The following is a 129,721-nucleotide window of genomic DNA, read 5'->3' as shown; positions in this document are numbered from 1 at the left end:
TTTGGAATGATCACCCAATATTTTTTCAAGGCCTCAAGCCTATAGTAACTTACAATTTTGGTAATTATAAAATCAACTTGAAGTTGAGATCTCATGATCTGACATTTTTATATGCAGATCGGGTTGGAAATCCCTTGATACACTTTACATCTCCTTATGATGATATTACCATTTTCATGGTAAAGAAACATGTTATTTCTTAAAATCATCATATTCACCCAACGGGTGCTTCAAATATTTGCTAGCATTGAGAATACTATGCAAGTCAGTGGTCACAAAATAGAACCATGAGGAATTCAAAGTAAAGTGGAGGCTAAAGACAACCAATAATAGAATTATCTTTTAATTGGCAATTGATCATTTCCAAATGATCACAAAGACAACTCTTAAGTTTGTCAAATGTGTGGTTACATAAATATCGTACATATGATTACCAAACCCTCAAACATATGGTCAAACCACACAATGAGTTTATTAAAAGGCAAATAAGTTCATTGGGGTATTTGAAAATTTGCAAACATACAACCAGAAAATATTCTGGTAAATGATGTTCTCAAATCTTCATCAGAAGGAGAACCAAAAATATAGTGCACAAAAAGAATGATCAATTCTTTTGCGCCTATGATATGTTTGCGTAATTATTTTTCAGTAATATGGGAGATCTCATGCAATATCCTGATTATTCCCAAAATATTGTTTGCCTATACTTGTACTACTACATGTAGTGTAATGTCCAATATCCTATTTCTTGGACATTATATTTGATAAATTTTGAATGTATGAATCAATTCATACTCAGTTTTGTTGCGTACAAAATAATTTTCTAAATCTTACAAAAAATTTGGCTTTAAGCCTTACAATCCTAGTTTGGGGTTGATTAGAAAAATTATTGGCAATTCTATTGGTCATAACGTTTTAAGTTATAATATTTTCCAAATCAACAGATTTTATGTCCACTGCATGTTTAATAGGGGAAATAAGTTTTAAGGCTCTCTCACCTTAAAAATTCAAATGAGCCAAGCATTCTTCCTTGAACACATTCAGAAGATATGTGGATTACTCAACCATTATGTGGTATTATATAGATACTTCATGGTACTCATGGAAACATTTATAAAATGATTTCTGTTATGTCTCCTGTCACACAAAACCATGAATGATATAACTAAATTAATTGCTCAAATTCTCAAAGTAAGAGCAAGCTAGTTATCCTAAACAAGGGATAAATCCATTCGAATGGACAACTTCGTTGAACTCATTTCGCAAGCAATGCCATATTATATATAATACTTTATGTACATATCGAGAATGGTTTAGTTAAATATCTTATCAAAGATAGTGAAATTAATAAACATGAAAAAACTTATAGAATTGTAAATTTACCAGCCTCTTGCTGGACAACTACGGCCTTACACACCGTAAGTATGATCTAAATCATACCAATTGCATATCATCCTACTTTCCCCTTGTAGTAATTACGTGGAAATCAACAAAGTATTTCCTATCTGCGATAATTCAGTTACATACCGATATCACCACTCCAGCATACATCAATGGGCTCTCATAGAAAAATAGGGATCTATGTGAGGAATAAAAATTTATCCGTCAATCAAAATTATTCACAACCCGTATGCTGATTGCATTAGCAATAAGGACATTTCTGGCATTAGGGGGAGATTAGTACCACAAAGAATGCCGAGAAATAAATTAGACATGTTATTGACATTCAGTCCTTATATCCACGTACTCAAAGAATCTGAACAAGAAGTTTAGAATCATATATTTGCAACTCATTGCAAATCTGCCACATACATTTACTGATGACAAAGGTGTCACTCAAATTTATATTCCTGCAGTAAAGTGTCAGAAAGAGTGGAGGTACCTGATAAACCACTCTTCTCCCCAAATGAGAGCAAGAGGGGGAGAAATCTGACCACATGAGATATAATCTCGCATATGCTTCCGCGGAAACAGAGGAAATCAAATCCTCAACCAGTAAATGTAATTCAACATCAAGTTGAAAGACACCTCACTGGATGGTCATCATCCAAAGCCCGACATAAATGTGCACAAATGTTTTGGTGTGGGGATATCGAAACACCTTGACTCCACTGTTGTAGGAAATCACAAGGAGTTAAAAGGAATAAATACATTTCCACAAATTTCATCGATTCCTCTAGAATCATATAAAATAAGTCTACATTTGTCGACATATATTTCTTCTAAAAGATTGCTAAAACCTTTTGGGCCCTGAACCAAAATCCATGGTAGAGTGCCTCTTGTACTCATATTGGTTCACATAAAAGGAAGCAAGTAATGAAGAATAGCACTCACCAATCAAAGAGTGGTATTTACTACAGTAATACCTACTCCTCATAAGTATCTTCCATATGGAATACTAAAAACTTCTCATTCATAGACAAAGTCAATGAGGTGGTGAAAAAGCGAGGCTTGTAGCAAAAGGGTTCACGCAGAGACCCAACATCGATTACGATGTAACATACCTTCTTGGTATGAGTGGAACTATGTTTCGATAATAAATATCGTTGGCAGTACAAATAATATTATCCATGCAATTAATGGATGCAGTGACTACATACTCATATGGGTCACTCGTTTCAGAAATTTATAACAAATCCCTAAAGGGCTTACAATTCCGAATCCAAAATAAATCACAACATATTTGTGTAAAATTTCAGAAGTCACTCTATGGCTTGAAATAGTCGGAAATCATATGGTACTACCGACTAAATGAGTTCCTTCTTCAAAGGATTACTCAAAGGATGATCATTTTTTTGATGTATTAATAAAGGAATCCCAAAATTTGTTTTCCTTACATCACCTCTGTGTATATTGATGATTTCTTCATCAATGTCTCTATAAGACCTAAGCATACATAAAATCATCTCAAGACGGAAAATTTGGATTCAACCAAATATAGCTTAAGTTTACAACTTAAGCATTCTCTCAAAGAATACATATCAGTCTACATATATCCAAAACATATATGAGAAGTTCAATTTGGATATATCATATCAACAAAAGACATGTATGGTCATACTACCTTTGATAAGGTACAAATCCATTCATACCTAGGGGTGATAATGAAGTGATACTGGGACCTGAAGTTCTATATTTCACTAATGTCAAAGCACTCGTATACTTGCAAACTACGTCAGGCCTGACACTATATTTGCTATCTTTATTCAGAGTGCAACCCCCAACAAAAGGTATATGGTTAATATAAGTACTATCATCTTATATCTGAAGATTACAGTAAATCTTGGATATTTTCATGAGGAAATAGAAGATATGACCATGATATGATGTAATGATATTGGCTTTTTATTTGATCCCAATGACGCCATATCAATGACTGAATTTGCTGGAATAGCCTTCACATGAAAGTCATATAAATGGACTTTAATGGTTATTCCCACTTATCATTCTGACATAATTGCTTTATCTAAAAGCATTGAGAAATATGCATGGCTTGGCGGAATGATTAACCACACTCAAAATCATGTGGTTGAGAATTATCAGAATCACATAACTTGATTTATGAAGATACTTCCATTTGTGTTACTCAATACCTACAGGTTATATGAAGAGCAATATCATAAATCACATTGCTCAGAAATTACTTGTCCTCTGGATTATAGAAAGTTGAGGAAATAATTTTCAAACAAAAATATTGTGATAATCCAACAGATTATACACAATCTCATGTCAATGGCATTGATATGAGACATACTCCATATTTGCAAAGTTCAGGGGAGTAATCTCCCAGACTATAACCTATTAACAATCATCAAATTGCATATATTGTACTCTTTTTCCCTTGATGAGTTTTTCCTAACGGTTTCTCATAAAAGGTTTTTAATGAGATAATATAAACACAAGTATCTATATATGCCATGTCATTTTCTCCTTATATTTTTCCCACTGGGTTTTAAAGGAGTTTTCAATGACATGTACGATTGCACTCTTTTCCCTTATGAGTTTTCTCTCGAGTTTCTCATAATGGTTTTTAGTGAGGCAATATCTTCTCAAAGATCATATGTTATACTTTCTATTTTCCCTATCAGGGTTTTTCAAGGGAGTACTCAAGACATAATTATTGTTCTCTAAACTCAAAGATGATTTTTCTCCTTCTTCAAAGGTTTTCTCATATGAGTTATCAAGAGACAATAATCATTATATGTTGCATCATTTTCTCCTTATTTTTCCCATTGGGTTTAAAGGAGTTTCAGCAACGTATCTACACTATTCTCCTCATATTTTTCCCACAGGGTTTTTGGAGGAGACTTTAAAGATTATACAATGATTTCTCAAAATGAAGATGATGAACATTCTCGAAGGCAATCACATACAAGGAGGAGTCTTTATCAACATGATATATATTATAAAGACAAGCATTGATTAGGGCGAGTGTTAGGAATAAATTAATTAAATTAATTAGGAGATAATCCCTGCTTATGTCGGTTGCTTAGATTGGCAACTTCTCCTTGTAAACCGCCTTTGTACCGGGGTATATATACCCAAAACTTCAATCAATGAGATGACTGTTCCATCATTTGCTCTCTCTCTTTTCTTTTATTCTTTCACAGAATCTTTGTATACACGCGACAGAACAACGCATTGTTTTTCCCTTTATGAAGAAAAGGCCGAATAATGAAAACTTGAAGTCAAAATCAGCCTTTACAAGACCATCCTTGCAGAAATAGGAAACTAAACATAGGTCCTTGAGAAAAATGGCGCGACCCACTTCCTAAGAGCATATCCAACACACGCGCTACCGGCGGCGTGCAATTTTTTTACAGCACCGAAATGGCCGTTTTGCGTGCCAGACTACACAGTTGCTTCACCGGGCGTTGAATTTTTATTTTTTTTGAAAGAAAGGGGTCTTCCCCTGCGTCATTTTATTGAAACGAAGCAGCCAACCAGTCACATTACATTAACCAGCATCAGCGGAGAAGAAAACCTAAGGATCTTCCTCCCCCAAACCAGGCATGACACAAAGGACATGTCATGAATAGCTCCCAGGCTAAAGCTCTTACATCTAGCACAAGAACGACCAACACAACATACTTGGAACAGGCTTAACTCTATTTATATTACAACCCAACAAAGGAAAGACTAATCAGAAGCTTCAATCCACACAATCCTTAATAGCTCCCCTCGATGCTTGTCCAACAGCAAAATGAACCTCTTCAGAACGTCCGTTTGAGCAGCGTCGTAAAGTACCAGCCATTGTTGCAAAATCCCTCTTAGTTTGAGAAGAATGCAACCCAGACCTCTCCATGTGCGCCCCTGGAAGCAAAATTCATTTCTCAATGTCCAAATACTTCACAAGGAGGCAGCAACAATCAAATTAAGCACATGTCTCTTTTTGTTCAATTTCCACAAGGAAGATACATCATCAAAGCATTGAATTCTACTGATATTAAAAAACTCAGATATGATAGACCATATACTACCAGCATTGATACAATCAAAAAATAGATGTTGCACAGACTCCACCTCCTTGCAAAACAAACATGTTAAATCATCCAAAGTCTTCCACTTGGCTACATTGTCTCTAGTTAAAATCTTGTTATATAGACATAGCCATAAGAACACATGTATATTTTGAGGACATAGAGTTTTCCATAAATTGTCTCCAAAAGGAGAAACCACTCCACCAAAATTGATACACTTGTAGAAAGATCTCACTGAGTATATGCCATTAGGCTTTAAGAGCCAAATTGGCCTATTAGGTGAGCTAGACAGGGGGGAATTTTAATGTGCTCAATAAGATCATTCCAGTTTGTCATAACTATATTATTTACACATCTTCTAAAGGAAAGTCAAAGAAATGCCCCATCCCAAACCTGAGACACAGAACAGTCTTGCTGATTGCAGATTTCAAATAACTCCCAAAACCTCACTTTCAGGGAACAATCCCCAGCCCAAGTATCATGCCAGAATCTAATACTGTCACCATTACCAATCTTCCAGTGATAGAAATTTCTGGCAGCTTTTAAAGCCCAGGTTACACTCTTCCAAAAGGGAGAGCCCCCCTGTTGTGTGGACCAGAATAGTTTTGGACTCGAAACATTATATTTGTAGGCCAATAACTTCTTCCAATCACTATCATTATTGTTAAAGAATCTCTTGCCCCATGATGCTAGCAAAGCCATATTATATTCTCTAATATTGGTAATCCCCAAACCACCAAACTCTTTCTTCCTGGAAACAAAACCCCAATTGGCTAAATGATATTTATGCTGATCACCCATGTTACCCCATAAGAAATGTGCCATCTCAGAATTAATAGCATTTATAACCCATTTTGGGAATTTCATAACTGCCATTAGGTAAGCAGGAATACTAACAACACAAGCACACAGCAAAATAATCTTGCCTTTATAATTCAAGTATCTCCCCAACCAACCAGAAATACCTTTAATAATTCTGTTAATTAATGGTTGGAGATCTTCTCTTTTTAGTTTGTCATAGTGCAGAGGCACTCCCAAATACTTAATAGGAAAAGAACCTAAGTTACAACAGAAATACCTTTAATAATTCTGTTAATTAATGGTTGGAGATCTTCTCTTTTTAGTTTGTCATAGTGCAGAGGCACTCCCAAATACTTAATAGGAAAAGAACCTAAGTTACAACAGAAAATTTGGGCACAGACCCTCGCTCTGCCCTCATCCATGTTAATAGTGATGAGATCACTTTTATGAAAATTGATTTTCATACCCGAGAGACTTTCAAAGCAAGATAAAATCCATTTAAAATTTCTCGCTTTCTCGTAGGAATCCTCTAAAAAGAGGAGAGTATCATCCGCATATTGGAGACTAATAATCCCTCTCGGTACAACATTTGTTAACAGCCCCGAGATTAACCCGTGTTGGGAAGCCTTGATTAGCATTTTAGAAAATACATCAGCTACCAAGTTGAATAACAAGGGGGATATGGGGTCCCCCTGTTTGAGACCCTTACCACCTACAAAGTAGGGGCCAGTAGTATCATTAATACGTACACTAAAAGTACCTTGAAACAGTAAGTTTTTGATCCAAGCAATCCATTTGGGCCCAAAACCCCGGGATTTAGGCATCTCAAACCGGAAATCCCAGCTAACCCGATCGTACGCTTTTTCATAGTCCAGCTTGAGTACAAGCCCTGGAATATTAGCCCTTTTCACCTCATGAATCACTTCATGAGCCAACACAACACTCTCAAGGATGTACCTCCCTTTAATAAAAGCAGTTTGGTTAGGGGAAATTAATCTATCACCAATAGGGGATAATCTATTAGTAAGAACCATGGAAAAAAAATTAACCCCACAGTTACTCAGGCTGATAGGTCTGAACTTTTGCATAGTTTTAGCATCAGACTCCTTCGGAATCAAAATGATTAGGGCAAAGTTGAGTCTATGAATATCTAGCTTACCAACTTCAAAATATGTCACCATAGCCATGAAGTCAGCTTTAATTAGCTCCCAAAAAGTCTGATAAAACAGAAAAGATAGGCCATCAGGGCCAGGGGCACCATTAGCATAAGAACCAAAGATGGCCGCTTTAATTTCCATCTCTGAGATATTATTTTGGAGGCACTCATTTTCAGTCTAAGTTATCAACTCATCCCCCCCCCCCCCAAAGGCAGGACCAAGATGAATATTATGTCTCTCTTCATGGCTAAACAATCCTTTGTAAAAGGATGTCGCCACACCCAACATTTCCTCGATAGTACAGACATGTCCATGTTCACCAATTAACTCCGTCAAATGGTTTTTGCGGTGTCTATGATTTGCTAAGGCATGAAAATAAGCACTATTTTTATCACCATCTCTAATTCTACGATCCCTTGATCTCTGCCACAAGGCAGTCTCCTCCTTCCTCGTAATACTTTCCAGTTTAGATTTGATGTCTTTCATACGAACTTTATCCTCATCAGTAATACGATCAGTTTCCGCAAAAACATCTAAAATATCAAACTCTTGAATTAACTCCCTCTTCTTTTTCTTAATGGCTGCTTCGATATTCACACTCCAACTTTTAATCTTCTTCCTAAGACGTTTAGATTTAGAAATCCAAACATCAATAGCAGCTCTCTCCAAAATTGGAGCATTCCACGTTGTTTCTACTATATTTTTAAAATCAGGTTGATCTACCACCATTTTTCAAACCTAAACAACTTTGGAGATGTAACTCTCCTAGCCATCGTATCAAGCAGCAAAGGGGTATGGTCACTCCCAATTCTGGGAAGGGCCCTCAACACCGAAAGAGGAAAAAAGCATCCCAAGAAGGAGAAACAAAGACTCTATCAATAGTGGCATAAATGGGATCGTCCTGGTTGTTACACCAGGTATATTTCCTATTAGCAACATTAATTTCCATTAGACCCCATTTATGATCCAGTCATTGAAAAGAAAAGCAACAGAGTGATTAATATTACCACTACTCTTATCATCAGCAGACCTAATGAGATTAAAATCTCCACCCAAGATAATGGGATAGGAAGCACCATTCATCACCTCATGAAGTTTTGCAATGAAATCTATCTTACGATCGTTATAAGTTGTACCATAAACTACGATAAATTGCCAAACACATTTCTCAGATTTGTTTCTAACCGTCGCCAACACAAAAAATTCCTTGTTAGAAAAACCAATAATCTCATAGACGTCGTTGTTCATGCCCACAAGGACACCACCGGCTGAACCATGAGCAGGTAATTGATGCCGCACAAAGTTTTTATTGCCCGCAATTCTATTCAGGCTGTTACTATCAATACTTTCTTTCTTGGTTTCAAAGAAACCAACAAAATCCACCGATTTAACTTTAACAAACTCCTGCAGACGCTAAATTTTACCAGGTTGACCTAGGCCTCGAATGTTCCAGAAGGCTCCTATCATGATATTTTAAAAGGGTGGGAAAGGCTACAAAGCCTCCTTGATTGTTTAAGGTTTGGGCAAGAGCTATCCAGATTAGCAGCGTCTTCTAATATGGTAGCAACCCCATCTTCACCAAAGGGATAACTCCCAGCCATCCTGTGAATAGATGCATCTAAATTCTCAGGTAAAACAACTTTGGGATTGGAATCTGCAAATTCCAGACATCTAAGGCTCTCTCTGAGAACTAAATCCTGAATAATATCACATTGTTCATCACAACTATCTCCCACACATATATCAATTTTAGACATTTGTCCAACAAGAAGTTTAGCAACAGTGTTAATAAAAGATTTACCTTGGAAAGAAGCAGGAATTTCCAGGTTCTTCTTTTGCAGATAAGCAATAGCTTTTTCCATGATTTTTACATTGCCATGTTGTCTTGTAGCAGGTCTGGTAGAGAGCACATGCCCCCACTTCTTGTCCTGAACTGGATCTTCCTTCTTACTTTTTTCCATCTCAGCCCCCTCTAGTGACTCAAATAGAGATCTCTTGGCAGAACCAATTGTTGTTGCTATGTCTTCAGGAAGGCACAACATCTCACGCGGGTTGATATCATCTTCTCTCTCGGAAACATCCATTTCAAATTTCTTGAGTTGGGCAGAACAATACTCCATATGAGCATAGATATCCAAATCTTCTTTGTCTGATAGCACCCCAGCAGTTTCAGGAATGCTCTCCACATGGACAGGGGGTCTTGTATTCAGTTTCCTCAGTGAACTGTTCATGCACCTCATCAATTAGCAGCATAGGATGAAACTTAACTGCAGAGACACAAGTCCCATTTACTTTACTTCCAGATCCAGACCTTTTATTTTTAGAGAAGTTAGCCTTATCAAGTTCATCAATAGGTTCATAATTATCTCCTTCCATAAAGTCCTTATTTAGATCAGATTCATCGTCCAGCTTGTCCTCACCTTGAACATCCAGATCTGGGTCATCATCATCTTCATCAAAACCATCTCCAACCTAGTCAAAACCTTCCACTGTGAAAACCAGGATGTACATCTTCTTTTTCATCTAAATCAGCCTCTCATAAGGAATTTTAGTAGGATCTCTACAAGCTACCTTGATTCTGATTTTTTTTCATAGAAACTTTTGAAGATTCCGTTCCAATCTACATCAACTAAGATCGCAAAACAAGAGGCAATCTGAGCAAACACTTTGCAGGCACACCACTTTGGAGGGATACCTTCCACATGGATCCAGACCACAGTTAGTTCTCCATAAGGCTCTAGCATCCCAGCCCACTCACAAATCTTCACAGAGACTCCATCAATTGGAAGGTCAAAAGCAGGAACTCAATAAGATCTTCTACTTTTTTCCATGGAGGAAACCTTAGTAGGAACTCCTTCTCTTCCAACTCCTTGATCTGCCAAGGCCACTCCTTCCCCTTGCAAAAAATACCATTTAGCTGAATAATCAGATCAGAAGCAAAAACTTCACCTTTCAGAACTTTGAGAATTGCACAATTTTTGAAGTTCAACCAATTGGACTCAGCAGCAACAGGAATATCAATGTGGTAGAATCCCAATCCCACTGCTGCACTTCCAAAGTATTGTGCCATAGGTTGAAGTCATGCCCAAGCAAAGCAATTATTCACATTATGTGTGCCAAAACATATGAAACATTTCTTGGATTCCACACAGTTCCCCACATAATGGCCATGCCAGCTACAATTGAAGCAGATCATGTCTTTATACCTTGGATCCAGAGGCTGCACAACAGGGGCTGGAGGAGGTGCAGGAGCCGCAGCCTGGACACTGCTGGCTGCCCCCCCCCTAGCAATGTTGCCCGCATTGGCTTTTGGGGCTGCCGACGCCACCATTGCTGCAGGAGCAACAAGGGGTGGTGGAGGAGCTCCCTTACCTCCCTTCTTAGGCGGCTGCCTTTGGGACGCTGCTGACCTCGAGGATCCATGGCCTTCTTCACTACAGCCGCAAAAGACACACCACCAGCACCACTCCCTTCACAATTGATCTGAAACTTGGTAGGGATGGGGTCAAATCTACCAGGACGAGCAACAGGGAAACAGTCTTCAACAGAGAAACATCCTGATCGGAGCAAATCCTTCCTGATCCAGAACAGATGTCTACCAAGAGCAGAGCTAGGTTTTGGAGGAGGAGGAAGATGGGCACGTTTGGTCTGGCGGCGACTGGGGGAGGGGATAACCCACAACTGACCGTAAAAATCCTCCACCTCCTCTTCGTTTCTGTCACATGGGCATGAAAATGTCTTTTCCTTTTCTGCTTTCCTCTCCACCACCGATCCTTTAATCAATGGCTTAGAATAAGTCTGAATCCCAAAAGAGGCCACACCTTATCTAAAACTCTGTCGGTCTCCCCCGCATAAGCAGGTTCGCTGGCAGGAATGGATCTCGTCGGAGCTTGATCAATAGATAGAGATCCAGAGGCTACTTGATGCTGGAGGTGTGAAATAAGATCCACCCCCGAACCTAACACTTCCTGACTAACCCCTCTAGCGATCCCCTGAGGAACATTCCTCAAACTCCTTTTACTAACCACGATTTCAAACTCATCTGCAGAAGCAGGGAAAACATTTTTCAAACTAATTTCAGTGGCTTTTACCGGATCGGACACAACCTCTGTCGTGGTCATCACCGGTGAAGGCAAACTGGTCGGAGTAGAAACTCCATCCCTAGACACGTCCATCGCAGGACTCGACCCTAGTAATCTACTAGCAGATTCGTTGACCAGATGGTCACACTGCATTTTCTCAGAAGTAATTCCAACGTATTCGGTGACCAGAGGATCACACTGAACTTTCTCAGAGACAAAACATTCACGGAATGAAATCGAACGAGTTCGAGGTACCTGATTCAGATGTGGAGGAACCGCACCATGATCCCCTGGCCAACGCGGTGGTTCAAAGCTGCGCGGCAGCTTCTCACCCGCCCGACGCCCCCGAACCCGGCGGCGCCTACGAGGGTCGCGAGCCTTCAAGGGAGACGCGGCGGTCTGATTCCCGGCGACAGCGCATCTGGAGGAAGTCGTGACATCTCTAGCACCGGCAGCGGGCGAATATTGAGCCGGGATGGGATCGCCGCCTTGAACCTGCGCCACCGCGCCGCCTGGACTGGATCCGCCACCTCCGCCTTCTGTGTTGCCCAAACAGTCATCTCGTAATCCATTCCTCTGTCGTCCCCGCAAAACCGATTTCGCTCCTCGAGCGTGGCCTTGCGTAAGATCTCCAGCATGAGCTCGGGCCACTCGGAGCGGTCGGGGAAGAGCCCCCGGACCACCCGCAGCATCTCTGCTTGCGCTTCTGGTGAGTGCAGCTCCACCACCGGTTGCTGCGACACCGGCATGGGCGCGGCGGAAGCCATCAATGCCGCCACCAGCCCCGCAGGGCGGATCCGCCTCGCTCTGCCTCCACGCCTCACCCCCGCCATCATGCACACGAGTTTGGAGATAAGGTTTGGTGGGAGGGGAGGAGAGGTCGAGGAGGTGAAGTGATGAGGAGGGGGCGGTGGGGAACGACCATTAATGGTTGAAGAGGTCGCTCGCGTCGTTCCCGAGTCGCCCTTGAGCGCGTGGCTTTTCATTTTGAAGTCCGAGGAGCCACTCCTTTGGGAGTAGCAGATGCTTGCCCAATTTTTTAGCGCGTCAGAACGCCGCTTCAGCAGGCGCAGCAAAATAGAGCGCACGCGTCCAGCAGAAACAACAATTTGCATTCAATGTGAAACAAATAAGATCAAACAGACACAAAATAATTCGTCAGAAAATACTTTGCTATGGAGTTTTCAAATACTTTGGATTCTTCAATACTTTGCTATCAAACGGAGCCTTAGATGTTATGTAGGGGATACCTTCAACTTGTTGCAAACTATAACCCTCTAAGAAGTAATAGGAAGGAATGTCGAAGTATAAATTGACAATGGTCAATAAAGAGCTGCCTTGCAAGCACCTCTCCAAATGATGTCGTGCGGATCTTCTCCAACCTTCGAGGGGTATCAAGTGAAATTTAAGCCAACGAAGTGTGCCTATGGAGTTCATGGAAGAAAATTACACCTTTGATGTCAAGGAGGAAACAAAGTAAATCCAAAGGAAATAGACGACATTCTGGACATGTAGGTGCAAAGATTTACAAGAACAATGTAAGCCTTGCAAGAACAATGGCTACACTTTAAAGCTAGCTTTTCAAGAATCCAAAACATATGTAAGAGAGTCCTTCATGTGTGAGCCTTTACTCGAAGACCTCCTTACCTGCGCATAGGGTGATGTGGGGCGATCAAACATGGACACCTTCCCCAATCGCTTTGGGTAGCCCAAGAGCGGGTGTAGGGTACATGTATGTGTTTTTTCTTTTGCTTTTTTTTTTAGTTTTCCATTTTGTCTTTATTTTTTATTTGTAGTAAAATACAAAAAAATGTTAACAAATTTTTTTAAACTCTTTCTTGTAAATTGTAAAATGCCAGTTTCTTAATTTTTCATAATTTTCAAAATATGTTTCAAAATAAATAAAAGTCATGATTCAAAAAAACTTAAAATGTTTTCAAAATTTTAGAAAAAAATTATAGATTAAAAATGCTATTTTTTTCAAAATACAACTAGATTTTAAAAAGTTTACGAACCAAAAAATAAACCAATAAAACCCGACTATAACCCATTAAAAAGAAGCACAGGAAAAAGCCACAAATGGAGTGACTCGGACCTACTCCCTCCGTTCCTAAATATAAGTCTTTTAAGCAATTTCACTAGATGTCTACATACGAAGCAAAATGATTGAATGTACACTTTAAAATATGTCTATATACATCCGTATGTAGTTCACTAGTGAAATCTCTACAAAGACTTATATTTAGGAACGGAGGGAGTATATAGGAGTGGGATGACTACGCGAGTGTGCACTTGCTCACTCCTTGGGCCATAGGCCTATAATATGCCCGAGTTTCAGCCTTGCATGGGCTGGCAATTCGGGAAGCAACTAACAAGGAGCGTTCGTTGGGAAGCCTCCCAAAGGCTATTTGGGGTGGGTTGGAAGCTCGTCATTTGTGATGCTCCCAGCCGTCGTCACATGTAGGCGGTCGTGTTATGGTCGTTTCTTTTGAGTTTTTTTTTTCGTACATGCCTTTCCATAATAACAAAATGAATTTTTCCTCTTCCGCGAGAGGCACGACCATGCCTCTTGAAAACAGAAAACAAAAACTGTTTTTTCTCCTTTCATGAAATGTACGACTTTGCTACTGCGAAAGACACGAATGTGCCTCCAAAATGAAAATAACACATTTTTTCCATCCCCGAGAGGCATGGGTTTACATCTCATGAAGACAAGAATTTATTTCTGCGGGAGGCACGGCGGTGCCTCTTCCGAAAAGGAAAAATAAACGTCCTCCTGGTTTGGTTTTTTTTCATAAAAAAATTCGTTAAAACCTATCAATGCGAGGTCTAGTTTTAAAGATCTCGGCGCGAGAAATTCAACAAAGAAAATAATTCAAGATTTAAACGCACAATTTAAAAGATAAATATTTTGAATAAACAAATCTAAAAAAAGAAAACTCTCATGTTGCAACAATTGATGCACATGCAATGCGCCATTTTGGCCTTTGCGAAGCGGAATCGGCGTAAGATGAATCTCTGTACGATTTCCATCCGATGCGATCACAATCCTACATTGAGTTGATTGGACGGCTGCCATGCACTATCGTACGAAAATCAAACAAAAAGTTTATAATACTCCCTTCGTTTGGAATTACTTGTCGAATAAATATATAAAAATAAATATATCTACAATTAAAATATATCTAGATATATCCATTCCTATGACAAATATTTCCGGACGGAGGGAGTAGCTGCGAAAAGATTATTTCTTAATTAGTTATTTTGTGGTATCTGTCCATGTGCTGGCACATATATTGCGGCGCGTCTATGCCTCGTTTCAAGTGAGAGCATGTAGTGGACCGGCCAACTGACCGCGGGTTCCTGTCATGCTGATGTCCCAGAGACATTGTGCGTATTATTTTCCATTTTTTACTTTTAAAAACTAATATATAAATATATATTGTGATTTTCTTCATTTTAAAAATTTTCTGGCACATTTAGAAAATGCAAATGCAGTGTAAAAAAAAGTTGCTCAACTATTCAAGAAACAATTATAACATTCAAAATAATGTATTTGACATTTAAAAAAGCATGCTTTTTGAAAAATATGTACGTGACATTTCATCAAAATGTTATACGATGCTAACATGTTAGTCAAATTCAAACAAATGCTCAAAAAAATATCTGAAAAAATAAATGCATATCATATAAAAATGTATGTTATTTAGAAAATGTGTATCTCATATTAAAAGTATATCTGAAAATATCAATGAAACAAAATATCAATGAAAACAAAATATCAATGAAACAAAATATCAATGAAAACAAATATCAATGAAACAAAATGTTTCCAAGTTTATTTAGAAAATGTTTATCTCATATTAAAAGTATATCTGAAACAATGTCAGTCATGTATTACAAAAAAATTAGATGTATACAAAAATATACAATTTATATGAAAAAAATTTAAAAAAAACATATATTTGGAAAATGCTAACCATGTATAATAAAAAAATTCTGCTATATACAAAAAATGTAAAATGCATATGAAAAATGTGGAAATGTCTTAAAAAACGAAAAATTAACCAAAGACAAATTGGTGAAAACCAAAGGAATATACAAAAAAGGTAGAAAGAAACAAAAAAACCGAGAAATAAAGGAAAATGAAAAGAAGAAAGGATGAAAACTGAATGAAAACAAATTAAACCGAAGAGAAATGCAAAAACCCAACAAAACCAGTGCCAAAAAGTGGAAACCGAAAAATGTAAGAAACCAAAGAAACCTGGAGTAAAGGGCTGACCTAATAAGGCGCGGGCTAGAGGCGGGACGAAGCTCCAACTTTCCGGTGGCGACATATAAGTGTCTGCAAAACTTTTGATGACTGGTTTGCTTGTACAGTTCATGTTTTTAGTATTTATACATTCTCAATTCAAATTTTCTGTGTTATTGAATGGATTTGTCTCAAATTCTGAATTTTACATTGGTTATGAAAAATATATGCCATTATAGAAATCGAGAGAGCAGTCTCGAAACAAGCTTTCGTCTCATTTTATATATAAAGCAAACACCGAACCAAGTACACGGGCAAACGATACAAGATGATGATGTATCCCTCAAACAAGGCCGATTCCAAGATAATCAGATTACGCAAAACTACACTACCGAAAGAAAGCATAGGAAAAACCGAGCACAGCACCACAGAATGCCCTAAACACCTAAGCTTCACGACAACGTTTTCAGAAAAGAAAACGATGCAAAACGTCACCGCTGCCGAGTCCAAAGGGCCAAAGATCTTCATCGAAAACCCTGGCTCGAAGAGAAGCGCGACAACGACGTCTTCAGAAAGATAACAACACCTGTAAGCGTTGCCGTCGTCGGCGACAAAGCGCAGAGCTTTCGCTCGGCCGCTTCCCTGTGCCACCACAAGGTCTTCAGGATATGCGCAAGGAGTTCGGCTTCCGAGATCCGGATCGAGAGAGCAGTTGGTATGATATTTTCAATATCAATTTTTTACCAAGTACACGTTTGTAGGATTCCTAATAATTAGCTTAAGCCCAACGCTTAAGCTAGCTAGCCTAAACCCAATTGGCATGCACATGGCTAATAATAATGGCTTTACAAAAGCACGAGTTTGAGCGGTCCGTGTCCGAGTTTGATTAGAATTTCCATCACCGAGCCGTGTAATGCATGCCAGCGTCCTCGCGGTCTATATATACATAGGCATACGGCCTTGTGCACAATCTCTCATTCTCTCCCTCCGTCTAGCTAGCTCTTAGTTGCGAGACCAGTCGATCGATCGAACACAGATTTGTCTCGGCGAGATATGGGGTGGTCGACGTCAACCCCGCCGCGTATGGGCGTCGCTGCCCTAGACGACGTGGTCGCGGCCACACCGGCGGCGCCCAACAAGAAGAATCAAAGAGCACCGGCCACTCCCACAGGCAGCAGCGGCCGCTTCCACCGGCTCGAGGTGCTTGGCGCAGGAACCTTCGGCGTCGTCTACCGGGCCAGGGACCGCCGCACAGGGGAGATCGTGGCGATGAAGTGCCTCCGCGCGAGCGACGGCGGCGACGTCCGGCGCTACCTCTCCGACTTCGCCAGCGAGGTCAGCGCCCTCGAGGCGTGCAGCGGCCACCCGTCCATCGTGCAGCCGCGCGCCTCCGGCCGCCTCGGCAGCGAGGCCTTCCTCGCCATGGAGTTCGTGGGGCCGACTCTCAGGCACGTCATGAAGCATGTCCGCTTCGGCAGGAGGCACACCGAGCTGGAGGTCCGCCTGCTCATGAGGCAGCTTTGCGCCGGCGTGCGGCGGATGAACCGTCTCGGCCTCATGCACCGTGACCTCAAGCCGGAGAACGTGCTCGTCGACGGTCACGGGAACCTCAAGATCTGCGACCTAGGGCTGTCGTGCAGCATGGCCGATGGGCCGCCCTACTCCAACCCTGTCGGGACACGGGGATACCGCGCGCCAGAGCTCCTCCTCGGGTGCACGGATTACGACGAGCATGTCGACTCGTGGGCTCTCGGGGTCATGATGGCCGAGCTCCTCGCCGGCAAGCACCCTTTCCATGGGAGGTCAGATGCCGAGCACCACAGCGAGATCTTGGGCCTTCTCGGCACAGCTGACATCAAAGAATGGTCGGGCTACGATGGACGCCGTCTGCCCGGCGGATGCCAACCAGGAAGCTTTCTGCGCAACAAGTTCCCCTCCCCGGCTGAGGCCAGGATCAAAGGCCCGCCGACATTATCGGAGGCTGGCTTCGAGGTCTTGAGCGGTCTTCTACGATGCAACCCGGAGAAGAGGCTCACGGCGGAGCAAGCACTCAAGCATCGGTGGTTCAAGGTGGCCAACCCTAGGACTACAAGGAGTTGATCGATGAAGTGCATGCACAATCTACACCGCATCTGATTTGTGTAAATTAGAAATGTATAAACCTATATTGAACGAATGAGTATGAATATAGATAACTAAATAGGAGTTGGTCATGTTGATCACCACCACACATATTGTAAGGCCGATCGATCCATTTCTTGTGTGGTTTCTTGCTCTTTGTTGTTCAAGGTACTTTGATGCTTCCTGTTAAAAAAGGTATTGATGCTCGTCGTGTATAATAGATCAATATGCTACAAATATATTGCCGATTATAATTTCGTTGTTAATCATATCCTGTCCTATTTTACAGTAATCTGGAATCACATGATATGCAGTAGTACTACGACTTCACTATCACTAGTGGCGACGGAGCCTTTAGCCCCGACCCGTAAGGGACTTTAGTCCCGGTTCACCAACCGAGACTAAAGGGGAGGGACTAAAGGCCTAACCTTTAGTCCCGGCCCTGTTCCAAGCCGGGACTAAAGGTGCTCCACGTGGGCGCCTCGTAGCGTCCCAGTTTCAGATTTTGTTTATTTTTGGGTTTTTTTGAATGAAATTATTTTTGGGTTTTAGGGTTTTAGGGTTTAGGTGTTCGGGAGATTAACGTGATGCCTCGTTTGATGTTCGGGAATTAGTTTTCATATAATTTAAATAGAAATAATTATGCATATATATATAAGATTAACTTATCTTACAAGCGAGCATATATATACAATTATATGGAGATCTGAATTATCGGGACTAGAGCCCGTCTATTCGATTACATGGACGAACATCAGTAATGGCCCCTAGCTACACTAAATCGTCCTTTGTCATCTATAGCTTCCGTCCTCAGAAAGGTCGCAAGCTCCTCTGCAACAGCAATCGCGCGTTGCTCTGGTAGGACCTTCGTCCTCATGGCCGTGTACTATATAAGAAGAGGAGATGAATATGAATATCAATCATGATAACAAAGAATGACGAGTAAAAATAGAGGTGTGAATGTTCATTGCTTACGTCGAATCTGTGATCCTTGTGCTCAGAGGTAAACGTGCGAATGGTCTCGCAAACATAGTATCCGCATAGATGCGTTCCCCGTGGCTGCTGGTCGCACTTTACGAGAATAGAATATATATAATCAAAATAATAATCTAGCATCATAAATGTATTGAAAATAGAAGTATATCATACTACTACTTACCTGAGCCGCTCTAAAGGTCAGCTTCTCAGGCTCGATACCGGGAGTCACGCACTTGAACCGCTTCCAAACCCTGCCCGACAAGGATAATGATTTGCTAAGTTTTTCATTAATTGATATATCAGAAAATCATCGAAAGAGACCGATAGAGCGCAAGAATGATTGAAATTACCCTTGGAGCATGTCCTGCAGGCTTTGGAACTGTTCCAAGGGTCTCGATAATGGGTCGAAGGCATCAACTCTTCCCTTATCAATTTGAATGTCCAACAGAATCCAATGAAAGTTGCACATGTATATATATATATATATGTGTGTGTGTCAGTAACTTATCAATCACACTTATAAGTGAATGGACACAACAGAGTAAATGTTGGCGAACGTCGCATGGGAAACAAAAATTTTCCTACGCGCACGAAGACCTATCATGGTGATGTCCATCTAAGAGAGGGGATTTCCGTTCTACGTACCCTTGTAGATCGCACAGCAGAAGCGTTAGTGAACACGGTTGATGTAGTGGAACGTCCTCACGTCCCTCGATCCGCCCCGCGAACCATCCCAGGAACCGTCCCGCGATCCGTCCCACGATCTAGTGCCGAACGGACGGCACCTCCGCGTTCAGCACACGTACAGCTCGACGATGATCTCGGCCTTCTTGATCCAGCAAGAAAGACGGAGAGGTAGATGAGCTCTCCGACAGCGTGACGGCGCTCCGGAGGTTGCTGGTGATCTAGTCTCAACAGGGCTCCGCCCGAGCTCCGCAGAAACGCGATCTAGAGGTAAAACCGTGGAGGTATGTGGTCGTGCTGCCTTTTAAAAGTTGTCTCAAATCAGCCCTAATAGCTCCATATATATAGGACGAGGGGAGGGGAGGCTTGCCTTGAGGCTCAAGGAGCCCCAAGGGCTGCGCCACCAAGGGAGGAGGAGTCCTCCTCCAATCCTAGTCCAACTAGGATTGGAAGGTGGAGTCCTTCTCTCTTTTCCCACCTTTCCTTTTTTTTTCTTTCTCTTCTTTTGGTTTTTCTTTCTCTTGCGCAAGACAGCCTTGGGCTGACCCCACCTACTTGGTGCGCCACCCCCAAGGTCCTTGGGCCCTCCAGGGTGGGTGGTCCCCTCTCCCGGTGAAGATCCGGAACCCATTCGTCATTCCCGGTACATTACCGGTAATGCCCGAAAACCTTCCGGTAACCAAATGAAGTCATCCTATATATCAATCTTCGTTTCCGGACCATTCCGGAAACCCTCATGACGTCCGCGATCTCATCCGGGACTCCAAACAACATTCGGTAACCAACCATATAACTCAAATACGCATAAAACAACGTCGAACCTTAAGTGTGCCGACCCTGCGGGTTCGAGAACTATGTAGACATGACCCGAGTGACTCCTCGGTCAATATCCAATAGCGGGACCTGGATGCCCATATTGGATCCTACATATTCTACGAAGATCTTATCGTTTGAACCTCAGTGCCAAGGATTCATATAATCCCGTATGTCATTCCCTTTGTCCTTCGGTATGTTACTTGCCCGAGATTCGATCGTCAGTATCCGCATACTTATTTCAATCTTTGTCCTTCGGTTGGAGCCACGCACCGGGACTAAAGCCCCTCATCGGCAGGCGGCAGGCGAGGGGCTTTAGTCCCAGGGCGTGGCTCCACCCGGGACTAAAGCCCCTCCTCGGTTGCACGATAAGTTTAGTCCCACCTCGCCCAACGAGGGGGACTAACACTTGTTTATAAGCCCCGTCGCAGCTTCTCCATCGAGCTCCTCTCTAAAGCATGCTTACGGGCCTAAACTCACTGAAAATTGAAACTATATTCGAAATTATGGAGAAAATTCAACCTCAATTCAAAGTGAGTTCACTTTGAATTTAGGTTGAATTTTCTCTATAAATTCTCATACAGTTTCAATTTTTTCCTATTTTCAAAATTAATTATTTTGACTATCCAAACTTTTATCTATTTTGTTATTTTCAATTAAAAACTATGTTTATTAAAAATTCTTTTTGCATATTTGAGAATTTGACAAAACTATGATAATGAAAAGTGTTTGAAATTGAATAAATAATTCAAAACTATTTTCTATTTTCAAAAGTAATTATTTTGACTATCCAAACCATTAACTATTTTGTTATTTTCAATTAAAAACTATGTTTATTAAAATTCTTTTTGCATATTTGAGAATTTGACAAAACTATGATAATGAAAAGTGTTTTTTTTGAGCTAGTTGACCCTGAAATTGAAAAGCACTACAAATGAACTCTGAAAATGTTGAAAGTTGGCATGCTATCATCATTTCACCCACATAGCATGTGTTAAAAAGTTGAGAGGGCTATGATAAAAACTGGATGCACTTCGTGTACGAAACGGACAATCTCTCTCGAAGTATCAGCGTTTCAAACGAGAACTCATCTCTTACAAAGGGATTTCATTTTTTTGAACTTATTTGAACTCCATACTTTTTGTGTGTTCAAAATGCACCATTCAAAGGTACATCACAAAATTTCAACAATTTCTGACTTCATTTGGTATTCTTCGTGCATTTACTTATTTATTTTTTGAGCTAGTTGACCCTGAAATTGAAAAGCACTACAAATGAACTCTGAAAATGTTGAAAGTTGGCATGCTATCATAATTTCACCCACATAGCATGTGTTAAAAAGTTGAGAGGGCTACGACAAAAACTGGATGCACTTCGTGTACAAAACGGACAATCTCTCTCGAAGTATCAGCGTTTCGAACGAGAACTCATCTCTTACAAAGGGATTTCATTTTTTGAACTTATTTGAACTACATACTTTTTCTGTGTTCAAAATGCACCATTCAAAGGCACATCACAAAATTTCAACAATTTCTAACTTCATTTGGTATTCTTCGTGCATTTACTTTTTTTTGAGCTAGTTGACCCTGAAATTGAAAAGCACTACAAATGAACTCTGAAAATGTTGAAAGTTGGCATGCTATCATCATTTCACCCACATAGCATGTGTTAAAAATTTGAGAGGGCTACGACAAAAACTGGATGCACTTCGTGTACAAAACGGACAATCTCTCTCGAAGTATCAGCGTTTCGAACGAAAACTCATCTCTTACAAAGGGATTTCATTTTTTTGAACTTATTTGAACTCCATACTTTTTGTGTGTTCAAAATGCACCATTCAAAGGCACATCACAAAATTTCAACAATTTCTGACTTCATTTGGTATTCTTCGTGCATTTACTTATTTTTTTTGAGCTAGTTGACCCTGAAATTGAAAAGCACTACAAATGAACTGTGAAAATGTTGAAAGTTGGCATGCTATCATCATTTCATCCACATATCATGTGTTAAAAAGTTGAGAGGGCTGCGACAGAAACTGGATGCACTTCGTGTACAAAACGGACAATCTCTCTCGAAGTATCAGCGTTTCGAACGAGAACTCATCTCTTACAAAGGGATTTCATTTTTTTAAACTAATTTGAACTCCATACTTTTTGTGTGCTCAAAATGCACCATTCAAAGGCACATCACAAAATTTCAACAATTTCTGACTTCATTTGGTATTCTTCGTGCATTTACTTATTTTTTTTAAGCTAGTTGACCCTGAAATCGAAAAGCACTACAAATGAACTCTGAAAATGTTGAAAGTTGGCATGCTATCATCATTTCACCCACATAGCATGTGTTAAAAAGTTGAGAGGGCTACGACAAAAACTGGATGCACTTCGTGTACAAAACGGACAATCTCTCTCGAAGTATCAGCGTTTCGAACGAGAACTCATCTCTTACAAAAGGGATTTCATTTTTTTGAACTTATTTGAACTCCATACTTTTTGTGTGTTCAAAATGCACCATTCAAAGGCACATCACAAAATTTCAACAATTTCCGACTTTATTTGGTATTCTTCGTGTATTTACTTATTTTTTTGAGCTAGTTGACCCTGAAATTGAAAAGCACTACAAATGAACTGTGAAAATATTGAAAGTTGGCATGCTATCATCATCTCACCCATATAGCATGTGGAGAAAGTTGAGAGGGTTACGTCAAAAACTGGATGCACTTCGTGTACAAAATGGACAATCTCTTTGGAAGTAGAAGCGACCCCCACAATAAGAGACGACATTCTTCTTCTCTCATATATGGTGGACACTAGCTCACCTGATTTTTCAACCGTCGATGATGGTCGCTACTCCTACTTCCCCTAGTGCATAACCAATATCTAGCACAAGGAGAAGAAGGAGAAACGACCCCCCACAGCAAGAGTCGACATTCTTCTTCTCTCATGTATGATGGACACTCCCTCAACTGATTTTTCGACCGTCGATGATGGTCGCTACTCCTTCTTCCCCTAGTGCATAACAAATATCTAGCACAAAGAGAAGAAGGAGAAGCAACCCCCACAACAACAGTCGGCATTCTTCTTCTCTCATGTATGGTGGACACTCCCTCACCTGATTTTTTGACCGTCGATGATGGTCACTATTCCTTCTTTCCCTAATGCATAACAAATATCTAGCACAAGGAGTAGAAGGAAAAGCGACCCCCACAACAAAAGTGGTTCCGCTGCACGCCACGTGGTTCCGCTGCACGCCACGTGGGACTAATGGTCTTTCATTTTTAAACGTCTCTTTTAATCAAAAACAGATCTGTTACAAAAGGGATTTCATTTTTTGAACTTATTTGAACTGAAGACTTTTTGTATATATATGTGGTCGAAATGCATGATACCATGAAGTTAGAAAGGGCTAAACCATTCAAAAGTAGCAAATGAAGTTAGAAAGGGCTAAACCATTCAAATTTGGAAACTATAATGGCACAAACAGAAACTAGACATATATAAATTGGTCCAAGCAGTACATGATACTAGTCCAAACAGTACATAATAATAGCTAACATAGATATATATATACAAGTGTTCGGCGTTGAGAACACTACTCGTCTGGATCGTCTGAATCAGAATGTCCACCTTATTCGAGGTGACGCTAGCCATAGTTGACGACTCGAATCTTGCGGTACAACTCGTATGAAACGTATGCATCTTTTGCTGCATACTCAATGTTGATACGATCAAGTGGGGCCTTCTCCCAAAGTTTGTGCCGAGACTTTGGGAAATTGGTCTTCATATTACCATACTCCTCGTCGATCAAGGCAACTACCATATGAGCCATCGAAGTCGTGACATGTCGAAGCCTGAATACCGTTTGGAGATCAATGAGGCAACCAATTGGTATCTCAATACCGAAGCTGTACCTCATATTCAGCTTGTCGTTCGTTATGTCAACGGTAGCAAAAGTGATGCCGCTGCGAAGGAAGTCCATGAGTTCTGGACAATGCTTGTCACTACTGCAACAGAAACAAATTAAAATGGAACAAATGTTACATACTGCTGCAATAAGGAAACATGTTTCACTACAACTAAAGAGAAAATTATCTTTAGGATTCAAATAGAACATATTGCTGTCCTATGCAATTTTCATATCCTATGAATTGATCAAGAAACCGTAAATTAACTATGACATATATATATATATATATATATATATATATATATATATATATATATATATATATATATATATATATATATATATATATATATATTCTCCCACGGTTTTGCAAATATTCAATAAGCTAGACATATTGCATATTGCTATCCAATGGAACCTAGAGAGATCACTATAGCTATCCAATGGAACCTAGAGAGATCACTAGCTATATGCAATTTTCATGACTATGACATATCATATTGCTATCCAATGGAACCTAGAGAGATCAGTAGCTATATGCAATTTTCATAACCTTGGATCAAAGAATACCGCATAAAATTGTATCACTACAACTATGATTTCAATGGAACATATTGAACCAATCAGATTTTTCAGATTGTGGAACACTATTCCAATCAGATTGTGTTCCCTTCAACTAATCAAAATTGTTTCACTACAACTATTTGAAGCGAACCAACTATGATTCCAATGGAACATATTAAACACTAGTTGATTCTAATACGATTTTTCAGATTATGGAACACTACTCCAATCAGATTGTGTTCCCCTTCAACTAATCAAAATTGTTTCACTACAACTATTTGAAGGGAACCAACTATGATTGAAACAAATAAACTTACAATGTCATTACCTTGGATCAAAGAAAGCCTCAAAACTTACCTCGCCCATTGGAAGATCAAGACATGGTGTTTGAAACATAGTTGGATGATGGCAACACCGCGTTGATCGACCGTGTACTCCAGATCAAGCCCCAAGATCTTCTCATGATCCACTGCGACGTCAAGCCATTCCTTCAACTGTCTAAGAAAATGCGGCACCTCCCTGCTCTCGTTCGTGTACACGACATCGAGCTTGGTCTTGCCATGTGCGAGCACCTCTCCAAAGCGAGTTGGCATGGTGGAAGAAGAGAAGGGAAGAAGAGAGGGGAAGAACAGAGCGAGAGCGAGAGAGGAAGAAGAACAGAGAAAGGGCGACGCGACAGAGACTCTGCTTCGGTTGTGGTTTTGGGAAGCGGGATGCAAACCGTTTGGGCCTTTAGTCCCGGGTTGAGCCACCAACCGGGACTAAAGAGGGATACCAACGGTTGCCACCACTACGACAGGCCATGTGTCAGGCCTTTAGTCCCGGTTTGGGACACGAACCGGGACTAAAGGTGACGCACATGTGGGCTGCCCACCGCGTAGCCCATTAGTCCCGGTTTGGGACACGAACCGGGACTAAAGGCTCCTTACGGGCCGGGACTAAAGCCTCGAGGGAGGCATTGAGAATTGGGGCGACGTGGCCGGGCCTTTAGTCCCGGCCCAGAGGTAGGCCGGGACTAAAGGGTCCCGGCCAAAGGCCCGTTTTCTACTAGTGTATGCCCATCTATATTCACAATTTGATGTGTTGTCATATACGACTTTGCACACCGAGAGTGAATGGAACTATATTACAGTCATATTAAACCGTCCATGGATATCCTGATATTTTTAAGGGCTAATTGACTAACTTAAAGTAAGAACACATAGTTATATAGAGTGGGACGATAATGTCCGTGAATCCTCTCTTCCATCACCGTGCGTTGGTATTCAGCTTTTCATATATTTTTTGTATTGAGCTCATTCTTATCTATACCTAATAATAAAGAGGCTATTGCTTTCGTCGGAAAACCCACCGCGGAAATTTTATAAAAAAGCCCCTGTAATTTTTGTTATTCAACCCGTGCTCCATCATTTATCTGCAACACAAAAGGAAAAAACGATTCGCTCCAAAAATTATACCCGTACACATCGCCTCCTCCCGTCGACCCTGGGCCACCCTGGCCTGTGCCCAGGCCGCCGCCACACCACTCGCCACCTCGGCCGACCTCAACCGTCACCGCTGCCGATCTCAACCCACCCGCATCCGCGGTCGTACCTCTCCCCGCTCACTGCCCCCGTTGCGGCGCTCGAGCGCATCGCGTCGACCCTAGTCCACCCTGACGTGTGCCCAGGCCGCTGCCACACCACTCGCCGCTGCGGCCGACCTCAACCACCACTGTTATCGATCTCAACCCACCCGCGTCCGTGACCATACCTCTGCCCGCTTGCTGCCCCCGTTTCGGTGCTCGAGCACAACTTCTGGATCAAATCAACGCGACAGCTACAGTGACTCGGGATGATGCGTCTGCTCAATGCAGAACGGCGGCGACGCGGCGGAGCGAAGTACTTGCAGGTGGAGGCGGGCCTCCATGGCTCACACGGGGAACTCCGAGGTTATGGCGCGGCAACGGCGACTCCTTATGGCCAGATAGAGGCGCCTAACCCTTGCTCCCCTCATCGTATCGCTTCCTCCGACAGGAACCCATCATCTCGTGAGATCCCCTCCCCATGCCTCCAACCGTGTGCCAAGCACCGGCAAGAAAATCTGATGAATGAATGTATTGAATGTAAGATTGTATTGTTGTAGAGACAGAGAATGGAACACCACCTTCAGTTTGTCATGTGATCCCACATTCTCTACCTCATGAGTGAAATAAGATAACAGTCCATTGATCAATTCACGTAGCCTCTTTGTTTTGCTTTGCTTGTCCCGCTCAATTTCTCATCATGATGAAATTAACAATGGATGGGTTGATTTCTCAACAAAATAGGATAGGACTGACTACATTAGTTAGTTAGCTTATTATTTTAATAAATCAAAATGATTATAAAAATATTAAAAGCGTGTGGTTTTTTTCTCCCGTTGCAACGCACGGGCCCTTTTGCTAGTATATACCAACGATGCCTACAAAGAAATTTTTGAAAGATAGTCCTGTTGTCTGTGAGTTTTCTTAGGCCTTCCACTACGTAGCCGGTGCCCGGCACGTTAAAATATAGCAAACTGGGCATCGATGCCCTCATAAATTTCTGTCACACCGGCCTCACACCGTGCGGGTGTAGCCGGTAAAAAGTGGAACTCATACGTACATAAAAGAAAATCGAGGAATCCAACCTCCCATCAATTCTTCGTGCAAGTTCCTCTTGTCCACCTCCAGAAAAATCACCCTTCTACTCAGATCTATATCCTTCCTCACCTCCTCGTACCGATCTAGTGTGGATCTCCTTCTTCACCTCCTCACCTCCTGGCTACGTATTGGTCGGCCCAAGGTCTGGGCAGATCGAAGGAGCGAGGAGAAGAGGCTGGCGATGTTCACCGAGACGTCGCAGTGAGTGGAGATGTTGTGACGTGGCAAACAAATGGTCTGAGGCACCGCAGTGAGTGGGTTGATGTGTGGCGGGGGACGGCTGCCGCGATGCTGCAGCAAGCGCTGCCGTCCGGACTGGTGGACGGCCGCTACTGTACTACACCTGCACGTACGCAACTGGAAGGTGAGGATGCATGGTGTTTGCATGTCAGATACAAACAAGAAAAAAAAGCTTACAATATTCAGTTAAGAGATAGTAATGTTCAGTCTATGAATTGGGTAATAGAATTTTGTAGCTTTGTTTTAAATGTTTGATTGGTTTACATTGCAATATTCAGTTATTAATGTTTACCATTGCACTAAGCAGCAACAAGAAATAAATTAAAATATTCTCATTCAACAGTTTGTAACCCAAATTACACAATTATAAAAGAAGATGCTTGAATGGAAAACTAAAGTAGAACTGGGGTGCAAACTAATTAGATGGACTCATATAAAACTTATAAATGCTAATGTCCATTTCCTCCAAACTATTGCCAAATGTTCTCAACCAAATCAGCCTTGAGACAACGATGTGTGTGTCGACCCTGGATGGTAGCATCCGTCTCAAGAACCACATCAAACCCATCAAATGGTCCTTGTTCTGTTTCAAGATATGGTATTTGAACGCCTTGTAACAACTATAGTCACAGTCATATTTTTCATAGCACTTGTAGGTGTGCCTCTCATCTGCAACAATCATGTTATGCAATATAATGCAAGCATACATGATCTCAGCAAGGGCACACCTTTGCAACATACGCCGTGCATGATGAATTATAGCAAAACGAGCTTGCAAAACACCAAAAGCCCGCTCTACATCTTTCCTTGCTCCTTCTTGGTGTGTTTTATACAACTTGTGCTTCTCACTTTGAGCCATAGGGATTGATTTCACAAATGTCGCCCATTCCGGATAAATGTCATCTACTAGGTTGTATCCCAACTTATACTAATTGTGATTGACTTCAAAGTGAACCTCTGGGTTGTACCTTACAACACTTGCATAAACAAAGTTGATTGATCTAGGACATTGATATCATTACTTAATCCGATGACCCAAAAAAATGCATGCCATATCCATAGGTCATGTGAGGCCACAACTTCGAGCATGACTGTGGACCCTTTATGATCGCCGCAAGTGAACATTCCCTTCCAAGCCACTGGACAATTTCTACATGTCCTGTGCATGCAACAAGATTTCCCAACATGCCAGGAAATCCACAAGCCTCTCCTATATGAAGTAAGCATTGTATGTCTCCGTTTGTGGGCCTTCTAAGATATTCTGGACCAAACTTATCAATCACACCGTTGCAAAATGTGGTCATGCACTTGATGATTGTGGTTTCACCCATTCTGAAGTTATCGTCAAACAAATCAGCAGGTGTCCCAAATGCTAGCACTCGCATAGTAGCAGTGCATTTCTGCAAGGGAGAAAAACCAGGCTTGCCAAATGTATCACTCCTCTGAGTAAAGAATGGAGACCACTCACCAAGTGTTTGGACAATGTGTAAAAATAAATGCTTCCTCATACGGAACCTACACCTAAATTGCTTGTCAATGTACAATTGATTTTCTGAGAAGTAGTCAGCCATCAGCCTATCCTCACCACCTTGACTATCTCTATCAAGGTGTCTTCTAGGTAGTCTTCTATGTTCATTGGAATTACCTGTCTGTTGTGCTGCAATCTGAGCCCGAATTTCTGATTCAATCTGAGCTTCAATTGGATCATTCATGAAGTCCCAGAAAAAGTCACCAATGGCTTCAAAACTAATTACTTCGTCAACATTGTCTTGCTGCTCTGCTTGTGGGTTGTCATCGGTGGACATATATTGAGTGGCAGGTGTGTTGTGTTTAGGCTTGGTGGGATGGAGCTGCTGCCTCTATTAATAGGGAATAGTTTCCAACGCCTAGTTTTCAACAGCTATATTTTTAGCAAGTTAAATGAAGTGCATAATAATTCATCAAATGATTAAATAGTAATTTAGATAATGCTTACAACCAATGATTACATACCAAATCATAAAGTTCTAACAACCACTAATTACATAGCGCATCGTTCACCTACAAAGATACATCAAATCTTAACTGAATAGATCCTTAGCTAAGAAATCTAGAACTTGCTCATGTCTTTTCTTTTGGGCATCATCATAACCTGAAGTATATTTGTGAAGAAGATCAAGGTATTTGCTCAGTTTGTCCACATTTATCTTCTCCTAATCAATTTCAACTCTTTCTTTCTCTCAGTTTCTGCTTGAATAAGGGTCGCGCCGGCCATTTTCTTTGCAGAAATTGATTTTCATAGTAGAATATCATTAAATTTGTCCATGCTCTCACTTGTCAAGCTTCCAGAGCATTTAGACTTGCTTGATGATTTCTGTTTATCTTTTGTGTCTATATGGGCATTCTCCTGCTTAAGTGTTTCGGTGATGATGACAACTCACTATGTTATCTAACCGGGTGTCAAGTATGCAAGTATCATTTGTTAGACACAAGATGGTTAGGTTTTCCCTCCAAACAGAAAAGATCGAAGACGTGTTCCCTATATGTTTATTCTCTTTGGTCGTAGGGATCCCGTACTATTAAGAGGGAATCCACATTGGAAGTCTATGGGTGAATCAATTATTCTCACACACTCTTGCACCCATCGTGTTCCATCACATCATGGAGAGAGGAGCCCCTAGTTTTCTAACGGATGGGTTGTACCGCTGCTATGGGCGGCTGTACCGCTCAACTGCTGGGTGGTTGTACCGGCCCTGCACCGGTCCAAACTGGTCACGACTCTGTTTGATTGTGGTTGTTGGGCGGCGGTGGCCCGGTTGTACCGCTATATTAATTATAACCGGTACTACTAGTGTTCCAAGCGGTTGTACCGCTTGGGATTTAGCTACGCCCAGCGGCCGTGGCTGGTGACACCTCAGGGCCAACTTTTTATTTTGGCCTGGTTGTAGGGCGGTGGTTGACCAGTTGTTCCGCTAATATAGGAACACCGGTTGTACCAGCCTGGCAACCAGTTCTACCGCCCTGTGCAAAATAGCTATAACAGCTAGAAATCTGGGGGGGGGGGCTATATAAGGAGGGTTTTATTCTTCCTCCCCCTTATCTCTTACCTCTCTCTCTCTACCATTGATTCACTGAAGCTTTCTTGCCCGATCTCTCTCCCTAACCAACCAAACTTGTTGTCTTGCTAGGGATTGAAGGAGGAGACCTAGATCTACACTTTCACCAAAGGAAAATTGATTCCCCCAAGTTCTTGTGTGGATTTTGTTACTCTTGGGTGTTTGAGCACCCTAGACGGAAGAGGTCACCTCGGAGCCACATTCCATTGTGGTGAAGCTCCGTGGTTTTGTTGGGAGCCTCCAATTAAGTTGTGGAGAGATCCCCAACCTTGTTGTAAAGGTCCTTTCAGTGTCTTTCGAAGTGTTGCGTCCCGGGGGTCATTGAAGTTCACCTTCCTTGTCTATTGCCTGGGTTGGAGAACTATAAGGTCCTCATGCATCCAACTTGTTTCTTTTGTTCATCTCTTCAACTGAATATGACCTTCTCCATTTAGCCTCTTTCCACACACACGCCGACCAGTGCTCATATGGAAAGGGTATTTTTGTCTTGGCAACACTCATGCATTTGACACATACCCTCTCCATAAGTTGCTTGTCTCCCACTAGGCCATGTACTTTTTTCAACATTGTAGATATCGTTGACCTTTGTAACCTTCTTTGTGGTCTTGGTCTAGTGGTTCTTGCATTGCACAACTTTTTCCTTTTTCTCTTTCGTTGCATATTGGTTGTACTCTGCTGCTACTTCCTTCCATTAGGTCTCTGCCCTTTTGAAGTTTCCATCATTCAGATCACATGAATTGTGCACCCAAGCTGCTATGAGTAATTCATCCTCGCGCTTACTCATGTTCTTCCATTTTCCTTTTTTTGAATCTCATTAGGAGTAATATCACTATCATCTTGATTGTTGGCATCCAGATCTTCATCCACTTGATATGCTGGTGACATGGGAGAAGTTAATCCAATTGGACTATTCTCATCTCCTCTTGAACTAGTGCCTCTTGCAGATCCAAGAAAAGGCATGCATCCAAACAAGAGAAGTAGGACTCCTACTTGGCCCACCAAATGCTCCTGGAGGGTACTACCCCATGTTACCTCGGAAGGAAACACCATGGTAGCGTGAAGGTATGGATGGAACTTGCTGATAACTTCCTTGGGCATATAAATTTCCATGGTGTGGGTGTTGATGCTGGAAACTAGGAATATATTGTGTGGGTAGATAGTTCATATGTGGATCATGGGGCTGAAAACTAGGATTGTGTTGCAGGCTAATGGGGTTTTGTGGATTTTGTAGGTTGTTTGGGATCTGTGCATCTGAAGGTGAGGAGTTCATCATGCGTGTGAAACTTTGAGAAGATGAATGATCCATGGTTTGGGGGATAGGTTTTCCAGAATCTGTTGTGTTCTATGAACTTGTGCTGTACATTATATAGAGATCTTAAACTTCTCCAAACAGGCAAATTTTTCTGGTGCAATGCAACGGTCATATGTTGTGAATTAAATGTTGTTTGCTGGGAATTGAAGACTTTTGTTCAGTGTTAGTTGAGATAGGAATGGTCCTCTACATATGACACTTACAGTTTAATATATTATATTACAGTATTTGAATGGGCATCGGAGCAGCAACTTGCTCCGGTTCCCAATTTTTTGTGTGTGGCACCGCATGGGCTATGGAGGCCACCGGTGCCAAATAATGTTAGAGTGGATTTGGCACCTCTTTTGGCCTACATAGTGGAAGGCCTTACATGACATGATTAGTTTATGAAAATCCTGGATTTTTTGTGATCTAATATGCACACCTCGGTCATGCTATCAAATTCTAGATCTGGCACCCCCGCTCGACGAATACATCAAAGAAGGAAACCATACTTGTTGGCTGTCAACCACGAACCTAGAAGATGTTTCATCGTCTTCCAGATGTCATCAACGCTGACCGCAATCTTCATCCGCTCCTATAGTACCTCCCAAACTCCACACATGTGATGGAGCAAACACCGTCGTAGTGGCGGAGCGAGAGGACACAAGTCCACGTAAGGATGCTACCACCGCCACACCATCAACCGCTTGAATAGACTAGTTTCCAAATTCATTACTAACAATAGAGTAATACAAGAACCCATGTGTGAATTTTTTTGGTTCTACATCACCATCGTCGTCGCCGAAGTCAAGACACTGAATGACCAAAAACCTAAACTGCTGGGGCCCTAAATATATAAAGCTACACACGTCGACACACGAGAGATCGCACAAACCTTCTCACCACCAACGACCAAAAAGGTTGTTAGCGGAGGGAAGAAAATCCTAAATTTCCCAAGAATGATGTACCTTGCAACAGCTAGATGGCCCGTCTTTCTTCTACGAAAAAGAAGAAACCCCTTGGGGAATAAGTCACGTAATCGTGCAAGTCTATTTTCTCGAATCACAAAATTCAACTCCACATGCTCTCATGATCATCCTATGCCTCGACGTGGCACACGAGTCCAGGGTGCTTAGCTCGGCTGAATGAAACCTAAGAAATAATTTCAAGAGGAAGATTGTTGTCATGGCAGTCCTCGAATGGGCGAGGAAAAGGCAAAGTTCGAGAATTAAGTTGCTCAAAGAGGGGGACACAAATACCCAAATTTTCACCTCCGTATCAACCATCACCGAAGGATGAATTTCATACACTGTCTGAAGCACAACAACGGTTGGGTCACGAGCCACGATCACAAGAAAGACATTATTCAATGTCACTTTGTAAAAACCATGGGAAATCCCCCCGGTGCTCCAAGGACTTCAATTCGGGCTGCATCCCACCATCGACTTGTGATCTCTTGGACCTAGGTGCCTTGTTCACCGAGGCAGAGGTTCGTTGGTTTTACTGGAGTTTTCTTCAAATAATGTTGGGACATCATTAAGCCAGAGATTATGCTAGCTATTAACAGTTTTTCCAATCTCCATGTCAACAGCCTCCACTGGCTCAACTCGGCCAACATTGCTCTCATCCCCAAAAAATATGGGGCGGAGGACATCTCTAACTTTCGACCAATAAGCCTCATTCACGCGGTTGCGAAGATTATTGCTAAAATGATGGCCACTCGACTTGACCCTCACATGTTCGCACTGGTCCCCAACACACAAAGTGCATTTATCAAGAAAAGAAGTATCCACGATAACTTCATGTATGTGTGTAACCTGGCCCGTCGATTTCATCAAACCAAATACCCAACTCCAGTGCTCAAGTTGGACATCAAGAAAGCCTTTGACTCGGTCCGACAGGATTACCTAATGTATTTATTGCATCACCATCATTTCCCTAGCCACTTATGTAATTGGATTTCAGCTCTTCTGTCCACAACCTCCTCTAGAGTGTTATTCAATGGCATTTTGGGCACCCCTACCAAACACGGATGTGGGCTATGGCAAGGAGACCCGCTCTCACCCCTGCTCTTTGTTCTTGCCATTGAACCCCTTCATCGCATCCTGGCTAAGGCAGCCTAGCAAGGCAAGCTCCATACCCTCCAAGGAAATCCTATCTATGCATCCTTGTATGACGATAATGCGACCATCTTTGTTACGCCAATTAAGGACACCAATTCCCGGCTTCAACACTGAGCTCCTTTGGTGATGACACTAGCCTAGTCACCAATTACAACAAGAGTTTGGTTGCACTCGTTCATTGTGCCAACATCAATCTTGATGACATCCTTCAGGTCTTCCCTCTCGTTCGGACCTTTTTCCTCATGCGGTAGCTTGGCCTTCCACTCTCAGTAACGAGGCTAAAGCGCATACATTGTCGGTATTTTGAGGACATGGTCACACGCAAGCTTCCACCTTGGTCGACTTTGCATGTGGTTGCCCCTGGATGTATAAGTCTAGCAAAAGTGGTCCTCACGGCCATCACAATCTACCATGTAACACCTCTGGAGCTCCCTATTGAAGTCTGGAAGAAAATTGAGAGCCTGAGGCATGCCTATCTCTCGGCAGGCTCTGACAAGGTTCGTGGCGGCAAGTATAAGGTCAACTCGAATATTTCTGCAAACCCAAGCCCTGTGGCGGCCTGGGTGTGCTAAACCTTGAGAAATTTGCACTCGCTCCTCGACATCGTTGGCTGTGGTTCGCATGGGCCGACCCCCCGATTTGTACCAGAATGGAAACACCCTGTTACAACGGGGACATGGATCGCTTTGCGTCGCTCACGACTATGGCCATTGGATATGGTAAAAGGGCAAAATTCTGGGAATCTTCATGTCTTCATGGTCTCCGGCCCAAGATGTCATGTCTAAGATCTTTGAGATATCTAAGAAGAAGGCATGCCTAGTGAGCAAGGCTCTCGACAACAACTTCTGGATCAGACAAATTGACACTAGTAAGGGCCTGACCTTGATCCATATCCAAGAGCTCGCGGCCCTTTGGGAGATGCTTCATAATGTTACTCTGAACCTGGAGAGGAAGGACACAATATCGTGGAAATTCACTTTGAGTGGCGAATACTCGGCGGCCATGGCTTATAAGGAGCAGTTTGTTGGATAAATTCGCAGTCCAATCTCTACGACCATGTGGAATAATTGGGTTTCGCCGAAGTGCAAATTCTTTGCATGGTTGATTATTCAAAACCGCGTGTGGACGGCCGATCGGTTGCAACGATGGGAATGGTCCAATTGCATCATATGCCCTCTGTGTAAGCAGGCTCAGGAGTCCGCGACTCATCTTCTCTTCGAGTGTAGATTCACCGTCCGAGTTTGGAGTGATGTTGTCGCCTGGCGTGGCATGCATGTTCACCATTGACGGCTTGGTGTCGTGAGGTCTGTGTCCATGATTGATGGCTAAAAACGATTGACTGTGGAGGCCACACCAAAAAGGCGGTTGTCTCTGCAATGATGCTTATCTCGTGAAAAATTTGGATGGAATGAAATGCGAGAGTCTTCCGTAACATGGCTACTCCGACTTCCACTGTCGTTGCGAAGATCGAGAAAGCCCACTTTTGAACGATGGCCGGAGCCAAGCACCTAAGTGCTCTTAGAGCAAGTACAATAGAGCCGAGTCAGCTGGCTATAAGGAATAAAGTAGTATATTTTTGCTTAGTTGGAGGAGAAAGAAGAGGAGAGAGAAGGTAAGCGGACTCTTACTTAAGAGCCAGCTCTAGCACGTGCTCCTAGGCACTTTGTGAGAATGAAAGGTGGGTCATATAATAAATAAGTAGTACACTCTTCTAACCAACTATTGTACATGTTAGCTATAAGATGGGCTATGGGTGACATGGCATGAGCTTACAGCCGGCTCTACTATTGTACTTGCTCTTATGTTGTGAGAGTAGTTTATTTATTTTCTCTTTGCCATTATGTTTAAACTTTCTCCTTAATCAATAAAAATGACCAGCCTTTTGCCTTGTTTTTTATAATTAAGAAAAAGCCAATCAGTAGACGATGCTTACAGTTGCCACATACTCTGTACCATCAAAGAAAAATTACTCTGCACCATGCACGCATACATACACACTAACACGGCACATGGTGCTCTGGGCTGGCCGTCCGGCATCTCAGTCCGACGAGCCGGGCCAGACATTGAACGGCAGCGAGACGTCCTTGACGACGGCGGCGAGGCCGAGGGAGACGCTGGCGCCGAGGGACAGCAGCCTGGCCCGCCCCACCTGCGCGCCGAACGTCACGCACGCGTCGACGCCGACCACGGCGCCGTACGCGGCGCCCGTGGACGAGTAGAGCAGCGCCTGCGCCAGCACGTCGACGACGAGCAGGACGATCCCGGGGATCCGGCTGCCCCCGTCGTCGTCATCACCGCCGGCGCCGCTGAGCTGCAGGTAGATCGCGGCGGCTTCCAGCACGGCCGCGGCGACGTTGGCGCCCACGAGGTAGACGAAGGCGCCGTAGTCCCGGTAGGAGACGGCCTTGGGCGTTGCGCCGGCGACGGTGCAGTCGCCGGCCGTGGCCATCATGACCGCCGACGCGAGGGCCAGGATGAGCGCGGAGAGGCGGAGCAGCAGGCTCACCGCCTTGGAGCCGTTGGGCTCGTCCGTCTCGCACCATCCAGACATGGTCGATCAGCGCGCGATGGATGGATGGAGTTCTGGTGCCTGTAGGAGGAGGATCGATGCTGCTGTGGCGGGAGAGCTTGATGTGATGCAACTATTTATGCATGCTATGTATCCTTCCACACGGTGATGGAGGTCGTCGTCGGCATCGACCATGTCCCTGTTGACGGTACATTCTGTTGTGTTGTGTTGACGTGCATGTCGCTGTTGGTACCTACTATTGCTTGCATTTCTTTACAGTTCGGCCACTTGTGTTGGACTCACGGACGGACGGACGCCCGTGCCCAGGGCTGGCGACAAATCGGCGACAGAAAACAAAGAGGAAGACACCGGACGGACAGTTCGAAGAAACTGCGCAGGCCACGTCAGAAAGCGCGCCTGAAACAAGTCAAGCTGCAAGCCGGAGTGTATATATATATATATATATACTGCGTGACGACGTGTCCGCTCATTCGTTCGTCCGCACTGGCGGAGGTATGTGCGTTGGTGCAGGATACGTGCTTCTCGCTCTCGTTCACGCGCACGATCGAGGTGTTGTCTTCCTTGTCTGGTGAGCCTACTGGTTATGTTTGTAATTGTTCATTGTTTTTGAGCGGCCGCCCACGTTTTGTTTCGAGCCGATCGCCCATGTCTTGTTTGAGTTGGCTATGGACGATTACTTTCTTGAAAGGAAAACTCGTTGAGCCGGCATGCATGCACACCATCCTCCTCCTACTTAGCCGTCGGAAGATCGCCGCTGGATCTTGTTGCAAATATTAGCGACGATCGACTATTATGACAGGACGTGGCTTCGTTTTCTATCTAGCTGAAACATTGAAAGACCGACTCAGCATTACACGGACTTTTTTATTTCCAATAATTTTATCAAAACCATCGGAGTGCGGTTGTTTGACCTCGCGCCACCAACAATCATAACCCAGTATTATCAAAGATCATGACCCGACAGAGTCTATACAAGCAACCCGGCTTCACAAGTTGAAAATGGTTTAACAACAGATGAATTTTTTATTCTCAATATTTTTTCATCAAAACCAAAGCAATGGAAGTCGGCTCAACTTCATATGGTTTTCTTATCTCCAATATTTTCATCAAGCCAAAGCATTGGAGGCCGACTCAACGACATATTGGTGTTTTATTTCCAACATTTCAAAGGACATTAACCAACAAGATGATTGTGAAGACGGCTCGAAGAAATCAGGATTTCGAGGAGCCACTTCATTGAAATAAGTCGTCCAATGAGCAATCCGGTCCCTTAACATATTTATTATTTTTATTTTAGAAGCTTATCATGAATAAATTCAAGCTAACCTAGGGGTTAATGTCAGGGATATAGCTCACGGTTTGATCCGACCAGGAGATTTGACCTGGCCAGGAGGTTTGACCCGGTCAGGAGGTATGGCTTGGCCCACCATCTACTGGTTCGTGGAACACCCCGGTCGCCTGGTCGACCTGGACGGCGAGGCCCAAGGCCCGGTATCCAAGCCGACGTAAGGCGGTTCATGAAGAGGCCCGGAAGGCGGCTCACAACGGAGGCCCAAGAAGAGAAGGAATTCCTTCCAAGAGAAGCTAGTCCAAGTCCTAGTATGACTCTATGTAAAACCTACCCCTTTCGCCTATATAAGGAGGGGTAGGACACCCTAAGACGGACAAATCAAATTAGGTCTAGACAAGACAAATCATGAGATAGACAGACTAGACATCTTGAAGATTAGAGGTAGCGATTCTGCACCCTTGTAATCGATATCATGATCTTCATCAATGAAACACAAGCAGGACATAGGCTTTTACCTCTACCGGAGGGGCCGAACCTGGGTAACTCGCGTCTCTCGATTTCGACCAACCCCTCTCAAACCTCCACATAGCTGCGATGGCTCCACATCTAAGTCCTTTCACGGCGACGTCTGTCGTGATAAAAACCACGACACATACCATGTAGAGAAATAGCTTGCAACTTTCGATGTATTGATCAGCTAAAAGCACACATATATATAATGTATAAGATCAACCATAACTTCAACTATACAAGGAATTAGCAGGTGGGCTAGGTTTAGAGATACACATGCGGAAGGGAACTTTTGAAATCTGGGAGTATATACACCCTATATGCAAAATAAATAGCAATTTAAGAAAAAGTTCAAAAAATTTAAAAATAAACTTGACCTTCCATTATACTTGTAAGAAAATTTTCATAAAAAAATTTACACTTTAAATTCCTTTTAAAAAAGATTAATTTTCGGTCAAAATAGCATGAATATTGACCTATAATAGCAAATATTTTTTTTTCCAGAAGTCAATGTTGACTTTTTCGTAAAAAATTATATACTAATGCAAAATAAAGTCAATTTTAATTTAAAAATATTACAAAACATTTTAATTTTTAATTAATTATTAGAAAAAATATAAAATGCGTATACAACCAGAAACCAAACTGTATTTCTCATATAGGAGTACATGCTAAATATATTCAACGCTAACACGTCACACGGTGCTCTCCGATGGCCGTCGACTTTGGCATCTCAGTCCGACGAGCCCGGCCAGACATTGAACGGCAGCGAGACGTCCTTGACGACGGCTGCGAGGCCGAGGGAGACGCTGGCGCCGAGCGACAGCAGCCTCGCCCGCCCCACCTGCGCGCCGAATGCGACGCATGCGTCGACGCCGACCATCGCGCCGTACGAGGCACCCGTGGACGAGTAGAGCAGCGCCTGCGCCAGCACGTCGACGACGACCAGGATGATCCCGGGGAGCTTGCTGCCCCCGTCGTCGCCGTCGCCCTTGCCGGCCCCGCTGAGCTGCAGGTAGATTGCGGCGGCCTCCAGCATGGCCGCGGCGACGTTGGCCCACACCAGGTAGACGAAGGCGCCGTAGTCCCGGTAGGTGACGGCCGTGGGCGTCGCGCCGGCGACGGTGCAGTCGTCGGCCGTGGCCATCATGATCGCCGAAGCCAGTGCCAGGATGAGCGCGGAGAGGCGCAGCAGCAGGCTCACCGCCTTGGAGCCGTTGGGCTCGTCCGTCTCGCACCATCCAGACATGATCGATCAGCGAGCGATGGATGGAATGTTGCTTGCTGCCTACACGACGATGCTGCTGTTGGGGAGAGCTTGGTGCAACTATTTATGCAATGCATGATATCCTTGCACTTGCACACGGCAATGCATGCTCGACATGTCACGCTCTGTTGACGTGCAGGTCCTCGTCGGCATCGACCTGGGTCTTCGCTAAGCTTCGCAGCATGACATTGGCCTGTTGACGTGCATGTCCCTGTTGGCATCCACCCACTATTGCTTGCATTTGTATTAATTCTAGAAAAAAACTGTTGCTTGCATTTCTTATTGACTCATTTGCTTGCTTTCGCCTTGGCAAATTGTTTACATTATGCACGGAAGCTCGTGGCCACGACTGACGACAAATCCGGGGCAGAAAACAAAAAGGAAATATCGGACAGTTCGAAGAAACTGCGTAGAGCAGGTAGGGAAGCACGCCTGAGACGACCAGTCAGCATGATCTGGGCGCAAGTCGGTCGTCCTCTTTGTACTCTACTGCGTGACGACGTGTTCCTCTCATCTGATCATCAGTGCCGAAGCCATAAACTGAATATAAAGGGGGCCAAATTAAACATGTCATATAATGTTAAAGGGATCAAATTATCTGAACCTAGCTATTTTTGTTTGACAAATGAAGGATTAGGAGTATATATAGGTGTATTTGTGTGAGCATAGGCGAGCGAAGGCTCCTGCTAGCACCCCTTGCCTCCGCCATTGCTGATCACCGCTCATTCGTTCCTCCGCACTGACGGAGCTATGTGTGTATTGCTGCAATGGGGGCCCATGATTTTTGTGTGTGTGAAGAAACTATGTTTATGAACAGACGAAACTATGTGTTGTTTGGCTGAAATTGAGAGAAATAGAGTTTTTGACCGCTCCAAATAATATTTGGTTATTTGTCCCCTCAGTTAACTCTCAATAGCTCCCCCACTCTTTGTCAGGACACTCATTTATGTTTTATAAGGTAAATATAGAGTTAATTGCAAAAGACTATCACAATTCGGGCCGTATTCACAAATTGGTGCCATCTTTTAATTTTTTTGCAAATACGTACCAAGATACATGCCGTATTTTGTAGATTCTGTATTTCTACGTATAGATGCTCTTTCTGACACACATGACCCACCGGTTAGTCTCTTACACGGAAAACCGACCCGGACCGTTTCGATCCGGAAAAAACCGACTCTCTCTCTCCAGCTGGTCCGGACAGGAAAAAAAAAACCCTTCTTCTCCAACACACCTAGCCCACCCTGCTCCTCTCGGCCGCCCCGCCCCGCCCATCTCCGACCTGCAGCCGGCGGTCGGCCTCGCCGGCCTGGTCACCGCCGACCAGCTCTTCTCCGACGGCATTGTCCTCCCGCTCCACACCCTCCAGGCCCCTCCCGCTGGCCCCGACGCCGACCAACACCAAGGCCAAGACCAAGACGCCATGGAAGACGCCGACCAAGACCGAAATGCCGACGTCAACGAGCCCTCCGACCCGCCGGAGCAGGAAGGGGAGGCTGCCGAGCAGGTCCAGCCGCTCGCGGAGGCCTGCGCCGTCCCGACGCCGGACCTCCCCGCCGTCACCTTCAAGTGGAAGGACATCTTCAAGCCCACCGGCGAGTCCAAGGAGCGCGCCAAGAAGGCGGAGCGCCGCGTCAGCAGCGTCAGCGGCAACGCCGAGCTCATCAACATCAACATATGGCCCTTCTCCCGGAGCCGCTCCGCTGGCCACTCTACCTCCAGCGCCGGCGCCGGCGCTAGCAGCAAGGCCAAGACGAGCTCGCCGCGCTGGTCACGCTGCCGGACCTCAAGAGCGGGCTCTTCAGCACCGACGATTTCCGCATGTACAGCTTCAAGGTGAAGCCCTGCTCCCGCGCCTACTCCCACGACTGGACCGAGTGCCCCTTCGTGCACCCCGGCGAGAACGCCCGCCGCCGCGACCCGCGCCGCTACTCCTACAGCTGCGTGACCTGCCCGGAGTTCCGCAAGGGCGCTCCCGAGCTCCAGCTCCTTGAGCGCGCCGACGGGGCCGTCGTCCGGGAGGCCTAACTGCGCGCCGTAGCCGCCGCGTGTGTCGAAGCCGGAGAGCCTGGCGGCGCGCTGGGCGAAGCCCGGGTCGGCGAGGAACTGGTCCAGGGAGCCCATGGGCATCAGGTTCTCCAGCGTGGGCAGGCCACCCACCTGCGGCGGCGGCGGGTACTGGTGGGCGTGGTGGCGGTACTGGCCCATCATGGAGAGGTTGAGCTTGGTGGGCGAGCCGAGCGGCGTGCCGGCGCCGTAGTGCTGCTGCGGGCGCGGCGAGATCCCGTGGAGCGCGAGCCCCTCGGTGGGCGCCGCGGAGTTGGAGGCCGGCGACGGGTGGCCCCCCGCGTCCATGGAGTTGTCCCAGTTGAGGTTGAGGAAGCCCGCCGTCGCCGGCGGCAGCTGGTCCGGCGGCCCGCAGTTCATCTCCCCTAACCCTCCCTGGCCGGAGTTCCGCAAAAGATCCGCCGCCCGAAGCAACCGCGGCCAATCAACCGTCCCAGGAGCAAACGAGCGCGCCGAGAAGAAGGTTTTTTTTTTGCCCTGTCCGGTCCAGCTGGAGAGAGAGAGAGTCGGTTTTTTCCAGATCGAAGCGGTCCGCGCCGGTTTTCCGTGTAAGAGACTGACCGGTCGATCATGTGTGTCAGAAAGAGCATCTATACGTAGAAATACAGGATCTGCAAAATACGGCATGTATCTTGGTACGTATTTATAAAAAAAATAAAAGATGACACCAACTTATGAATACGGCCCGAATTGTGGTAGTCTTTTGCAATTAACTCATAAACATAAGAATTATCACACTTTTACCCAACAAGTGGATGATGTGCGGATTGAACAATTTAGACCCAAAATGGGTATGACTAGGTCTTAGCCGACTGAAATTTAATCACGTCTTCATCAAGTGACATAGTATACAAGAACAAAAAGGAAAAATTAAAAAGAAAATGTTTGTATGGACCTCGATGCAAGATCAAAGGTTTATAGCATCGACTGATACATAGCAAAGTCTCAGTTGACTGAGACTTAGCAAAATTGTTTTATAATCTTCACAAAGGTGGGCTCTAAATAGATTGTCAGCTATTGCTCATACGGTCGTGCGTCCAACGCAAACATCCTTTATCTTCAAAATATTCTTGAGATAGTGGTTGTCCTTCATGGGACGGTCAATGAGCTCCATACTAAGAATTTTGATGGAGTTATCTTTACGATGGACTTCGAAAAGGCTCAAGACAAAGTAAATTGGTCTTTTCTTCAACAAGCCTTCACATGAAAGGTTTTGCCGATAAATAGAGGAAACAACTGGCTTCTTATATTCAAGGAGGGAGTGTTGGTGTTAAGGCAATGACATGGGTCAGTATTTTCATTCCCTAAAGGAATTGAGGCAAGGGGACCCCGTGTCACCAATCTTATTTAATATTGTGGTAGATATATTGGCTATTCTCATAGCAAGGGTTAGGAGGATGGTAACTTTGGGGGCCTTATCCCGCATCTGGCGGTTGGAGGCATGTCTATCCTCGAGTACACACGTAACACTGTCATTTTTTATGAAACGCGACCTTCAAAAAGCAATTAGTATTAAGTTCATATTGTGTCTTTTTGAACAACTTTTGGGCCTTAAAACTAACTTCCACAAAGCGAGCTCTTTGTTTTGGCAAGGCCAAAACATAAGGAGAGTCAGTACATGTATTTGTTTGAGTGCGAAGTGGGATCCCTTCCGTTTACATACCTTGGGATTTCCATTTATCATCCTAAGCTAACCAACAAGGAATGTAAGATTATTGATGACCGCTTCGGAAAGTAGCTTAACAACTGGAAGGGTACACTCTTTGTCTTCAGGTGGACGACTTTCCCTCATTAATGATGTCCTTACTTGTCTACCAATGTTCATGATATCATTTTCTAGAATACCTAAAGCGGTGTTTAAAAGGCTAGATTTCTATCGGTCTAGCTTCTTCTCGCAATGCGAGGAGCAAAAGCGGTAGTATAGACTTGCTAAATAAGACTTTTTACGTGGGCCTAAGAATCAAGGTGGTTTGGGCATTGAGAATCACAGAAGAAACAAATACAAGTGTTTACTTAACAAATGGTTGTATAAGCTACTTGATGAGGAAGATGTTTGGCAAGAGTGGCTGCACAACAAATATCTAAGCTCTAAAACGTTATCCCAAGTAGTAGACGCTAAGCATATTGATTTACTGTTTTGGAGGAGCTTGATAAACGTCAATCCATATTTTTGTAGGAGATGTTCCTTTAATGTTGCTAACGACCAATCGATGAGTTTTCAAAACGATACCTAGTTGGGTGACACTCCATTAGCTCTACAATACCCGATCTTGTTTAATATTGTGCTCAGAAAAAAAGGATTCACTGGCTTCAACTCTTGGGGCTAGTCCCTTGAGCACCCAATTATATGTATGAGCTATGTAATCTCAGGTCCAATTGGTTTTGGTTGTATTTTCTTTACTTTTGTACCTTTGTCTAGTACTCGGTGACTTGAACTTTATCCAAGTTTAATAAAATGGATGTGTGCATTATGTGATGCAGAGGCCGAGGTAGTTCCCTTTCGGATAAAAATGTTTATAAAGGTAAACAAGATGGAATGAAGTGCCAGTTGCAAGCTTGTTTATCATTCCGGTAAATAAAATGTTGGTGGTGGTAAATGCACCACAGAGAAATAGAGAGACCTAAGCGGCTAAGTGCAACTCTAGGAGATTCTTATAATGGAAGACCCTAAAACCTCTTTATGGTCAATCCATAAAAGCTTTTAGATTTCAGGTTGCTTTGCCTTATAAAACTATTTATAATTGCAACTCCTAGATTTTTTATTTCTCTTTTTTCATATGGATCACATTTAACTTCAAATTCATATTATAATAATTCAAATTTTAATGTTTTCCTCTCCACATGCTAATAATTCAAACTTTTGATGTGCTCTTCTCTCATGTGAACCTCATTTTAACTTTGATTTCTCTTCTCCGGAGCATCTCCTAAAGAGATCCTCAAGATACACAGACTCTGCAAAGTGATCATTGCTACCTCTTGAGCTTGCGTTGATTTTTCCCTTGAAGAGAAAAGGGTGATGCAGCGCACAGTAGCAGTAAGTATTTCCCTCAGTTTGAGAACCAAGGTATCAATCCAGTAGGAGTATCAAGGCAAGTCTCCAAAGTACCTGCGCAAAAACAAACAAACTTGCACCCAACGCTATAAAGGGGTTGTCAATCCCTTCATGATTGATTGCAAGGTGAGATCTGAAGGCGCAAAGTGCAACAAAGTGAAAGTGTAGATCTGAAATTATGAAGTGAAGTAGACCCGGGGCTCATAGTGTTCACTAGAGGCTTCTCTCATGATAGCAAGTATTACGGTGGGTGAACGAATTAGTGTCGAGCAATTGATAGAACCGCGCAATGTCATGATGATATCTAAGGCAATGATCATACATATAGGCATCACGTCCGAGACAAGTAGACCGATATTGTCTGCATCTTCTACTATTACTCCACACATCAAACGCTATCCAGCATGCATCTAGTGTATTGAGTTCATAAGAAACAGAGTAACGCCTTAAGCAAGATGACATGAAGTAGAGGGATAAATTCATGCAATAGATATAAACCCCATCTTTTTACCCTTGATCGCAACAACACGATGTGTGCCTCGCTACCCCTTCTGTCACTAGGTGAGGACACGACACGGTATGAACCCAAAACCAAGCACTTCTCCCATTGCAAGAATTATAGATCAAGTTGGCCAAACGAAACCCACAACTCGAAGAGAATTACAAGGATACGAAATCATGCATATAAGAGATCAGAGGAGACTCAAATAATATTCATAGATAATGTGATCATAAATCCACAATTCATCGGATCTCGACAAACACACCGCAAAATAAGATTACATCGGATAGATCTCCATGAAGATCATGGAGAAATTTGTATTGAAGATCCAAGAGAGAGAAGAAGCCATCTAGCTACTAGCTATGGACCCGAAGGTCTGTGGTGAACTACTCACGCATCATCGGAGAGGCAATGGTGTTGATGAAGAAGCCCTCCATGTCCGAATCCCCCCTCCGGCAGGGCACCAGAACGTGCCCCAGATGGGATCTTGCGGAGACAGAAGCTTGCGGCGGCGGAAAAGTGTTTTTGTGGCTCTCTCCCGTGGTTTCAGATTTTTAGGGAATTTATAGGCGGAAGAAGTAGGGCAAAGGAGCCACGGGGGGCCCACAAGCCTGCTAGGCGCCCCCTGATGATCCACAAGTATAGGGGATCAATCGTAGTCCTTTCGGTAAGTAAGAGTGTCGAACCCAACGAGGAACAGAAGGATCTGACAAGTGGTTTTCAGCAAGGTGAAATCTGCAGGCACTGAAATTGTGGGTAACAAGTGATTGTGTGGTGAGATGATTGGTAGCAAGCAACAAGTAACAAAAGTAGCAAGGTGCATGAAAGTGGCCCAATCCCTTTTGTAGCATGGGACAAGCCTGGACAAAGTCTTATAAGAGGAAAAACGCTCCCGAGGACACACGGGAATTTCTGTCATGCTAGTTTTCATCATGTCCATATGATTCGCATTCGTTACTTTGATAGTTTGATATGTGGGTGGACCGGCGCTTGGGTACTGCCCTTACTTGGACAAGCATCCCACTTATGATTAAACCCTCTCGCAAGCATCCCCAAGTACGAATGAAGAATTAAGACAAAGTCTAACCATAGCATTAAACTAGTGGATCCAAATTAGCCCCTTACGGAGCAACGCATAAACTAGGGTTTAAGCTTCTGTCACTCTAGCAACCCATCATCTACTTACTACTTCCCAATGCCTTCCTCTACGCCCAAATAATGGTGAAGTATTATGTAGTCGATGTTCACATAACACCACTAGAGGAAAAACAACATACAACATATCAAAATACCGAACGAATACCAAATTCACATGACTATTATTAGCATGACTTATCCCATGTCCTTAGGAACAAAAGTAACTACTCACAAAGCATAATCATATTCATGACCAGAGAGGTAATGAATAGCATCAAGGATCTGAACATAAACTCTTCCACCAAGTAATCCAACTAGCATCAACTACAAAGAGTAATTAACACTATTAGCAACCTTACAAGTACCAATCGGAGTCTCGAGACGGAGATTGGTTACAAGTGATGAACTAGGGTTTGGAGATGAGATGGTGCTGATGAAGATGTTGATGGTGACGAGTCCCCTCTGATGAGAGGAGTGTTGGTGATGACGATGGCGACGATTTCCCCCTCCGGGAGGGAAGTTTCCCCGGCAGGATCGTCCTGCCAGAGCTCTAGATTGGTTCTGCTCAAGTTCCACCTCGTGGCGGCGGCGAATCCACTAAAAAGCCTCCCTGATTTTTTTTTCTGGATGAAACCCTTCATATAGCAGAAGAGGGGGGCCAGTGGGCCAACAAGCTGCCCACAAGCCCCATGGGCGCTGATACGTCTCCAACGTATCTACTTTTCCAAACTCTTTTGCCCTTGTTTTGGACTACAATTTGCATGATTTGAATGGAACTAACCTGGACTGACGCTGTTTTCAGCACAATTGCCTTGGTGTTATTTTTGTGTAGAAATCAAAGTTCTCCAAACGTCCTGAAAATTTATGGGGAGCAGTTTTGGAAAATATCAAAAATACCTGCGCCAGAATCCACGTGAGGGCGTGGGCGAGTGGGCCACAAGCCCCTGCTCCGCCGCCACCCCCCTGGTGGCGGTGGGCAGGCTTGTGGAGCCCACAGGCACCTGCCGCCCCCAACTCCAGCTCTATAAGTTGTCTTTCGTCCCAGAAAAAAATAAAAATGAGAAGTTTTCATCGCGTTTTCGATACGGAGGCGCCGCCACCACCTGTTCATCTGGAGGGCAGATCTGGAGTCCGTCTTGGGCTCCGGAGAGGGGAAATCGTCGCCATCGTCATCATCAACCTTCTTCCCTCTCCAATTCCATGAAGCTCTTCGTCGTTCGTGAGTAATCTATTCGTAGGCACGCTAGACGGTGATGAGTAGGATGAGATCTATCATGTAATCGAGTTAGTTTTGATGGGGATTGATCCCTAGTATCCACTATGTTCTGAGATTTGATGTTGCTACTACTTTGCCATGCTTAATGCTTGTCACTAGGGCTCGAGTGCCATGATTTCAGATCTGAAATTATTATGTTGTCACCAATATATGTGTGTTTTAGATCCGATCTTGCAAGTTGTAGTTACCTACTATGTGTTATGATCTGGCAACCCCGGAGTGACAATAACCGGAACCACTCCCGGTGATGACCATAGTTTGAGGAGTTCATGTGTTCACCAAGTGCTAATGCGTTGGTCCGGTTCTTTATTAAAAGGAGAACCTTAATATCCCATAGTTTCCTTTTGGACCCCGCTGCCACGGGCGGGATGGACAATAGATGTCATGCAAGTTCTTTTCCCTAAGCACGTATGACGACACACGGAATGCATGCCTACATCACATTGACGAACGGGAGCTAGCCACTTATCTCTCCGTGTTATAGCCGTTGCATGATGAATATCATCCAAACAAATCACCGACCCAATGCCTACGAGTTTGTTCTACTGTTGCTACTGCCATTACTTGTCTTGCTCTACTGCTACTGTTGCTACTACTGTCGCTTGCTACTGTTGCTACTTGCTACTGCTGTCACTACTGTTGTTCCTTGCCACTGCTATTCCTCATTACACTGTACCCGCTACTTCGTTGTTACTACTTCGCTGTCACTATTGTGCTTGCAGATACTAATCTTTCAGGTGTGGTTGAATCTGACAAATTCAGCTGCTAATACTTGAGAGTATACTCTCACCTCCTGACTGACGTACCTACAAATTGGGTCGAATACTCTACCCTTGAAAACTGTTGCGAACCCACGCGCTGGTGGGCCATCAACAACATTCTTCCAGTTTCATTGCCGGGGAGTGCTATCAGCATTCTTCTGGTGTCATTGCAGGAGAAGGTTAATTGTTATAAGCATTCGTCTAGCTAACACTAGAGATTGCAAGATCAGCGCTTTTCACGAGCTATTGCCAGGGAAGCACATCTGACGTCAGGCGCGGCCAGGGGGTGGCCGCGCCAAGCAGGCTTGTGGCCACCTGCTGGCGCCCCTCTGGCGCTTCTTCGGCCTAGTATTTTTTATAAATCCAGAAAAAAATCCTCGTTGATTTTTGCGGCGTTTGGAGTTGCGTAGAATAGGTATCTCAAACTTGCTCCACTTTTAGGCCAGAATTCCAGCTGCCGGTATTCTCCCTCTTCATTTAAACCTTGCAAAATAAGAGAGAAAAGGCATAAGAATTGTACCGTGAAGTGAAATAACAGCCCAAGAAGCAATAAATATCAACATGAAAACATGATGCAAAATGGACGTATCACCCCCCGCCCCCAGGCTGCGCCTAGGGGGCTTGTGGCCTCACCCAGAGTCCTTTGCCTTAGTTCTCAAGTTCCCTGCGTATCTTGTGTTACGGAAAAAATCATTTCGAAGATTTTATTCCGTTTGGACTCCGTTTAATATTCTTCTCTGAAAAGGGTCAAAAACACGGAAAAAACAGGAACTGGCACTTGGCACTGAGTTAATAGGTTAGTCCCCAAAAAGATATAAAATGCATACAGAACATCCAAAGTTGACAAGATAATAGCATGGAACCATCAAAAATTATAGATACGTTGGAGACGTATTGATACATCCATTTTGCATCATGCTTTCATGTTGATATTTATCGCGTTATGGACTGTTATTATACTTTGTGGAACCTTACTTATGCATTTTCTCTCTTATTTTGCATGGTTTATTCATTATTGAGGAAGTCGTTAACTGGTAACTGCTCCGTTGGCTGATGAGTAGGGAATTAATGGGCTAATCAGCAAGTTAATCGGTCATTTAATCCATTAATCGGGCGATTTATCAGTTAATCGGCTACTCGGTGACCGTGCAAGTAGGGATTAATCAGCAAGTTAACTGGTTAACTAGACGAATTCTTGAACAGGGGGTTTATTTGAAGAGGGAGAATACCGGCAGCTAGAATTCTGGACTGGAAAAGGAGCAAGTCTGAGTCCTCTATTCTACGCAACTCCAAATGCCCTGAAAATCAACGTGGATTTTTTTGGGAATATATAAAAAAATACTGGGTGAAAGAAGTGTCAGAGGGGAGCAACCAGGGGCCCACAAGCCTGGTTGCCGCGGCCTACCCCCCTAGCCGCGGCAACAGGGCTTGTGGGCACCCTAGTGGCCCACTAGCCCCCTCTTTTGCTATATGAAGGGTTTCTTCCGGAAAAAAATCAGGGTGGAGCTTTTTCGTGGATTCTCCGCTGCCACGAGGCGAAACTTGAGCAGATCCAATCTAGAGCTCCGGCAGGACGATCCTGCTGGGGAAACTTCCCTCCCGGAGGGGGATATCGTCGCCTTCGTCATCACCAACACTCCTCTCGTCGGAGGGGAGTCATCTCCATCAACATCTTCATCAGCACCATCTCCTCTCCAAATCATAGTTCATCTCTTGTAACCAATCTCCGTCTCGCGACTCCGATTGGTACTTGTAAGGTTGCTAGTAGTGTTGATTACTCTTTGTAGTTGATGCTAGTTGGATTACTTGGTGGAAGAGTTTATGTTCAGATCCTTGATGCTATTCATTACACCTCTGATCATGATTATGATTATGCTTTGTGAGTAGTTACTTTTGTTCCTGAGGACATGGGATAAGTCATGCTAATAATAGTCATGTGAATTTGGTATTCGTTCGGTATTTTGATACGCTGTATGTTGTTTTTCCTCTAGTGGTGTTATGTGAACGTCAACTACATAACACTTCACCATACTTGGGCCTAGAGGAAGGCATTGGGGAGTAGTAAGTAGATGATGGGTTGCTAGAGTGACAGAAGCTTAAACCCCAGTCTATGCGTTGCTTCGTAAGGGTCTGATTTGGATCCACAAGTTTAATGCTATGGTTAGATGTTGTCTTAATTCTTCTTTCATAGTTGCGGATGCTTGCGAGAGGGGTTAATCATAAGTTGGATGCTTGTCCAAGTAACGGCAGTACCCAAGCGCCGGTCCACCAACATATCAAACTATCAAAAGTAACAAACGCGAATCATATGAACATGATGAAACTAGCATGACAGAAATTCCCGTGTGTCCTCGGGAGCGTTTTTCCTCTTATAAGACTTTGTTCAGGCTTGTCCCTTGCTACAAAAGGGATTGGTCCACCTTGCTGCACCGCTGCTACTACTTTTTACTTGTTAGTTTTTACTTGCTACGTTTCACCTCACTACACCATCACTTGTTACCGCTACTTTCAGTGCTTGCAGTTTTTACCTTGCTGAAAACCGTTTATCGGAGCCTTCTCCTCCTCGTTGGGTTCGACACTCTTAGTTATCGAAAAGACTATGATTGATCCCCTATACTTGTGGGTCATCAAGACTCTTTTCTGGCGCCGTTGCCGGGGAGGGAAGCGCCTTTGGTAAGGAAACATTTATATACTGTGCTGAAATTTATTGTCACTTGTCACTATGGAAATTGTTCCTTTGAGGAGTTTGTTCGGGGTATCTTCACCACAAACGGAAGCACGAGGAGTTGTTCCCCAACCTGAGGTACCTACTGAAAATATCTTTTATGAAATTCCTTCGGGCATGCTTGAGAAACTGTTGGCTAATCCTTTTACAGGAGATGGATCATCACATCCAGACTTGCATCTGATCTATGTAGATGAAGTTTGTGGTTTATTTAAGCTTGCAGGTTTGCCCGAGGATGAGGTAAAGAAGAAAGTATTTCCTTTATCTTTGAAGGATAAGGCGTTGACATGGTATAGGCTATGTGATGATCGTGGATCATGGGACTACAATCGGTTGAAATTGGAATTTCATCAAAAGTTTTATCCTATGCATTTAGTACATCGTGATCGGAATTATATTTATAACTTTTGGCCTCGTGACAGGAAAGCATAGCTCGAGCTTGGGGAGGCTTAAATCAATGCTATATTCATGCCCCAATCATGAGCTCTCGAGAGAAATTATCACTCAAAACTTTTATGCTCGGCTTTCTCATGAAGATCGTACCATGCTTGACACTTTTTGTACCGGTTCTTTTATGAAGAAGGATATTGACCACAAGTGGAATTTATTGGAAAGAATCAAACGTAACTCTGAAGATTGGGAGCTTGAAGAAGGTAAGGAGTCAGGTATGAATTTCCAGTTTGATTGCGTTAAATCTTTTGTTGAAACAAACACTTCTAGAGATTTTAGCGCTAAGTATGGACTTGACTCTGAGATAGTAGCCCAAAGAGAAGTGGTTTAAGTATCATCCTCCTGTAGAAGTCAACATAGTTAAACCCAATCTAGTTGAAGAGAAATTCATTGCCTTTAGTGATCCTATTGTTCCTTGTGCCTACGCTGAGAAACCACCTTACCCTGCTAGGAAAAAGGATTATTCTAAAGCTCCAACGGTGATACGTAGGGGTTACATTAGACCACTTGCACCCCGTGAGGAAATTAGAGTTGAACCTAGTGTTGCTATTATCAAAGATCTCTTAGCCGAAGACATAGACGGGCATGTTATCAAATTCTGTGAGGACTCCACTAGAATTGCTAAACCTCACGCGAAAGACAAATACGGACCTGTAGTTGGCCTGCCCGTTGTTTCTGTCAAGATAGGAAATCACTGTTATCATGGTTTATGTGATATGGGTGCTAGTGTTAGTGCAATACCTCGGTCCCTATATGATCAAATCAAAGATGAGATTGCATCTGCTGAGTAAGAACCCATTGATGTCACTATTACGCTAGCTAATAGAGACACTATCAGCCCTCTGGGAATTGTGAGAGACGTAGAAGTCCTGTGTGGTAAGACGAAGTATCCTTCTAATTTCCTCGTCCTTGCTACTGCACAAGATAGCTTCTACCCCATCATATTTGGTAGACCCTTTCTCAACACTGTCAATGCTCACATTGATTGCATTAAACAGACTGTCACTGTTAGTTTCGAGGGTGTGTCTCATGAATTTAACTTCTCCAAGTTTGGAAGACAACCCCATGAAAAAGAGTCGTCTGGTAGGGATGAAATCATTGCTCTTGCCTCTATTGCCGTACCTCCTACGGACCCTTTAGAGAAATATCTTCTTGAGCATGAAAATGATACGCGTATAGATGAAAGATATGAGATAGATAAAATTGTCTTAGAACAATATCCTATTCTCAAGAATAATCTGCATGTTGAACTGCTTGGGGATCCTCCCCCACCAAAGGGTGATCCTGTGTTCGAGATAAAACAGTTACCAGATACTCTTAAGTATGCCTATCTTGATGAGAAGGAGATATATCCTGTTATTATTAGTGCTCACCTCTCGAATCACGAAGAGAAGAAGTTATTAAAAACTTTGAGGAAGCATCGTGCTGCTATTGGATATACTCTTGATGATCTTAAGGGTATTAGTCCCACTCTATGTCAGCACAAGATTAAAACCGATCATGATACTAAGCCAGTTGTTGATCATCAACGGAGACTAAATCCGAGGATGAAAGAGGTCATGAGAAAAGAAATATTAAAGCTTCTGGAAGCAGGAATCATTTATCCTGTTGCTCATAGTGATTGGGTAAGTCCAGTACATTGCGTACCTAAGAAGGGAGGTATCACCGTTGTTCCTAGATAAGAATGAACTAATCCCACAGATAATTATTACTGGCTATAGGATGGTGATAGACTTCCGGAAACTGAACAAGGCAACTAGGAAAGACCATTATCCTTTGTCGTTTATCGACCAAATGCTAGAAAGGCTATCTAAGCACACACACACTGCTGCTTTCTAGACGGTTATTCAGGTTTCTCACAAATACCTGTTGCACAATCTGATCAAGAGAAAACCACCTTCACCTGCCCCTTCGGTGCCTTTGCTTATAGACGTATGCCTTTTGGCTTGTGCAATGCACCTGCCACCTTTCAAAGATGTATGATGGCAATATTCTCTGACTTTTGTGAAAATATTGTTGAGGTTTTCATGGATGATTTCTCCGTTTACGGCTCTTCCTTTGACGATTGCCTCAGCAACCTTGATCGAGTCTTACTGAGATGCAGAGATACCTACCTCGTCTTGAACTGGGAGAAGTGCCACTTCATGGTTAATGAAGGCATCGTCTTAGGACACAAAATCTGTGAGAAAGGCATTGAAGTTGATAAGGCTAAGGTTGATGCAATTGAGAAAATGCCTTGCCCCACAGATATGAGAGGTATAAAAAGTTTCCTAGGTCATGTTGGTTTCTATAGAAGGTTCATTAAAGACTTCTCTAAGATTTCTAGGCCTCTTACCAACCTCTTGCAGAAGGATGTTCCTTTTGTTTTTGATGAGGATTGTGAGGAAGCTTTCGAAATACTTAAGAAGGCCTTGATAACCGCACCTATTGTTCAACCACCTGATTGGAACTTGCCCTTTGAAATCATGTGTGATGCTAGTGATTATGCAGTTGGTGTTGTTCTAGGACAAAGAGTTGACAAGAAGTTGAATGTCATTCACTACGCTAGTAAAACTCTAGACAGTGCCCAAAGAAACTATGCCACTATGGATGAGGAGTTTTTAGCAGTTGTGTTTGCTTGTGAAAAGTTCAGATCTTATATAGTTGACTCCAAAGTCACTATTCACTCTGATCATGTTGCTATTAAGTACCTTATGGAGAAGAAGGACGCTAAGCCTAGGCTAATAAGATGGGTTCTCGTGCTACAGGAATTTGATTTGCACGTTGTTGACCGAAAGGGTGCCGATAACCCTGTAGCAGATAACTTGTCTAGGCTAGAGAATGTCCTTGATGACCCACGACCTATTAATGACAGCTTTCCTGATGAGCAATTGAATGTCATCCGTTCTTCACATAGTGCACCGTGGTATGCTGATTACGCAAATTATATCGTACCCAAATACATACCACCCAGTTTCACCTACCAGCAAAAGAAGAAATTCTTCTTTGATTTGAGACACTACTTCTGGGATGATCCTCACCTTTATAAGGAAGGAGTAGATGGTGTTATTAGACGTTGTGTGCCTGAACATGAACAGGGACAGATCCTGCAGAAGTGTCATTCTGAGGCCTACGGAGGACACCATGCTGGAGACAGAACTGCTCATAAGGTACTGCAATCAGGTTTCTATTGGCCCACTCTCTTCAAGGATGCCCGTAAGTTTGTCTTATCTTGTGACGAATGCAAAATAATAGGGAATATCAGTAAGCGTCAGGAAATGCCTATGAACTATTCACTTGTCATTGAACCATTTGATGTCTGGGGCTTTGATTATATGGGACCTTTCCCGAGTTCCAATGGGTATACTCACATCTTAGTTGCTGTGGATTATGTCACTAAGTGGGTAGAAGCTATCCCCACTAGAAATCTTGATCACCACACCTCTATTAAGATGCTTAAAGAAGTCATTTTCCCAAGATTTGGAGTCCCTAGATATCTGATGACTGATTGCGGTTCACACTTCATTCATGGTGTTTTCCGCAAGATGCTCGCTAAGTATGATGTCAACCATAGAGTTGCATCTCCTTATCATCCTCAGTCTAGTGGTCAAGTGGAGTTGAGTAATAGGGAGATCAAATTGATCTTACAAAAGACCGTCAATAGATCTCGAAAGAATTGGTCTAGCAAACTTGACGATGCATTATGGGCTTATAGGACTGTTTATAAGAATCCCATGGGCATGTCGCCGTATAAAATGGTTTACGGTAAGGCCTGCCATTTACCTCTTGAGCTGGAACACAAAGCTTATTGGGCAATCAAAGAGCTCAACTTCGATTTCAAACTTGCCGGTGAGAAGCGGCTATTTGATATCAGCTCATTAGATGAATGGAGGGCCCAGGCATATGAGAATGCCAAGTTGTTCAAGGAAAAGGTTAAGAGATGGCACGACAAAAGAATACAAAAACGAGAGTTCAATGTAGGTGATTATGTTCTGTTATACAATTCTCGTTTAAGATTCTTCGCAGGCAAGCTTCTCTCTAAATGGGAAGGTCCCTACGTTGTCGAGGAAGTATATCGCTCCGGTGCTATCAAAATCACTAACACGGAAGTTAATTTTCCTAGAGTGGTAAATGGGCAAAGAATCAAGCCTTACATCTCTGGTACTCCCATAAATGTTGAGACCAATATCATCAATATCATAACTCGAGAGGAGTACATAAGGGATGTTTATTAGCCTATTTCAGACCCTGAAAACGAAGAGGTATGTGTTTCGGTAAGTAATTGGACTCCGAAACTTTTCCAATAGGAATTTTTTTTTCCATTTTGGAATTTATGGAAAATTACAAAAATAAAAAGCAGTCCGGAGAGCGCACGAGGCGGCCACAAGCTTGGTTGCCACAGCCTCCCCCTGGCCGCGGCAACAGGGCTTGTGGGCACCTCGTGTGCCTCCCGGACTCCATTTTCTTGCGGAGCACTCCTTTTGGTCCAGAAAAAATCATTATATATACGCCCGAGGGTTTTGATCTCCGTATCACGCAGTTTTCCTCTGTTTTCGTTTCGAGCCTGTTTCTGTCGCAGATCTAGACCGTCATGATTTCCCCAAAAGCTCCTAAGGACAAGATCTTCGAGAAGGTCATCAATCCCTACCTCACGGAAGTGCTGAAACACCCTCAATCTATCAAGATGAGTGAGGGGATGTTGCACATCCGTGATGTTGAGGGGCCTAAGAACACCGGAAGCATGGAGACGAGGCTCGAAGCAATGAAGCAACAAGTCTTCAAGTGCCAAGGGATGGTGGAGCGTGGACTCAACGCCAACCACATGATGATCACGGAGTTCACCAGCAATCACAAGATGGATGCCATCGACATTGCGAAGCACCTCTCCAGGCTCTATGACAGGGTTGATCAACTTTAGGGCCAGATCTATGACCTGCAGAACCAAAACTGTGAGTATGAGTATAGATTTAAATCAATACGGTTGGCTGCAGATTTGATGATTCTGGCGACTCATTCATCCTGCCATGATGGAGCACCTATGCCTTGGAAGACGGAGGATCAGACTACTTCAACAACACCACCACCATCACCACCAAAGGAAGACAACTAAGCATTGGTATCGGCAACTCCCTTGGCTTATGCCAAGCTTGAGGGAGTTGCCTTGGTATCGTATCACCTTTATATCTTTTGCTTCTACCTTTGTTTTAGTTCTTTCCTTTTCAGTTTTTATTTCTTCTCTTAGTGGAATAAGTCTTTAGTGTTTTAGTTTGAGTCTTTTGCCTTGTGTCTCCCCCGATGTATTCGAGCTTGCGAGCTATATAATAAAGAGTATCTTAGTCAAGGGCTTTGTTTTATGTCGTGATCAAAAGTATGAAAAGAACGATAGCATGAAAGATCATGAGATGATCTTATGGAAAGTGATAGCTTCACATATAACAAGTATGCTGATTGAAACTTGTTGAGAATAGACCAACATAGACCTCAGTCATTGTTGCAATTAATAAGAAGCAATAAGGAAAGAGAGGTTCACATATAAATATATCATCTTAGACACTTTCTATAATTGTGAGCACTCACCAAACTATTACATGCTTAGAAGTAGATGTTGGACAAGCAAGACAACATAATGAATTGTGTTTGCTTAGTTCCAAACAATGTTATATGAATAGAGATTCCTTAGCATGTGACGATTGCTTCCACCTCACTTTAGCCAAAACTCCTGCACCAAGTAGAGATACTACTTGTGCATCCATAAACCTTCAAGCCAGTTTTGCCATGAGTGTCCACCATACCTACCTATGAATTGAATAAGATCCCTCAAGCAAGTTGTCATCGGTGCAAGCAATAAAAATTGCTCTCTAATATGTATGATCTATTAGTGTGTGGAAAATAAACTTTGCACGAACCTGTGATGAGGAAGACATAAAAGCGACAGACTGCATAATAAAGTTCTTTATCACAGGAGGCAATATAAAGTGACGTTCCTCCGCACTAAGAGGACACACATCCAAACCTCAAAAGTGCATGACAACCTCTGCTTCCCTCTGCGAAGGGCATATCTTGTACCTTTACTTTGTGCCCTTGTAAGAGTCATGGTGATCTTCACCAATTCCTTATTTAGCCTTTTTCTTGGTGAACGTCATATGCTTGGGAAAGATCTATATTCATATATCAAGTTGGAGCTGAGTACTTATGCTTTATTATTGTTGACTTTACCCTTGATGTAAATGGTTGGGAGGCAAAACTATAAGCCCCTATCTTTCTCTGTGTCCAACTGAAACTTCGATACCATGAGTAACACGTGAGTTGTAGCAATTGTGGAAAACAAAGGAGATGATTGAGTATGTGGATTAGCTTTACAAGTTCTTATTTGACTCTTTCTGATGTTATGATAAATTGCAATTGCTTCAATGACTATGGACTGTTGTTGGCTACTTCTCGGTAAGGTTTTTGTTTCACACTTTGCTTTGTGAAGGAATTGTTACTTTCCCATAAGAATCTCTATGATGTATTGCTGTTCTATGTGTGATCATGATGCTCTCATGTCCGTATTATGTTTTATCGGCACCTTCATCCCTAAACACGTGGACATGTTTTGGGTCTTGGTTTTCGCTTGAGGACAAGCGAGGTCTAAGCTTGGGGGAGTAGATACGTCCATTTTGCATCATGCTTTCATGTTGATATTTATCGCTTTATGGACTGTTATTATACTTTGTGGAACCTTACTTATGCCTTTTCTCTCTTATTTTGCAAGGTTTATTTGAAGAGCGAGAATACCGGCAGCTGGAATTTTGGACTGGAAAAGGAGCAAGTCTGAGTCCTCTATTCTACGCAACTCCAAATGCCCTGAAAATCAACGTGGATTTTTTTGGGAATATATAAAAAATACTGGGCGAAAGAAGTATCAGAGGGGAGCAACTAGGGGCCCACAAGCCTGGTTGCCGCGGCCTACCCCCCTCGCCGCGGCAACAGGGCTTGTGGGCACCCTAGTGGCCCACTGGCCCCCCTCTTCTGCTATATGAAGGGTTTCGTCTGGAAAAAAATCAGGGTGGAGTTTTTCGTGGATTCTCCGCCGCCACGAGGCGGAACTTGAGCATATCCAATCTAGAGCTCCGGCAGGACGATCCTGCCGGGGAAACTTCCCTCCCGGAGGGGGAAATCGTCGCCTTCGTCATCACCAACACTCCTCTCGTCGGAAGGGAGTCATCTCCATCAACATCTTCATCAGCACCATCTCCTCTCCAAACCCTAGTTCATCTCTTGTAACCAATCTCCGTCTCGCGACTCCGATTGGTACTTGTAAGGTTGCTAGTAGTGTTGATTACTCTTTGTAGTTGATGCTAGTTGGATTACTTGGTGGAAGAGTTTATGTTCAGATCCTTGATGCTATTCATTACACCTTTGATCATGATTATGATTATGCTTTGTGAGTAGTTACTTTTGTTCCAGAGGACATGGGATAAGTCATCCTAATAATAGTCATGTGAATTTGGTATTCGTTCGGTATTTTGATACGCTGTATGTTGTTTTTCCTCTAATGGTGTTATGTGAACGTCGACTACATAACACTTCACCATACTTTGGCCTAGAGGAAGGCATTGGTGAGTAGTAAGTAGATGATGGGTTGCTAGAGTGACACAAGCTTAAACCCCAGTCTATGCGTTGCTTCGTAAGGGGCTGATTTGGATCCGCTAGTTTAATGTTATGGTTAGACGTTGTCTTAATTCTTCTTTCGTAGTTGCGGATGCTTGTGAGAGGGGTTAATCATAAGTGGGATGCTTGTCCAAGTAAGGGCAGTACCCAAGCGCCGGTCCACCCACATATCAAACTATCAAAGTAGCAGCGGTGCAGCAAGGTGGCCCAATCCCTTTTGTAGCAAGGGACAAGCCTGAACAAAGTCTTATAAGAGGAAAAACGCTCCCGAGGACACACGGGAATTTCTGTCATGCTAGTTTCATCATGTTCATATGATTCACGTTCGTTACTTTGATAGTTTGATATGTGGGTGGACCGGCGCTTGGGTACTGCCCTTACTTGGACAAGCATCCCACTTATGATTAACCCCTCTCGCAATCATCCGCAACTACGAAAGAAGAATTAAGACAATGTCTAACCATAGCATTAAACTAGTGGATCCAAATCAGCCCCTTACGAAGCAACGCATAGACTGGGGTTTAAGCTTCTGTCACTTTAGCAACCATCATCTACTTACTACTCCTCAATGCCTTCCTCTAGGCCCAATGATGGTGAAGTGTTATGTAGTCGATGTTCACTAACACCACTAGAGGAAAAAGAAACATACAGCATATCAAAATACCGGACGAATACCAAATTCACATGACTATTATCAGCATGACTTATCCCATGTCCTCGGGAACAAAAGTAACTACTCACAAAGCATAATCATAATCATGATCAGAGGTGTAATGAGTAGCATCAAGGATCTGAACATAAACTCTTCCACCAAGTAATCCAACTAGCATCAACTACAAAGAGTAATCAACACTACTAGCAACCTTGCAAGTACCAATCGGAGTCGCGAGACGGAGATTGGTTACAAGAGATGAACTAGAGTTTGGAGAGGAGATGGTGCTGATGAAGATGTTGATGGAGATGAATCCCCTCCGACGAGAGGAGTGTTGGTGATGACGATGGTGACGATTGCCCCCTCCGGGAGGGAAGTTTCCCCGGCAAGATCGTCCTGCCGGAGCTCTAGATTGGTTCTGCTCAAGTTCCGCCTCGTGGCGGCGGAGAATCCACGAAAAAGCTCCACCCTAAATTTTTCTCGGATGAAACCCTTCATATAGCAAAAGAGGGGGGCCAGTGGGCCACCAGGGTGCCCACAAGCCCTGTTGCCGCGGCGAGGGGGTAGGCCGCGGCAACCAGGCTTGTGGGCCCTTGGCAGCTCCCCTCTGACACTTCTTTCGCCCAGTATTTTTTATATATTCCCAAAAAATTCCACGTTGATTTTCAGGGCATTTGGAGTTGCGCAAAATAGAGGACTCAGACTTGCTCCTTTTCCAGTCCAGAATTCTAGCTGCCGGTATTCTCCCTCTTCAAATAAACCTTGCAAAATAAGAGAGAAAAGGCATAAGTAAGATACCACAAAGTATAATAACAGTCCATAAAGCGATAAATATCAACATGAAAGCATGATGCAAAATGGACGTATCATGCAGCACAGTAGCAGTAAGTATTTCCCTTAGTTTGAGAACCAAGGTATCAATCCAGTAGGAGTATCAAGGCAAGCCTCCAAAGTACCTGCGCAAAAATAAACAAACTTGTACCCAACGCTATAAAGGGGTTGTCAATCCCTTCACGATTGATTGCAAGGTGAGATCTGAAGGCGGAAAGTGCAACAAAGTGAAAGTGTAGAGCTGAAAATATGAAGTGAAGTAGACCCGGAGGCCATAGTGTTCACTAGAGGCTTCTCTCATGATAGCAAGTATTACGGTGGGTGAACGAATTACTGTCGAGCAATTGATAGAACCGCGCAAAGTCATAATGATATCTAAGGCAATGAGCATACATATAGGTATCACGTCCGAGACAAGTAGACCGATACTGTCCGCATCTACTACTATTACTCCACACATCGACTGCTATCCAGCATGCATCTAGTGTATTGACTTCATAACAAACAGAGTAACGCCTTAAGCAAGATGACATGAAGTAGAGGGATAAATTCTTGCAATAGATATAAGCCCCATCTTTTTACCCTTGATGGCAACAACACGATGCGTGCCTCGCTACCCCTTCTGTCCCTGGGTGAGGACACCGCACGGTATGAACCCAAAACCAAGCACTGCTCCCATTGCAAGAATTATAGATCAAGTTGGCCAAACGAAACCCACAACTAGAACAGAATTACAAGGATACGAAATCATGCATATAAGAGATCAGAGGAGACTCAAATAATATTCATAGATAATCTGATCATATATCCACAATTCATCGGATCTCGACAAACACACCGCAAAAGAAGATTACATCGGATAGATCTCCATGAAGATCATGGAGAACTTTGTATTGAAGATCCAAGAGAGAGAAGAAGACATCTAGCTACTAGCTATGGACCCGAAGGTCTGTGGTGAACTACTCACGCATCATCGGAGAGGCATTGGTGTTGATGAAGAAGCCCTCCGTGTCCGAATCCCCCCTCCGTCAGGGCACCAGAACGTGCCCCAGATGGGATCTTGCGGAGACAGAAGCTTGCAGCGGCGGAAAAGTATTTTCGTGGCTCTCTCCCGTGGTTTCAGTTTTTTAGGGAATTTATAGGCGGAAGAAGTAGGGCAAAGGAGCCACGGGGGGCCCACAAGCCTGCTAGGCGCCCCCAGGCCACGCCTAGGGGGCTTGTGCCCCCCCCCCCCAGAGTCCTTTGCCTTGGTTCTCAAGTTCCCTCCGTATCTTCTGTTACGGAAAAAATCATTCCGAAGATTTTATTCCGCTTGGACTCCGTGTAATATTCTTCGCTGAAAAGGATCAAAAACAAGGAAAAAACAGGAACTGGCACTTGGCACTGAGTTAATAGGTTAGTCCCAAAAAAGATATAAAATGCATACAGAACATCCAAAGTTGACAAGATAATAGCATGGAACCATCAAAAATTATAGATACGTTGGAGACGTATCAATCATACATGTGATGGTCCTAACCTGTTCCAAATAATCATAACACACCCTATTTGAGAACATGCATGCTTTTGATTGTTGCCCTCATCCGGAAGCAAAAGAGCCACCGTCCCGAAATCATCATCATCCTCAAGAATCTCATTAACATCCTGTGGGCAATGAATCCTAAACATCCCTCCTCCGATGTTTTTTTATTGACATCAATGTCACTGAACAACGTCAACTTGCTTACTCATTTCAACATGATAAAATTGCTGGAAAAAAATGGGGTAGCATACTTTCTAACAGCTTGTGTGTGTCAATGGCATCAATCGGGTGAGCTATACAGGAAGGAGAGGAGGCATGAAAGCATGTTCACATTCATGGGGAGAAAGTATGCCGTGGTTGGGAATGCGTGGGAGTTGTGCGGCGGTGGGAATGGTGCGGGAACTAACTTATCTCGGGCGGGAATGAAGGGGCGAAGAGGAGAGGGTTATGTCGAGCATAAGTAGGTGTGAAGGACCACTTGAATTAGGGTTGGCGCTCCATGTTGTGAACAGAGGTGAGGACTTCACATTTTTATGTAACTTTTGGTTGTATGAGTGATCTTTGCTCTTTGTGTGTGCTTTTTTAGATCAACGGGAGAGACCCCCCCCCCCCCCCACCCACCCCCACCCATGGATGCTCAATAAGAACGCTGATAAAGAAGGATTAAAACAACATCAACCAGGTTCAGAAAGGCACCACCGTGCAAAAGAAACCTAAAATGCCACAACAGTCCATTGTGCCTCAACAAGTAATTATCCTAAGCATTACAAAATAAGGAACAAAAGGTTAGAGAAGCTAAGAAGGAAATACATGCTTTGCGCAGAAAAAAGAAAAGAAAAGAAGGAACTACATGCTGGAGAAGCATGATTTTACGGGATCCAAAGTAGATGTTGGACTCAGAATCCAGCCAAGCGATTGCTTGATCTTTTTTGGACCCTCTCGCGACGCCACCGAGGGCGACGCCAGGGGGATCATAACCCAGCGCCGCCTATTCCCAATCCCACCCCGACAGATCCTACCGTCGGCGTTGGCCGTGGTGGCGGCGGCGCTCGGCGCTAGAGGTGCTAGGGCAGGAGGATGTCGTGGCATCCCTGGAGGCGACTAGGGCGCCTTGGGCATGGTGCTTCGCAAGGCGGCCAGGGCGACTTCCTAGCCGTAAGACGACACTCGACGGCCCCATGGTCCGTGGGGGCACTCCGGTGGGTTCCCAGGCTCTGCGATGCACAATGGTGGTGGTCGTGGATCTGGCATCTCGACTAGATCTATCATCGATCCTTCACGTGGATGGTTCGCGACGTGATGAGGGCTCCAGTGAGGGGATAGAGGATCTCCGCCGAAGTATCAGCGACGGCATATGTCTTCATGATGAGGCTCTGCATGGTTGTAGCCAGCCACGAGATCGGGATGATGCAGATTCCGATGAAAATTACGTGTGACTGCAATCTTGACAGACGATGGCGGCATCTTTGACTTCATTTCCTTCTCGAGGCATGGTCGTTGTAGGTCACTTCAACTCGATCGGGATGTTTCGGGGAAACCCTAGATCTAGATCTACCGGATCAGATGATGACGGCCCATAGGTGTTGCGTGGGGGCATCGTTTTGGAGCAGGTGTTGGCTGGAGGGGACAAGAGAAGGAGCGGTGTTACATCTACCACAACACCGACAACGGATCTTGGTGGCATGGCGTTGTGGAGTTTCAACGACGGACACGTGTAGTGCAGGATGATGGCATTGTTTGACGCCATGGTGGCATCGACGGTAGGCTTGGCTAGGTCTATGCATTAGTGCCTGCTCCGGAGATGGATCGATGAAAGACGATGACGATGGCTTCTGAGAGTGTGTCGGACCGGTGTGTGCCCCGGCAACCCGGCTTGGTTGGTGCCTCCCGCTTTAGATATTAGGCCTTGGTGTGATATATGTTTGGTATTCAGTTCGGACAATCAGCACCCCATCATTCAATGAATATGAGTAGTGACACATGTTGCCAAGATGATGACTACATACTACCTAATGTATTAATTTATAAGATCTATATGAAAAAACCTAATGTATTAATTTATAAGATCTATATGAAAAAATAATTAAATGATGGATGCATCATCTAATTGCAAAGGCCTTCTTTTCAAAAAAAAACTCGGTCGATCAGGCCTGGTTCCTTCAGTAGCCGTGGGATGTGAGCGCACAAGCCGTCCATCCACCATCCTCTCGAGCATGTTTGTGCTTTAGTTGTTGTATAATTTTATCTCTACCTAATAATAAAATAAATATTATTTCTGATCGTACGTCGTGGCTGTTTTGCAGAAAAGTTTCCGCGTTTCTGAGTATTCAACCCGTAGTCTCGTTTGAAGTGGGTTTCTGAGAAAAGGTTTATTTTTGCAAAACACCCCTTTATTTCTAAATATTCAGTATGTGATCCTTTCTTCTATCTTATCCACATGCTTCTTTTCGCTGTGACCGACGTGATCGAGGCGAGGGACGGTGCCGCCGGTCCCAGGGGAGGACGGGAGCACGGCGCCGGCGTCGAGATGCCCGCTTTCCATCCGCGCTGCCGCTATGACCTGACCGTCGCCGCGAGTCCTCTCCGGCCTCCTCCGTCGTAACCTTCTCAATCTCACCTGTCATGATTTAGTCCCACCTCGCTCATGTGCATCCAATTCAATCAATTTATATATGCAGATGGCCTTGTCGCATCAGAAATCAATAAGAGTACGAGGGGAACCGAAGGAAGGAATTAATCCCGCAAGAGGGGAGAGAGAGCAAAGGAAACTCTGAATCAGACAAGCACAATTGACAGAGGAGGCCGGACGAAGCAGCGACTCACTGGCGACTGATGTAGAGGCAACGCTGGGAGGCGTCGTTGGCTGCTGCTTTGCAAATCGAACCCCAGATCCACGCACCACTTGAGCTCCTCCAGGTCGTCAGGCTCTTGGCATGCCCCACGCTAGAATCCCACGCTAGAATCCCCGGTGCATGCGACAGTTATGGCCTGCTCGATCGCTCATGCGGTAGCTCCAATATGAGTATCCTGGTATGAGTATTGGCCGTGTGTGCCATGGGGAATTGATGTGATCCAGCACACTGTGAAGTGTAAACGTGTCTAGCTGGCTAGCCGCCTTGCGCGAGCTATACATGCGTCCACTGGGTCCTCCGCATCGCTACATCATCTATCCTGCTCCAGTCGCTTCATTCCACGGATCGCCATCCACACGTGACATTATCAATCCTTTATAGCACCCGTACCCACACTAAATGACACACAAGTTTTTTTCTAACAAGGAGAGACCTGGAAGTTGCATTAAACAAGAGCATCCGCGGTGTCCAGTCAAAAGAAATGACCCAATCAGGTCTCTTGATTTTTTCCTTAAACATCTAGACTAACCGACGTATCACATGGAGTCACGGTCTTGGCACCGTCTGATGCTACCATGTCGCGTTGAGGAATGTTTTTACCGACACGTTAATTTTTTTTCCGTTATAAAGCATGGGCTCTTTTGCTAGTTTATTTAACGAATAAAGTCAGATGTTTGACAAAAAAAAACACGTTCTCGTATTTGAGCCCAATGATTGGAGATATATGCAATAGGAAATACAAGGGTAACTAATAGAAAAAGACAAAGCCGGCGTTTTAGAAATCCTAGTAACAACTAATTAACACCCATGTAGCAAATAATTATACGGGTAGCCTTTCTTTCACTTCAATACAAAAGTTGCCTTATACAGTGTTACGAAAAAAGATATAGTACAAAAATTGACTCCCGCTGTTACATACTATGCTTTTCGACCTGTCTGCCTGCAACGAAATTTCTTTGGACCGTCGGACTTGTTGCTCTTTGGATTCAACACACAAGAGTTCACTAGTAAGGTGCTCTTAATTAACTAACCACTAATGCTCCGACCACCATCGACGGTGATGACTTGGCCGGTGACGAAGGACGCCGCCGGCATGCATAGAAATGACACCACAGCCGCCACCTCGGCTGGCTCGCCAGCTCGCCGCATCGGAGTCCTGGCCAACAAGTTCTCTATGATCTCCGGTCCTAGCTGTTTCATTCAAGTATATTGATCAGTTGTCGACGTTTTGCCAATTGCCATGCGTGGCAGCAATATCAGTTGGCTTGAGTTAAATTGTCTCTAGAAGAGTATCCTAGTGCATGCTAAAAAAATTAATATAACTACTTAATTAGTTAGGTAAGATAAAAAAAAGCAGTTCAACTTATTAATTTCTACACTCCCTCCTATCCCTATTAATTATTGTTAATGGATTGCAAGGGGTGAAAATTTGTCGTGGGGCTCCTGAGATTTCTCATCTACTTTTTACGGATGATTCACTCCTACTCTTCCATGCAACTGAGCAGCAAGCGGTACTGGTTAAAGGTTTGTTGAACACCTTCGCGTCGGCCACGGGCCAGTTGATAAACCCCTCGAAGTGTTTCATTCTTTTCTTAGACAACTGCTTGCCATCCGTTGTGACTGATATCAAGAGTGTGTTGGAGATTACTCAGGAAGTTTTTGAGCCAAAATACTTGGGCCTTCCAGTGCCGGAAGGGAGAATGCACAAAGGCAAGTTTGAAACAGTCCAAGAACGTCTCAGGAAGAGACTAATTGATTGGAGCGAGAAATATATGTCGTCAGGTAACAAAGAAATTTTAATAAAATTTGTGGCTCAAGCTATTCCTGCATATGTTATGAGTGTGTTCAGGCTTCCTGTCTCGGTTTGTGATGAGCTTACCAGTATGATGCGCCAATACTGATGGGGAATAGAAAATGAAAAGAAAAAAATGGCATGGATGAGTTGGGATAGGATGAGGCTTCCTAAATCAATGGGGGGCATGGGCTTCAGGGATATGAGAGCGTTCAACCAAGCGTTACTGGCCAAGCAAGCTTGGAGACTTCTCGACTCCCCTGACAGCCTATGTGCGAGACTACTGAAGAAAAAGTACTACCCTCAAGGTCAGTTGTTAGATACAGTGTTTTCAATCATTGGTTCTGCAGTATGGAAAGGTATATTGCACTGGTTGGAGCTGTTGAAAAAAGGTGTTATATGGCGGGTGGGGGACGGGGAGCACATTCGGACGTGGCGAGATCCTTGGATCCCACGACCATCATCCTTCCGTCCGATCACCTCGAAAGGAACCTGCCGTCTCAATCGCGTTTCAGCTTTTCTGGACGCTAATGGAGCTTGGAGGGCTAATCATCTCCGTGAATATTTCTGGGAGATGGATGTTCAACATATTCTCAAGATACGCACTTTTCCAAGGCAGCGTTCTGACTTCATATCATGCTACCCACAGAAGACTGGTGTTTTTTCAGTTAAAAGTGCTTACAAGTTGGCCACATGCGATCACGACATAGCCTTTTCGGAGGGGGCGTCAAGTGCATCGGCAAATGGCTCCCGTTCTCTGTGGAATTGTGTGTGGCAGTCCTCAGCGCCGCAGAAGATGAAGATAACTGCGTGATAAATTATCACGAGAGTTTTGCCCACGCAGCAGTGTAAGGTGGTGCGCCATATTCCCACAAGTTCTGCTTGTCAACTATGTGGACTGGAGGAGGAAGATACTTTCCATGCACTGGTCGCATGCGATCATGCGAGAGAAATCTGGTTGCAGATGCGTGACATATGGCCACTCCCATCGGATGATATCCTTGTTGATAATGGAAAGGAATGGCTTATGCACCTATTATGCAGATGCTCTGATGATGTACGGGACATGATCATCGTGTTAGTATGGCGTATTTGGCAGCTGAGGAACGACCAAACCCATGGCAAGGAGGTACCGCCAGTTCCCGCCACGGTGGACTTCCTTGATAGTTATTACAAATCCATTAAATTGGCTGGTCGGTATTCGGTGGATGAAATTCTGAAAGGAAAAAATGCCAGCTTCGGAGAGTCCAACAGTTTGGTCCAACAAGGAAACTACATATCTACCTTGGTCGGCGCCGAGTCCGGGCTATGTTGCACTAACTGTGGACGGTTCTTTCCAAACAGCGGACAGCTCGGCGGCCGCCGGAATGGTGTTGCGAGATCATGAAGGACAGATCATTTTTGCAGCCTACTGGGTATTGTTCCACTGCAACGACGCTTTGGAGGCTGAAATACATGCACTTATGCAAGGTATGGCCTTGGCTATCCAACACTACGATCTCCCTGTCGTCGTCCACTCGGATTCTTCTGAAGCCTTAGCGAGCATCTCAAGCAATGCTTTAACTCGCTCGGCTTATGGTCATTTGGTTATAGAGATTAAGGAGTTGATGAGTAATAGGGAGTTTGTACCTCTGAAAATATGTCGCTCTCAAAATAGAGTTGCCGATCGATTGGCCAATTATAGTCGCTCCGAGTGAGCTACAACGGTGTGGTTGCGTTCGGTTCCACCTTGTATTGAGGGTTTGTGGCCTCTCGACTGTAACACTATGACTTTGGAATAAAACTCCCTTTACCCCACAAAAAAAATATTGTTAATGGATATTCATAGGTAGAATATGTTGGTACTTACTTCCTCAATCACAGTATATTGGGCGTATCTTCAAAACGATAATTTTTTATAATTAAAAGGAAATAAGGCACATGACATTAATTAGCTTATTAATTGGGATGTTTTGGAAACTGTCTCCACCAATGTATGAGAGGAAGCCGCTCGTTTAGTGGACAGGGGTTACTAATGCGTCAGTTTTGCGATTAATTAGGCGCTTCTGCAGCTCATCAGCTCGGTTTTTCCTATCAATAGAAAAACATCTACTCCCTCTGTTTCAGTTTATAAGTCCGACACGTGTATCTAGGTCGTTAATTTGACTAACTTAATAAGACGCATATATTACAAAAAATAAAACTTTAGATGTTTTATTTTTTAATGATATAATTTTTATGTTAAACAATATATTTTATATAAGTCAAATTAACGACCTAGGTACACGTGCATGCCTTATAAACTGTGACGGAGGAACTATCTCCCAGAGATACGGCCAGTATACTGTGATGAAAGGCGTACACTGTTTAGCATGTCAGTCTTAATCGCGCCCGGGGCCACACTGTTCACGCGGATCTTGTTCTGCGCCCACTCTGTAGCAAGGCTCCTTGTAAGCTGGTTGATTCCTCCTGCATATCCGACAATACATTAATGATAATTTTTTATGTCTTGATTGAAATACTGACCGAAGTGTGGTTTTGAGTACCCTCAATTACAACTTCACCAAAATATTCATAATTAGGATATTCAAAACTTTGAAATTTTGTATCATCATCTTTACAAATAGTTAGATATCACATAGAAAATTCAAATTCTTAATATTGATCTCTTCGTTGAATACTTAGATTCATGGTTATCAATATATATCCAGAAGCTGAATATACATTTATCTGGACTTTACAAATTTCAGAAGTCTGAAAAACAAAGGCAGTGGAATGGAGTACCTTTTGCCATACTGTAGAGCGTGAGGCCCGGAAAGCCGAGTGAGCCCGCAATGGAGGATATGTTAACGACACTAGCTCCTCCGGCTATGGTGGCGTTGAGGAGGAAGGGATGCGCGAGCTGGCTGAGGTGGAAGCATGACTCTTGGTTGGCCGCCATCAGGTGTGAGTACTCCTCCGATGTCCACTCTACGCTCGCCTTGTCAACAACCTGCGCTGCGTTGTTCACCTGAACTAGATGATGCCCGGCACGTTGTTGCGGGAAGATTGTTAACAAAAGTATGGATAACTGACAGAAGACTACAAATTTATGCATAAACAAATACAAAAATGCCTTACATGACTTAATTCCGTGGAAATTCATGCATGCGATGGTATATTTTGCATGCAAAGGTTAATGAAAAACGTAACTTATGACTTTATGCATGACTTAATGATGTGGTATTACGTATGAAAACGAAAATTAAATAGTGGGTTATAGCTATTTAAGAATAGAGGATAGCATAGAATTTGCATCAGAGATTTCCCTCGAAAAGACGACGAGCTCCAACTCCTCTCGATCAATTAGTTAGACCATCTTCAACAAACACGCGATAGCACCGCACGCTAAAAAATTTATCACCGGAATAGCATTTTTGGACGTAGATGTGTGTTGGCTTTAGCAGGCACGCAAACTTTAGCGTGCCGCAGATCGCGCTCCAGGAGTGACGCTAAATATACAGCGCACGTCCAAACATAAAAAAAGCAAATACTAAAATTCAACTAGTTCATCGACGAATATTAAAATTCAGATACAAACCAACAAGCAAATTCAAATTCATAAAATACACTAACAAAATAAAGTACACCTAGACTACTACTACTCATTATTGTTGTAGTCCGTTGACAACAGCATCGTGTTCTCCCACCGGTCATCGTTCGAGTCCCAGGTCATGTCCGGGTTCTTCAATTGCGCATCTTGCTCCACCCTCCCGCTCGCCCAGAATTCGTTCTCGGCGACGACGTCCTTCGCGTGGCGCGCGCCACTCCGCCATGGCGGCCTCGTCTCTCTCGGCGATCAAGAGGCGGCGCTCCCGATTGAGCTCGGCGCGGCGGTTCTGCTCGATGACCACACGCAGGGGAGGCATGAGATCTTGCGCATCCTCGCACGTGAAAACGTCCTAAAAATTTATCTACGTCCGAGGATGCTGTAGGCGTCATGTCGCCGCGTCGTACACGTGAGCGGCCTCATGGACGGTCTCAAACGTGTCGAGCCCGAGGTGCATGTCATCGAAGCGGATCTCAATGTAAAACATGTCATAGGGACGGTGACGGATGTTGCGGAAACCCGAGCTGCTCCGGGGGCACGGCGGCATGGCGTGGCGCGGCAGCGACGATGCGGTGAAAGAATAGGGAGCGCGGGACGGCAACAGTGGAGCAGGGGTGGCAACGGTGGAGCGCGAGAAGAAGGCGATGGAGCGCCGAAAGAAGGCGCGGGAGGGAATGGGGCGGCTTAACAGCCGAGGATTTATTATAGAACGCGATGGCCGACGCGCGTCAAAATTGACGCCCGGGCTGCTGCTTTTCCCCTCGCGTGCGAAACTTTTTCTATCGCGTCTGTTAAAGCGCTTCGTGCGGGAAAACAGCGGATTTTGCCGCACGCGTTAAATTTGACGCGTGTGTTGGAGATTCTCTTACCAGTATGTCGAGCTTGCCGTCGAAGACCTGCTTGGCCGTCTCCAGCAGCTGCACCCTGTGGGCGCGCAGGGAGACGTCGCAGACGGAGACGGTGACCGGAAGCCCCTTGGCCTCCCACCGGCGGCGGCAGTCCTCCAGCTCCGCCGCGCTCCGGGCGCACGTGTGCACCCGCGCCCCGTGCCCCGCCAGCTCCTCCACGATCGCGTGGCTGTGTTGGCGTTTCCAATGGATGCGGTCATGCACAGTCAAGTACTACTACTACATCGATCGGTCGATGAACTAGCTAGGATCCTCGTACGTAATAAGCTAGGTGATTCCGTGATTAGATTATGTGATGATTGTGTACGTACCCGATCCCTTTGCTGCCGCCGGTGACGAGCGCCGTCGCGCCGGCCAGGCTCCACCTCTCGTCCCTGCTCGTGCTACCGCCGGCCATCTCTCTCTGGTCTCTGCTTTGTGGTTGTGGAGTGACAACATATCCCCTCCATCTTTACGGCCAGGTGTGCTTTTCATCAAGTCAATTTTTCTGGTGGTGTGCTTCAAAAAATGGCCAGCCATATCACAAGACCACCACTATTCGTATTGAAAAAAAAGTGGGGGCAGGCTATAACCAAAAACATAACAGTTGAGTTAATTTGCCGACGAATATGGCATGCCGGACCCGCATGTCGGAACCGGAACAAAACAAAACAGAACGTGTGGTGTCGCCGGAAATTGGTGCTCCTACTTGTAACATTCACACAATAGTGCCCAACATGTCACACCTTGTGGACGTGCATGTCCACTTCACTTCAGCGCGTGCGTAGGACTGATGACAAATCTGCAGCAAGGAAACAAATGAAAAGAGCAAGAAATTGGACCGCTCGAAGAAATTGCCTTCTATAGACAAGGCAAGTCAGAATTTGTGTAGTACTCCCTCTGTTTCTAAATATATATATAGGCCTTTTAAGTGATTTTTATTAAAAATTATGGATGTATATAGACATATTTTAAAGTGTTGATTCGTATGTAGCATGTAATGTAATATTTAGAAAGATTTACATTTAGGAACAGAGGGAGTAGACAGTAGACAGGTCAAAGAGCACCCATGTGGCAAGTCAGCATCGTTTGTTTTATATTATACCGAGGTTGGTCTATCACAATTTTTAGTACAATTTTCTTATGTTTAGGAACGTAAATAACCGAAATGTGGTGCCCACAAGCTTGTTTGTCAATCTAGCGAAGAAAATGTTGTTGCACAAGAGGGAAATAAGCGAGAGCCGGTGAGAGCAACTCTAGTATATTCCCTCTAATAGGAGGCGCTAAAGCCAGTTTATGAACAATCCCTGTATTTTTAGGATGGAGGACGTTTGGTACTTGTTAATTCTGTATTATCAAGCATGTCCATGTTTCTTCTATCTTTTTTTAAAGTACCTGTTGGGGTGCGTAAATGGTTGGATTTCTATCGGTCTCGTTTTTTCTGCCAGAGTGATGATGTCAAGACCAAGTATAGGCTTATTAGATGGGACATCATTTGTAGACCAACGGAGCAAGGGGGTTTTGGGATTGAAAATTTAAAGGTTAAAAATAGATGTCTGCTCAGTAAATGGTTGTTCAGACTATCTATGGAAACATAAGGTATGTGGATACAAATTCTGACGAACAAGTACTTACAAAACAAGATCTTAGCTCAGGTTACAGCAAGACCAAGTGACTCTCCTTTCTGGAAGGGTTTGATGAGGTCTAAAACTATTTTTTCAACAGGACTAGGTTTATCATTAGAAATGATGAATTAACTAGATTCTGGGAAGATACATGGTTAGGGGAGTCGCCCTTAGCTACTCAGTATCCGCAGTTGTACCATATTGCACAACGTCGACAGGCGTCCGTTGCGTCAATATTATGTGAGACGCCTCCAAAGATTCAGTTCCGTAGAGCCTTGACTCGTGACAGATGGATTAGCTGGTTGCATCTAGTCAGAAGGTTGATGAACATTAACCTCTCTGATTGCCTCGATAGTGTTCACTGTAAGTTGACCACTAATGGAGTATTTACTGTAAAATCTATGTACTTGCACGTCATAGATTCCACGCCTATTCCAAAATCCATGCATATATGAAAGGTCAAAGTTTCACTAAAAATAAAGATCTTCATGTGGTTTGTGCACAGAGGAGTTATTTTAACAAAGGATAATTTGACCAACCGTAATTGAAAAGGCAATCCAAGATGCAACTTTTGTCAGAATAAACAAACTATTAAGCACCTCTTTCTAGTTTGTCCTATGGCTAAACTTTTATGGCGACCGATTCAAATTGCTTTCAACATGAGTCCACCGAATAGTATAAACACGTTATCTGGGACCTGGTTAAAGGGGTTTGATGTTGAATCCGCTAAACTTATTCGTGTAGGAACCTGGGCACTATTTTGGGTTACATGGAACTGCATAAATGACTTAGTGTTTAACAGGCAAAGCTATATTCACTTTTTGCAGGTTATCCTCACGGCTACTGCCTTGATCCGCACGTGGTCATTACTCAATCCTGTGAAAGCCAGGGAGCCTTTGGTTACTGGGTGTGTCCGCTGGGAGATGGTAGCTCAGGGTATCTTCAACCGGTTTGAATGACGACATATTAATAGGATAGGTGAATAGTCATCTAGTCCTATTATCATTTCCGGTTGTGGCGCGACAGACGCCTTGTATCTTTTTATTTCTTCTTTAAGATCTAATGTACTTTCTTGAGACCTGGTTTCAATTTATTTTAATAAAAGGCTGCATACATCACTCGATGCAGATGCCGGGACTATGCCTCCTTTTCTAAAAAAGATAAAACATATAGATAATATATTACATATAGATAATAAAACATAGATAATATATTACATATAGATAATAAAACATAGATAATATAGGTAATATATTACATATAGATAATAAAACTAGTTCAACACATAGATAATAAAACTAGTTCAACATATAGATAATAAAACTAGCATATATAGATAAAACTACTCCGAGTCGTCACTATGGGTGATGTCCAAGGTAGATAGAAACGCGTCCTCCCAACGTTCATCGTCGGAAGTGAAGATGGATGGCAAACAGCTTTGGATGGCCCCGCATTGTGATACAGCGAGTAACTTGCGCCGACGCCTGTCCTGCCGCTCCACGCGACGCCTTGTCGTCCTCTCCGCCCAATAGGCGTTCTCGGCGGTGACGTCCTCCGGGTGGCGCTGGCGGCACTCCGCCATGGCTCGCTCGTCCTCCTCGGTGACGAGCAGTCGGCGCTGCTGCCGACGGTGCTCCTAACGGTCTTGCTCCGTGACCAGACGAGGGGGAGGGGCGAGGTTCTGCGCCTACTCGCGCGTGTAGACATCGTGGAAGTTCATCTGCGCGCGAGGCCGCCCTAGTCGCCACGCCGCCGCGTCCTACGCGCGGGCGGCCTCGTGCGCTGTCTCGAACGTGCCGAAGCCGAGATGGACGTCGCCGGACCGGATCTCGGCGTAGTAGGTACCGGAGGGGCGCTCGCGGATACCGCGGTAGCCCGAGGATGAATGGCGGCGCGGCGGCATGGTGGCAGAGGGAGCGGCGAGGGAGCGGCAAGGGATAGGCAGAGGAAGAGGCGAGAAGTCGCGAGGGAGAGGCGGGTGGCTGTGGGTAGCCGCGTGGCGGACGCGGCATTTTATAGCGCACTGAAAGCGGTGCGCCAAATCTGACGCGCGGCCGCTAGCTTTCTCCCCCGCGCGCGCAAAAGTTTACCGCGCACGTTTTTTTGTCGCGTCCGCTCGAGCGCGCGATTTCGTCGCACGCGCGCAAAAGTTTACCGCGCGCGCTTTTTTGTCGCGTCCGTTGGAGCGCGCGATTTTGTCCCACGGTCGTTAAAAATCATGTTTACCGCACACGGCGCGTTTTTTGCGACTACTGTTGGGATGCTCTAATGGGAGTATGTGCCAAGTCATCACAATCCTAGTTGAAGAAAAGAGTAAGGGGAAGAGATAGAGCAGCCGTGATAGATTAAGCGTCCAGCTCTACCACATGTCACGAGAAAAAGCAGCTTAGAGCAAGTACAATAAGATACAGTCAGCAGGCTGTAAGGATTAAAATACTATATTTCTCCTGAGTTGGATGAGAGAGAAGAGGAGAGAAAAGTAAAGCGGGCTCTTCGTGAAGAGCCAGCTCTAGCACGTGCTCCTAGGTGCTTTATGAGAATAAAATGTGGACCATATATGATAAAAGTAGTACTCTTTTGTAGGTAACTATTATACAAGCTAGCTATAAGGTGGGCTATAAGACTGTTTATAGCCAACAGTTGGCTATAGTATTAATCATGCTCTTATGCAGCCGGTGTTGGAAATATGCCCTAGAGGCAATAATAAATTAGTTATTATTATATTTCTTTGTTCATGATAATCGTTTATTATCCATGCTATAATTGTATTGATTGGAAACACAATACTTGTGTGGATACATAGACAAAACACTGTCCCTAGTAAGCCTCTAGTTGACTGGCTCGTTGATCAAAGATGGTCAAGGTTTCCTGGCCATAGGCAAGTGTTGTCACTTGATAACGGGATCACATCATTAGGAGAATCATGTGATGGACTAGACCCAAACTAATAGACGTAGCATGTTGATCGTGTCATTTTGTTGCTACTGTTTTCTGCGTGTCAAGTATTTATTCCTATGACCATGAGATCATATAACTCACTGACACCGGAGGAATGCTTTGTGTGTATCAAACGTCGCAACGTAACTGGGTGACTATAAAGATGCTCTACAGGTATCTCCGAAGGTGTTAGTTGAGTTAGTATGGATCAAGACTGGGATTTGTCACTCCGTGTGACGGAGAGGTATCTCGGGGCCCACTCGGTAATACAACATCACACACAAGCCTTGCAAGCAATGTGACTTAGTGTAAGTTGCGGGATCTTGTATTACGGAACGAGTAAAGAGACTTGCCGATAAACGAGATTGAAATAGGTATGCGGATACTGACGATCGAATCTCGGGCAAGTAACATACCGAAGGACAAAGGGAATGACGTACGGGATTATATGAATCCTTGGCACTGAGGTTCAAACGATAAGATCTTCGTAGAATATGTAGGATCCAATATGGGCATCCAGGTCCCGCTATTGGATATTGACCGAGGAGTCTCTCGGGTCATGTCTACATAGTTCTCGAACCCGCAGGGTCTGCACACTTAAGGTTCGACGTTGTTTTATGCGTATTTGAGTTATATGGTTGGTTACCGAATGTTGTTCGGAGTCCCGGATGAGATCACGGACGTCACGAGGGTTTCCGGAATGGTCCGGAAACGAAGATTGATATATAGGATGACCTCATTTGGTTACCGGAAGGTTTTCGTGCATTACCGGAAAAGTTTCGGGCTCATCGGTAGTGTACCGGGAGTGCCGGGAGGGGTGCCGGGGACCATCGGGAGGGGTGTCACGCCCCAAGGGGTCTCATGGGCTATGGGAAGAGATAAACCAGCCCCTAGTGGGCTGGAATAAGTTCCCACTTAGGCCCATAAGGTTTGAGAAGGAAAAAACACAAGGTGGAAAGAGTTTCCAAGTGGGAAGGTGGAATCCTACTCCAAGTAGGATTGGAGTAGGACTCCTCCACCTCCAATTTCGGCCAAACCTTTAGGTTTTGAGGCTGCCTCCTCCCCTCCCTCCCACCTATATATATGGAGGTTTTAGGGCTGATTTGAGACGACTTTTCCACGGCAGCCCGATCACAGACCTCCACGGTTTTTCCTCTAGATCGCGTTTCTGCGGAGCTCGGGCAGAGCCCTGCTGAGACAAGGTCATCACCAACCTCCGGAGCGCCGTCACGCTGCCGGAGAACTCTTCTACCTCTCCGTCTCTCTTGCTGGATCAAGAAGGCCGAGATCATCGTCGAGCTGTACGTGTGCTGAACGCGGAGGTGCCGTCCGTTCGGTACTAGATCGTGGGACTGATCGCGGGATTGTTCGCGGGGCGGATCGAGGGACGTGAGGACGTTCCACTACATCAACCGCGTTCTCTAACGCTTCTGCTGTACGGTCTACGAGGGTACGTAGATCACTCATCCCCTCTCGTAGATGGACATCATCATGATAGGTCTTCGTGCGCGTAGGAAATTTTTGTTTCCCATGCGACGTTCCCCAAGAGTGGCATCATGAGCTAGGTTCATGCGTAGATGTCTTCTCGAGTAAAACACAAAAGTTTTTGTGGGCGGTGATGTGCGTTTTGCTGCCCTCCTTAGTCTTTTCTTGATTTCGCGGTATTGTTGGATTGAAGCGGCTTGGACCAACATTACTCGTACGCTTACGAGAGACTGGTTTCATCGTTACGAGTAACCCCCTTTGCTCAAAGATTACTGGCAAGTGTCGGTTTCTCCAACTTTAGTTGAATCGGATTTGACCGAGGAGGTCCTTGGGTGAGGTTAAATAGCAAATCATATATCTCCGTTGTGGTGTTTGCGTAAGTAAGATGCGATCCTACTAGATACCCATGGTCACCACGTAAAACATGCAACAACAAAATTAGAGGACGTCTAACTTGTTTTTGCAGGGTATGATTGTGATGTGATATGGCCAACGATGTGATGTGATATATTGGATGTATGAGATGATCATGTTGTAATAGAAATATCGACTTGCACGTCGATGGTACGGCAACCGGCAGGAGCCATAGGGTTGTCTTTATAACTAATGTTTGTGCTTGCAGATGCGTTTACTATTTTGCTAGGACGTAGCTTTAGTAGTAATAGCATGAGTAGCACGACAACCCCGATGGCGACACGTTGATGGAGATCATGATGATGGAGATCATGGTGTGGCGCCGGTGACAAGAAGATCGTGCCGGTGCTTTGGTGATGGAGATCAAGAAGCACGTGATGATGGCCATATCATGTCACTTATGAATTGCATGTGATGTTAATCCTTTTATGCACCTTATTTTGCTTAGAACGACGGTAGCATTATGAGGTGATCTCTCACTAAAATTTCAAGACGAAATTGTGTTCTCCCCGACTGTGCACCGTTGCTACAGTTCGTCGTTTCGAGACACCACGTGATGATCGGGTGTGATAGACTCAACGTTCACATACAACGGGTGCAAAACAGTTGCGCACGCGGAACACTCGGGTTAAGCTTGACGAGCCTAGCATGTGCAGACATGGCCTCGGAACACATGACACCGAAAGGTCGAGCATGAATCATATAGTTGATATGATTAGCATAGGGATGCTTACCACTGAAACTATTCTCGACTCACGTGATGATCGGACTTGAGATAGTGGATTTGGATCATGTACCACTCAAATGACTAGAGAGATGTACTTTTTGAGTGGGAGTTCTTAAGTAATATGATTAATTGAACTAATTGTCATGAACATAGTCTAATGGTCTTTGCGAATTACGATGTAGCTTGCGCTATAGCTCTACTGTTTTTATATGTTCCTAGAGAAAATTTAGTTGAAAGTTGATAGTAGCAAACTTTGCAGACTGAGTCTGTAAAACCGAGGATTGTCCTCATTGCTGCGCAGAAGGCTTATGTCCTTAATGCAACACTCGGTGTGCTGCACCTCGAGCGTCGTCTGTGGATGCTATGAACATCCGACATACACGTTTCTGATGACTACACGATAGTTCAGTGCAAAATACTTAAATGGCTTAGAAGCAAGGCGCCGAAAACGTTTTAAAACGTCACGGAACATAAGTGATGTTCTAAAGAGATGAAATTGTGATTTCATGCTTGTGCCCTTGTTAAGAGGTACGAGACCTCCAACAAGATTCTTTGTCCAAAAAGTAAAGGAGAAAAGCTCAATCGTTGAGCATGTGCTCAGATTGTCTGAGTACGACAATCACTTGAATCAAGTGGGAGTTAATCTTCCAGATGAAATAGTGATGGTTCTCCAAAGTCACTGCCACCAAGCTGTGAGAGCTTCGTGATGAACTATAACATATCAAGGATAGATACGATGATCCTTGAGCGATTCACGATGTTTGACACTGCGAAAGTAGAAATCAAGAAGGAGCATCAATAGTTGATGGTTTGTAAAACCACTAAGTTTCAAGAAAGGCAAGGGCTAGAAGGGATACTTCGTGAAACGGCAAAACAGTTGCTGCACTAATGAAGAGACCCAAGATTAAACCCAAATCCGAGACTAAGTGCTTCTGTAATGAGGGGAACAGTCACTGAGGCGGAGCAACTCTAGATACTTGGTAGATAAGAAGGCTGGCAAAAGTCGAAAGAAGTGTATTTTATATACATGATGTTGATGTGTACTTTACTAGTACTCCTAGTAGCATGAGGGTATTGGATACCGGTTTGGTTGCTAAGTGATTAGTAACACGAAATGAAAGCTACGGCATAAACGGAGACTAGCTAAAGGCGAGGTGACGATACGTGTTGGAAGTGTTTCCAAGGTTGATATGATCAAACGTCGCACGCTCCCTCTACCATCGGGATTGGTATTAAACCTAAATAATTGTTATTTGGTGCTTGCGTTAAGCATGAACATGATTGGATCGTGTTTATTGCAATACGATTATTCATTTAAAGAGAATAATGGTTACTCTGTTTTCTTGAATAATCACCTTCAATGGTTTATTGAATCTCGATCGTAGTGTTACACATGTTCATGATATTGGTGCCAAAAGATACGAGTTGATGATGATAGTACCACTTACTTGTGGCATTGCCGCTTGAGTCATGTTAGTATAAATTGCATGGAGAGGCTCCATGCTGATGGATCTTTGTACTCACCTGATTTCGAATCACTAGTGACATGCAAATCATACCACATGAGCAAGGCCTTGTTTTCATTGAGATGAAATAAGATAGTAACTTGTTGGAAGTGATACATTTTGATGTATGCAGTCCAATGGGTGCTGAGGCACGCAGTGGATATCATTATGTTCTTACTTCACTGACGATTTGAGTAGATACTAGAGTATTTACTTAATGAATCACAAGTCTGAAATATTGAAAAGTTCAATTCTGTTTCGGAGTGAAGTTCGTCGTAACAAGAGGATAAACTGTCTACGATATGATCATAGAAATGAATATCTGAGTTACGAGTTTTTGTACGCAGTTAAGACAATGTGGAAATTGTTTCGCAGTTCATGCCACCTGGAACATCATAGTGTGATGATGTGTCTGAACGTCATAGCCACGCACTATTTGGTATGGTGCATACTATGATGTCTCTTATCGAATTACCACTATCGTTTGTGGGTTATGCATTAGAGACAACCGCACTCACTTTAAATAGGGCACCGCGTATTTCCGTTGAGATGACACAGTATAGACTGAGGTTTAGAGAAATCTAAACTGTCGTTTCTTGAAAGTTTGGGGCTTCGACACTTATGTGAAAAATTTTAGTCTGATAAGCTCGAACCCAAAGCGGATAAATGCATCTTCATAGGATATCCAAAACAGTTGGGTACATCTCCTATCTCAGATCCGAAAGCAAAGTGTTTGTTTCTAGAAACGGATCCTTTCTCGAGGAAAGGTTTCTCTCGAAAGAATTGAGTGGGAGAGTGGTAGAACTTGATGAGGTTATTGAACCATAACTTCAACCAGTGTGTAGCAGGGCGCATGAAGTTGTTCCTGTGGCACCTACACCAATTGAAGTGGAAGCTAATGATGGTGATCATCAAGCATCGGATCAAGTTACTACAAGCCTCGTAGGTTGACAAGGTCGCGTACTACTACAGAGTGGTACGGTAACCATGTCTTGGAGGTCATGTTGTTGAGCAACAGTGAACCTACGAGTTATGGAGAAAGCGATGGTGGGCCCAGATTCCGACAAATGGCTGGAAGCCATGAAATCCGAGAGAGGATCCATGTATGAAAACAAAGTGTAGACTTTGGAAGAACTACTTGATGGTCAGAGGACTATTGAGTAAAGATGGGTCTTTAAAAGAAAGACAGACGATGATGGTGATAAATCACTATTAAGAAAAGCTCGACTTGTCGCAAAGATGTTTCCGACAAGATCAAACTGTTGACTATGATGAGTCTTTCTCACTCGTAGCGATGCTAAAGGTCTGTTAGAATTTTGATTAGTTTTTGATGCATTATTTATGAAATATTGCACATAGGATGTCAAAGCATTGTTTTCTCAACGGTTTCTTTGAGCAAACATTGTATGTGATACAACCAGAAGGTTTTGTCGATCCTAAAGATACTAGCAAGTATGCAAGCTCCAGTGATCCTTCAATGGACTGGTGCAAGCATCTCGGAGTTGGAATATACACTTTGATGAGATGATCAAAGATTTTGGGTTTGTACAAGGTTTATGAGAAACTTGTATTTCCAAAGAAGTGAGTGGGAGCACTATAGAATTTCTGATAAGTATATGTGGTTGACATATTGTGGATCAGAAGTAATGTAGAATTTCTGTAAAGCATACAAGGTTGTTTGAAAGGAGTTTTCAAAGGAATACCTGGATTGAGCTACTTGAACGTTGAGCATCAAAGATCTATGGAGATAGATCAAAATCGCTTAATAGAAGTTTCAACAAGATGCATGCCTTGACAAGTTTTTGAAAGAGTTCAAAAATAGATCACCAAAGAAGGAGTTCTTGGTTGCGTTGTGAGGTGTGAATTTGAGTAAGACTCAAAACCCGACCATGGCAGAATAAAGAGAATAGACGAAGGTCGTCTTCTATGCCTTAGCGGTAGAATCTAAAGTATGTCATGCTGTGTACCGCACCTGATGTGTGCCTTGACTCAAAATTTGTTGAGAGGTACAGAGAGTGATCCATGATTGAATCACTAGCAGCGGTCAAAATTTATCCTTAGTAACTAATGGACTAAGGAATTTTTCTCGATTATGGAGGTGCTTAAAGAGTTCGTCGTAAAGGGTTACGTCGATGCAAGCTTTAACACTAATCCGAATAACTATGAGTAGTGAAACGGATTCGTATAGTAGAGTAGATATTTGGAGTATTTCCGAATAGCACATAGTAGCAGCATCTATAAGATGACATAAAGATTTGTAAAGAACACACGGATCTGAAAGTTTCAGAACCGTTGACTAAAACCTCTCTCAAGAGCAAGATGTGATCAGACCCCATAACAATATGGGTGTTGGATTCGTTGGAATCACATGGTGATGTGAACTAGATTATTGACTCTAGTGCAAGTGGGCGACTGTTGGAAATATGCCCTAGAGGCAATAATAAATTAGTTATTATTATATTTCTTTGTTCATGATAATCGTTTATTATCCATGCTATAATTGTATTGATTGGAAACACAATACTTGTGTGGATACATAGACAAAACACTGTCCCTAGTAAGCCTCTAGTTGACTGGCTCGTTGATCAAAGATGGTCAAGGTTTCCTGGCCATAGGCAAGTGTTGTCACTTGATAACGGGATCACATCATTAGGAGAATCATGTGATGGACTAGACCCAAACTAATAGACGTAGCATGTTGATCGTGTCATTTTGTTGCTACTGTTTTCTGCGTGTCAAGTATTTATTCCTATGACCATGAGATCATATAACTCACTGACACCGGAGGAATGCTTTGTGTGTATCAAACGTCGCAACGTAACTGGGTGACTATAAAGATGCTCTACAGGTATCTCCGAAGGTGTTAGTTGAGTTAGTATGGATCAAGACTGGGATTTGTCACTCCGTGTGACGGAGAGGTATCTCGGGGCCCACTCGGTAATACAACATCACACACAAGCCTTGCAAGCAATGTGACTTAGTGTAAGTTGCGGGATCTTGTATTACGGAACGAGTAAAGAGACTTGCCGATAAACGAGATTGAAATAGGTATGCGGATACTGACGATCGAATCTCGGGCAAGTAACATACCGAAGGACAAAGGGAATGACGTACGGGATTATATGAATCCTTGGCACTGAGGTTCAAACGATAAGATCTTCGTAGAATATGTAGGATCCAATATGGGCATCCAGGTCCCGCTATTGGATATTGACCGAGGAGTCTCTCGGGTCATGTCTACATAGTTCTCGAACCCGCAGGGTCTGCACACTTAAGGTTCGACGTTGTTTTATGCGTATTTGAGTTATATGGTTGGTTACCGAATGTTGTTCGGAGTCCCGGATGAGATCACGGACGTCACGAGGGTTTCCGGAATGGTCCGGAAACGAAGATTGATATATAGGATGACCTCATTTGGTTACCGGAAGGTTTTCGTGCATTACCGGAAAAGTTTCGGGCTCATCGGTAGTGTACCGGGAGTGCCGGGAGGGGTGCCGGGGACCATCGGGAGGGGTGTCACGCCCCAAGGGGTCTCATGGGCTATGGGAAGAGATAAACCAGCCCCTAGTGGGCTGGAATAAGTTCCCACTTAGGCCCATAAGGTTTGAGAAGGAAAAAACACAAGGTGGAAAGAGTTTCCAAGTGGGAAGGTGGAATCCTACTCCAAGTAGGATTGGAGTAGGACTCCTCCACCTCCAATTTCGGCCAAACCTTTAGGTTTTGAGGCTGCCTCCTCCCCTCCCTCCCACCTATATATATGGAGGTTTTAGGGCTGATTTGAGACGACTTTTCCACGGCAGCCCGACCACATACCTCCACGGTTTTTCCTCTAGATCACGTTTCTGCGGAGCTCGGGCAGAGCCCTGCTGAGACAAGGTCATCACCAACCTCCGGAGCGCCGTCACGCTGCCGGAGAACTCTTCTACCTCTCCGTCTCTCTTGCTGGATCAAGAAGGCCGAGATCATCGTCGAGCTGTACGTGTGCTGAACGCGGAGGTGCCGTCCGTTCGGTACTAGATCGTGGGACTGATCGCGGGATTGTTCGCGGGGCGGATCGAGGGACGTGAGGACGTTCCACTACATCAACCGCGTTCTCTAACGCTTCTGCTGTACGGTCTACGAGGGTACGTAGATCACTCATCCCCTCTCGTAGATGGACATCACCATGATAGGTCTTCGTGCGCGTAGGAAATTTTTGTTTCCCATGCGACGTTCCCCAAGAGCCGGTGCTTGCTTCCTCCCTCCAATCTATGTCTTCCGTTTCTTTCCTTTGCATGCAAACATTAAATGCAACAGTCAATCTTTAGAGCCAGCTCATTGCATGTGAATATTTTTAGGAGGACTTTCGTTGACATGGCACTGGTATAAAGCCAGCAGCTGGCTTTCTTATTAGCCATGCTCTTAGTGACCAACAAAATGTACAGTTGTACGTCTCTTGGAATCATCACCATTATCTGGATAAACACTAGGAGGCTGAGCCGCCGCCTCCTCCTCCCATAACCCTAGCCGTCGCCTCCATTCACTGAGCCGCCGCCTCCTTTCCTAACCCTAGCCGCCGCCTCCCGTCCCCCCTCTCGTAACCCCCTCCCGTCGCCCTCCCCCCCTTCCCCGTAACCCCCTCCCGTCGCCCCTCCTGTCGCCACCGTGGGCGACCAGGGGGTAACCCTAGCCGTCGCCGTCGGTCCTTCCTCGCTCCTCTTTCATAATCGTCGTCGCCAGCAGCGCCGCCGGGCGATGCCTGGCCGACAGGAGCAGCGGCGGGGATCCTCTCCCTTTCACGCGACATGGCTGGCGCGAGACGACCATTCGTGAGGAGGCGCCGGACTAGCGCGCGGTGCGGCGACGTTGCATGTGGATCCTAGCGGCGGCGTGCGGAGCGCGTCGACGACTGGGGTTCGTTCTTGCGGCACGGTGTGGCGGCTGCGAAAGGGGCAAGACATGGTGGTCGCGTGCGCGTTGAGTTCGGGTCAGATCCTTCTGGATCCGGCGCCCGGACGTCGTCGGCCAGCGCAGGGTGGTGGTACTCGTGACTGTTCAGATTGGATCTTCATTGATCCAGATACCCGCGATGTGCTTCTCTCCTGCGGTTCCCTGGCGTTGCCGGCGTGGCCGCGGATGAAGCTGGTGGAGGAGATTCAGATAAGGGGAAACCCATTGGTCGGGCCTGGCCGGCCGCGCCGACGATGATGCTCAAGGGCGTCGTTTTTCTTCCTGGAGACATCGGTCTACGTCTGGTCCTCCATTTCCTACCTCATTGCCTCTCGGGTGAAAAACCCTAACTCCGGTGGGCAGCGGTGGCGTCCTTGACGTCGTGACCTTTCTAAAGGCGTCGCCTTGAGGGCTGAGTGGTGGTGGGCACTATGTGGGTCCTACACAATTGCTGGTGGTGGGCACTGCTTTGGGGGAAACCCTAAGATCTGACTTTCCAGATCGGACGATGGCGGTACTGCGGTGTCGTTTCTCTCTTGGGAGCATCGTTTGTGGAGGAGCGCTGGATGACAGAGGCAGGAGATGGAGTGGCTTCGTTTGGCCCAAAGATTTGGTGGAACTATCAAGTCAAGCCTGGCCGACAGGTGCTACGTTGAGTCATGCCTGGTTGGTAGGTGCTACGCACGACAGTTCTTCCAGAATCTTCGTGTCTGGACGAATGAGCGCAGGGCGGTGGCGTTGTTTGGCGTCGTGGCGGCGTCGATCATCTTGCACAGAGCTTTCGGTGGATATGTCAAGTCATGTCTGGCCGACAGGTGCTACGCTGTGGTCGACAGCTACGCACGAGAGATCTTCCAGAATCTTCGCGTCTGGACTGACGAGTCGTGGTGGCGTCAACGGATGGACGGATTGGCAAGGATGATACAGATCTCTCTCCTGAAGATGGTTTAGCGGCCTGATGATGATGACGGCATTTAAAACGTGTTCATGTGGTGTGCGTTTTAGATGTGCTGCACCGACTGTGGGTTCCGATACGTTATGTGGATGTATCGGTGACGACACCGGTTTTAGATATGGGGAGTGAGAGCATTCCACATTATCAAGTTTTGTAGATGTGAATGGTGGCTTCGGATGGTTTGTTGTATATTCTTGTTAGACCTATGTTCAATAATTAATAAAAATGGTCGTATGCATCGATTGATGCAGAGGCCGGGGGTTCGAACCTTCTTTTCCAAAAAAAAAAATCATCTTCCAATTCCGAAAGTATCACTGTTCTTTGCCATGGCAAAATTAAACCAATGTACGTATAGCTGCAAAATCTCTCTGCGGCTCAAGTTCCTCCATGGCAAACCCCACCGCATAACTTGGCAGGGCCTCTCAAAATCTCTCAGTGTGTTTCCTTTTTCTGGAAAAAAGAGCGGTATCTTTGAGCTGAAGCAGTTCCTCAATGTGGTGGGCGGCCATGGTGGAGTCAAGGACTTGAAAACAATTGATGTAACTTTTACTTGTATCAGTGATCTTTCCTATCCGTATGTGTTTTATTTTCTAAAATCAGATGTAATTTCTCTAATTATGAATGAAGCTGGACTGTTTGTTAAAAGAATGGGGCCGTATTTCACCCTAATAATCAAAGATATATGTATAGGAAATACAACGTTAACCAATATTTTAAAAGTCAAAGCTATATTTAAGAAATACTAATAACAACTAATTAACAACCATGTAGCAAAATAAGTGTTAGACATTTATTAAATAAGTAATGAAGATGGTTGTATGCCGATTGAGGTAAAGGCCGGAGGTCTTAACCTCCTTTTTTCTAAATGTAGCAAAATAAGTATACGAGACACTTGGGTCTCTACTAGTTAACGAAATATTAATTATACGCTTTAGTGTTTGTAGTCGCCGTGTACTGGTCTACGGATCTGGATGTTATTTTTATTATTTTCGGTATTCGTTGTACTATCATGATTAATGATGAAAAGATTAGAAATTTCACAAAAAAATAATATACACGACCCATACACTTGGTAACATACTCCATTAATGATGAGTGGGGTAGTTTGTTTTTGGAGTTTGAAGTTCTCTAAGAAACTCATTGGCGATGAATATCGGAGGCAGCCAAAAGATATTATGGCACTGGCGTTAAAACCAATCTTAAAGTAATCGCAACAAAAGTAAACAATCTTAAAACGCACCTGTGTGAAAAAAATCACAGGTTTAACCTTGAAAATATGATGTATGGAAGTCTTGGTAGAAAATTTCTTGTCCAGTGAATACTCAAGCGGTCAAAATGCTTGCACTGTGCCTGATATTACTTGTATCTCTCAACTATTCGCTTAAATCATCATACTCTTTCCCATCAAATCTGGTGTTTTGTTCGCTTTTAACTTAAAAAAAGGTCACTGCCTACTTTTAGTGCGCTATCCGCATCCAACTCGTATGTTCATAGCCCGTGTAAAATGAAGCATATACAAATGTAGTAAAACTATTTCCATGATCAAGCCCAAGATTGCATCACATACACCATTCCAGGTAGTCCGGGCTAAGAGCAACTCCGGCAGAGTCACCATATCGGCCTTGACATAATAATTTGCTGCTATTATGGCGATTTTGGTTAAAAGAAAAGACACTCTAGGAGAGTCGTCATCTTATCAGAGATCGTTATAATTTTATGAAGGGCCCTCCATATATGGCCTCCCAGTTGCCATATATGATGTCTCGGGCTGTATTTTGGAGATGGCAGAGAGGTTGTGAAAAAGGAGTGTCCAATTAACAAGTGGGTTCCATGATTATGAAGACAACCAATATGAAGACTCTGAGTTTGTGCGTAGGCTCTCGAGCCCCCATAATTTTTTAGAGTACGCTCCATAATAATTATGGAGGCTGAACTTTTTTATCGTGTTGCTAGAGCTGCTCTTATCAAATACCTATTCCTACCAAACATACGTAATTCTGTATAGAGGGTGCTTGAATACGTTTTAGTCCCATGACTAAAAGTAGTGAGACTAAAACTTGCTAGCCTCACCCATGCTTGGATCCAAGTACTAAAGAGACTAAAATCAAGTTAATGAGCATTTATTATCCTCCAAACCCTCCAATCCAGAACTTGCATGAGGAGTTAAATGAGGAGAGAGAGGACTAATGCATATTTTAGTAGGGGTACCCCTGACTAAAAGATTTTAGCCTCAAGACTAGTTTTAGCCTCTCTTTAGTCAGGGGTGCTTGGAACTTTAGCCTCTTAAAGAGACTAGTTTTAGTCTCTTGGATCCAAGCACCCTCATAGCCACCTCTCCATATATAAGGTACTGACTGTAATGTCAATATATACCAATGGACACCCACATGCATGGTCCCTCCCTTGTGCATGTGATGTGAGATCTGAGATGGGACCGAAAGCTTACGTGGACACTAATCGGGACGTAAGGAACAAAGTACACTAACAGAACCATCAACTGCTAGCGGCAAAATTGACAAAAATGACCCCTGGGGCGAAAGAACTCACGGATTGACCCCGCGGGGGAAAAAATTGTTGGAAATATGCCCTAGAGGCAATAATAAAATGGTTATTATCATATTTCCTTGTTCATGATAATCGTCTATCGTTCATGCTATAATTGTATTAACAGGAAACAGTAATACATGTGTGAATGAATAGATCACAATGTGTCCCTAGCAAGCCTCTAGTTAGCTAGCTCGTTAGTCAATAGATGATCATGATTTCCTGATCATGGACATTGGATGTCATTGATAACGGGATCACATCATTGGGAGAATGATGTGGTGGACAAGACCCAATCCTAAGCCTAGCACTAGATCGTATTGTTCGTATGCTAATGCTTTTCTAATGTCAAGTATCTTTTCCTTCGACCGTGAGATTGTGCAACTCCCGGATACCGTAGGAGTGCTTTGGGTGTATCAAACGTCACAACGTAACTGGGTGACTATAAAGGTGCACTACGGGTACCTCCGAAAGTGTCTGTTGGGTTGGCACGAATCGAGATCGGGATTTGTCACTCCGTATGACGGAGAGGTATCTCTGGGCCCACTCGGTAGAACATCATCATGAGCTCAATGTGACTAAGGAGTTAGTCACACGATGACGTGCTACGAAACGAGTAAAGAGACTTACCGACAACGAGATTGAACAAGGTATAGGTATACCGACGATCGAATCTCGGGCAAGTTCTATACCGACAGACAAAGGGAATCGTATACGGGATTGATTGAATCCTTGACATCGTGGTTCATCCGATGAGATCATCGTGGAGCTAGTAGGAGCCACCATGGGTATCCAGACCCCGCTGATGGTTATTGGCCAGAGAGGTGTCTCGGTCATGTCTGCCTGTCTCCCGAACCCGTAGGGTCTACACACTTAAGGTTCGATGACGCTAGGGTTATAGGGAATTGTTATACGAGATTACCGAAAGTTGTTCGGAGTCACGGATGAGATCCAGGACGTCACGAGGAGCTCCGGAATGGTCTGGAGGTAAAGATTGATATATAGGACGGATGGTTTCGGACACCGGAAGTGTTTCGGGCATCACCGGTAACGTACCGGGACCACCGGGACCACCGGAGGTGGTCCCGGGGACCACCGAAGGGGGGCTGCGACCCCAAGAGGTAAGATGGGCTAAGTGGGGGTGGGAATCAGCCCCTAGTTGGGCTGGTGCGCCTCCCCACTCAGCCCATGGCGCAGGGGAAAGGAAAAGAGGGGGGGAACCCTAACTCAGGTGGGCCTTAGGCCCACTAGAGGGGTGCGCCACCCCTCCCCCTTGCCCTGGCCGCCACCCCTTCCCCATCTGAGGGCTGCCGCACCCCTTAGGGGTGGGAACCCTAAGGGCTGCGCCCCCTCCCTCTCCCCCTATATATAGATGAGGTCCGGGGCTGTTTGAGACACGGTTTAATCTCTCTCGCAGCCCTGCTCCTCTCCCTCCACCTCGCTGCCGGCGCTTGGCAAAGCCTTGCCGGGAGACCTCGTCTCTCCACCAACACCACGCCGTCGTGTTGCTGGTCTTCTTCCCCAACCTCTCCCTCCTCCTTGCTGGATCAAGGTGCGGGAGACGTCACCGGGCTGCACGTGTGTTGAACGTGGAGGTGCCGTTGTTCGGCACTAGATCGGAATCACCGCGAGTACGACTCCATCAACCGCGTTCTAGCAAACGCTTCCGCTTAGCGATCTTCAAAGGTATGAAGATGCTCTTACCCCTCTCTCGTTGCTGGTCTCTCCATAGGAAGATCTGAACATGCGTAGGAAAAATTTTGAATTTATGCTACGTTTACCAACAAAAATTCACCGCCCTGACCCTTTTGTGTGACGCCCGACACCTAGGCGCCACACTGTACTGTGTGATGCCTAGGTGTTTGGCGCCACACCCCCGACCACGTGGCAGGGAGGGGGCCACCCCCAGGCAGTGTGACGCCTAAGCCTCAGGCGTCACACATTGTAATGTGTGGCGCCTGACGCTTAGGCGCCACACATGGGCTTATACAACCACGGCCCAGCCCCCTCCCCACCCCCCTCCCCACCCCCTCCCTCATTCAAACAGAAACTTCCATTGCGGCGGCGGCTGGCTCTCATCCCCTCCCTAATCCCCTCCCCCATCTCCTTCAGATCTGAGGATTTCTTCCTTGGATTGATCCCCCAAGGTAATGCCCTCCCCCATCCCTTCCCTTTCCCATCCTTCTATCCAATTTTATTATGTTTTCATTGAGTAGATTGATTTTAGTAGATTGATTTGAGTAGGTTCTTAGGATTTGACTAGTTAGGATTTGGTTGAGTATATGAGTAGTTAGTAGTTAGTAGTAGTAGTAGTTAGTAGTAGTAGGTATAGGAATTGCATTAGGTTTTGGTTTTGGTTGAGTATATGAATAGTGAGTAGTAGTAGTAGTTAGTAGTAGTAGTAGTTAGTAGTAGTACTTAGTATTAGTAGTAGTTAGTAGTAGTAGTAGGTATAGGAATTGTATTAGGTTTTGACTAGTTAGGATATGAGTTAGGATTTGACTAGTTAGTATATGAGTTAGGATTTGATTGAGTATATGACTAGTTAGTAGTTAGTAGTAGTAGTAGGTATAGGAATTGCATTAGGTTTTGGTTTGTAGTTAGTAGTAGTAGTTAGTATTAGTAGTAGTTCATATGAGTATATGAATCTTATTTGAATATGAGTATATGAGTAATTTTTTGTGATTTGTAGGATGGTGTGGCTTCTGAATGATGTTTATGACGTTGAACACCGGGCCTATTTCATGTCGGAGAAGAAGATGGTAAGTAGAAAATGATTAGTAGATTAGTAATTTTTTGAGAATGTAATAAGCACTTGATATCTTCTTCTCCTATATGTTTGCAGGAGCTTACGCCCTTGAAGATCCGGTCTCATGGGGCATCCTCTGTAATGCAGTACGATGAGCGGTACACCCCGTACATCGAGATGACGGGACTCCTTTCATTCGTGCAGCTTGTGAGTCGGTCAACTCCCAATCTGAACGCTGCGGCAGTCACAGCACTCATTGATCGTTGGAGGCCGGAGACACATAGTTTTCACCTCCGGACCGGAGAGATGACGGTTACTCTTCAAGATGTTTCCATGATCAGCGCTCTTCCAATCGAGGGGAAGCCACTATGTATGAGCACTGATTCTGAGGGATGGCGGCATCAAATGGAGGCTCTTATTGGTATGTCGCCACAGGAGCCGGAGGTGGAAGATGGAGGGAAGAAAGATAGAGTCCCTGCCGGCGCCACTTTCACTTGGATTGCCGCCAACTTTGCTCATTGTCCTGAGGACGCAGATGACGAGGTGATCCAGAGGTATGCTCGCGTCTACATGTGGTACGTCATCTCTAGGACTATCTTTGCGGACGGCACATGCAAGAATGCTCCATGGATGTGGCTGAAGGCGTTGACTGTATTGGACAACAAGTTCAGCTGGGGCTCGGCCGCACTGGCTTACTTGTATCGGCAGGTAATAAATTGTTAGTATTAAGTATTCTCTGTTATCTTTTTCTTTTAAACTGATGCATGTTTGTTGTTACTTGTAGTTGGACGATGCTTGTCGCAGGACGACAAAGGACGGTGGAGTTGGTGGTTGTATGCTCCTACTTTCAGTATGGAGCTGGGAACGCCTACCTGTTGGACGCCCTAAAAGCTCACAGTGGAATACCTGGGATGACCACGGCAACCCTGTACGGCAACCTACATGGGCTTACAAGTGGGACTTGGAATCGTAGGTGGCAAGCGAAGTGAACCTACTGTACAAGCAATACACCAACGAGATGGATTCGCTTACCCCCGAGCAGGTAAGATGGTTTCAGAGTTGACTTCCAGCTTCTATGTTGTGAGTGAAATGAATTGTGGTATTCATCTTGTGTTGTAGGTTGAATGGGAGCCATATGGTGTCGGGACAAACTTTGGTGATGCACACACGTTCCAGCTGAATCCACTATGCGTGCAGGAAAGACATCTTTGGCTAATGCGTTGTCCCCTAATATGCAATTGGGCGGTTGAGTTTCATCTCCCGCATCGTGTGATGCGTCAATTTGGTTACTTTCAGCCACACCCGTCGGAGTGGGTGGACACGGACACACAGCTTCACAGGTAACAAAAAATAATTAGTGATTAGTTTTGTTCTTAGTGTTGAGCGAGCTACTGATGTGTTTTGTTCAAAGCAGGTTGGATAGGAGGAGGCAGCGAAAAATCAAGGATTGGCAGAAGCATCATAAGAGCTATGTCCTTACGTTCGAGCAAAGTGTGCAGGCAACTTCGAGCATACAACGAACCCAGTACCGCCAGCATTGTGCTCTTGCGTTCAGCAACTACCTAAGATGGTTTCAGGAGAGTACTCGTGTCGAGATTTGTCCGCCGGCTTACGAGGAGGACATATTGGAAGAACCCACTGAGTACGATGCACTTGCCCAAGGCGGTTACAGCAAGTTGATTCGCGAAGGGTACCAAACTTCCTTCGCCCCTGTCCTGAACTTTGTGGTAAGTGTGCTCCCCTATGAAAATTATGAATTCTAGTGGAACTATTCACTTGCACTTATTTGTTGTCATTGTCTTGTGATCATAGCGCAAAGAGGTCAAGAAACAAGCTGATGAGTCCGAAGATATCCTAGATAACACACCTGGAGGACAAAAGGGAGAATCTGCACTTCGTCTATTCATAAAGGTGTTGTGTCATTATTATTATTTTTCCCACGAATGCAACATTATAGGTTACCTAATATATGTCATTTATATTTGAATCTAACAGGAACAGGGCAAGAAGTTACGACGCCTATCCAACATTTTAGGTTGCCGTGACCCTGAATACGTTTCACCTTCGAGATCCGGTTCATCCGAAAGAAATACTCTTGACGATTCAGCTTCTTCGGGCGCTCGTATGGATGATGGTGACATTACCTCGGCGGCTAATACCCAAAGAAATACTCAGGAGGATGATGTTGACACTCCTCAGGTATGACATAGCCATACAATTTGCACTTTCAACCTTCAGCTTTGAACCTTCAAATTTGAACTTTCAACCTTCATATGTATTAGGCTGCGGACGACATGACGTTGAAGGCTTTCCAACGCTCCGCTTACATGTTGAAGCCCAGGAAGGAATTTAAGCGCTACTCACCGGATGATTATGCGAAAGGAAAGAATCCGGTGGCCGGGGGCTCTCGTTTGTCAAGAATGAGAAGCATGGACGATGAGGTTGAGGATGACGATGACGATGAGTCGGATGACCCGGAGCAATTTGTGGTTGCGAGAAGGAAGAAGCTAGCATCCAAGAGGGAACGAGGCCCCAAGTGATTTGGAGTTGGTGTTGCACTTGTCGAGCTGAACTATTTACTTTAGTTGTGAACTATTTCGAGTTGTGAACCATTTAGTTGTTGTTGCACTTGTTGTGAACCATTTGCTATGATGATGATGTCAATAATTCTTGCACTTGATGATTCCTTGGCTTTCAAATATATGATTGCTGTCAAAATTGCTTTATTGCTGTCAAAATTGCTTTATTGCTGTCAAAAGATCTTTATTGCTGTCAAAAATGTTGTTTTGATGTCTAAATTCAGATTCCAGCAGGTTTTCACATGTGTGACGCCTAAGGCTTAGGCGCCACACATGTGAGGTGTGGCGCCTAAGCCTTAGGCGCCACACATGTGAAATAGACTGGGGGGGTGGGGAGGGGGCTGGGTCGTGGTTGTATAAGTCCATGTGTGGCGCCTAAGCGTCAGGCGCCACACATTACAATGTGTGACGCCTGAGGCTTAGGCGTCACACTGCCTGGGGGGTGGCCCCCTCCCTGCCACGTGGTCGGGGGTGTGGTGCCGAACACCTAGGCGTCACACAGTACAGTGTGGCGCCTAGGTGTCGGGCGCCACACAAAAGGGTCAGGCCGGTGAATTTTTCCCCCGCGGGGTCAATCTGTGAGTTCTTTCGTCCCAAGGGTCATTTTTGTCAATTTTGCCACTGCTAGCGAGCAATGCTACACATACGCAGAGTTACGTTCAGTTTTACGCAATTAGCCATTTGGCAATCTGTGGTTGGAAGTAGGGGGGGGGGAGGGGCCACCCTCGCTGCAATTCAGGACCGGAGAGAATGGATGAAGGAAGGTTACGGAACACTGCATCGTAGTTGTAGTATTATTGAACTGCTAGCACACGCTTATTTTGTATGCTTGGTGCACATGCGTGTAGGCCCTCTTTTGACACTTCTCTCCGTTGCATCTCAGTCCACTACCCTTTCATTGCTAGGGACCTACTCCCTCTGTTTTTGAATACTCTTTTAAGGGATTTTATTAAAGACTACAACATACGAAATAAAATGAATGAATTTACACTTTAAAATATATGTATATTCATCCATATATAATCCGAAGTGAATTTTTTTAAAAGACTTATATTTAAGAATGGAGGTAGTATATATCTATAGCATGGAAATTTCTCTCAACACCATGGAATGGGGTTGTTCTGTACTTCTGTATACACAGGGACGAAGCCAACATGCAAGCATAGGGGGGCAAATTTGTTCATGGAGGGGGCAAAGTTCATATGAAGTAAAAAAAATTAGCTACAACAACCATTATTATAGTAGAAAAATCAATTTGTTAGGGGGGTCGTCGGGAAGAAGCAGAAGGTTCCGGAAGTCGTCGGGAAGAAGCAGATGTGGCCTGCTCGGGAGAGGTGGAACCGGCGCGGATGGGAGGTTGCTGGAGGGGCCGGCTGGCTGAAAGGTTCCGGAGGTCGTCGGGAAGAAGCAGATGTGGCCTCCGGCCGCCGTCGCCCGCCGTCACCGAGGGGTCGCAGAGGAGGCGTGGAGGGTGTGTGAGTACGGGGCTGGGGGCGAGGGAGATAAGAAATCAGGCGGTGGCGTGATATTGCCTGTGGCCGGCAACGGAGGGGGAGTGGACGGGGCAGCGACACAAACCCTAACACCGCCGCATCGCCTTTGAGGTCGCGTGCGACGGGGAGACGAGGGGAGGGATGGGATTACGGGAGGTAGCGGAAGGAGGTGAGCGGTTCGCAGTTGAGGACGTGGGTGCGTGGTCATGTAGAGGGTTTTCTTTATGAACCGGTTTTTCTGTATTTAATCATTTGATTTATGAAGGAATGAAAAAAATCGGTGGAACTGCTAGCGTTAGGAGGGGGATCGCACGAGGTTGAACCATCATGATGGTAGATCTCCTTTAACAGTAGAGATTGAACTGCTAGCACACGCTTATTTTGTATGCTTGGTGCACATGCGTGTAGGCCCTCTTAACATGCAACAACTCATAGTTTGGTGTGATCCATTGACGGGAACTCGTTTGACACTTCTCCCCGTTGCATCTCAGACCACTACCCTTTCATTGTTGCTAGGGACCTACTCCCTCTCTTTCTAAATGTTTTTTTAAGGAATTTCATTAAAAACCATAACATACGAAATAAAATGGATGAATCTACACTTTAAAATATGTGCACATACACCCGTATGTAATCCGTAGTGAAATTTTTTAAAAGAGAACGGAGGGAGTATATATCTATAGCATGGAAATTTCTCTCAACACCATGGAATGGAGTTGTTCTGTACTTCTGTATACATGAATATTTGGAAACCACGTACTACGCTTTAAGGACAGTTTTAAAAGAGGTCACGATAACCAAAGTATAGGTGATATACAATCATACAAAGTTAAGGCAAACCAGTGCATGTATTGATCCTTTTGGGATGAGAGGTGAACTTGATGGAGGATGGGATCGATGAGTGTGCCTGTGGCAGGTAGAATGTATGTATGTGGCCACGTTGAGTGAATAAAACAAAAGCAAGATGGACATGGTCAATGCTCAATACTCAAATACTCGATCTATAAGAGGAGAGACAAGGCTGTGCTTCTTCTTGCCAGGCGATATATACTTGTCTTTTACCGTCTCTCTTCTCCCTGCTAGGCCATCAGTAGTTTCCGTTCCTCCCATCATCCATCCCATGCATGATAGTATTAGTCATGCATGGACCCTCATCGATGCTAGCTGAAATCTCGTCCATGATGATCTCTTCATAGATATTCTGCCACCCTTATCCATGATCGATCTCTTCATAGGTGCTTTGCGACGTTCATGGCCGATTTGATTTGACAGGGAGAAGCATCAAGCATGGAACCACCAGCTGCTGCTGCTGCATGGCCACCCTACTACGGCTTTCCGGCCAACTGGTCCTTGCAACCTGTGTGGGCTCCTGGCTTCCCCTTCGAGTCTCCAATGTGGTTCCAACAAGCACATGCTCCTGGTAGCTCTAGCGGAGGGCAGCTGCAGCAGGTCGAAGAAGAAGCACATTTTCCTATCCAAGAGGAAGAAGAAGAAGAAGAAGAAGAAGAAGCACAGTACAAGACCGAAATGAAGATCCACGACCCGATCCAAGCGTTCGCGGAAGCAGCTCGCGAGTTCAAGGTCGACATCGACATGAGGGACATGAAGATCCACAGGTACCCCGCAAGCATCCAACGTCTGGGCGTCTACTACACAACCCCGACGACGGTGGCCATCGGGCCTTACCACCACGGGGAGGGCCGCCTCAAGCCGGCGGAGAAGGTGAAGCACGTGGCCGCCTACCACTGCATCATGGAGTCGGGCCGCTCCGTCCAGGAGATGTACGCCGCGGTGGCCTCGCTCGCCGGCGAGGCCCGCGGGCTCTACGACAAGGACGCGGTGGCCGGCATCGGCGAGGACGACTTCTTGCCCATGATGTTCTACGACGCGTGCTTCCTGGTGCAGTACATGCTCACGTGCACCGCCGGCGGCGGCGGCTCCGGGATGGACCCGTCGTTGCGCAGCTACTTCGACGGCAACGACAGCGACATCTTCCACGACATCATGCTGCTCGAGAACCAGCTTCCATGGCGGGTGGTGGAGGCCGTCATGCGGTTCAGGCCCGTGCCCTTGGAGGAGTTCATCACGTCGTTGAAAGACGGCCTGCAGGACCGCAAATTAACCGAGAAGAAGCCTCCGGCATTGGACGAGGGCTACGAGCCGCCGCACCTCCTCGGCCTCCTCCGGTTCTACATCGTAGGGAGAAGCAACACCAGGCGCAGCCGCCTACCCCAAACCGAGTCCATGTCCTTCTCCGTGAGCGCCATCGAGCTCGCGGAGATCGGCATCACGCTGACGGCCAACAAGACGAGCGAGCTCATAGAGATGGGCGTCAAGAAGAACAAGCGGGCGCTCTTCGCCAAGCTCTCGCTGGCGTCGCTGTCCCTAGACCACGCGCGCGCGAGCTGGCTCGCCAACATGGCGGCCTTGGAGGTATGCACCACCCCCAACTTCCAGGCGGTGGACGACGAGGAGTCTGTCGTCTGCTCGTACCTCCTCCTCCTTTCCATGATGGCGGACCGGGAGGAGGACGTGCACGAGCTGCGGAGGAAGCGTCTCCTGCAGGGGGGAGGAGGGCTCACCAACAAGGAGGCGCTCGACTTCTTCACCAGGCTTCAGGGCCTGCCTCTCGGATCCAGCTATATCCGCACCATGGAAGAGATCGAGAATTACCGGGTCAAGAGGCGAAAGCGGACCAAGTTGCACGCATTCATCTACAAGAACTTGAGGATCATCATTACCGTCTTCTCCGTCCTTGGTGTACTCGCCGGTATCTTCGGCTCGCTTATGTCCCTCAGGAGACGATCTTGATGATATATTTCTCTAACTTGTTTTTAGTGAACTTTCCTGCATCTGCATCTGAAATTTTGAATGCGGTTTGCAGTCAAGTATTTTCCATTTGTATTATTTGTTTGTCTACTGGGCATGGAATCTGCACAAAGAGATGTGTATGAGATTGTTTAATTGCTGTCGTCACTATGCCTAGTTTATAGCTAAACACTGACAATGCAACTCTTATAATCTTTGCCGCCATCTACTTGATAGGCTAAACATTGTTCCACGTAATTGATAGGCTATTATTATGATGGTGGTTAGCTGTAGTCTGTAGATCTGGTCATGACTGGTTAGCGGTGGGACAGTGGCACCAACCATGCAAATGACTAAGTACACCAAATCACCAATCGAGACAAAAGTGTACAAGAAGATCATAAGAGCATCTCTAACATGCGTTAAAAAACTGTTCCTATGTTAAAATATTCGTTTTTTGGACGTCGAACAGCTCCAAGAGATGTTGCAAAACAGTACGCGCACTAAAAAATTTGGGCATACGCTGAAAAGCGCTATCGCGCGCAGCATATTTGGTACGCCGGCTTGCGCGCGCATCAAACTCTGTGCTGCTGCCGGTGGGGTCGTTGGATTGGACGTCCCACTAGCGCGCGTCTGTTGGAGATACTTTGACCCCCCGTACTTTAAAAGTGCTACAGTAACGTGTTAAAAAAATTATTATGTGCGCCATTTTTATGTTGCTGTTGGAGATGCTCTAAACTAGTTGTGCAACATTAGATGGCATGCCACATTCACAGATTCATCACGACGGCCAGAAATGTGCTGCTTTCAGGATCAACTGGCCGAAAAAATATGTTATTTCCAGCTTGCAGCTATTGCAAGCTCAAAGTTTGATAATACAATCGCAGACGGATGCGGCACCTAATCGCAATCGCATTACATCATCTCCAATAACCGCCCCTTTTTAACACCGGGCTGGAAAAAACATTTTTTACACATGCGCAATCGTTCGGAACGCTACGGCCTACGCGCAAAAAAGTGTGCGCTACAGTTTTTCTTTAACAGGTTAGGGCCAACCCGGCCCTTATATTTCATGTGCAATGAGAGTTACATCGTTAGCTAGTACATCGATAAGGAAACCAGGAGGTTCCTCGAGCCATTTTATAGTTTTAATGGACTCGGCATTCCTAGCTAGAGTATCTGCTATCATCTTGGCCTCTCTAGGACAAAACTGAAATTGAATAGAACTAAAATTATTTGCGGGAGAGGAGCATTCATAGTAGATCGCCGCAGCCGGACCAAGCGAATTGCCACCATTGAGCATGATTTTCACTACATCCATGCAGTCGGATTCGACAACAATTTTCTCTAGCCCCAGCTCGTTTGCCAAGATGAGGCCATCTCTTAGCCCTCTGGCATCCGCCGATCCTGCATCTTCGACGAAACGAATATCGCTGCAGGAGGCAGCCAGGAAGGCGCTTATATCATCGCGTAGCACAACTCCTGTACTTCCTCCACCGGAATCGCAGTTGAAACTTGCGTCCACATTAAGCTTGTAGAGTCCCTCGGCAGGTGGCTTCCAACCGTGACGGATAATGCCCTTCTTCTTGCCCCTAGCCCTGAAAAAGTTCTTGGCCAGAGCAGAAATCGCTTGTGCAGATCTTGGCGGCTCAAGAATTTTCTCTCCATTGATGAACTGTCGTCTCTCCCACCATACATACAATACAGCAGTAGCTATGAGCTCACCCCGCCCAACATCAACAATGTGCGACTGGGCCTTGCTTTTGGATAGCAGGAGTTCCTGTAGGACCGCGCTTCGATCATGCATATTTCTTGGACAAGACTTGACAGCACCAAGATTCTCCATATTTCATGTACACGCGGACATTGTACTAGTGGAAAACGGGCCTTTGGCCGGGACCCTTTAGTCCCGGCCTGCCTCTGGGTCGGGACTAAAGGCCCGGCCACGTCGCACCAATTCTCAATGCCTCCCTCGAGGCTTTAGTCCCGGCCCGTAAGGAGCCTTTAGTCCCGGTTCGTGTCCCAAACCGGGACTAAAGGGCTACGCGGCGGGCAGTGGTGGTGGCAACCGTTCGTATCCCCCTATAGTCTCGGTTGGTGGCTCAACCCGGGACTAAAGGCCTAACACGTTGCCTGCCGTAGTGGTGGCAACCGTTGGTATACCTCTTTAGTCCCGGTTGGTGGCTCAACCCGGGACTAAAGGCCCAAACGGTTTGCATCCCGCATCGTTTCGGGCGATGAAAAGCACGAACCGAAGCAGAGTCGCCATTTCTCTGTTTCTTCTTCTCTCTCGCTCTCGCTCTGTTCTTCTCCTCTCTTCTTCCCTTCTCTTCTTCCACCATGCCAACTCGCTTTGGAGAGGTGCTCGCACATGGCAAGACCAAGCTCGATGTCGTGTACACGAACGAGAGCAGGGAGATGCCGTATTTTCTTGAACAGTTGAAGGAACGATGGCTTGACGTCGCAATGGATCATAAGAAGTTCTTGGGGCTTGATCTGGAGTACACGGCCGATCAACGCGGTGTTGCCGTCATCCAACTATGCTTCGCACACCATGTCTTGATCTTCCAATGGGCGAGGTAAGTTTTGAGGCTTTCTTTGATCCAAGGTAATGACATTGTAAGTTTATTTGTTTCAATCATAGTTGGTTCCCTTCAAATAGTTGTAGAAAAATTTGGTGCATGTTGTTTCTACTTTTATAGACTAGATTAAATTCAATATGTAGATGAGTTCGTCATATGATTCTTTCGACGAAGAATTTGATATTCAAGAGGAAGAGGACCTTGCAAAGATCCTACCTATGCACGTCAATAAAAAGTCGAAGCATGGTGGTTCAGTTATGGGTCGTCAAAAAATTTGGAAGGATAAGATCGAAGTCGATGACACATTGATGAGACACTATTTTGTGGATAATCTCGTATACCCCGAGTCCTACTTTCGGCGCTATTTTAGGATGAGCACCGAGTTGTTCGAACACATTGCAGAGAAACTGAAGAGCCATAATCAAATTTTTTAACAAAGGAGGAATGGCGTCACAGAACTCGGGCATAGCACCTTTCAAAAAGTGACAGCCGCTTGGCATACGGTATTCTGACTCATCTAGTTGTTGACCACTTGGACATGTGTAAGAGTCAAGCCATCATGTGCGTCAAGCGTTTCGCAGTTGGAATTGTGCAAGTGTTTGGTCCAGAGTATTTGAGAGCTCCCAATATTGAAGACACCGCAAGACTTTTGGACATGAACAAAGCTCGCGGGTTCTCCCGTATGCTTGACTCGATAGATTGATGCATTGGAGTCGGAAGAGCTGACCTAAGGCATGGCATGGACAATTTCACAGCCAGAAAAAGGGTTCCACTGTAATTCTTGAAGCACTGGCCGAATCAAGAGTCTTGGATTTGGCATACTTTTTTTTGGAATGACTAGATCTTTGAATGACATCAACGTTCTTAATCGGCCACCACTCATGAATAGGATTGCAAATCACGAACTGCCACGAGTGCAGTTTGTGGCAAATCGTCATACATACAACTATGACTACTATCTTCCGTATGACATCTATCCTAAGTGGCAAACATTTGTGAAGCTGTTGAAAAGGCAAATGGTCATACATACAACTATGACTACTATCTTCCGGATGACATCTATCCAAAGTGGCAAACATTTGTGAAGCCGTTGAAAAAATCAGAAGGTAAGAAAAATCATGATTTTTACAATGCTCGAGCTTTTGGGATTCTACAAGCCCAATTTACTATTATGAGAGGAACGGTTAGATTTTGAGATCAAAAGATCCTTTGATACATCATAAATGCTTGTGCAATCATGCATAACATGATCATCAAGAACAAGCATGAGCAAGATTTAGATTGGCTGGATGTTTGAGAGGGTGTCTCGATTTGTTGTCTGCTATCATGTCAGCATGATAATCTTTAGACGAATCTAATCAAGGAGTGATGGACATGGAATTAGGGATGAAAATGGAGTGGAAACTTTCCCCTTTTCCGGAGAAAAAATGTAAATGAAGAGGAAATATGAAAATGGAAATGGAAATTTGCAAAACGAAAATGGAAATGGAATATATTGTGTGGAAACGGAAACAAAAATGGAACAGTGTGTTCCGGTGGAATAGAGGTGGAAACGAAACTTTCCGTTTCCGTCAATATGAAATTTCCATTTTTTCCATTTTTGTATAGGCCTATGTTTGCTTTGTAGCCTAGCTAACATTTTTTTAGGGATAAGACCAACTTTATTCATCAAAAACCACAACTGGTGGGATACAAATCAGGTCATGGGGTTGACCTAACGAGACATGGCGCCCCGGGCCCCTACTAAGAGAGAACTTAGCTAGGTTGTGTGCTTCAGTGTTCGCATCACGACCTTCAAAGCAAAAATTACAACGAAAAAGAGTAGCTCTAAGAGAAATTTCATGAACTATGGATCCATTCCAACCTCTTGCACCGTTCTTTATATCGGCAATTGCTTGTTTGGAGTTGGAGGCTATGATCACATGTGTTAGGTTGAGATCTTCTGCTAAAGCCAAGGCCTCTCGACAAGCAATGGTCTCAAGTATCTTTGGGTCTTCCATACCTGCGATCACAAGTTAGTTTCCTTGTCTATCCGGACAGATGGCCGCCGCTGATCCTCCTCTTCCCCTCCTTACACCGGCATCAACGTGGATCTTAGCATGATGACACAATGATAATAATGGATCATTTGAGGCCCAATTACCACATACGTACTCAACTAGACCCTCTGCTACTACTATACTATGCTAAGGTGTCAACATAATCATACAATTTTTAGCCATGATAACATTTCATTACATTTTTGGTTTTATGTTTATTTCTACACGAATCAAGGGGTTTTAAATTTCTGGGTTTTAAATTTCTTTCCGCTCCGTTTTCATCCCTACATGGAATGGAAAACAAAACTAGTGATTTGAATGTTTGATGTTCTATTGTTGAACTATTTGTTGTATTGAAAGATAAACTATTTATTTGAATTGTAATGAAATTGAACTATTTTGTGTTAATTTATTTTTTATGTGTTCAATCTTCTTGATTTTGTTTGAGTGTCAAATGATGTTTGTTTTTTGGCGCGTGCAAAATTTTGCAACAAACATTGAAGCCGACGCTCTGCTAGCGCAAAAGGTAGCTATTTCGGCACTATAATGGATCCTCCATAGAAACAGTAAAACACACCATGCTTCATTTCAGAGCAAAATGAGTGACCAAGTCAAGTTACACGAGATGAAAGTAACAGTCTGTAACTAAGGTCTTCCAAAATCGCCAGGAAAATCTTTGAGTTTATCAACTGGCTGTCAAAACTGATATCAGACATCCACGAATCCAGCTACAACTAAATAGAATAGGAACATACCCTGCCAAGAGAAAGAGAAGCACTTGTGAGTTAACATTTCTGGGCTTGTGATGCTTGAAACAAGGATCACAACTTTCAGGAAAAGAGACTACATCATGATATCATTAAAACAGAAATCATGGGTAACAAGTAAACATAAACACACTTAAATACAGAATGTTAAGGCAATGATGCAAAGGTTTCTGGATTTCAAACTTATGGAAAACATCATGCAATCCAATGTGAGGAATAGAACATCTGAAATATCTGAAACAGCACAAGTGTGTTTATGTTTACAGCAGACAAATCAATATTCCTGCACGAGCGATAGACTAATGAGCAATAACAAATATGGAGGTCATTGGAGGCAAGGCTGTGAAGAATTGATCGATGATTAACTCATCAATCAAAGCACATCCTCGTACTATGAGACCTCTGCACTTTTATATTGGGCCCCAACTTCCGAGCACCCCACAGAGAACCTGCAGGTATTTCGAAGCTAGCAAAAAGACCTTCCCTCAATTGGCATGGGGCCCTTAACGTGCACTTGAATTACAGATCCAACCATAAAACAGCTCGGCATATGTTATATTAGGTGGTTGCCTATTGACCAAACTGGAAACACAGGTATGGCAACCAATACAATTATTTCACTCCCAAAACTCATCAAATCCTCATTTCCTCAAGAGAGTAATAGACCGCCAAGAGCTACCTAAATCAAACACAACATAGACTGGAACAAATGATAATACAAACGTGAATGCGTATATGATTTAACAAATATTGGGGTCATTGGAGGCAAGGCTGCGAGAAACTGGTCGGCGAGAAACTCATCGACCACAGCGCATCCTCGTACTATGAGACCACTGCATTTGATCTAGGGCCCCAACTTCCGAGCACCCCGCAGAGAACCTGCAGGTATTTCGAAGCTACTGAAAGAGCTTCCCCCAAATGGCATGGGGCCCTCGTATGAGCATAACACAATCAAAACGTATGACTGGTCTAATATGAAACCATTTCAACACTTATGAGCCCAAAATTAGGCCATGGTCGTTGGATACCTGAATCATCTAGACACAACTGCACTCATTCCTGAACTCCTAACACAATGAGCTGAAACGTGACACTATCACTGAAACAAACACACTATATACGAGCATAAACCACTGGAGAATTACTGTTCAACAATCCATTCTACCTTAGGTGCTGCTGGGGTACATGAAGACGCGGACCTTCTTGCCCTGCAGAACAAGAACCACCCAACAAGAAATACATCAGCAAAACGCACGGTAGACCACGATGATGTGCGAAGGAGCAAGCGAGGGAGGGACTTGTACCATGGAGGTAGCGGGGAGGTTGGACCGGAACTGCGCGCGGACGACGCCGGAGTTGCCGTGGGGGCGCGTGACCTTGCCCCAGATGCAGCGGAAGGTGGTGCCGCTGCTCCTGGTCTTGGCCTTGTAGACGTAGGCGATGCGCTTGCCGGCGTAGTAGGACACGTCCTCCTTGGTGCTCACCCCCTCCACCTGCAGCAGCGACGTGTTCTCGTACTGGTTCGACTTGGACCTGCGCCGCCGCCGCCGCAAAATGAAGTGAGAAAACCTCGCAACGACAGCACGGATCGAGAGACGGAGGTGGCGGGCGAGATGGACGGTCACCTCTTGAAGCCCAGGATGGTGCCCCGCACGTATAGCCGGACGCGCTGGCCCTGGCGTCCCTGCACCATTGTCGCCGCCGCCGGTGGCCGAGGAAGGTGGTGGTGGCGGGGTGTGGGGAGGAGGTGACGGCTCGGAGGAATGAACCCTAGAGCACGGGGCTTTAAAAGTTTCTGGTCGTGGATTGGACGGTCCAGATTGCGTGGCGTTTGGGCTAGGGATTTGTCAAGGAAGCCCGTGTGATGGGTCGGTCCATGGGCTTTGTTGATCTTTTCTGCCATTTTATAAACTTGTCCATAGCTTAGATAATGGCCCAGCCTCCATGTGGGCTATAGTTACCAGGTATAGCATGTATTATTATTTTTTAATAGCTCTAAGAATGTATTTTCTCAACAACAAAAACTATTTTCTATAAGAAAACTATATCCTTCAAATAAAGTATCCTTTTTTCTCTCCACAAAATGGTCATGACCCATCCATTTTTCTAAAATACGTCTCCTTCCGACCCCCACACCCACCCCCACCCTTTTTAAGGTGCTAAGGAAAGGGATCTCATATTCCATCCCTTTCCACAAACCCGTGACCATATGAGTCCTCCCACTGCGTTGACTTTGCTCTTTGTCATCCCAATTTGCACCACTTTCGGTCCATCCAATGTTGATAATCCCTCTCTAGTTATGCCATATGACTTTTCTCTGCATCTTACTATTTGGGGGCGGATATGTGCAATGCATGTAAACCGATGTCATCCTTGAAGTTGCGAGTAGGAGAGTTCGTGGTAGAGAGCAGAGAAGCATGGTAAGGATAAGAGTGTGGATAGGGAATACAACGACAATCGTGGTTACCTTAAAAGTTGTGTATCTACAACTACATTAGACCTTTGGACGCAAACAAGCAATGTAAACATAGGCTAACTAGTACTCCTTGTATCATGTTGTTATGGGATGTGCATCACAACGATATCAAATACTAATGTTGCTTAAGTTTCAGATATTATGGAATATATATGATCCTATCGATGTGTGCTTAGCATGTGCGTCACTCTTGTAATGTTTATTGGTTTCTTTACCACAAAAGTGATCTAGAGAAGAAGATAATGATACACGAGAGACCCCTGTGTCAGTTTTTCCTTGCATACATTTTCATGCTAGGGTTGATGTAGAGCTTTTTGTTTTCGAGACAATGCATGATGTGGAGCTCTAGCAAGTGTCAACTAAGTGTGCAAACTCGACTCACAAGTGTTAGCTATTAACAAAATGTGATGTCTAGCTATCATATAGAGAAAACGTCTAGATAGGAGTGCAGCGTTTCGGTGTCCAAGCTCATTTGCATCCAGTTGGAAAAAAAATACTAAAAAAATTCAAAAAATCCAATTTTTTAGGATGGTAGATAAATTGATATGTGAGGTCCGTTCTATTTTTTTTATCATTTGGGCTTCTCGGCAACTCTCGGCAAAAAAGACAAATGTGTCAAAACAATGCATGAAGAGTAAACTTGTTTACAAACCCCGAATTTGTCTTTTTTACCAACAGCTGCTCAGATCCTCAAATGATTCAAAAATTGAAGCGAAACTCACGCGTCAAATTATCTATCATTCAAAAGAAAATTGGATTTTTTTTTATTTTTTTAGTATTTGTTTAAAAAATATATTCAATGTTGGTGTAGATGAACCTCGACTCGGAAATGGATGTTCGTCTAGATAGATGATACCTCTCCAACGTATCTATAACTTTTGATTGTTCCATGCTGATATATTATCATTTTATAATATTTTTAGGATATTTATATACCAAATTATATTATTTTTAGTACTAACCTATTGATCCAGTGTCCACTGTCAGTTGTTGTTTTCTCATGTTTTCACTTTTCAGATTTTTCATACCAAACGAAGCCCAATTGGTCTGAAACTTTTTGGTGATTTTTCTGGACCAAAAGAACACCGAGAAGTATCGGAAGAAGGATGGAGGCTGCACGAGGGCCCCACACCAACAGGGCGCGGCATGGGGAGGCGCCCTCATGGCTTGTGCCTCCCTCTAGCACCTTCGTTCTCTGGCTTATGAATTCTCTTATACCTTAGAAACACTGAAAGGAGTCCCCAAACACTTTTTATGTCGCCGCAAGTTTCTATTCCGATGGAAGGCCATCTGGAGCTCCATTTCGGCACCTTGTCGGAGGGGGGGTCGATCACGGAGGGCCTCTTCGTCAACCTTGCCGCTCTCACGATGATGTGTGAGTAGTTTACAATAGATCTACGGGTCCATGGCCAGTACATATATGACAATCTCTTTTTCTTTGATCTCCAAAGCACCTGTACTAATCAACACTTCGCCCATTGACCCACATTATTGATTTGATTCTGCTCTCCTCGTGAACCTGCACAATATAATTGAACTCTGGATCGTTCGTTTTCAGCTCACCCAGTATATCCATAGTCTTCCTTGCATATGTGGCTGGCTATTCGTTGTTCAGCTTGCAACATAATGTTTAGAGAGATCTTTTTGTAAACGATACATTGTCAACCGATCCAAAGAACCTGCCGACTATGCTGAAGACCTTCCCAAGACTAACATTGTTCTCTCTTACCTGCTTTACCAAATCTTTTGTGTATCTGTCAATGTGCCTGTGCGGCGACCAATGCATCTTTTCACCACGACTAGTCGACAAGTTGTGGTTGTGCGCATCCGGATGCTCACTGATATACCATACATTGTCCTCTCACCGCAATAACCTTATCCTAGCAGTGCAACCGCACCTCGTGGACCTAGTGTTCTCCCTAAGCGGCTTACTCTACGGAGGAGAGAATTCGGAAATCAAAATTTAATCCAACCATAGCATAACTATAATGAACGAGAGGAGGGGCATGTCAAAAACTTACCACACAGCCACACACAATCTCTTGCATACACTTGCGTCTGTTAACATTCAATCTGGTTTTTGCAAATCTTATTTCGAAATCAACTTGCGCGCTGTTAACACTACTCTATAAACTGCGGGCCTCACGGTCTCAATAATGAGGTTTTTTGCCAATATTTAAAACCTGATCTTGCAAATCAGAGATAGGCTGAACATGGGATTCAGATAGTTGTGCCAATTCAGAGGTAGGCCAGCGGGGTGTTCATATGTAGGCTGAACATGTGAATCGTGGTCGAACAATTACAAACAGTTATGTCAATTTCATACCATTATCCCACACCATAGCTGCTGACAGGACCAGATAACGGGAAGACAAAAACTGCCACAACCGAATCGCGAGGCACCAAGGAGCGAATGAGATTAAGTCCGCTGTGTCGCTCGTGACCCATTCAGTCGCTCTCCTATTCTCACTCCTTTCCGGTGTGCCAAGAGTACTTTCACGTATAGTGACGACAACCTAAACAAATGCATCCACCAAGATGACGACCGACTTCCAATCAGGCTTGCGCATGACACTATGCACGATGACCATCGCTCCATTCTTGAAACTGATAACATGGCGACCATCACGACTAACCGGCCAGAGTTTCACGTGCACGCGAACATCCATGAAGCGACATTTTCACATTCCATTTCAAGCAAAGGGCAAGGAGCTGCCTCTATCTCACTGTCCATCCTCTTAGATGCATCGCCGCCGAGCTCAGCTATCGTCTATGTTTGTTTTTCTGTTTTCATTCTTTTGCACATGTTTTAATTTCTTTTGTTATTTTAATTATCAACTTTTATTGTTTCTTTCTCTTTACAGGAATATATTTTTGTAAACATTTAACATTTTTCCAGTTAAACGAAACATTTTTCATATACATGAAGCATTTTTCCTATACATATTGAATATTTTTAAAATACATGATTAAAATTTTCTTTCAAACATTTATTTTGATGAAAATATCGTAACACACATTAAAACATTTCAATTATATCGGGATCATTTTTATATACAAGTTTAACATTTTCCAAATACACGATCAACATGTTTAAATACATGTTTAATATTTTTGAAATATATGATTTTCTTTCGTATATATGTTTTGATGTATATTTTTTCATACGCATTATAAAGTTTTCTTATACTCCCTCCGTCCCCAAATAAGTGTCGCAAACTTAACATTAAATTAGTACAAATTTTGTACTAGACCAATGCCACTTGTTTTGGGACGGAGGGAGTATATAAAAAACAAAATTTTACATGCGTGATTAACGTAATGCAAATTAAATGAAAAAAGAGAATTGAAAAAAGCGCTGAAGGCTTGTCCGGGCCTGGGCCGTCTGCCTGAATGTGGCGTTGGGCCCATTTGGCCCGCTGGCCGCTCGGGTTTAACCCTAACCCGCTGCCCCCCTCTCCCCCATCGTCACTCTCCCCTGTCTGCCGGCGCCTCCGTCTTCCCCCGAAATCGCCGCCACCTTCCGGCGCGACCCCCGCGGGCTCTCCTCGCTCCACTCCGCGTCGCCGCTTCGTCTTCCCGTCCCCGCACGCTCCTCGGCCGGCGGCAGCGGCGGCGATGAGGATCGACGAGGTACAGTCGACGTCGAAGAAGCAGCGCATCGCCACCCACACCCACATCAAGGGCCTCGGCCTCGACGTACGTACAGTCCATCTCTCCAGCTTCTATCTCCGCTCCGCTCCTACCCTCCTGCCGGGGGGAGGTTTTCCTAGGGTTTTTAGCTTCCCTTCTCAGGGCTTGGTTTGTTTCTCTTTTTTTTTTTTTGCAGGCCAATGGGACGGCGATAGGGATGTCGGCGGGATTCGTGGGGCAGGCGGAGGCCAGAGAGGCGTCTGGGCTGGTGGTCGACATGATCCGCCAGAAGAAAATGGCTGGACGCGCGCTGCTCCTCGCCGGCCCACCTGCCACCGGCAAGACCGCGCTCGCTCTCGGCATCTCCCAGGAGCTGGGCAGCAAGGTCCGTGCTTCTAATGATTCGTCCTCCTTCCCCTCACTAATTGCTAGATATACTTTTAGTGCTACTGTTACGTGCTTGCCTGCAATGTATTCCCTCTGCAAACTATCTCGAACCTGCACCAAGAAAATCTCAAACCTGCTGGTAAGGAGCATTGCATTGCATTATCAAGACTCTGTGTAGCACCAAATTCTCAAACCCGCACAATCATGTTTTCGTAGCAAAAAAGCTGAAGCAAATAAGGCAGCATTTACATGAACGCAATGCCCATACTTTACGCATATAGAATTGTATGATTGTAATCGCTTATTCTTCTGTTATCACCTACTTTTACTGAAATCAATCACCAACACAACAGAGGGTGTGGCATGTTCGAACTTCCCCTCACAATCACCACCAATGGGCCGTGGGCAGGACCACGACATGAGGGTGTTTGCCTCTGAATCGTGTAGTTCAGGGGTGAGACGCCGATTTCGCTGGAGGAGGTGTCCCAACAGGAAGTCATGCAGGAGCCACGTATCCTGTGATTGCGGATTTTTTAGGGAGAGAGGCGACGGGGGCTGGTTGTTTATGGGGATTCGCGAGGAGTACGTGTGAAGGAGTCTGATGCGGTCATGCTTTCCTGCTTGTTTCCCTTTGGGCTTTCAAAGCGAACGTACGAGCGTGCATCCGTCAGAAGGTGTGACGGACAAAAAAAAAGGGTGACGAATCAAATCAAGATTTTTTTGTAAAGCAGCACTGCGGTAAGGACACGGGAGCCATACAATAAACGTGATCCAGTAACAGCATCAAGTTTTTTCAGGAGCCCAATAACAAAAACTGCGCCAACAAATTGTACCACCACGGATAGTAAAAATTCTCTGAAAATAAAAAATAATAATGTGGGTGAATGGATTAAAAAATCAGAGAAATGCACCTTGTGTTATTATTAAAATAATAATAATAAAAGTAGGTATAGGTATAGGTACAGATATAGACATATAGTTAGATATAGATTTGGAGGCTAGGTTGTTACTACCTCACTGGACAGTCCTTGATCGTTTAGTCTCTTCTCTTTTCAAAAAATGTGAGCTTACTGCTCGTGAACAGCAGCTGTATGATGAACAGGCAACTCTGCATTTGCAAGGTCTCATCTAGTTCTAGTAAGGCAAGCAACCAAAGCAATTCACTGAGAGCTCTGACCATTGAAGCATTCACCTTTTCATTTTGTTGTAGCTGGGATGTTGCTAGAGCGGTTGAATTTCATTTCATCTACTTAACTAAATTGGTGTTCTGTAGAGTATCATTTAGCTAGTAATGTGTTACCATTTGTCTTGGTCATTAAGAATTTATCTTAAGTTCTATATTCTGCTTGTCGCTGGTCCAAAATATTTTAGGGCTCCTTTGATTCAAAGGAATTCTATAGGTTTTTTGGAGGATTGAAATCCTTAGGAATTTTTCCTACATTGGTCCTTTGATTCATAGGATTGGATCCAATAGGAATTTTTCCTATGGAATCTTTTGTGCTACATTTCATAGGAAATCAAACATCCACTCCAACCTCTTTTTACAATTCCTTTGTTCTTTCCTGTGGCATCAAACACTCCTTCCTAATTCTATAGGGTTCAAATGGGCATGCCACTCCAACCCTCTATTTTTCCTGTTCCTGCGTTTTCAAAATCCTTCAAATCAAAGAGGCCCTATGTATGCTGCCCTGCTAATGGGAAGTATGCTGTTCTTTAGAAAATATACTTGCTCCAAAACGCTGGAGTAAATTTGGTGGATTACTAGCATTTGCTAGCAATTTATCAGGCTGTCTTGTTCATTGCATTCAATGCATATGATTCTTTTTTGCAGTGAACTATATATTGATTTACATTTGATGCCCTATGTCTATTTCTGTTTTGGAAGAAGCTTCAACCTTCTCTTGCTATTCTGGAATGCAGGTCCCTTTCTGTCCTATGGTAGGATCAGAAGTGTACTCTTCAGAGGTCAAGAAAACTGAGGTCCTGATGGAAAATTTTCGTAGAGCTATAGGCTTACGTATAAAGGAAAACAAAGAAGTCTATGAAGGAGAGGTAGGAGTGGCATATATGCTCCTTTTGAAATTGATTTTTTTTTGAATTAGTGTTTTACTTGATACGAATACTTTCTTTATCATCGTTTTCTAATACAACTAATATTCTAGTGCTTGTGGCTATATTATTTTGCTTGCCTTTTAGGTTACAGAGCTTTCCCCAGAAGAATCTGAGAGTTCAACCGGTGGATATGGGAAAAGCATTAGCCATGTAGTAATTGGCCTGAAGACTGTAAAAGGGACTAAGCAACTAAAGTTAGATCCTACAATTTATGATGCTTTAATCAAGGAAAAGGTTACTGTCTGCTACCTACCCTCCCTTGCTCTCTGCCTCTGTTGCTAGACTGTTAAGTTCCATTTGTATTTTTGCTTTAAATGACAGTTGGTGGATTGTTTATCTTAAGTGTTCAGAATATTGTCTTTATGCAATTTATAACCCGTGCAAACTCATGGCAAGTATTCACTCATGGAAACTCACACGTATGATCATATTTCTCTTGTTCATTGTTAGATGTTCTGTTGTGGCATAGCAAAACATCATGAGACTTTACATTTACTTTCGTTGCTTTGCCTTGGCTCTCCTACTTGTCTTCTGTATGAAGCTGCTTAACATTTCATCATTTGTATTCGGGATGCAGGTGGCAGTCGGTGATGTTATATACATCGAAGCTAACAGCGGCGCAGTGAAAAGAGTTGGCAGATGTGATGCTTTTGCTACAGAATACGATCTTGAAGCAGAGGAGTATGTTCCAATTCCCAAAGGGGAAGTCCACAAGAAAAAAGAAATAGTGCAGGTACAAATTTGATGCTAGTTCAGCCTTATAATTTGTTTGCATGTACACTTGTTCAGCCAATTCTGTATTTTACCATCCATAAAACAACTTTTTGGTAATTGAATCTGAGATAATATAGTGTGCAGTTGCTGCATATTATATGTAATCTAAAGGATCAATGGTGGAAGCATGATGCATTTGTTATATATTTTTTGCACATACACTTGTTTAGCCAATTCTGCATTGTATCATCCATGAAACAACTTTTTGGTAATTGAATCTTAGATAATATAGTATGCAATTGCAGCATATTATATCTAATCTAAAGGATCAAAGGTGCAAGCATGATGCATTTTTTTAAGCTGAAGCTTCTTCTTCTTATACTTCTGTGTTGCTCAAGCATGCTTAAATATGTGGTTTACCTGCCAGGTAGTTGTAAGTTGCTTGCTCCTGCTTAATTCCAGAAAATAGAAATGGAAAAGCCATAACCTAAGGATTAATAAGATTGCATCAAATACTTGGTCCACATTATTAATTGCGCCTTCCTGGATAAGAGAACATAAAGTTCGCAAGCTAATAAGATTGCCCGCCATTTTTCTGATCATCCGCTCAAACCCAGTTAACTATTTTCTTCTGGAATTCACCAATTAAGTAAGAATCGTTGTTCTTGTTCTGTCTAAAGAAAGTTAGAATCATTCTTTACGTACCTAGATCCGACGAAGGACAATTGAATTCAGCGTGGTTTGTTCTCTATTGTCTCTCGGTGGCTGATAATGTTTTCCAATAGCATAGAGTGAACAGTCCTGTTTGTGTTGTAACATGGAAGCGTATCTTCTTGTTTTCAAGTTCAATGTAAGTCAACTGAAAGAAGTAAGTTATATGCTTTCATCTGCATAGGACGTTACACTGCATGACCTTGACGCTGCAAATGCCCAGCCACAAGGAGGCCAAGATATTTTGTCCCTTATGGGCCAGATGATGAAACCACGGAAGACTGAAATCACTGAGAAGCTGCGCCAAGAGATCAATAAGGTTTCAAAATTCTTGTTATGCAACATTTTATTTTTTTAACTTGGATCGAATTTGTTGATAGACCTATTGGAATGGGTGCCTTTTCTTTTGTATGGTCATAGGTGGTTAACAGATATATCGACGAAGGTATTGCAGAGCTTGTACCTGGTGTGCTGTTCATTGATGAGGTATTATATTATTATCTCATGACTGAAGATCTACTTGTCTTGGATTTCCTAATATAAATGAGCTTGGGCTTGTTTGTTTCCAACTAATCCTATTGCCAAATAGACAAGTGTCCATCTTGTGGTGCATCATTGTTCTCCTGAACTAATTGGTTTTATGCTCCTATAAATGGTAGAATTATACCTTACAGTGATCTGATTTCAAATGATAATTTTATCTGTAGGTTCACATGTTGGACATTGAGTGCTTCTCTTATCTTAATCGTGCTCTCGAGAGCTCATTATCGCCAATTGTAATACTCGCTACGAACAGAGGAATATGTACTGTAAGGTAAGAAATTTGATTTACCTGTTGTGAACTGCTCCATGCTAAACTGCAATACCGGAATCCCTGGCAGCGCCTTGCAATTATGCCCACTTTAGGCGCTTCGGCATCAGGGCAGTGGGTGTGCTCGTCTTACCGCCTTAAAAACATTGCTCTTATGTACTATTTTGCCCTTATACATCTTATGATTGTACAACTCTTTTATTCATTCAGGGGAACTGACATGACAAGTCCCCATGGTATCCCAGTCGATCTCCTAGATAGGCTGGTTATCGTACGGACACAGATATATGGCCCTATCGAGATGATCCAGGTTCCTATTTCCTGTCTTGTCATGTGTTCAACTTCCCTATGTAGAAATGCATTTAATGTTTGTTTATTGTGCGTTGCAGATATTAGCTATTAGAGCACAAGTGGAGGAGATTGAAATTGATGAAGACAGTCTTGCATTTCTAGGAGAGGTTGGGCAGCAGACATCTTTGAGGTATGATTCTTGTTGTTTCGGATGATGTCCACACATTTGCGTCCCATGCCAAGATTAGAAATGCGAAATTAAAGTAAATTTTGCTGGAATGTGGGTTGGAAGGACTTTCTTGAGCCTTTAAAGTTAGGACAGTTTCCAACCTGTTTTTTTTGCTGCCTTCCCACTTTAGTGTTCTTATTTGAATTTCAACATGGCTGTATGTGTAGTGTAAGAATTGTTGGTCGCAATGGGTTATAATAGATCTTGAATCTCTTTGCAGACATGCTATTCAGTTGCTGTCACCTGCCAGCGTAGTTGCCAAGGCTAATGGGAGAGAGAAGATCTGCAAGGTATGTGTTGAATTTCAGTAACATGTCATCTTCCTAGCCTGATCTCAGTCACTTGTATTCTGAATTCATGATCCTCTGCCAGGCTGATCTCGAAGATGTTCGTGGTCTGTATTTGGATGCAAAGACCTCTGCTAATTTGCTTCATCACCAGCAAGGAAAATACATCACCTAGATTACCCTTGCACAAGAATTTTCAGCTGTCGGCTCAGGTGACTGAACTCGGTAAGCAGGTGCAGACTTCAAGAGCACAATTGGGGGCATTGTTTTCGTAGCAGGTGCACTCTGGACTGGACTTCCATTGGTTCCAGAGGACAATTTGATTCTGGTCTATGGCTTCTGTTTGCCGATTAGATTTAGATTATGTGTAGGGATTATCGTGCATCTTCGTTGCCATTGCTAATTAATGGTTAGATCTCGTTTTCCCTCTTCGACTACCAGTCAGCCTTGGATGTATCAGGTCGTGATTCTATTATGGTAGAACTGGAATTTCTTGGATTATGTCTTGTGTTAAGACCGACTCAACCTGTCGAGCATGTATCATTGCACGTTGCCTTGCTCACTTGAGCTCAATAACACATTGGGGTTATGCTGTAAGTTTGCCTTGTGTAACTTGTTACTACCTCCGATCCATATTAATTGATGTTGGTTTAGTACAGAGCTGTACTAACTTTGTACTAAACTAGCATCAATTAATATGACTTGTAGGGAGTAGATTAATTCATCTACTGTTTTTTTGCTCCATAAAAATCCACTGCCGTTATAAGAGGCTTTGCCAGTATTTGTTAAAACAAGTGTCTATCAATTGGTCTGTTACCAAATACTAGCGGGGTGGCGCTGGGCATGCCATGCCTGTGTTGTTGCCAGTAGTTGCTCTGGGCGCTGCGTAGGCAGTGTTGTATATATCAGTGCACAATAAAAAGAGTTGATTCCAGTTCAAATATTAAGTGTTGCTGGTTTACCTTTTGTTTGGTTTCGGTTCAAATAAAAAAGAGTTAAATGACATCAGTTCAAATAAAAGAGAGTTGCAACCAATGCATATGAAACATCAAGCGCTGCTGGTTTACCTTTTGTTTGATTGATTTCAGTTCGCTGGGTACGGCACTTGTAGGTTTGTCCTTGCTTTCAAATGAGACGCTTGTGTTGTAGATTTCGTGGTAATGGGTGTCATAAATTTATGCACAGGTGAATCTAAAGTGATAGTAATTTTTTTTATTTTTTTTGAAACGGAGGCAAAAGATTTGCCTCATTCATTAAATAAGAGAGAAGTGTTTTTAGAGTGTTACAGCCAGCCCCATGCTCCGCATCGCAATTACCAGCACATTATAATAGATACTAATTTCTTGGCGTCCGCGATGACCCAAAGCTTGATGTCGTCAATGATGGCGCGCATGCGCACTCTTGTGACAGAAGACTCTAGCGTTACGTCCGTTTCAAATAATCTAAGAGACAAGCGTAGTAAAAGAGACCAAATCACGTCGATTTGGATTGTGCAAACCGGTCTGTTTATCCAACCATTCCAAGACGGATCCAATCCAAATGCCAGGAGGAGGTGGTCATGTGCGCGAGGGAGAATTGGAGAATGACCGAGTCCCACAACCTAATGGTGTGACATTTGTAGAAGAGATGAGCACCTGTCTCGTTTTCACACTTGCAAAGCAGACAAAGCCCACAGTTTTCCCAAACACGCCGTTTCAGTTCGTCGGCGGTCCAAATCCGATCTTGGATAGCAAGCCAAGCAAAGAACTTAACTTTTGGAGGAGCCTAAGCTTTCCAGATCATGAAGTCCATTGACGGGAGCGTCAGCCCAAGGAATTGAGCCTTGTACGCGGTGGCCGCCGAATAAACCTCGTCGTTAGCATGCTTCTAGATAATGTCATCGACGGTTTGATCATCTAGGTGTATGTCATGCAAAAGCATCCAAAGGGTGAAGAATTGACATATGTGGTCGGCAGTGACGACGGTGTTGTGCTTGATCTTCAGAATCCAAGCATTCCCGTTGAGGGCATCCCTAACTTTTAAAATCTTGCACGTGAAGGCCTCGAAGATTAAAGGAGCGATGTCTTTTGGCTTCCTCCCAAGAAGCCAGGGGGAGTCCTACAAATGCGTTTTTGCTCCGTTGCCCAAGATGATGGTCGTTGAGGCGTAGAAGAAGTCCATATCCTCCTTCGTGCATGGGTTCCCAAGACCCACCCAAAGTTTGCTCGGCTCCTTCCATTCAAACCAAGTCCATTTGAGGCGTAGTGCCCTGGTGAATTTGCTTGTGTTCAAGACCCCAAGGCCTCTGTATTCTTGGGGCGGCAGACCAGCTTCCAATTTACATTGCATTTGGTTCTATTCGAACCTCACCAGAGAAAGGCTCACTCTAATTTGTTGATTTTGTGAAGGGAGCTAGGCGGCACGATGAGAAGCATGATGGCATAAATTGCATGGGAGGCGATGACCGATTTGACAAGGGTTGTGCGTCCAATGGTGGTGATGTTTTGCCCGTCCCAAGTGGCGAGCTTGCTAGCCGCCTTGTCCTCTAGGTATTGGAAATCCACTGACTTAAGATGCCAGACTGAGAGAGGGAGGCCAAGGTATTTCATCGGGAAAGTTGCTCTGGCCACCGAAACGCCAATGAGAATGTGATCTAGATCAACGTCGGCGCACCGAATGGGCACGACCGAGCTCTTGTGGAAGTTAGTACAAAGACCCGTGACCTCACTAAAGCCCTTCAAGATGGTGGAGAGGTTATCAATGTCGTTTTTAATTGGTGCCATGAAAATAGCAGCGTCGTTCGCATAAAGGGAGGTTCTCATCAGAGCTCCCCGTCCTCTAATCTTATGCAGAAGTCCTTTTCTAGTTGCGAGTTCAAGAATTTGATGGAGCGGATCAATGGCGAGCACGAAGAGCAACGGGGAGATCAGGTCTCCTTGCCGGAATCCACGCCCATGTGTGATTGTGGGGCCAGGGAGACCATTGAGGAGGAATCGCGAAGATGACGAGCATAAGAGTGCGGCAATCCAATCCCGGGATTTGCTCGAAAAGCCCCTTCGTTGCAAGAGGTCTAGGATGAATTCTTACTTGACAAAATCGAAGGCCTTCCTAATGTCCAACTTGAAGAGGAGGGCAGGCGTCTTGCGCTTGTGGAGGCGGCGAGCGTAGTTATGCATGTACATGAAGTTGTCATGGATGCTCCTCTTTTTTATGAAGGCGCTTTCGGCGTTGAGGCAAGAGTGTCCATATGAGGAGCAAGACACAACAAGAGAACTTTAGCGATGATCTTGGCGATGTCATGGATGAGGCTAATGGGCCTGTAGTCAGAAATGCCTTCCACACCGTCCTTCTTGGGCAGCAGCACAACATTGGCAGAATTCAATCATTGAAGGTTGGATCTGTGAAGGGAGTCAAACCGGTCTATAACTCACATGATATCATGTTTGACAACCTGCCAACACTTTTGAAGAAGACCCTCGAGAAGCCATCCGGATCGGGGGCCTTGTTACTCGGCATCTCCTTAATGGCCTCCGAGACCTCCTCCTCCGTAATAGCGGCTTCAAGGGGTTGCAAGTTGGCAGGTTGAACGTTGAGCTCCTCCCAGTTGAAGTCCACATTGCTTGCATCGCCCTTCCCCATGACCGTCGAGAAGTGCTCGCGGATTTTTTTTTCCTTTTCGCCATGGCCGGTAACCCATGCACTCCCAAGTTTGATGCGGTAGATGTGATTCTTCATTTTACAGGTGTTGATACGGTGGTGAAAGAACTTGGTGTTAGCATCATCCTCCTTCAAGTTGGCAATCCTAGCGCATTGGTTTTTCCATGCCCTATGAAGCACTGCCAATCTTATTACTCTACGGTTGAGTCTGGTACGGAGATCGAGCTCATCCGGTGATAGGAGGCGAGTTTCCTACGCCATATCCAGATGAAGAATCACGAGAAGCGCCACATGGAAGTGGATGTTTGCCTGAGAGAATAACCTCCGGCTCCATGAAGTGAGCCGACACGCCATCGTCAGAGCTTATGATGTAGAATGTGATAAGGCTCCGTGTGTGGCACAACCTTGACCCAGGCTTGCTGGACCACCCCATGGAATCCCGTTAGTGAGGCCCAAAAGTTCTCAAACTTGAAGGAACGCGACCCCTTGTACCCCTGTCATCGGCTAACAAAAGAGGGCAGTGGTCAGAGAGGGACGATGACAAGGCGTGTAACACATGCGTGTTGAAAGTAGTGTCCCATTTAGCGTTGCAGAAGAAGGAGTCACGCTTGCAAAGTGTGGGGTTCACCATCTCATTGCTCCAAGTGAAGCGTCTGTTCTCAAGGTGGGCGAAGGTGGGCGGCGTTGAGCTCACATGATTGCAAGGCGACACGAAAGCGGTTGATCCTGCTACTACATAAAGGGAAAGAATAAACGCAAGATGAAAAGCTGATTGGGTTTCTTCCTTCCATGTTGACTGAATATTGTGCTGAGATGTTACACACCTACCACACTATTTCTAACTATATCCCTATTTCAGTCTATAATTGGGCTTTGAGTTGAATCAAACTTTTTATCAACTCTCTGTATTAATTTTTGAGACCTGATGAATAAATTACCTGGCCAGTGGCTTGGAAACGGCACACGCACAACATCTATAGCTGTAATTCCCAATTTTAATTTCCCCCACCATTCCTTGCGACCTATATACCACCCAGTGACGAATCCAGCTCAACCTGACAAAATGGTCCAACACTGTAATTCTTCATAGAAATATTTTTTTTCTATTTTTCTATGAATATAGACTATGTGGAAATTTCCCTGCCCACCCCCTAGATCAGCCACTGATACCACCAGTCGTTTTCGCCTAACATTATTCAAGTTACCTCATTTTCATTATGTAGCTCATCATGCATGTGCAAAGTTATATAGTGTTAGATCCTAACAGAGTCATTTTATTAACTTGGAATTTTTTATACATGGCAATTACAGTAGCTTCTGTAGACTGACATCGACTCGGTCCCGCTTGTTACATTTCAGTTTCATTAGGGATAGACCTAGTACTGAATACAACATATTTTTCATTCGGTGAGTCAATTGGGGTTTCATGCAAAATAAACACAATAATTTTAGGCACAATATAGAAAACGTGCTCACTTATCCAAGATTGCCGACACCTCTAGACCATCAACATTGATGCGCCATCTGGTGGCCAATTAGACTAAGTGACGATGTTAATATACATTCTGTAAACCTCTAGTTGTCCACCATTGTCAGAAACCTTTAAATTAATATACATTTTGATAAGGATGGCGGCTACAGTTTTAAGAAGATGTATTTATTTTAAGAATGGTGGCTACTCCATAAGTATGTTTATTATGTTGTTTAAGCATATATCTAAAGAAATCCTGTTGTGATTTAGAAACTTGTTCAAGTCGAGTGTGAACCATAAAAAAGTACTTACATAAACCTTTAACATCATTAAAAATTCTAACTAGCACATCACTCAACTTTTCAATAACAATAGAATCATGTTTCATATGATCACTTATTTGCATATCAAAATTATGTTGTTCAACAACAAATTTATCAATTTTTATAGGCATGAGTACGAGACTTATTATAAGGAATATCACCTTCATCAAATTTATTGAGAGAAAACACCTCTACTACCTTATTTGGAATACCAAGTCCATGCATCTCTTCAACATGCGGTAGATTCTTTGCATCTTCAGATCTAATACATTTTTTCTTTCATAGATTTCTTAGCTTCTTGCACATCTTTAGGACGGAGGAATATAATACATATCTTCTTTGGAGTTGGCTTAGGTGGTGTTGCGTGAAGTTTCCAATCAACGTTACTTTTCAGTAAGTTATTCAATAGTTCCCGAGCTTGCTCCCTTTTCTTGAAAACACAACCAACACAAGTTGCTTAAAGTTGTATAAAACACAAATAACACAACTAATGCTAGATTCAGTGGTTAGTCCATTATTAAAGATATAAAGAATTTCATTCTTCTCAAGAGAATGATCTGGCAAAGCATTAAGTAATGTGATAAGCCTCCCCAAATCATAAGGGAGACATTCTTGCTCAAGTTGCTTAAACTTGTATATATCATGCGAGACAGTTTGTTTCATATGAGCATGCAAGTATCTAAGTAATGGATCATATCCTGTGGACTACACACACAATCAGAAACAAGATTATTAAATCACACTTTAGTATCACATTTCTAAGAGAAATGAAACAACTTAATATAATAGTATTAAATCTTTTCCTCTTGAGCAAACACAATGGCAATATCATTCAACTTAGTCCATTGTGCAATAACTTGTTCAGATTCAAAACCATGAAATGATTAGATTCTACCAAGCTAATAAGTTTAGGATCACCAAAGAATTCATAATACTTACCAGTAATAAAAATAGGAGAAGTAACAAATTTAGGATCAAGTTTTATCATCTTATTCATAGCTTTCTCCTTAAGTATAGCAATCAAGCCTTCTATATCATTATCAGTATCATAAGCCATAAACTCCCTAGGAATCTCCTCATCAAACACATATTCAGGATTAGGTACATCCAATATCTTCTTTATAATAGGAGTACTAAGAGAATAAGAGTAATAAGTGATTCATACTTTTTATAAGTTTTAATTTCTTTAGCTTTAGCAATATGAGCATCAAGTAACTCACCAAGTGACATAGTGTTATCAAGCAAAGTAGAAGCATCATCATAAGTATTATCAATAACAGAGTACTGTCTGTCGCATCATCATGTAAAGCATGTGGTGATCGTGTCACAAGTTGACTCAAAACACAAGGCAAGTCAATGTTCGAATTGAATCGGCTTGGCCCATGTACAAAATTCTGAAATCTCAATTTGAGCCCATGAATAAAATGGCAAGTGGTGGTGCTAAAGTTTAGTTCCATACCGTCAGTGGAGGAAGTGTTGGACCTCTTTATATAGTGAGTTCTCCCCACTACTCTAAGTGTGTGTTGAGAAGAGAAAGGAGAGAACCACACGCACGCACGCACGCGCTCGCTCGCCTCGCCCGGCCGGGCCGGGCCGGGCGTGCGACATGCGCGTGAATGGTCCGCCAAAATCCGGTCCGATGCCTTGCGGGGGTGCGGCTACCTTTTGCCGTTTTATTTTTTATGTCTTGGCAGACAAGTTAATTACTTGTCCGATAAGTATACGACTTGGAAACCAAGTCGGTTTGAGACGTGATCGCGACACGGAACCGACCTTGGTCCTCCTATATATACAGCTTATCGGGGTCGGCCAAAGACACACCGAAAACCATTTAAGGTTTTGCCTCGTCTCACAACTTGCGCCGCCATCGTAGTCTACCTCGTCCCGAGCGCCGGCGTCCAACGGCGAACGGGAGAGCAGGTCTCCGAAACCAGTCGCCTTTGCGATCCTGCACGGGAGAAGGCGAATTAGGTTTTTGGGAAGCGCTTTGCGCGACTGCTCGCTGCTTCCACAACGGGTCGTCTACCAAGCAAGTCGGGCGGTGCTGCGTATCGCCGCCTCAAGCGTCGTCTACTTCATCCCGTCATCACCAACGTCATCGTCAACAACGCGTCTGCACCGAACACATCTGCTTCCTCTACAAACGTTCGATACGTGCGTCGTGTTCCCGTTAGCCTGATGAACATGTTAGATGCGTACATGTTTTTGCTACACGGTCTTGCTGCTATTCATGTTGTCTGTTGCATCTAGTATGTTAGAGTTTCACATGTTAGTAGCTGCTATCATCATGCTTTATATTCTGGAATTAATCATGAAAATTGTGCCTAATTCCTCAACAGTCAAGAGTAGAGCTAGTCGGCAGTTCCTTACCTCCTGTCGTCCTAAAGGGCATACATGGTCTTAGTTTTGGAATCTTCGAGGTTCTTCATAGTAAAATAAATTGCAGCAAATAAGTGACTCCCAAGTGAACTTAATAAATAGAGCTATGCTCCTTGGCAACATCGCCAAGAAATGGTCTTGATGACCCAAAAGTATAGGGGTCCGCAATAGTTTTCGAGGATAGTATTTGATCCAAATTTATTGATTCGACAGAATTGGAGCCAAGGTATATTTACAAGACTTAGCAATTGAGTTGTTAATTTAACCACACCTGAGAAATCACTCTATTGCAGCAATTTATGGATACATGAGCTATTAAAGTTGCTATTAGATCGTTTTATTGTTGATATAGTCCATATTTTTCTATTACCATGGTCCTTACGCATGTTGTAAGAAAGAGATTTAGTTCCTTTTTTTTCATAATCTATGTGGACGAACTCTTGTGATGTTTGGCGGTTTCGTTGCTGAGATTAGGGATAAACACTCCTTTTGCTGAAAAGATAGAAGTAGATATCCCTTTGTAAGTACTCCCTCCGTTCCTAAATATAAGTCTTTTAAGAGATTTCACTAGGTGTCTACATACGAAGCAAAATGAGTGAATCTATACTCTAAAGTATGTCTATATACATCCGTATGTAGTCCACTAGTGGAACCTCTAAAAAGATTTATATTTAGTAACGGAGGGAGTATTTCCTAGGAAATTTCATTTTTAGATTGGTGTGGAGGTCTTCCTTTACAAGACCGCACATGATGTGGAGCTCTGCCAGGTGTCTTTGCAAACTAGACTTCAAGTGTAAGTCTTTTCAAATGGACCGCTCTAGTTAATAATATGACCACGCGTACATGACTTAGAAAAGAAAAATGAGTCGCGCAAGGGTTTAACCTCGTAATCTCATTAAGCGTATCATTGGCGTTGAATGGCTCCATTTCTAAACTCTGATAATATGCACTACTCGAAGAAATCATCGGTGTGAATGGGAATATGCCCGTAGCTACAAACGAATCAGAACAGGAATTTCCACGCAAACAGACAATATAGTTTTATTGCCCCGTCTCTGAAGTCATGTAGCTCGGTGCGACGTGTGCTCTGACTAGACTAGTCTATATACTATTACAAGAGTTTTGGTGTTTGCACGTTTTCAATTATGGTTTCGTCTTCCATCTCTTGGTTTTGAATAATCTAAACCAAATAAGTGTTTTTCCCTTGTTTTACTCCAAACCATCTTATGCATTAACTCAATCAAACTGAATAAAATATTATCAAAACCTTAACTAAATCAAAACAAAATACTCAAAACCTCAACAAATGAAGAATCTCCACTAGTGGGGACGGGGCCTTTAGCCCCGGTCCGTAAGGGGCTTTAGTCCCGGTTCACCAACCGGGACTAAAGGGGCGAGACTAAAGGTGCTCCACGTGGGCGCCTCGTAGCGCCCCAGGGGCAGGCCCTTTAGTCCCGGTTCGTTACACGGACCGGGACTAAAGATTTTTTCAAATTTTGCTGGTTTTTAGGTTTTTTTTTGAATGAAATTATTTTTGGGTTTTAGGGTTTTAGGGTTTAGGTGTTCGGGAGATTAACGTCATGCCTCGTTTGGTGTTCGGGAATTAGTTTTCATATAATTTAAATAGAAATAATTATGCATATATATATATATATAAGATTAACTTATCTTACAAGCGATCATATACATACAATTATATGGAGATCTGAATTATCGGGACTAGAGCCCATATATTCGATTACATGGACGAACATCAGTAATGGCCCTTAACTACACTAAATCGTCATTTGTCTTCTATAGCTTCCGTCCTCAGAAATCCCGCAAGCTCCTCTGCAACAGCAATCGCGCGTTGCTCTGGTAGGACCTTCGTCCTCATGGCCGTGTACTATATAAGAAGAGGAGATGAATATGAATATCCATCATGATAACAAAGAATGACGGGTAAAAATAGAGGTGTGAATGTTCATTGCTTACGTCGAATCTGTGATCCTTGTGCTCAGAGGTAAACGTGCGAATGGTCTCGCAAACATAGTATCCGCATAGATGCGTCCCCCGTGGCTGCTGGTCGCACTTTACGAGAATAGAATATATATAATAAAAATAATATTCTAGCATCATAAATGTATTGAAAATAGAAGTATATCATACTACTACTTACCTGAGCCGCTCTAAAGGTCAGCTTCTCAGGCTCGATACCGGGAGTCACGCACTTGAACCGCTTCCAAACCCTGCCCGACAAGGATAATGATTTGCTAAGTTTTTCATTAATTGATATATCAGAAAATCATCGAAAGAGACCGATAGAGCGCAAGAATGATTGAAATTACCCTTGGAGCATGTCCTGCAGGCTTTGGAACTGTTCCAAGGGTCTCGAAAATAGGTCGAAGGCATCAACTCTTTCCTTATCAATTTGAATGTCCAACAGAATCCAATGGAGCTGCACATGTATATATATATATATATGTGTGTGTGTGTGTGTGTCAGTAACTTATCAATTACACTTATAAGTGAATGGACACAACAGAGTAAAGACCCTCACCTGAAGTTGTATGGAAACAGTATGTGGTCACAGAAATTTTGATCTGTTAGAAACCTTAGAAGGTTTTCCTCCGTCTCCTTGGGTTTATCAGTTAGCGTCGCTATATGTATTTTATCTGGGTCAATAAACCCAATATTTAAGATATTCTTACTTTTACAATCCAGAATCTTCATTCTGCATAATAGAGTACAAGTTATATATAGACAATGAATTGAAATAACTAAAAAAGTTATATGTAGACAACGAATTGAAAAACTTACAGACAATAGCAACTCATAAGCGATTTGTCGAGGGCGTCGCCATTGTACATCTGGAAGAGTTCATCAAAGTCGATATGAATTTCTTCGGGGCGGCCATAGTACTCCCGTGGGACACTCACCACGGTCATCGTTCTCTCATTCTTTGATTCACTTAAGTACCATGTATGCAAGTAACGCATATTTGTTGGGAGATCATCTTTGCTGACCAAAGGCTTTCCCATGATAAACTGTGGCTTAGGGGCTACCACAGCCTTGGGTAACCTGTCGTCTTGGGAAGCTAGAACATCTTCAACCGAGACATCCCATTCAGCCGCCCACTTCTTTGCTAATTCAAAATCTTGCCCCTGCACCGAAGGGGGAACATTCTCGGTTAACACCTTGAGGGGTGGGATCAACTGTTTGGCCTGTTGTCCAAGCTGAAGAACGTCTGATTTTTTCTTGCATGTAGTTGAACTTGATTTGCTCCCACTTGCACTTGCACGTGATCTGCTCTTTTTCACTTCCTTGTGCAATGTGCGTGTATAGTCATCAGGCTTATGGTGTAAGTCAAACTGTGATGGAAGGGTCGTGAAGTATTTTGCAAATGCTATTTGCTTCTTGGTGTATTCCGGGCGGGGCTCGGGTTCCTTCTTTTTCATCTGCGCATCATGATGTTCCTTTCCTATCCTGGCGTTTTCCTCGGGGGCACGATCATAAGGTCTGATAGGAAGATTAGCATGAGGTACCTTTGGGAGGGGCGACCGTTTGCGCTTTGGGGGGCTCCGTCGCTTAGAAATCGTCGGCGGAGCGTTCTTGGTGGCACACTTCCGCTTAGTATCCTGTGCGGGCGGCGGCGGAGACGGACGACCCAAGTCCGGCGGCGGTGATCGAGATGGACACGTGTTGTGCTGGCCGAAGTCATGTGGAGGGCTTGGAGGTAATGGAGGTGTAGGTGACCTGCGACGACTCGGAGGCGGTGTTGTCCTTGGGGCCGAGCCTGGAAGCTTGATGTAGTTCTTGTCCCATAGGATGACTCCACCGAGTACTTCTCCGAGTGTCCTCTCATCTTCGGGTCCAGCTATGTCGAGCTCCATATCATGAAACCCCGCCATGATTTCATCCACCCCGACTTTAGCAAAGCCAACTGGAATCTCACGGCCATGCCAGCGTGCATCAGGGCCAGAAGGTAAAGCTTGTCCGACGGCCACCTTCATGGATATGTTCTTGAATTTCTGATGGAGTTCACATGATGTTGACTCCTTGATTCCATCCACGGGGTAGCCGGGACCGCCCTCTATCATTCTTCGTGCATCGTCGGGCGGGGCCTCTTATTCAGCCACGCTGCTTTTCCGCTTAGATGGGGCGCCGGTAATATCAAGTGCAGGATCTTCGTGGAGCGCTACTCCTCTAAGCTCATCAATCTGCTTCTGTTGCTCGTTAATCCTGGCAAGCAACTGGTTGAACTTGTCATTCTCCTCATCCTGCTGCCGCTTCTTTGCTCTCTCTCGGCTTCTGTAAGTGTCTTGGTCTCTGGCAAACCCAAGCCACGACGGGTAAGAAGGACCGAAGCCTCGCGTTCGTCCTCCATGTTCGTCATTGCCGAGGACCAGTATGAGCAAATCTTTCTCTCTATCTGCAGTGAACTTTCTTTTTCCCTCCTTAATTTCTTTCACTATCATTTTCTAATTCTCCCTGGGTATCCTAAGACCGTCACTGCAGATGAGGTCCCCTGTTTTTTCGTCGTACGACCCACCATGCGCAAGGAACCAATTTCTTGCTCTCAATTCCCACTCATCACGGAGTGGTTCAGGTACGATGCCTTTATCTAGCAGATCTTGCTCTTTCTTATCCCACTTTGGGATGGGAGTCTCATAGCCCCCTGGCCCTAGCTTGTGGTGATATTTCTTCTTGTCAGCATTTATCTTGTTCTTTTCTGATAATGCCTGGGCATCTTCTGACTCCTTGTACTCTTGAAATGCCTTCCAGTGATTCGCCTACTTGGCTAGATACCCCTCGAATACTGGCACTTTCTTTGTCTTCAGATAGTTTTTCCATAGCTTCTTCTTCCAGTTACGGAACAGTTCGGCCATCTTCTTTGGAGTCCACTGCTTGACTTTGGCCCTCAGTTTGTCTGCGGCGTCTTCATTCTCACATTCTGGCAGGTTGAAATGTGACATGAGATCATTCCAAAGATTATCTTTGTACCTTTCGATGACATAGTCACTATCGGCTGCCCTTTTGCGCTTGTTCCACTCCCGAACGCTGATCGGGACGTGATCCCTAACGAGAACTCCGCATTGCTTCTTGAATGTGTCAGCAGCATTCTTAGGAAGCTTGGGTTCGCCCGTAGGCAATATCACCTCAAAGGTGTAATGCGTCCGTGCATCCAACTTTCTAGTCGGGCCTCGTTTCGTAGCTTTGCTCGATTCGAGGCCTAAGAGGGAGAAACATTCGTCAAATGAATGTATATCTATACAATATAGAGCTATCTCCAATATTTTTCACGTATTACAAGTGATTGTCGAACTTCATATGTATACCTCGCCGGACTTTATTATTTCTTCACCGGCTTCTCCACCGGCTTCTCCATCAGTGGAGCTATCACCTTCTCCGTCATTGGACCTATCTCCTGCCCCATCGGCTTCACCTTCGTGTCGCTCGACCTTCATTCCAGATCCGGAGGGGTTTAGATATGACGACGGAGATTCAGCTGGTTCAACGTCGGGGCCGTCTTTGATTATATCTTCGAGAAGTTCTTCCTCTTCGAGGTTCCTGATATGTGGATCCATAGTTCTGCAAAAAACGGATTCTCTTAACCTTTGTACCAAAAAAGAATTATTCTATCAGGAACTCCGTTCCAAAATAACTTTAGTCCCGGGTCGTGGCTCCACTCGGGACTCCTAGATTTCTGCATAGTATTCAAAGTAGGAGTACTTTTCCAATTTGAGCATTCAATAAGCAAAACCAAATCGTAAAATAAAGTAGTATTCAAATTAGCATGCATTCAATTATAAGCAAATACATCATCTCTTTTGTCCGTACATCGTCGAATATTATCACTAATACTCCTCGAATACTATCATACATATAGCATCACTGATACATCTAGAACCGTAGCGCCCGACGGGTATCGGCGCGGCGGTGGACACCCAAAGAGAAGGAACCATCACAGGATCATAGCTCCAGTGAGATCCCCGAAGAACCTGCCAGGTATGCTCGAACCTACCCTCCAACGCAACCATGTAGCAACGGACATGCTCATCCTCCTCGCTGACACGGTGACGTACCACCTCCGCGGTGTCCGAAAGCCTCGGCACCCTCACTGGCCCACGCGACCGCCACCAAACAAGGATCGGGTCAACGACGGACTGGCTCGTCACCAACCTACGCCCCCCGGAAGGTAGCACCTCCCAATACCAGCCGGGCGGAGCCCAGTCCCGGATAGGGCCCCTCTGATCAAGCAGGTGTCCTCCACCGAGTCGACGACGAGGATGCGGGATAGGCATCGTAAAATGAACTAAAAAATAAACTAGTTCTATTAATTTTCTTGCTAAAAATAAACTATTAACACTTAAGCATATACAATAGCAAAATTAAACTATTAACACTTAAGCATATACAATAGCAAAATTAAGCAATAATCTAAGAAACACTATTAACACTCAAGCATATATACTATACAATATTTCTTCTTCTTGTAACCCTAAAATAATTTTTCCTCTTCTTCTATTTCTCCTCTTCTTCTACTTCTTCTTCTACTTCTTATTCTACTTCTACTTCTCCTCTTCT

The 129,721-nt window shown here is 44.3% G+C and overlaps 8 protein-coding genes across 8 annotated transcripts; 4 read left to right on the top strand and 4 right to left on the bottom strand.

Annotated features, from left to right (window-relative positions):
* Window positions 1–16,825: 16,825 nt before the first annotated feature.
* LOC123418752 (putative cyclin-dependent kinase F-2) lies at window positions 16,826–17,872 on the top strand. The gene has a single exon (XM_045107061.1). It carries the CDS (start codon window positions 16,826–16,828, stop codon window positions 17,870–17,872), a length of 1,047 nt encoding a protein of 348 aa, XP_044962996.1.
* An 18,243-nt stretch (window positions 17,873–36,115) lies between these two features.
* Window positions 36,116–37,195, bottom strand: LOC123418736 (CASP-like protein 1U2). Its single transcript, XM_045107059.1, has one exon. The coding sequence runs from the start codon at window positions 36,801–36,803 to the stop codon at window positions 36,291–36,293; it is 513 nt and encodes a 170-aa protein (XP_044962994.1). The 5' UTR covers window positions 36,804–37,195; the 3' UTR covers window positions 36,116–36,290.
* A 2,016-nt stretch (window positions 37,196–39,211) lies between these two features.
* Window positions 39,212–39,881, bottom strand: LOC123418725 (CASP-like protein 1U2). The gene has a single exon (XM_045107052.1). The coding sequence runs from the start codon at window positions 39,830–39,832 to the stop codon at window positions 39,317–39,319; it is 516 nt and encodes a 171-aa protein (XP_044962987.1). The 5' UTR covers window positions 39,833–39,881; the 3' UTR covers window positions 39,212–39,316.
* Window positions 39,882–40,906: 1,025 nt separating this feature from the next.
* LOC123401869 lies at window positions 40,907–41,773 on the top strand. The gene is made up of 2 exons (XM_045095726.1): window positions 40,907–40,972; window positions 41,055–41,773. Exons 1-2 carry the CDS (start codon window positions 40,907–40,909, stop codon window positions 41,688–41,690), a joined length of 702 nt encoding a protein of 233 aa, XP_044951661.1. The 3' UTR covers window positions 41,691–41,773.
* A 24,346-nt stretch (window positions 41,774–66,119) lies between these two features.
* Window positions 66,120–72,060, bottom strand: LOC123449694 (noroxomaritidine/norcraugsodine reductase-like). The gene is made up of 5 exons (XM_045127005.1): window positions 71,889–72,060; window positions 71,539–71,746; window positions 69,865–70,090; window positions 69,443–69,549; window positions 66,120–66,500 (listed from the first exon to the last, which is right to left on the bottom strand). Exons 1-5 carry the CDS (start codon window positions 71,972–71,974, stop codon window positions 66,336–66,338), a joined length of 792 nt encoding a protein of 263 aa, XP_044982940.1. The 5' UTR covers window positions 71,975–72,060; the 3' UTR covers window positions 66,120–66,335.
* Window positions 72,061–96,359: 24,299 nt separating this feature from the next.
* LOC123449687 (UPF0481 protein At3g47200-like) lies at window positions 96,360–98,482 on the top strand. Its single transcript, XM_045126992.1, has one exon. The coding sequence runs from the start codon at window positions 96,786–96,788 to the stop codon at window positions 98,307–98,309; it is 1,524 nt and encodes a 507-aa protein (XP_044982927.1). The 5' UTR covers window positions 96,360–96,785; the 3' UTR covers window positions 98,310–98,482.
* Window positions 98,483–103,487: 5,005 nt separating this feature from the next.
* Window positions 103,488–105,463, bottom strand: LOC123449679 (60S ribosomal protein L35a-1-like). The gene is made up of 4 exons (XM_045126979.1): window positions 105,320–105,463; window positions 104,999–105,227; window positions 104,860–104,902; window positions 103,488–103,683 (listed from the first exon to the last, which is right to left on the bottom strand). Exons 1-3 carry the CDS (start codon window positions 105,385–105,387, stop codon window positions 104,861–104,863), a joined length of 339 nt encoding a protein of 112 aa, XP_044982914.1. The 5' UTR covers window positions 105,388–105,463; the 3' UTR covers window positions 103,488–103,683; window position 104,860.
* A 4,176-nt stretch (window positions 105,464–109,639) lies between these two features.
* LOC123449672 (ruvB-like protein 1) lies at window positions 109,640–115,942 on the top strand. The gene is made up of 12 exons (XM_045126965.1): window positions 109,640–109,869; window positions 110,000–110,188; window positions 112,111–112,242; window positions 112,387–112,536; window positions 112,880–113,035; window positions 113,912–114,046; window positions 114,148–114,213; window positions 114,435–114,541; window positions 114,749–114,848; window positions 114,928–115,019; window positions 115,279–115,348; window positions 115,431–115,942. The coding sequence occupies exons 1-12, from the start codon at window positions 109,789–109,791 to the stop codon at window positions 115,518–115,520; spliced, it is 1,368 nt and encodes a 455-aa protein (XP_044982900.1). The 5' UTR covers window positions 109,640–109,788; the 3' UTR covers window positions 115,521–115,942.
* The last annotated feature ends 13,779 nt before the right edge of the window (window positions 115,943–129,721 follow it).

Source organism: Hordeum vulgare, chromosome 1H, assembly GCF_904849725.1.
Source record: "Hordeum vulgare subsp. vulgare chromosome 1H, MorexV3_pseudomolecules_assembly, whole genome shotgun sequence".
NCBI classification, from domain to species: domain Eukaryota; kingdom Viridiplantae; phylum Streptophyta; class Magnoliopsida; order Poales; family Poaceae; genus Hordeum; species Hordeum vulgare.
This window is presented reverse-complemented; position numbering and strand designations above follow the sequence as displayed.

Excerpts from the sequence above, each read along its gene's own strand:
- LOC123449687 (XM_045126992.1), top strand. The coding sequence starts at position 96,786 with ATGGAACCACCAGCTGCTGCTGCTGCATGGCCACCCTACTACGGCTTT.
- LOC123418752 (XM_045107061.1), top strand. The coding sequence starts at position 16,826 with ATGGGGTGGTCGACGTCAACCCCGCCGCGTATGGGCGTCGCTGCCCTA.
- LOC123401869 (XM_045095726.1), top strand. The coding sequence starts at position 40,907 with ATGCCGTATTTTGTAGATTCTGTATTTCTACGTATAGATGCTCTTTCT. Across the intron at positions 40,973-41,054 it reads CTGACACACATGACCCACCG|GAAAAAAAAAACCCTTCTTC; the intron begins GTTAGTCTCTTA and ends TGGTCCGGACAG.
- LOC123449694 (XM_045127005.1), bottom strand. The coding sequence starts at position 71,974 with ATGGCCGGCGGTAGCACGAGCAGGGACGAGAGGTGGAGCCTGGCCGGC. Across the intron at positions 71,747-71,888 it reads GGCGGCAGCAAAGGGATCGG|CCACGCGATCGTGGAGGAGC; the intron begins GTACGTACACAA and ends ACGCCAACACAG. Across the intron at positions 66,501-69,442 it reads AGACTGACATGCTAAACAGT|CTAGGACCGGAGATCATAGA; the intron begins GTACGCCTTTCA and ends TGAATGAAACAG.
- LOC123418736 (XM_045107059.1), bottom strand. The coding sequence starts at position 36,803 with ATGTCTGGATGGTGCGAGACGGACGAGCCCAACGGCTCCAAGGCGGTG.
- LOC123418725 (XM_045107052.1), bottom strand. The coding sequence starts at position 39,832 with ATGTCTGGATGGTGCGAGACGGACGAGCCCAACGGCTCCAAGGCGGTG.
- LOC123449672 (XM_045126965.1), top strand. The coding sequence starts at position 109,789 with ATGAGGATCGACGAGGTACAGTCGACGTCGAAGAAGCAGCGCATCGCC. Across the intron at positions 114,047-114,147 it reads TGCGCCAAGAGATCAATAAG|GTGGTTAACAGATATATCGA; the intron begins GTTTCAAAATTC and ends GTATGGTCATAG. Across the intron at positions 115,349-115,430 it reads GGAGAGAGAAGATCTGCAAG|GCTGATCTCGAAGATGTTCG; the intron begins GTATGTGTTGAA and ends ATCCTCTGCCAG.
- LOC123449679 (XM_045126979.1), bottom strand. The coding sequence starts at position 105,387 with ATGGTGCAGGGACGCCAGGGCCAGCGCGTCCGGCTATACGTGCGGGGC. Across the intron at positions 105,228-105,319 it reads ACCATCCTGGGCTTCAAGAG|GTCCAAGTCGAACCAGTACG; the intron begins GTGACCGTCCAT and ends GCGGCGGCGCAG. Across the intron at positions 104,903-104,998 it reads ACCTCCCCGCTACCTCCATG|GGCAAGAAGGTCCGCGTCTT; the intron begins GTACAAGTCCCT and ends CTTGTTCTGCAG.